Genomic DNA, 144,179 nt, shown 5'->3' on the forward strand with positions numbered 1-144,179 from the left:
CCACAATGCTGCATCAATCCTTACGCCTGCTTCAAGAAGGCGCAGGGTTTTGAAGCAGCATGGGCCCAAAAGTGACTGAAAGAAATCTTGTAGATTTCACTCAGCCACTTTTGGGAGGCGTTCCTGCGCCGGAACGCCTCTATCTGGCGAAGGCTTTGCAACGTGACGCATCTGGGAGATGCGTCACGTTGTAAATACCCCGCACCATGGCGCATCTTTTGCGCCGCCGCTGCGTCACAAAAGTGACGCAACGGCGGCGTAAAAGAGGCGCAGGGGGCTTGTAAATCTGCCCCTTGGAGTGTATTGGAATCAGTTGCAGAATCAACACTTCGGCTTGTGAGACTGTGAAACACGGTGACGTCGTCACGACTTCTCCAGTTGAGTGTGGCAGGACTTGGAGACCGTGGCAACAACCAATTGCATGAATGGGTCCATGCTATCCACCTTGAGCAGAAGCAGTACTGCTGAGGTTTCTTTCTGTGTACAGCAACATACAGCTTTACTTTGAGTTCCCAGATTGCGTTCAGGTTCATGAATTTGAATTTAAAAAGCTTGTATAGCGCATCATACACCATGACGGTTTCTTGGCGCTTTAGCGGCATGCAGAACAGAAAATGGAGGGAATCATTAGTTTGGGAAGGCCTGAACAAACAAGAAGGTTTTCAGGCCCTTGCGAAAAAGAGAGTATTGTTTTGTCGCTCGTAGATGGTCAGAAAGGGAGTTCCAAAATACGGGGGCCAAGACTGAGAAATTGGAACCTCCCCATTTTTTCCTGGTATAGCGAGGAACCTGCAAAAGGGACTGAGAAGAAGGTCGAAGGTGTCTAACGGGGACATAATCTATTAAGAGGGAAGAGATAAAGGCAGGGGCAGATCCCTGTCATGCCTGAAAAACCATGCACCCAATCTTAAAGAGAGATCGTTGCAGAACAGGCAACCAGTGCAGCGCCTTCAGCAGTGGCGTAGAGTGGTGGAAACGGGGAAGGCCATACACTAGCCGGGCTGCTTGGTTCTGCACAAGCTGGAGTTTGCGTAGACTATATGCCGGAATGCCGATGTAGAGGGCATTGGCATAGTCTAGCCGGGAGATCACCAAGGCAGACATGATAAGTTTAAGTGCCAGAGGGGAAAAAAACCGGGAAACAGTGCGGATAGTGCGGAGCATCAGAAAACAAGAAGAGACGACAGAACTGATTTGTGAGTGGAGGGTAAGCTGATTGTTAATTTTTATGCCAAGGGTCTTGACCGTAGAAGAGGGAACAGGAGAAGAACCAAGGGTGGAGGGCCAAACGGAAGAGTTCCAGGGACTGGAGGAGCCACCAGTGAGCACCAATTCGGTTTTATCTGGGTTCAGCTTCAGATGGTTGTGGCTCATCCAATCCCTGATAAAGATCATAATAGATTGAAAATTAGAAATAGCGTGAGGGGAGGAAGAAAGATTGAAAACCAGCTGGAGGTCATCCGCGTAATTATAAACAGTGACCTCCAGCTGCTGAAGTGCAAAGATAAGAGGATAGATATAGAGATTAAATAATAAGGGAGACAGAGAGGAACCTTGGGGAACACCACAAGTGATCTTCCGAGGGGCTGCCATAAACTCTCCCAGCCGGACCGCCTGTGTACGATCCTGCAGGAAGGATGAGAGCCAGACTAGTGCTGATCCCCCGATTCCCGCCGCTCTGATACGTGAAAGTAAGATGGAGTGATCCACCGTATCAAAAGCGGCGGAGAGATCGAGGAGCACCAGGGCTTGATGTTTATTTTGGTCCAGGCCCTCCCTGAGGGTGTTCAGGACCGACACCACAACGGACTCTGTGGAGTGCTTGGGGCGGAAACCAGCTTGGCAGGACGCCAGGGCTCCTGTAGCCTCTACATGGGCACTGAGCACCGCGGCGACATGGCGCTCGAGCACCTTACCCAGGTAGGGCAGCAGAGAAATAGGCCGATAGTTGGTTAAGATAGCTGGATCGGCACCTGGTTTCTTCAGGATGGGCACAATGGTGGCCACTTTAAGGGCCGGGGTCACAATCCCTTGTGAGAGGGAACTATTAAGAAAGGTGATCGGGGGCTGTGTACAGACTGAGTAAATTTGTTGTAGGATGCGTGCTGGACAAATGTCAGCAGGGGACCCTGACTTGACTTTAAGTAGTATTTCCCGGAACCCTACTTCCGTAATGAGGGGAATAGAGGTCAAACTACACGGCAGGGTTGGGGGGCAGGGGTCAGCATATAAGGCAGAAGGAGGGGGAATGTTATTCTTGATATTAATGATTTTGTCAGGAAAGTAAGAATTCAAAGAATCACAGAAAGTTTGAGTGGGAAGGGGTTTTGATATGCTTCTTTCTGAAAAAGCTAACTCGTGAACGATAGAAAAAATTTCTCGCGGTTGATTTTCTGCTGTTAAGATTTTGGCTGAGAAATAGATGGTTTTGGTTTCTACGATAGCTTTTTTGTATTCCTGCCGTAATGTTAAATAACAGGTTTTCAGAAGGGGGCAATATTCCCTTCTCCATAGTCATAGGGATGCATTCTTCGCAAGTTTTGAAGTCGCCTGCCAAATCCAGACCCCAGAGTGCCTTGTGGGTATCTGTCACCGATATCTGTTTCTGACCGTTCCCACAGTGCTCAAACCTTGTAGTTTTGGAAGGGGACTTTGGGGCATTTTATCAAGAAACGGAGTTAAAATTATCGCCGTTTTAGCAGCAGAAAACTGTCGCTAAAGAGGCGATAATGGGCTTGATAATATGCCCTTGAGAATTCCAATAGAAGCCCATGTTCTGGTGTCAACATGGGCTTTTATTGGAATTCTCAAGGGCATATTATCCAGCCCATTATCGCCGCTTTAGCGGCAGTTTTCTGCCGCTAAAACGGCGATAATTTTAACTCCGTGCTTGATAATATGCCCCATAGTTCCCTTGCACTACCGAAAAAATTATTTTGACCAAAAAACTTCTCAACAAGAAATAAGTTGGAATGGAACTCTTGACATGCATTTGAAGGTTTGGAAAGAAAGAAACCGATATCAGCAAAAAGAGGTGGTGCTTACATGCGGCTTCCGTTGTCACTTCTGGTGCAGATCGAAGTTGGTGTAGAGCCAATCACTGCCAGCTGGAAGCAGTGATGTTTGGATCTCTGGGATCCAGTGTGACACCTGGGCATATTCTAAAGGTAAAGAATCGGCGGTTAGAAGTATCAATCAGAAGCTGCATTGCCCTTAAGGAAAGGTTTTATGGCATTTCAGCCAAGTAGGCAGGGGCACTTGTTCCTGATTTAGAGCAAAGAAATACAAAAGGAATATCTGAACTAACCTGAGTTGGGGATGGGGGGGAGGTGCGAGAAAGGGGGAGATATAAAAAAAAAAAAAAACGTACTATTAAAATGTAGTAAGTAAAAAAGAAAAAAACACATCCTGGCCAATCAGATATCAATCATACTCTATTGAGACTAATGATTATAGTGTCCGTCCTCAACCTGATCAATCCTCTACTAGAAATAGAGGCCAAACTACTTCCCAAGAGGCCACCAGCATACACAGCACTTTGGAACTACGTATGGACAGCAACCCAAGTCCGTGATTGACACAGGCCTACCATAGCCTTCACAATTAACTCAATTGGGATTGAACATATTTTCAGCACTTGATGTACTATCACACACCTCCCGGTTTGCTAATCCACCGGTACAGCCTGTAATTAATTCTGCTATATATCACCATAATTATGATCAGTCAAACCATCTCTATAACCTTACGCAACGCTTTTACTGGGGTTAATCCGTTAATTCATGCAACTTGATCAATCAGACACCTCTAAACCTAAAAGTCCACAGGACGAAACACATGGTCGATGTTGGATGCTTTTTTCCCCCAACTCGATGTGATTTGTATTAAAACTACAGAAAGATTACGGATTTATGCACTGTTGTGCCATTACTACAGTACTGTTTAAAGAGTGTGCTACAATATCTTTACTATATTAACCCTAACTGTAATAACTCCCACTGTGACCTCCTCTATTGCATTTACACCAGACTCCAAAAAAACGACCATATTCAATCTTCAAAGACACATAGCCAGCTAATGTTTTGGCCTGTGGTTCTATGACCAAAGTACGCCTGCCATATGAGGTTGCATTTACTCTATATTAGTGTTAGTAATACTCCAGTAAACCCCAGAATACTTATCTAAAAATGTGTCAACCACAACATCACAGAAGCTTGAAGGCATGGAGACTTAACTGTATTAATTTTTCCTCCCAGCCACCCAACTCCACCCTCAACCAGGCCTGAAATAGCACCTCTTCCACTTAGCCTTGGCTAGATAGCCCATAGTGAAGTTCTGCAATTAAATGGTGTTTCAAACGCATTCTGACACCATGTTCCAGTCTAATACCGAAGAACAGTCACCTGGCTTTCTCAACAGATGAGGCTGGCACTACAGCTTCTGCCACAAAAGACAAAAATACTTTTTCATCCCCATCACATTATCAAGAATTTATTATGACTTAATTGTAAGGATACTATCACAGGACACTATCCAGGTCCACGGAAAGAGACTCACTGCTAGTGAGAATGTGTTGTATCTATACCTGTAATTGAGTACATTCCTTGTTAGAATGTAACTAGGTAATACTTTGGAATACATAGTTATTTGAGAGTTGATCAGTTGTAACATGGTCTATGAGGAGAACGACTTGCCTCCCTGTTGGGCGTATTAAACTAAATGTGCAGTAAAGATAAAGAGAACAAGGAAAAGGAAAAGAAACAGTTGGAGAAACAAGGATTAAAAGAACAAAAGAATAATTCACTCTGAGTAGTAATCTATAATTCACTCTGAGTAGTAATCTTGAAGATACAAAGGAGGTCTTCTAGTTCTTGTGCTAGTGCTGCGAGAAGGAATATACTCATTCTGAGGTAGATGGTTAGGGTATTTCTCAGGAGCAGATTCCACAACACATTTTTCAGAACCAGATTTCTCAACACTACCATCCCCTTCCGCACATCTCGACAAACGAGACATACTCCAAACATCACCTCCAGCAAGCATAACCACATTCTTCATGACTTTAACAATGCGTCTAGGTCCAAAATACTTTGACTCACCCTTAGGTGACCAAACAGCCTTGTTAATAAAAACAAAATCACCCTCTTTCCAAGAAGCACTCTTCGCTCCCTTTAAAACATCGAACCTTCGCTTGTACTTTTCTTGATAGTTTTCCAACCTTGAATCATTGACCACACAACCCTTATCCTTCACAGACAGCCACAAAGGATTAAGCTTCGAACCAGCAACCCTACCTTTCAGTCTCTTGAAAGGTGATAAACCAGTCACGCTATTAGGAGTGTTTCTGTGCGCCCATAGTTTTTCCCTGAGAATAGGTTTCAAAGGAAGTTTTCTCTCTAAAGCGGTCTGGGCACAAGCTCTAATCAACCTATTAATGCTCTCGACCAAACCATTGGCCTGCGGGGAGTAAAGAGCAGTTCTATGGTGGGTGATGGATAAATCCTTCAAAAAGTCAGACATTTCCTGGGAGGTGAATTGGACACCGTTATCCGAGACCAAAACGTCAGGTACCCCTTCACAAGTAAAAGCATCTTTCAAAAATTCAATAACATTCCTACTCATCACGGAACTCATACAAGAAGCAGACAACCACTTTGATGTGTAATCTACCAAGACAACAACAAATCTCTCAGAAGGAGCAAGGTTCTCAAAAGGTCCAATAATGTCAACAGCGAGTTTAGACCAAGGACGCTCAGGTATAGCAACGGGGGAAAGAGGGGCAGTGTTAATTTTCCTAGATTTATCATTACTAGCACAAATAAAGCAGTCCCTCTTATTAAACTACTTACAACTCGATTTAAGGAGTGCTCATCTTTACATTAGAATGGTATGATTAGAACCTTACTCAAGAAGCCTAATCTTGATCCCAATGACCTCAACAATTACAGGTCGATCTCACTGCTTCCGGTTCCAGCTAAGATCCTAGAGAAACACCTCAACGAATCTCTTATGAGGAATGCAGAGAAAGAGGATCTACTGGATGTTTCACAGTATGGCTTTCGTAGCAAGCACAGAATTAACACTGCCTTGGTAGCTGTAACAGACTGCATCACACGATTGGTCGACGAAGGTAAGGCTGTGGTACTGATCCTGTTGGAGCTTCCGCGGCTTTCAAAACCATCTCTCCGTCCTTGCTGATGGAGCTCTTGATAACACTAGGTATCAAAGACCTAACTCTCAACCTGTTGTCCTCCTTTCTTATGGGTAGATCAGAGGTTCGCTCTGAATTAGTTATACTCTGAAACTTTTTCACTGCTTTGTGGGGTACCGAAGGGCTCCTCTCCGAGCCCTACATTTATTTAATCTGTACATTTTCCCACTGGACAAACTAATTCGTTCTTTTGGATTGAAGGCTGTTTCATATGCTGATGACACACAGATAATTGTATCTTTCTCCAAAGATTCTGAGGAGTTTGCAGATAATTTTATCATTGTCTGACCGCTATAGCGGCATGGATGGGCAAGAACAACCTGAAACTTAATGGCGATAAGACAGAGGTCTTGCTCTTTGGTAGTCAATCTTCATTCTGGAATAGAACTTGGTAGCCTAATACACTAGGTACCCTGCTGAGGCCAGCCAAAACAGTGAGGAATCTGGGCAATCACTTGGATGGCGAGCTGACATTGAGCAGCCAGGTCAATCGTACAGTGTCAACCTGCTTTTGGACGATCAAGGAAATATTTTCCTCAACATTTTGACCAGTCCGGTTCGTAAACAGGTTGTGCTTGCTTTTGTTAACTCTAAGATAGACCATTGTAACGCACTCAGGCTAATAAGACGACAGTTGCAAAGTTGCAACTGGTGCAGAATGCAGCAGCTAGACTCGCGCTGGGCATTCCTAAGCGGCAGTCTGCATTGAAAGTACTAGTTGATCTGCACTGGTTTTTGGCAGTGAAGCGTATATCATTTAAGGTACTCTGCATTTTTCATAAAGCCCTCTACTCGGCAAGTCCAATGGATATTAAAGCCATGTTCCAATGGTATGTAACAGCCAGAAACCTCTACTCTGCAGCTCGCAAGCAGGTAATTGTTCCCAGAGTCTGTAGGAAGAATTGAGGGGGCAGAGCCTTTTCGGTTGCAGCTGCAAAGCTGTGGAACAGTCTACCCCTCTATCTTGCCTCCATAAAGCCACATCTTCCTTTTAGAAAGGCGTTAAAAACGTGTCTCTTTACACTTTAGCAAGGCATAGGAGAACTGGTAATCTTTTTTCATCGCTTTTGTTTTTTCTAGCTTTTGCCAAGCAGTCTAGTAAGTGTACAGCGCCTTGGTGCCTTTGGGCATTTGTTGCACACTAGAAATCATGATCATATCATAAGTCTGCCTGATTCGTCTAAGTACTCAAGTTTTTACGGCGTACAAGCACATCACCTGTGTTGCCCTCCTCAGATCCCCTTGTGGCTGCTGAAATATGGCATGCAAGATGTGCCAAAGGAATACGTTTTTCCTATTACACCTTCCACACCCCAAAAAAATATAAAGCACTAGTAGACTGCCACAACCCCCTTAGAAATAAAACACCAATGAATGTTCTTCTTTAAGGAGGGTTATGAAGCTGAGTTGCCTACATACCAAACCAAATCCAGCCATGGACTGGGTTTAGCTTTATTGCACTCTCCAAATGACAAAGGTACATCTCCCCCTAGGGCATCTGGCACTTTGGTTGATTCTAGCCAGCATCTAAATCAGGTGTTGTATGTTTATGGAACCAATTAGACTGAGGACTGCAGTATTATCCAAGTATGACATGTACAAGTTTTGCTCGACTGTTGGTCAGGTGCTGGAAAGTGATTTTTGATGACTTCTTTTCAAAGACCTGATGAATTCTTAGTTGCCTACGAGGCTAATTTCAGCCACATAGGCCATCGCCAGGCTTTGGTTTAAGCTACAGTTGGCAGTCTACGAGGTGTTTAGTCACCAGTTTGTCCAGGGTAGGAGCTGCACTTCCCTTTGGTGACCGCCTAACATAGCCAAAGCAAAATCATTTCCGATCCATTCTTCTAAACAGTCAGTGCCAAACTGCACAATATTGAAAGGGTGGATACAGTCGCTGCATGATATAGAATTTATTTCATGTCTGCTTTTTGTGTGCCTTGTCAGAGTCTGAGGCTATGATATAGAATCAATTGTAATGGGGCTACATCCTTAGTTTCAAAACTATGGCCAGAGGAATACAACAGCCCAATGTTCCTGGGAGATGCGAATGAAGATATTTCTCAATGTGGAAAAGTATTTATCTCTTGGAGAAAAAATGTTGACTGCATTTACACCTCAAACTTAACTATTAAGTAAGCAAATCCCAGGTTTAAGGTTGGACCTAAGCCTGGTAACCTTTGATTCTCATGTACATGCCTTTGGGTATTATGAATCCTAAGAAAAAAATGACTGTAGAAAAGTTGGTGTTGTACGCCAATGGCCAGTAAAGTTTCCCTTTACTCTAAATCATTTCTGGAATAATTCAGCTCGGCTTGGGGGTCAAATACAGCACAGCACTACACAAAGACATGGCATGACAAAAATGGCTTCTCCTTTGTTGAGTAGGAGGTTTGGATGTTGGATAGTGAGAATGGTATGAGTGCATTCCCCTACGTGGATGCTTACTTCCTGACACGGTGGTTCCGAATGATCTGGGAGAGGGAGTGCGGCGCAACACAGTGTGGTACGGGGTACAGCGACATGTCTGACGGGGGTGGGCAGGGCTTGTGGGGGGAGGAGGGCAGGGGGGAGTTGTTATCTTGTTAACCCATTGACTGTTGAGATGGAACAGAATATGATCAAGCCTGGAGCGGTAAGGCTTCGACAAGCTAGATAGAGTTGTAGATTGCCAATATCCTAGCAATGCGGCTAGGCGGACATTTGCAGAAATGTGGGCGGAGGCGAGGACATCAGTGAGGAAGAAATGGTTACGAGGGTGGCATTATGTTAAAGAATCTAACTTTCTGTGCACTGTGTCCTCTGAATGGTGATCATTATGTACTTGTGGTAAATTAATAAAATTTGTTTTAAAAAAAATGACTAAAATGGCTTCTAAAACGGAACGCTGAGGGAACCGAGATATACGCTAGCTGGTGGTGGTTTGCTCAGTGGTCTCTTATTGGCTTTCGCAACTTTGACTGAGCTGGCTTCAATGGATTTTCAAAAGCTGTAAATAGACACATTCCTTGAGAAACCAGCCACCACATGCTAAGTAGCTCAGCGAGTTCTAAGATGTTTTTAAAACTTATTGAGTTTGTTTCCATTCTTCCAAGTGCCTAGAGGGGTTTCAACCTCCACTGTACAAAGGACACGTTAACGGAATTATCTGACTTCTCTGCTTCTTTTTTACTGAACATTGCTCATTCGAGGGCCCACATATGTTTAGATCTAATCTTTCTCTCAAAACAATGTCCGCATATGAGAGAACAGGAGTATATGCCCGCTACCAGCCACAAACGGGTAAACCATATGACATGTGTTAAGATCCATTTTGAACAGAAGTTGAGCAAGCCAACTAACCTGCCTGACTTTGTTAAAATGCATGGGAGGGTCTGCCCTTTCTTCCCACCTGTACTTTAACACAGGTCTCCATTTGTAGCATGATCAAGAGATTACACACATCGGGAGGAATACCCCTAAACAGCCAACTAACTCCATAATTGGCTTCTGTTTGATTAAAATCTATGTAGGCATGGTATTGGGGGCTAGGTTTAAGGGATAATGCCCAACACACCAAATTGGCAAATACCCAATTCATGGTAGAACTTTAAAGAAGCCCCGTTTCCCAAGTCTGAGATCACTAACTCGTTATGATCTGCTGCCAATGACTATTCTGTGTAAAATGTACACGTGGCCACATTGTTACACCACAAACTCAGTTCCTCATATTTTGTGAGGTTCCTGGTCTCCCTGTATTTTCAAGTCTATTGACTCCACCTCAAGAATCTATTTATTTTTCCTCCCCTTAGTGTAATTGTAATATATTTGTCTTTCTAGGTCTTTAAGTGAGGAAACAGTATAAAATATGTCTAGTGAGTCCATCTCAATATTCTGGGCATGGACATGTGAACCTCCCAGAATAGATGCAAAAAGAACCGCACCCCTTAAACATTCACTCAAGAACCTGCAGCTTCACAACAATACTCAATGAAACCGCTTTCTTCTTATGCTCAATCATTTTTGTGTGTTTTATTCAGGTCATACTCTCAGTAGATGACATACTGAAGGTGGCTCGCTCCCATGAAAGGGAGGCTGGGTTTCAGTTACACACAGGACGAGGGTTGCCAACTTAGTCCTCTGTGGTTTATGAATGAGCCCATCTACACATGCTTCTCCACCCTTGCTACTCGCTGCTTCTTTTGCCAGGAATTCAAAACAGTACTGTTCTCTTACCCACAATCACCTGCGACCATAGCAACCCTTCTGATTGAGACTTCTAACCTCAGATCCCTCAGTGTTTGACTATTTTCCCAGAAATTAGACTGAATTCAGCAATTTTTCAGTAGTACCCCAGCTCCTCAGCAGGCGGCGCAGATTGCTCAGCATCAATGCCATTATATGCCTCATGTGACATGCACAGGTCTAAATTACCACCACCCATGCTCGCTGACATCAGTTCCTTCCTTTTCTAGCTGACCGTTACGGATACGGAGCTACACCTTATCTCATTTAGACTGTTGGACAAATTCTGCAGTGTGATATGGAATTATGTCACCTTCCAAGTCTGCTGGTCTTAAGCCCTTCGAGGTGTGTCAAAAACAAATGTCTGTGAATCACCCACATGTTGTGTGCCTGGGGCCAAATCACGACTCGAAGGCCTGAAGTGATTGTGCCTTGATGCTCCCCAAGGCTTTTCGAAATCAGGAAACTAAGCTCTTGAGGCGTGGCCAAGCAAGCAATGATATTGGACGTGCTCCGATAGCTCTCCATGCCATCCACCCTACCATCTCAGTTAATCCCTACTCTGGGTCTGGCATCTCCACTACACGTAACACATCCAAAGTACACCTTGGGATTTGCAAGCACACCACCAGAGATTTTACCAGCCTTCCGTGGGCTGTTCATGACAACTGAGGGGGAAAATGGTTCCCGTTGCCGGACCCTAAGACGCAGCATTGAGACCTGGCCGTCGCTCTGCACTGAAGGAAGCTAAATGCGAATATGCTTCTCTTTTGGGGTGCCTATGTTGCTTCAACCTTACTACATATACAGATAAAACACACCCTAAAGGTAATCAATCTGGACGCCTCCTTGCCTGGCTGGTCTGCCAAAAACACAGGGGGACCCCCCATTCTTGACCTGCACTCCCCTTTGGGTGTAGCGCTACATACACAACATGACATTCTCACAGCATTCTACAATTACTACTCCCACATTTACAAATCCTCAGGTGCAGATCACGGAGAAGCCATTGACTCATTCCTTGACCATCTTCCCATTCCTAGCAATGGCTGGGATCGCCCTGGATGCAGTTATAGCTCCAGCAGATATCAAGTAAGCAATTCAGGACTTAGCCAGGAGTAAAACCCCTGGACTTGACCGTCTACCCATAGAATATTACAGTACATGCGCCTATGCCCTTGCACCTCACCGAGCTAGACTGAATAATGAGGCCCTCCGGCTAGGTGAACTCCCATCGGGAATCTTTGCTAGTTTCTATTCCCAAGCCCCGAGACCTTAGCGAACGAGCTTCCCACTGCTCCATTGCTATACTGGGGTCGGACTACAAGATCCTTGGAAAGATTTTATCTGCCTGATACGCCCAAATAGTACCATATCTCATCCACACGGACTAAAACAGGTTTTTTCCCCGGGCGCCTTATTTCCCATAACCTTCGGCACCTTTTCCATGTGCAGGCCCGAGTGCCAAATCAATAGCCCTTCTCAGTCTGCCTGGTGCTGGACATAGAGAAGGCCTTTGATTCTCTAGACAGGTATTTCCTATTTCACGTCCTTACACAAATGGGTATAGGTCCTTGCCTACACGCGACTGCTGTATGTGAAACTTCACTCATGGGTTTGGGTAGGGCGTCTCGGATAGGGGACATTCCTGGTGGAACATGGCTTACATCAATAGTGCCCGCTTCACCACTGCTTTTCGTGATGGCTTTGGAGCCTTTGGCTATCCAACCCCAACGGACAGCACACAGTGGGGTATTCCCCTGGACAATAGGACCCATGTGGTGTCCTCATACGCAGATGACCTTTTGTTCCTCAGGACGCCAGAGAGGACCCTACCCTCATTCACACTGCGCTAAGGTATCAAGGCTAAGGGTCAACTGGAGTAAGTCTTACATTTGCCCACTACACATTAACCTTCACCCTTATGAAATTACCACGGACAGCATCCCCACAACCTGGCACGACTCTGCGGTCCGTTACTTGGGGATCAGACTATATTACACCCCAAGCGACCTTTTTGACGGCAACTTCCATCCGGTACTAGCATCGCTCAAACCCTTAATATCCTTCTGGACCTAAATGCCATTGGCCGCCACAGGGAGAATAGTGCTCTCAAAAACGGTGATCCTACTTCGAATTCTGTACTGCTTCACTAACCTCCCATTGATTCCTTCCCGAGACTTTTTTTTAGAGACCGTGACTCCCTGTTAACCTAACTTCTGTAGTAGGGGATCTCTGTGTATAGTCATAATCTAGTGAATAGTCCCGCCCATGTGCGTGGACCCCGGAGCAATCAAAAATAATCTCTTACAGTGTCGAAAAATGCAGAACTGCACAGACACTTAAGAGAGAATTTAAAGACAGATAATGCAGCCTAAAAAGGCTACACTGTCCAGTACTTCAACTAGAAATTCCACCACAAAAATCCACAAAACAGCAAAGCCTGTACAGATTTCCCTTGCTTTAACAGCAAAATCCCTCAGGAATGATAGAGAGAAGAACCTGGACAGACAAGCCCCATAGGCTGCCATTATGTGGCTCAGAACAGGATACTGTGCCTTTAAGAGAACTTTCCAGAACTTCACAGTATCCCAGAATGCCCTGCAGGTCCCAGTTACTTTCAGTTCTTTTTTCCGGCTCCTGCAAGCAGGACCCTGGAGCATTGAGCTCTCCCTTTTCAAGGGTTTATTGGTGTTTTTTCACTGTAAAATCGATTTGAGTACTTTCTAAGTACTTTTAGGCTTTTCTTCTTGGTGTTTTGCACTCTTTTGATGTCAAATATGCCTGCATTATTTGAAAAATGCCCGGAGTGCTCCAGGAAGAAGGCAAAGTCAGACCCTCATGAGGTGTGTATCCTCTGCCTGCCCTCTTCCCATATTCCAGAGGAGTGTGAGATCTGTCAAGGCTTCTCTGGCAGGACCCTGAAGGACAGAGTGAAGATCCGACTTCAGGGCCTCGAGGAAAGGAGGCTGAAGGCGCAAGGTGGGTCTGGAGGGGCTTCATCTGCCCATGCTGAGGCCTCTGGGGGGCTCCCCAGGGGCAGGAAGTCCAGCAAACGTCCACATTCTCCGTCTGGGTCGGTAGCACTGACCACGATGTCGAGAGGGAGGTCCACGGCCGGCTCCCAGTCTCCCCAGGGCTCTGGGTCGAGAAAACGTCGCCCGTCGACGTCGAGGGACTTACACAGGCCGCCGTGGAACCCAGTGACGATTTCTTCGTCGTCGTCTTCGGCGTCGACGTCGAGTGATCGGCGTCGACGGGCCCGGCGTCGGCGCTCGCCTTCGAGGCGACACCGCTGATCGCCGTCGACGGACAGGACATTGTCGTCGTCGAGGGGATCCTCGTCGTCAAGGCCGCCGTCGAAACGGAAGAGGTCGCCATCGAGGCAGAAGAGATCTCCGGCGAGGAAGAAGTCGCCGTCGAGGCGGTCGAGGTCGCCGTCGGGGCACAAGAGATCGCCGTCGAGACATAAAGGATCGTCGTCGAGATGGTCGGGCTCGACGTCGCGGCATGGAGGCCGTTCGACGCCGAAGCATGGAAGACGGTCGACGCCGAAGGGGCGCTCGACGTCGAGGGACCTACGTTCGACGCCTGGTCACCGTTCTTCGGCGTCGAGGGGTCGTGCTGACAGGCCTAGGACTGTGGGGGGGCTTCCCTCAGTCCGGAAAGGATGGCGGGTCACCGGGATCGGTGTACTCGGGGGTGTATACCCCGAAGAAGGCTGTTCCACCTCCTCCTCCGTTGACAGGAGGTCTACCTCCGAGGGCTCCAACCCCTCCTCCGTTGCCTCCTCGGCCTCCACTTCCTACAGGACCTAGGACCCCTGTGCCACGGTCGGTCTCGTTGCCCAGGCTTCCGACCCCTCCCAAGAAGACTCCTAAGTTTAAGGAACCGCCCAAGCCCAAGACGTCCGCCCCGGGGAAACCGGCAGAACGCCCCAGACCTAGGAGGTCACGGTCGCGCTCCAGGCGGAGAGACAGATCGAGGAGCAGACACAGGTCTTCCACCAGATCTAGACATCGCCACGGGAGGCATAGGTCCAGATCACGTACAGCATCATCTAGGACCCGTTCCTATTCGCCTACTCTATCGGATTCTCCGGAGACTAGGGTGTCCCCGGTCGACGACATTGGCACGTTCCAGGAGGTGCTCCTGAGGGGGGCTGCGAAGTTGGGTATCACGGTGACGGCTCCTACACCTACGACGTCCGTGATATTCGAGACGCTTCACAAGAGGCACCTGTCTCTCCCTCTTCTGCCGTTGGTCCCAGGACTGGTTGAACCGGCGGAAGTGCCGTTCCTTACACCGGCGGTGGTGAAGGCTGCTCCCTCCAGACTCCTGAAAAAGTACCAAGCTCCTGACTCGGACCCGGTCTTCCTACGTGTGGACCCGGTGCCCGACTCGGTGATAGTGACGGCGGCCAGGAAGTTGCATTCTACCTCCCCGTCCTCCACAGTGCCACCGGATAAAGAGAGCCGCTGGATTGATTCGGCTGGTAGGAAAGCCTGTGGGACTTCTTCCACCACTATGAAAGCCTCCAGCGATTCGGCTTTGCTAGGGCGGTACAACCGTGCGCTATGGGACTCCCTGGAACAGTTTGCGGACCTTGTGCCACGTGACAGGAGGGAGGACTTCCTGGAAATTGTCTCGGAAGGGATGCTGGTTTCCAACCAGGCCATCAGTGCCGCTGCGGACATAGCGCTGTTGGCCGCACATGGCTACTGTCCCGGGGTCAACCAGCGCCGCCATGCTTGGCTCAGGCTTACGTCACTCAAGCCTGAGGCGCAACAGCGGTGGCCAATCTGCCGTTTTCCAGTGAAACACTCTTCGGAAAACATGCCGACGACGAAATGGCCCGGATGAAGGCCGAGGCTGAAACCCTGACGGCTGTGGGTCTGGAGAAACCCAAGGACAAAAAGCCTTACCGCCAGTTCCAACGGCGGTTCGGCTCGCAGGGGAAAGGAAGAGGACAGTCTTCTGGACAACAGCAGCAGCAACAACAGCAGCAGTTCCGAAGACCCTTCCAAAAACGTCAGAGGGGTAGAGGTGGGCAGCAGTCCTCTACCCCGACCAAAGGCCCGGCCGGGTCTCGCCCCTGAGCGGTTACTTCCCCTTCATCCATTACCCGCTCCGGTGGGGGGAAGCGTTCAATTTTTTCTGGCAGAGTGGAGAAAAATTACTCAGGACAAGTGGGTGCTGAATATTGTTTGCAATGGATACAGTCTTCGGTTCATCAGCCCTCCTCCATCGATTCCTCCGGTCAGCTCGCAGTATCAGCTGCGCGAGCTCCAGGCGGAGGCCGATATCCTGTTAAGGAAAAGGGCGATAGAAGATGTACCTCTGTCTCAAAGGGGAAGAGGTCTGTACTCCCGGTTCTTTCTGGTCCGCAAGAAGGACAAGAACGAGTTCAGGCCCATTCTGGACTTGCGACAGGCAAACAAGTGGATTCGCAGAGAAAGGTTTTGCATGCTGTCGTTGCATCAGATTTATCCTCAGTTGCAACGGGGAGACTGGCTATGTGCCATAGACCTACAGGATGCCTACTTCCATGTGCCCATTGCACACAAACACAGGAAGTTCCTGCGCTTTCAAGTCGGCACCAATCACTATCAGTATACAGTACTTCCGTTCGGGCTGAAGTCTGCGCCCAGGACGTTCTCGAAGTGCATGGCAGTGGTAGCGGCACACCTGAGGAAGAACAAGGTGTTTGTCTACCCGTACCTGGACGATTGGTTGATCAAGGCCTCCTCCTTCTCGGAAGCTCAAGCACACTTCCAGAAGACGTGCGTTCTGTTGAACAAGCTGGGGTTGCACATCAACATGTCCAAGTCTGTTCCGACTCCGGTCCAGTGCATTCAGTACTTGAGAGCCTCCATCGATACGCTGTCAGCAAGCTTGTCTCCTTCGGAGGAGCGACGATTATCACTCCTTCGGAAGGCTCAGGCTCTCATGTCCACTCCATCTACGACAGTAAGGACGGTGTCTTCTCTACTGGGAACGATGGCCTCTTGTATCTTCCTGACGCCACATGCGCGGCTGCACATGAGACCGCTGCAGGAGTGCTTAGAAGATCAGTGGGACCAGAGGAGAGGTTCTTGGGACGACAGAATACGACTGTCTCTGCATGCTCTTCAGTCTCTGAAGTGGTGGTGTTCAGCGGAGAATCTCCTCAGAGGGGTTCCCTTCCACAAGGACATTCCCACACAGACTATCGTGACGGATGCTTCTCTCCAGGGATGGGGAGCGCACTCCGGAGACTTACAGATTCAAGGGACGTGGTCCCCGACGGAGTCCACGTACCACATCAATTTCCTGGAACTCAGAGCTGTTCACTTAGCGCTGAAGGCTTTTCACCCGTCCTTCCGGACCAACTCTCTGCTTGTACAGATGGACAATACGACTACGATGTATTACCTCAACAAGCAGGGGGGCTCGAGATCCCGCACTCTGTCGCAGGAGGCGCAGGCGATCTGGCACTGGCTTCTGGCCCGAGGACTGTCGATAACGGCCACTCATCTGCCAGGTGTGCAGAATGTTCAGGCAGACGAGCTGAGCAGACTGATTCAGGAAAACCACGAATGGGTCATAAACGACGAAGTACTAGGAGAAGTCTTCGCAAGGTGGGGAACTCCAGACGTAGATCTGTTCGCCACCGCCGAAAACAGCAAATGCCGAGACTTCGCCTCCAGGTACTATCAGCTAGGGACGCTGGGGAACGCGTTATGGATCAACTGGTCGAACAGCTTTCTGTACGCTTTTCCACCCATTCCCCTGATCCCGACGGTTCTCATCAAGCTGTCCCAATCCAGGGCGAGGATGATTCTGATTGCCCCGGAATGGCCCAGACAGTGGTGGTTCACGGACCTGCTTCACCGGTCTCTCCTTCCTCACATGAAGCTGCCATGCAGGCCGGACCTTCTCACGAAGTTCGGGTGGCGAATGGTGCACCCCAACCTCTCGTCTTTCAGTTTGGCGGCATGGCTCCTGAAATAGTGCAATATGGCCATCTGAATCTCCCAGAGGATTGTATGGACATACTGAAGGAGGCTAAGCGACCTTCCACTAGGACTTCTTATGCTTACAAGTGGAAGAGGTTTTGCATCTGGTGCAAGTCTAAGAACTATGACCCTACGACATGCAAGGAGGATGTCATCCTTCCATATCTGCTACATCTGGCGCAGTCTGGCCTTAATGTCCATTCCAATAAGGTTCATCTGGCTGCTTTGACTGCCTACAGGAAATGCCCTTCACAGACTTCCTTCTTCCAGATCCCTTTGATCAAAGATTTTCTGGAAGGCTTGAAGAAAGTATTCCCTCCTGTCAGGCTTCCTTCGCCTTCATGGGACTTGAATGTGGTGCTGTCCAGGTTGATGAAGGAGCCTTTTGAACCTATTCATAAGGCTTCGTTGCAGCACCTGTCCTGGAAGGCGGCGTTCCTCGTGGCCATTACATCGGCCCGCAGGGTGAGTGAAATTCAAGCGTTGTGTTGCCAAGAACCTTATACTGTATTTCATGCTGCTAAGGTTGTTATGCGTACTCACCCTAAATTTCTTCCCAAGGTTATTTCTGATTTTCATATCAACCAGACTATAACTTTGCCTACGTTCTTTCAGAATCCTTCATCTCCAGCGGAAAGGTCCTTGCATTCCCTGGATGTTAGGAGGGTGCTGACATTTTATCTGGATAAAACCAAAGATATTCGTAGGTCAGACCACTTGTTCATCAATTATGGATCAGTCAGGACGGGTCTTGCTACCTCTAAACAGTCCATCTCGAGGTGGATTGTGTCCTGCATACAATTGTGTTACCAACAAGCTAATAAGACCTTAGGGGGGGAAACCTAAGGCTCATTCCACCAGGGGCAAAGCCGCCACGACGGCTTTGCTTCGTAACGTGCCAATTGCGGAAATCTGTAAGGCGGCCACTTGGAAGTCGTTCCATACCTTTGCTAAGCATTACTGCCTGGACTCTGATGCCAGGGCAGACGCTCAGGTTGGGCAGGCTTCGCTGCAAAATCTGTTCGCACAATAGTGGTGTTATTTCTCGTTTCTCCACCGCCGCTTTGTGGTGGGGATGGGCTTGCCATTCTATTCACTAGATTATGACTATACACAGAGATCCCCTACTACAGAAGGAGTAGTTTCTGTCCTGTAACTCCAGTTCTGTAGTAGGGGTATCTCTGTTATAGTCATAAGCGCCCGCCCTCCTCCCCGGTGGAGGGAGATATTCATGTACGGAATGCTACAGGTCTGGCGTGTTACGCCTTCAAAAAGAACTGAAAGTAACTGGGACCTGCAGGGCATTCTGGGATACTGTGAAGTTCTGGAACGTTCTCTTAAATGCACAGTATCCTGTTCTGAGCCACATAATGGCAGCCTATGGGGCTTGTCTGTCCAGGTTCTTCTCTCTATCATTCCTGAGGGATTTTGCTGTTAAAGCAAGGGAAATCTGTACAGGCTTTGCTGTTTTGTGGATTTTTGTGGTGGAATTTCTAGTTGAAGTACTGGGCAGTGTAGCCTTTTTAGGCTGCATTATCTGTCATTAAATTCTCTCTTAAGTGTCTGTGCAGTTCTGCATTTTTCGACACTGTAAGAGATTATTTTTGATTGCTCCGGGGTCCACGCACATGGGCGGGACTATTCACTAGATTATGACTATAACAGAGATACCCCTACTACAGAACTGGAGTTACAGGACAGAAACTACTCCTTTTCTGGAGAAGCGACTGTCGCAGGATTGCTCTGCAGAAGTTGCATTTACCGTCCGAGGGTGGGCTGGGTGCCCCTCCTTTAAATTGTATTTCTTAGCGTCCCAACTGCAATCAGTGACAAGTTGGGCATCTGGCCAGAATTTCTGTGAGACTTGTCATAACTCTCTCCCCCCTCCCCCAAGTCCTACTGCAATCAGAGGACTATTACTTCCAAGACTGACACCTGACCCTACATGTTCCCTTCAAATACGAGTTGCCTGCAAATGGATCGGCCAGAATTACGCACCCAAGCAACATATCCTTCCGTACGCCCCGGATTTCCCTTTGGTAGGTCTTCTACGCTATCCAAGCTCATACTCCACCATGGCACTGCATAGTTGGCAGGCAGGATTGCTCTCTCATTACAACTGGTGACTTATTTGACAGCAGTCCCCTACTGTAATTTACTCAGCTTCAGACAGACTTTGGTCTCCCACCTGGTCAATTCCTTATCTATTAATTACAAAATACACACTATAGGTGGGGAGGACTAGAGACGAGACGCCCCCCATTCACGCTGTGATATAAACAATTGTCACCATGGGCTGCGGCCATTGCTTGATCACATGGCTTTACAAAGCACTCTTTAGTCATGGAGTCACACTGGTATCTCACTAGATCCCCTCCGCACCCAATGGGAGCACGACATAGGAAGGATGCTCCATGACAAGGAAAGGTCTCCAGCGCTGGCGTGCCCATAAAATGTCTTGAGAATCGTGAGATTTAAAAACATCCAGTTCCTTATACCGCACCTTACTGATTTAACCCTGACAAAACCAAACAAGCACTTTCCTACCGCAAATCTAACCTGCCCCCGCTGCGGGTCAGATGGGGTTGACCTCCCCTATATGCTATGGGCCTGTCCAGCCCTTCACGCCTATTGGCAAGCTATACATACCACACTGTGTGATGTCACTGAACTCACTAACCTCAATTCCTGGGAAGCATGAGCCCTTGGCATGTTTAAACATATTAAACCTCACGCTGTCCGCACCCGATTTGTGAGCCTGACCTTACTGTTAGCCAAACTAACACTTACAATGCATTGGAAGGCAGGCACTCCCCACCCTTCGAAGCCTAGCATGGTGCAGTGCAGAAATGGGGAATTGCGGAGGTAACAGCGCTCTGATGAAGAGGCATGCCGCATTCACAGATGCCCCATCTCTCCTGAGTGGGATATGCTTCTCTCCTACACCCTGTCACCCCAAGGGACCCCTATCGGGACTCTGTACCATTGACTCCATACACTTTATCCACATAGATACACATTCCCCTTCCCTCATGCATTAGATACCCATAACCTCACAGAGATAGTCCTCCATGTATCCCGTTTTCCCGTGAAATGTACACACGCCACAGGCCAATTGCGCCATCTGCCGCTGATTGCACCAACATCTTGCGCTATAATATTCTCTACCTCATCATACATGTGTACTTGCAATACTTACTGTGAGTGCCTCCGACTCCATCCCCCCATCCTGTTATTTGACCTGTTACTTGTTATTGCATTTTGTGGTATAATTCAACATTTTACTGGGACTCTGAATGGCACGTCATGCATGTAAAGCTTGTTAATCTCAACGGCACGTGCTGTTGTTCATGGCAGTATATGAGTATTTTCTACTGTAAAACGGCGATCATTTTATCGCCTGTCTTGATAATATGCCCCTAAGCTCTTTTTAACAAAGCACTGCAAAACCCCACGCCACGATCGGTCATGGTCTAAAGGTAGGTCCTGTTCCAGAGGTCGCTTCCATGACTTGTCTTATTCGCGCTCAGTCTGCAAGGAAATCAAATATAAGCGGAAGAAGTCCTAGTGGGAATCTGCCCCCGAGAAGACCCCGTCTTTGTACCTCCAGGTAGTGCTCCCGAAGTCAATCTACTTTCCAGTTGAATCCGACACAGGTACTGCGACAACTGGAATTTTTCTATCCCATCTGTGAGACCGCAGCAACTCAAGAAATTTTGCAATGCTATGGTGCACCTTTTTTGTCAAATTATTGGCATCATTTGGCATGCCTATGGACCCCAAGGAACCTGGAGGCCTCACATCTTGGCTTCTGTGAGCAGGTTTGGACTCTCAGCCAGTTGGACCCTCTGAATCTGCTCAGGGCTTCAGACCAACTTCGGTACAGGGTCCTTCTCTGGCGCCATAACTCATGCTGGAATGCGATCCACTGACAAAATTGACTCCAGATAATGACGGCTATCCCAAAGTGATGTCCAATGCAAAGGCAGTGCCTCCCTGACCTCAATGGAGGTTGTGCGCTCCTCTATCTGAGTCACAAATCTTTTACCACCCTTCTAACTTGGACAAGGTACATATAACTCCCTGTAAGGCTCAGGTTCTTCATTACATTTTTAACACAGTCTGTGACAATATGGGCTATGATTAGGCTTTCCTGTTTTCAGTTTCTATTTTTGATACATTCTGGTAGGGTTCTTTCAGTTTTTTCAATACCTTAAAAAACGGTGGTCATCAGTGGTTACTCATTTTCTCGCCATTAAAAACAACAGGTACAGTGTTTTTCCAGTGTTTATGGAATTTTAATGTAATTTGTATTATTGCTTGGTTTCTGCACTGATAGTGCATGTGTATAGGTAGCGTGTGCACAGGGTATATGAGGACCACATTTATTTTTACTGCACCAGAATGGACTACAAAGTCAATAGCATTCTTCATTAACTCTGAAGATTGTAAAGATGCTTTCAGCATACTATTTACCAAGTGACAAGGATCTCTGACAGGGAAGCACTTCAGCTCAGGTAGCTATTTTGACAGGCCATGATACAACTTTATCATATATGTAGCTGAATTACAGCAAATACAAACAATATCACTCCAATCTTCATCGAATGTGGTAGGAACTTTTTTCAGCAGCATTCCAAGTGACACTGTGTTCCATGTTTACCAAACGCCGGGTGTCATGTTTTCACCACTATCTCAGATGCTTGGTGACAACATTCTTTTCACATATACTTGTCACTACATCTTACATTGAATGTTTGAAGACTGGGGTGTTTGGCAATTCACTTACATTCAATACTGACTCACTAGAAAAGGGGGCTGGTGTATCAAAGGATTTCACCCATTCTCTGTCTGTGGGTAAATGTGATGCTACATATTAGGAAAGATTCTTATGAAACCAGCTATCAGTGAAATCAAATGTAGCCAAAATTCCAAATGTGATTTTGATATTTCCCGATTCTCTACAGTTTATAAAATAACTAAATAAGACCTAAAACACGCTTCTAAACACTCTTTCAAAGCTCTCTCCACACTGAAATCTAACAACACCCTAGTCATTAAACCCGCTGACAAGGGGGGGTGGGATTGTCATCCAGGATATAGAAAAATACAAGAACAAGATTTTAAGACAACTCAACAACACTGATCATTATTGCAAACTCCCTTGCAACCCTACCAAAGAAATATAAAAACTTATCATCCAAGTTACGAATGAAGGCCTAGAAGTTGGATTCCTTAGTAAAAAGGAACACTTCTTTTTAATTACCTAATCACCCAGAATACCCGTGATATACACCCTGCCCAAAATTCACAAAAATTCAGAAACACCACCGGGCCGCCCCATTGTTTCAGGGTGCGGTTCCATTCTGGAACCATTGGGCCAATACAGTGACCACTTCATTAAAGATTTTGTGCCCATGACTGAATGCTACATACGCAACAGTATGGCCATGATTAATCTGATTGAGGAATATCCATTTGACCCTACATCCAGCACAATGTGCACGCTGGATGTAGAGTCATTTTACAGCAACATTCCCCAAACTGAGTCGATGCTTGTCATTGAACGGGTATTGAACAGGCGCCCAAGTCCACATGCTGTACACACACTGTTTATATTACAACTTCTAGTTCAGAAGGAACTGTTACCATAAAAAGGACTACTTCAGTGAAGCACAAACTTTAAGTGACAAGCTATGTAACCGTGGCTACCAACGCAAACTTGTTCGCCGGTCCTTAAAAAGGGCCTGGTATTGTCCCAGGGATGTCCTTCTGAAGCCTAAAATCAAAAAAACACAGGACAGGCTGGTTTGTGTTTCCACTTTTTCGCCTGAATCCAATGCCATACGAAAAAGTGTAATGAAGCATTGGAAGGTCTTAAATGTAGGCGTATTAAACCTTGACCGCCCCATTTTTGCCTTTAAAAGAGCGAAAAACATTATAGATCACTTGGTACGAGTGGCTCTTCAATCTAATGAACCCAAGGGAACTCTGAATGACCTGTAGGGACTCCCACATCTTGCTGGCCATGCCAAATGCGGTGAGTGTATTGCATGTGACACCACTATTGAAGGCATGGAGTTTGTCTATGACCAAATAAAGTTTGAATGGAGACACTTCACAAATTGTAACACTGCCAACGTTATTTATGCAATTATTTGTCCTTGCATGAAATTATATGTTGGTCAGACCACTCAGAAGGCCAGACTCCGGATTGGCCAACACCGCAGCAGGATCCGTTGCAAGACCCCGAACGTGCCACTGGTGGATCACTTTGTGGCATTTGGACACAGTGAAATGGATTTTACAGGGACTATTATTACTGCAATCAGACCTCCCCCAAGGGGAGCTGACATTAACCAATTGTTGAATAAGGAAGAACTAAAATGGATATCGAAAACTAACAGTATCCGTAATGGTCTAAGCAGTCTTAAGGACTGGACTTCTCTTCTGTAAAACTGCAAAACTGAACACTGTACTTGTTACTGCTTTTGCCCTCAATTCACCCATTGAATTTAAAACGCTAAAACAACGTACTTGTTACTGCTTTTGCCCTCCATTTACTAGTTGAATTGAAAATGCTGTTTTAATATCCAATTATCGCCTAAATTCTGTTTGTTTTATTTCCAAATGCCTGTACCTCTCCTATTTCCATGTTTTTTCACTATGCCTACACCGGCCTAAGATGGCCGCCATGGTTTCCTTTCTATCCAATTTCCCCTCCCTGCCTGATCACATGACCCCACTCACGTGACCGCCACCCCTTCTAATGCAGCGCAAACACATAGCACTACACGCCGAGCCCTCTTTCTAACGCAGGAGCCGCGCCGTTAGGACCTTATTCGAGTTCCCTCTCGATAAGTGTAGACTTGCGTCTAACGCCGACGGCATTTTCTGATTAAGAGCCATTCTTTAAACACCTTCGAATTTCCCCCCGGCTCATGAGTAATTTTTCAGACAGGTCTCCCGTCGTGACAGTCATCGCTACCTGCCAACGTTTTCAAAACTTAACCCCGGTGAGCGCAATTTCTTGCTTCCGTTAGCATCCTTTCAGAGGGACTTAAATTGGTTTACTGACTCTTGTCCCATCTTTTTAGATTTTAGATTTTGCGTTGTATATCCCGCGGCTTCAAGCGATTCGCAGCAGTCTATTTTTCCGGTAAGGATCACTCCCCCCACCCGCGCCCACCCTTAGCTCTTCCCTGATCAGCAATTTCATACGTAACCTTTGTTCACAGGACACCCACTGCTGTCTCCTGAATAATTATCTTTCCTTCACGGACAGCTACCACGATGTGTGCGAATTACCCCCCCGCCACCGCTAATTCTGGTAATAACTTGTGCCTTCTTGTCTCACAGGTATACTTCACGGCCTTCCCTCTCTATTCACGAATTGATCGCCACACACTTTTAACTTGGTTATTTTTTTCCATTTTTAAGAGCAAGCCTCTTGCGCACGTTCTTTATCCCCTACACGGCCATGTACTCCCGACTAATTTGCATGTCACCGCTACAGTTTTAAGCAATTGTATGGTCTGCCCTTACCTATCATCAATGGCCATTTCCCTCTTTTTTCTCCCTTCTTATCTCTCATTTTCTTATTGAACATATATTAACCATTCTGCTTTATTTGTACCTAGACAAATTGAATGTCTAGAATTGCTTGTACACAGGCATGTTAATATCTAATGTCCTGAGGATGATCCCATTAATATTCCCCTAGGGATTGAAACGTCGTTGACACTGCATGTACCATATGTATCTAAACACTGTGGATTAGACTGTACAGTGGTACTTTCATGCGATTCAAGTCTGTTAAATTGTATGATATACAGACTCTTTTCCCTTGCCTGAAAAAACCCTCCCCTATATTTTTGTTGTCTGTTTATGTTTGTAAGTTGGACGCAGGTTGTGTCCCACTTGTAATTGTACATGAATCTCCTTTTATACACTTATTTAATAATTAAATTCTGTCCGGCTGGACAAAGAGCATATTGTCTATTCAGCATATGTTTATTGGTTGCTTCAAATTCGTAACTATCTAGGGACCACTGTCTTTAGAAATAGTCTAAACACTCTGGGGCATATTCCCAAGAACGTGTGATAACGACCTGGCGGAGACAGAGAGGTTTAGATACATGCAGATTACACACGCATTGCAGTCCCTAAGTCCGCCAGACAAGAACACGGAGGACTCCTCCCCGCTGGAGGATAGACTCCTAACAGATCACCTCCAGAAAAAAGCTAAATCCCTGACATACAAGAAAATAGTGAACAATAGAGCAGACCCCACAGGGACCCTGAAGGCTAAATGGGAGTGTGAGGTAGGAGAGATCAATGAGGCAGAATGGAGAGAGGCCCTAGCTTCCCCTAAGGAGGCTGCTATTCCATCAAGGCTCAGGCTAGTGCAGCTGAAAATACTGCACCGTACATACTATACTAGGGCACTTCTACACAAAATAGGAAGGGCGGATTCGCCGCACTGTCTTAGGGAATGTGGGGAAACGGTATCCTTCTACCATACTATCTGGAGTTGCCCTGTGATTGTGAGATATTTGATGGCGATCATGAGGACACTCTCTCAGGTTATGCAAATCATTGTACTACCAAGCCCAAGAAGCTGCCTCCTTAACATTTGGGACCCAACGGACTTAAACAAGACAACCCAGGATAGGGCGACGTTAGGAATGACTGTAGCAAAAAGAAATATCGCACAACGCTGGGAATCCAGGGTTAGTCCCACTCTCACTCAGTGGTGTAGGGATATGGACTTGGCAATGGTGGCAGAAAGATCAGTCTATATATATATAGGGCTGCCCAAGAAAATGGGAGAAGATATGGGGAAAGTGGAACACGTACAGGGGTGGTATATGTGAACCCCCGCAGCCTGAAGACTCTGACTCAGATGAAAGCATGTGATTGTATTATGATATGTGACTCCCTGAACATGTCCATGAATGGATGGGTTGGGATGAGAGGGAAGAGAATGGGCGTGCCGGTTCATATGACTGTAGCAAAAGATGTGATTTCGATAATTATGATTTTAGAAACGATGAATGTCATGCTCTACAATATGTCTTAATAAAAACTGTTTAAAAAAAAAGTTACTTAACGCAACTTCCAACATCGCAGCATTTCACGGGAAAATGACGCAGTGTTAACCAAGCATTCTCAACACGGCGGTACCATGCGATAGTCTCCAGATAACGTGTCAACTGACCGCGTTAAAATCAACGCCACGCCGCAAAAATGCGAAACTCGAAAGCAAAAAAAACTGAGATGAGGCCAATCGTGATACTGAAATCAGCGAAAACCAGATACAGGCCTGCAAGTCACACACGCCAGGCAGGAAAAACCACCATAAAAGTAGAAAAAGAACTGGCAAACAAATGCCAAACAACAGCGAAGCACAATGGATGTTGCCAGAACAAGGAGGGAGGAGAACCAGAACCCCGCAAGTCCCCCGAAGGACCTGACTGGGACCTCAGGGTCAGGGAAGGCCAAGGAGAAGAAGAGTAGGAAGAAGAGCTTCAGTCCGCAGCAAAACAGGATCCTGATAACGGAGGTGGTCGAACACCATCAACAACTGTTCGTCACCTCTACTGTGCCATTGGCAACAAAAAATGGATTATGGCAGTCCATCGTGGACAAGGTGAATGCAGTGGGAGTGCTGAAGAGGACAATGGAAGAGGTCAAGAGGCGCTGGAATGACGTCAAGCGCAAAACCAAGCTGAAACTCGCCAACAACCGAAAGGCAGCAATGTAGATTGGAGGCGGGAGTCCTGCGCCACAGGAGGAGCTGGACGACATGGAGAAAATGGAGACGGTGACTGGAGTCTGGGGACCTGACAATGCTTAGCATGACCGGACACAACAGCAACAGGGTGAGTAACGACCAGGGACTGGGGGTACGGGGAAGATGGCCACAATGGCACACATGCACATTTAAGTACAGCACATCTGCGGACAAACTATGCCACAGACCCCCAACACCCACCAAGAGACCAATATACCCAAGTATATCACATCTCAGCACTGAACAAACACAGAAGGCAAAGGCACCTCGCAGGAAAGGGATAAGGGGTAGCAAAACAGAGCAGAAGGAGCCACGCCCCCGAAATGCAGCACACACACATAACGTGCAGAGCACAGCAACACTGACAATAATGTGGCACAAATCGCAACACGTCCACAACAGAACACAGGACACAACTGGTGCCAACTGGGTGTAGACACTGGCCAAGCACAAGTAGCATTGCAGGGAAATGTGAGACGACAATGTACAAGTACAAACACACACACATCTGTTGTCGAAATGTCCACTGTCCCCCATCAAATAGGCAGCTCCTCCCAAACAGCCACTATGTACACAGTCATGCAGTCTGTATGTAAACATGTACAATGCGACAACACACATGTGAACACATTGTTAAACAGCATCTCTCCTTCACATTGCAGAGGGACAATCAACATATCCTGCAGAGCAGCCCGACCCTCTCTTCTCTGATGACGAAGAAGACCACACAGCTTCGACTCTAATGCCCTCCAAGAGTTCATTGACAGCTACGTCAACCCAACTTCAGGAGCAGGCCAGACCAGCTGCAACGAGGACACCCCACCACCTGCACAGACCACACAGCATGCAGCACCACGGCTGCCTCCCAGGACCCCCACGAAGAACACATGGCCTTCCAACGCTGTGTGTTGGGATGCCAGGAACAGCTGGCTGAACAGGTTTGGGTGGGCTTCGACCGCATGGCAGACAAACTAGATGCCATACGTGGGTGTCTAAGTCCCATCAGGCACCACTCACGGTCCCTAACGGACACCCACAGTCTGCTCCATGCTCTCCAATGAACCATGGCTCACATTGCCAAAGTCCTGACTCACAGACAAGAATGACTGACTACTCAGAGTGGCTCCATCGAGCTTGCCCATGGGGTGGAAAACATGCGGAGGCTCATGGAGACCATAGAGCGGGCCAATGCAGAAAGAGCGTCTACCACAGCTGCACACCAGCGAGTGGTAGCTGGGTTCCTCAATGACCTCAAAACTATCCGCATGGCATCACTGCCACAAGGCCTGGCGCTGATGCATGCTGCTGCTACCACTACATCCACATCTCCGCTCCCTGAAGTGTCAGTGCCACACAGTGTGGCAGACATTCCACCACCGGCCCCTGAGGTGTCACTGCCACACAGTGCTGGCGAAAGGCCAGCACCACCCACACGTAAGGCACATGGTACAGCAGAGGACGAAGAGGTGAATGAAAGCGCCATTGTGGTAAGAAGGATGCAGTAGCATTCATCTCCGCCATATAGCCGGTTTTAGCTTGATTCTGCTCTCTGCATCATCACTTTCCACTGTCCCCCGATGCACTCTGTAACACTCACCTTGGACCTCCCAATGGACTGCCATTTTCTGTTTGATCACCAATGACACAGCAATCAGACTGCGGACTGAACTTTTCCTCGTCCTTTGGACTTGTCATTCTCTGAAGGACTCTGGCTGGCCCTCCAGGGGCCAACATCGCCATGTGGGGTTTGCATGGCCCTTTACTGCTCCAGATGCAACACTCCACTGAATGTGCATTAAACATTCCGAATCACACAGATGTGTCATGTCTATGGTCTTTTATGTGTGGTAGTATTGATGAATGTAGGGACAGTGAATTCCCCTACGTCCATGTGGCTCATGTCGTTGGACTTGGGTCACAGGGTGACACATTTACGAATGTCGTCCGGGTGGCGCCGATGCAACAACAGGGACACACTCATTAGTTCCTTCCTTGTCCAGCCCCGTGCGGAACCACACCCAGAGCCCCGGGGTCATTGTTCAAACTCTTACGCTGGACTGGCATACGCCAGGCCAGCCCACTACGCTTACGCTCACGAGGGGGGGGGGGGACACAACGCTACGTGTGCCAGGTCTCCCCTGTAGTGATCTACGGTTCACAGGTCTAGTTGTCAGCATGCCACAGCCATTCCCTCACGGCTGGTTTACACCCACACCACACCCATCCAGCACACGCGTCACAGCACATTTGACCCTGCCAATAAAAAGGGCCGTGCCCACGCGCACAACGCCATTTCCAACCTTTCCCGGGGTGTATCCGTGTGGTGTGCATGTAAGCATTTGAGCCCAGGGGCCTGCGACATCACATTCCGCAGGCCTGGAGGTGACATCATGGCATCCGCACCACGATACCCAATCATAGAGGGTCCATGAATAGCAGGGCACAGACTTGGTGGCCCCGTATACACTGTGGCCGGCACAGGAACACCGCCACGTACGGTGACTTTCGGTGCACTGAGGTAGGGGCACCTTAAATGCTGAGCGGGTGTGCAGCCTGCGATGATGCCCCATCCCAGCAGTCCAGACCGCTCAGGTTTTGTGTGCTCTGCTGGCGGTAGGGGCTGGGATGCAGCTGCCTGGGTGCGCAGGAGCTGGGGTGCAGCTGCCTGGGGGCGCAGGGGCAGAAAGGCGATGATGTTGTGTGCAATTGTATGTACTTTGCCTTTCAGGTATCTGGACTCTGTTTCAGATGATGGGTCTGTCTCAGATGTGGGACCTGGTGAACTGCACTACATACCGGCACGTGGTTGGAGACACACCTGTGGCAGAAGGTGAGCAGTGTGGCCTGGGTGCGCAGTGCCGGCACTCTCTCTCCCGTCCCTCTCTTCTTTGATCTGTCTCTCTCTCCCCCTCTCTATCCATCTATCTTCCCCTCTCTGTCCGTCTATCTCTCTCTCTTCCTCCCTCTCTCTCCTTCGCTATCTCTCTGCCCCTTGATGTGTGCAGGACACACCTTCTCATCATGGTATTTGTCTTGCAGGCTCTGAGCTACGGAGTGTCCCGAGGTGTGCCGCCATGTGTCTTCATTTCTGTTCTGTCATTTGTTGCTTCGAATGTGAATGTGTAATGCTCATTTTTGTGTCGACACATGCGTGTAACCAGATGTGATTGTGCGTCATCAAGCAGAATGTTTGATACATGATTCCGTGTAGTCGATGTGGCATGTATTTGTCCGGGAGGGGTCCCGGGGAGATGGGTTCCTGGGGGTGGTGGTAGCGGTGGGTGTTGTGGCCCTCTTGGGTGCCCGGGCTGCATGATGAGTGGCTCCATGGCATCTATTGTCCTTCAGGTGTGGCTCTGGGCTGGGCGCCCGTTCATGGTGCAGGCTGTGGTCCGACTTTACACCAGGTCAGACTAGGGGTTAGTTTCCTGCTGCTAATGTGCCTTATCGTATGTTTTGGGATCTTATCGCCGATGTGGCTGGTCGTTGAGAATGTTGCGGAATGGTGTTGTCACGGCTTTTTGCTCGGGAACGCCTACTCTGCATGTCAATAGCGATAGTTGCGGGGGTCCTCTGTGGCGACGTTTTTTGCGGCTGCTATCACAGGTAAACTGGTGCTATGGGCTGTTAGCACCAGCTTGTGAATGGGGTGATACATTTATCGTGACTTTGGCTGCGATAAAGTGCCGTTAACTCTGTGATTGCTCCTTGAGAATATGCCCCTGCATCTTTAGACCAAATACCACAAAACTTTAAAAAGCAGAAGGAAGAAGAGGTAATATTTTAGTGACATCCCTAAACAACAAATTTCAAGCAGAATAATGTTAGCCCAGTCTTTCTTGATGCTACCTTGTATAACAAAATTACATTGTATTGGTCCCTTCACGAAGAAATAAAAATGACTCTTTCACTCATCTTTTGCTTTCTTTGAATGGCACTTAGTTTGTGGTTGCAAAGGTGTTTTTTCATTGTTTATATATTTACACAGGTGATGGCTATTTTCCTTTTGGTGGGGTTTTATCAGTTATTATAGGTTTAAACCTAAAACCAGATAGCCTAGCTATGATGCTGGAGATGAGATTGCCCAACCCTATTCAGAGGAAAACTTGTATAAGGATCTCCAGGATGCCAGTGGTTGTGATACCTCCCCAAAACGGTGGTCTAGTCCCCCTCCCATGGACTTGCCACAAAATTAAGTGCCTCCTTTGCTATGGTTATGCGAATGGCGGTGGAGGACCTTGATCTGCACCTTCTCACTCAAGAGGTTAAAACCAATGATCTGATGGAGTTGCTGCAGCCTGGTCAGTTGAGCTCTGAGACTCTTCCTCAAAGTTAATGAGTCTTTCACAGATACGCTCCTGGGTACCCGGGCCAAACCCTGCTCAGGCCCACCTGTGCACCACCAAACGCCATGGTCCTGCTAATGGCTACTCTTCCCTCCTCATTCAGAAACCTACTCCTGAAAGACTTGTGGTGCAGGCTTTGGCCAGCAGAGTGAACCCAAACTCTTTTGACACTACTCCCTCTGGGAGGGAATTGAAGAGGATAGAGAACTTTGGTAAGAGGGGTTTCTCCCCTACAAGTTTGGCTTGCCCATTTGTGAATGTCAGCTGCCTTTTAGTCATTATTCTCACACTTTGTGGGACTCTGTGACCCAAGTGTTGCCAGGACCATTCTTTCCCACGCCAAGAAGGATGGTTGAGATACAGCCAAGCTCACCATCCGCTGCTGACTAAATACTACTGATTCTATTGGTAGGGCCATTGGCCCTAGTGTGGCCATTCGGAGACACAGATCAATGCAATCCACTGACTTTTCAGGAAATGTTCAGGCCAGTCTTATTGACACGCTATCTGACAGTTCCGGACTGTTTGGCAACAAAGGTGATTTGATTCCAAATCACTTCAAAGATAGTAGGGCCACAGCACGCTCCTTGGGCTTTTTTGCTCACCCACACCAGCAATTTCACCACTCTGGGGTTTTGATAGGGGCTCCCAATACCTCCAGCGGAACCCAGAAGTACAACAGTCTCCACAGCCATGATGTGGCTGTGGTACCCATTGGAGAGGGCAATAGAAGTGGTTAGGTCAATGCCAGACCCTTCTCTTTACACCAGCCGGAGCTCACAATGATTTCCAATGGATCACTTTTTGGTTGGGGTGGCCATCTGGCAGAATTGGATATCAGAGGAGTGTGGTATGCGGCTGAGGCCCGCTCCATATCAACTTTCTGGAGCTGACAGCCATCCACATAGCACTAAAAGCGTTCCTGCCCTGCATCAAAGTAAAGCTGGTGCAGGTGTTCACGGACACCACCATTGCCAAGTGGTACAGCAACAAGAAGGGTGGGGTGGGGTCCCTATGCCAGGAGGCTTTGAGTCACTTGACAAGGCTACACCGCCAAGTATTTTTTCTTCTGACACACCACCTAATGGGTTCCTTAAGCATCACAGTAGTCGATGACGCCTTGCAGATCATGAATGGCAGTTAAATCTGGAGGTAGTTCAGGGTCTCCTCCATGAATGGGGCAATCCCTGGATCAATCTCTTTGCCACCATTGAAAAAGTGCACTGTCAGCACTTTGTAATGTAATGTATTGTGACTTATATAGCGCACGTATCACCCGAAGGCATCAAGGCGCTTGCCTTGGGAACCCGTCCTGGCTTTTCCCTGTGAGATAACCCCTACTGGGTATCCCCAGGGTGAAAGCCAGGCATCCCGCAGCGGGTGGGCCGCCGTAGTGGAGATTAAGCAACTATTGCCCAGAGTTGCAGCGTGGGACCCCATGATTAGAATAGGCACCGAGGCGAGAATTATCGAGTCCGTGGACATTTTGGGCTCAGGACCCTGCCGCGTCGGGAATTGAACCCTGGTCCCGGGCCAGACCTCTGAATCAGGGTCTGCCGCTCTAATCAGTGAGCCACACTCCTCCACTTTTGGACGTTGAAGTTTCCAAGACATCTCACACTCAGAGACATGTCCCGAGTAGAGTTAAACTCGGGACCTCTGTGCGCTTTTCCGCTGATACCTCTCCTGATCCGAGTGCCGAAGACCATCAGGATAGGACAGGCCAGGCCAGGCTTGAGTTAGCCTAATGTCTCCAGATTGGGCATGGTATTCAGCTCTCTGGGCATGAGTATCTATCCTCTAAACAGCTTCCCCTTCAGGATGTTCATTTGTTGCAGCAGGAAGGAAGGTGGAGGTGCAACCTCCACCTCCACACTTGGTCATTGAGTGGCGACAGTTGAGTGCTTTCACCTTCCTTGAGAAGTGGTTGATGTCATCTTGGCAGCCAGATAGCCTTCAACAAAATGTATATACACCTGCTGTTGGTATATGTTTGTGACCCTGTTGCCTCTACGTAAATTGACTTACTCCATGGCCAACTGTCCGAAGCTTTGTTGTTTGTGTTATCACTCGCCCAGAAAGGCCTTGATTTGGGCACCACTAAAGGGTACTTGTCAGCTCTTTCAGACTTTTTAGGGTTGCCGAACCAGCCTTCATTATTTAAATCTCCTATTATGCAGTTCCTCGAATAGTTACTTTATTGTTTGATTAATTAAATCATTACAAACTGTGTAGGAACTTATAACATTATTCAAACATTTTTCCCTAAGCTGCTCCCATCACATTCAATAAAACTAAGGCAATAAAGTTATTAGAAAAAGGTTCACTTCTAGAACAAGGTAACCTTCGTTTGTGAGCACAAAGTGGCATTGTATTCATAAATAGCTAGTATGAGTTGATTACCTCAAAGGGTTGCAACATTTGTTTCCTCTCTCCCGTTTTGGTATGCCCCAGTGGGATTTAAATGTTGTCCTCACATTCCTCACGTGTACGACTTTTTAACCCCTCCACCAGTAGCATCCACCCCTAAACTAACGTGAGGAGGACGACTAGGGGGGATTAGGGGAATAATAAATAAAATTTAAAAAATACATTCCTGTCCTGACGCTGCCTTGGTGCTTTTCTCCTCTCAGCATTCACTGGGGCACAAAGCACAGGCTCCTCTCCCAGTCCAGGCGCTGCGCTCATGCTATACCAAGCATGAGAGCAGCGTGGGGATTGGCCTGAGTGGGCTGGACTAACGCTCGCTCAGGCACAGGGAGCCTGTGGCTTTTCTCCAACCCAGCAGTCAACACAGCTGGGTTGAAGAAACCTAGGTGCGCATGTCTGGCCGGAATAGGAAGGCCAGCCAAACCTACATGCTTACTTTACAGTGCCCATCTCTCCTCCTACCTCCCATGGCCCGCCCTGCCCAAGACTCCCTGGCCCAGTCAGCAGAAAATAAAATGATATTTCTTTTTATCATTTTATTTTTTACTGACTGACCGACTAGTGAGGCGATGCTGCTCCGCCATTACAGAGGAGCCGACCCTGCCCTCCACAGATGTACTTTCAGACTCTTTACCCTCAAGACAGTCTATCTTGTCGTTATAACATCAGTAAGGCAGGTCAGTTAGCTACAAGCCCTTTCTGTTAACCTGGCTTACACAATGTTCCACTCGGACAAGCTCGTCCTCCGGACATGAGCTTTCTTCCTTACAAAACTGGTGATACCATTTCATGTTAGTCAGATCATTACCCTTACAGTGTTCTTTGCCCCGCCTCACCCCTCTAAGGAGAAGTAAAGGCTTCACCAGTTTGATTAAATAAAGAGCCCTCAGCTTCTATATTGATCATACCAGAGCTCACAGGATGGACGATCAGCTCTTTATCTGGTTCACTGGAGCGACGAAAGGCAAAACTGGGCAGAAAAGGATTATCTTGCACTGGATCATGCTCTGCAGTAGATCTGCTACGCACTGTCAAAAAAGCAGTGTCCTAAAGAAATGTGTGCTCACTCTACCAGAGCCAAGGCTGCTACCACTGTGTTGGCCTTGGGGTGCCTATGCTCCACACTGGTCAAGCTGCTAGATAGGTGCCACTCCATCCATCCCTCCCGTCAGGACAGCCAGGTCTGATGAGAAGGGCATTTTGGCCACTCGGCCTTTCAGGGTTGAGCCAGTACGCGGACTCACCACCCTGGAGGTATTGCTTGGGTATTTGCTCCAAAGGTGAGGAATCTGCGTAGACGATCAATAAGACAAATACGATACTTACCTTTGATAACACTCTTTCTGGTGGAGACTTTCTCTAATTGCAGATTCCTCACCGACACCCCCCCCCCCCCCAACTCCCAGTTACATGAACAGATCTCTAATTAGGAATCGCACACTTGTAATGGCCTATCTGTTTGGCTCTGCGAGCGCGGAAATGTCGAGAAAGCACCTGATGTCAGCACAGCATGGGCGTCATCTATATAGGCCCGCACACATCCTATCTGATGTGGAAGGATGCCCCTGCCCCCTGCTTGCATGCAAGGGTATTGCTCAAAAACTTCCAGATCTAGTCTCACGCTTGGGTAAGTATTCAAAAGATGAGGAATCTGTGGATTATCAGCGCTTTAAATGGGAAGGTACTGTCCGATACTGAGTACCAGCACTTTTTTATTTTGAGCGGGAGAGTACCGGCACTTCTCAAAATAAATGTAATACTTTTAATTGGAGAGTACCGGACTACTAAAAAAAAGCAGGTACTCTGGTACAGAGTGCCTGCACTTTTAGTTTTCCATTTCAAGCACTGCATAGTATCGACCAGATTAAGAATTGCCGAAGGTAAGTAATTTATTCTTCTTGCAACTTTATCCATTACTATTACCACTCTCACTAGCGCCTACCACCGTGGCGTATACTCCAAGATTTTTTTTATATCTTTTTTTTTTATGTACAGCGATTGTGAATATGAATAGCAGAGGAATCATCCCTACGGGGCTTAAGGTGTCAAAGAATTATTCTACTTGCATGTGCAGAGCACACATTTTGTAATAATCCCAAAGAGAAAAAAAACCTGAACTCGATCGGAGATTGAGGTCATTTACATGCATGTTTCCACCATAGAAAGTTCCGTGAGTGGGCGTCTGAAACAGTACGAACAAAAAGAATCTACAGGGCCCATCCCACCTGGTGTACTGCTGTAACCTCTGTCGTGCCGACAACCAGAGAAAACACCTTCGCATGAAAGGGCTGGCTAGCCTGATTACGTCAATTGCAGCGTAGAATTAAGGTGGTTCACGATTACTCATGATCGAACCATCCTCCTCTTAGTCACCGAAGCATTTGGATTTCTCAACCCTTCAGCGTTCTTTCCTTGTGCTACTTCCTGTTGTGTGCAGTGTTGTTTTCAGTTCTTTGTACTCAACCGATGTTTAAGGATAAATAACCTGCTTTGGAGCGGTTTAAATATAGTACATTTGAGGGAAGGTTGTTTCGGAGAGAGGAGCCCCTTTGTTGTATGGAGGTCGTCCACTGGTAATGATGGAGGCGGGGGTGCAGTTCATTCCATTACCTTTAGCAGGCGCTTCTCTGGGAGCTATCATGTTGCTTCCCTCAGTCCGCTGATCTGACAAGTCCAATAACAGCCTCCGGCCTTATGCGCCTTCACAGAAGAATGATGGGTCGGAGACATACTACCACCACCTCCCCGGAACCTGAGGTGACGCAACTTCCTTGCGTTCATACTGAACACCGGTACACAAACCAAGCATTCGATGACAATCAACAGACAACCTAACCAAAGAACCAGCTATACTACAATACAAGTTGAAAGACCTCACACCAATCGCTGAACGACAACGATGAACAAGCATTTTCAATGCAATAGGTCTCGCATTTGCGAGCGTTTAAGCGATTGGCACTGTAAATGACAATGCCTTTCATTTATGCGTTTTAAAAAGCAACACATATATAAAAGGCATTGTTATTTCTAATGCCAATAGCTCTATCTCTCAGACCACTTTAATGGTCGCCGCGCCCCTTTCTTTAGACGCTGCTCGCTGTATTAGGGTTGCAGCGAGCAGCATCTGAAGAAAGGGGCGCAACCAACATTAAAGTGAAAGTGCGTAAGGGGCGCTTTCACCCAAAGTGGGAAAAAATGCAATAAAAAAAGTTTCTGTAGTACGTCCACTAAAGTGAAAGCGGTCCACGCTGTTTATGAAATAAATAAGCGCGGACGCTAAAGTGAAAGCGGACCGTGCCGTTAATTAAATAAGCACGGCTGCTATAGTTAAAGCGGACTGCGCTGTAATTTAAATAAATAATTACTAATAATATAAAAGCATGAAAAATTCTGCGTTGTCGGGGGTGGAATAGGGGAAGATCATTAAAGAAAATAGTGCTCACCGACTGCATAACGCAGACCATGTAACAACACAAGCAAACAGTCCAGTCGTTATGGGAAATTACAAATACAGACCAGGCGGTACTAAGGAGTGACTATTAAGTCTATTCACAAATGAAAAGCAACAATTTCACATGGACGTTAACAGGAGCCAATTGATAAGATGAGCGGGAAATGGGCGGAGATTCTATGCCCAGGCTCGAGCTAAAAACATGCTCGCTGTAAACTTGAATTTTCATGTGGTGGCCACTGTACACCAGTGTATGGCTACAAGGAACTGCCACCCTCTGATACTTGCTGCCTAAACAATACAAGCATGGCATGTCAGTGGGCTTCACTGATTCATAGTGCTGATGGGCTAACAACTACAATATACGGCCAATCAGACACACAACCACCCATGATCCCCTGTGGCACTACACAATGTGTAAGCAATACACAGCTAATAGGTGGGTGAGTGCTACCACGTCACACATACAGCAGTCGGCTTGGACCCTCACATTGAGACTAACCCTGGGCGTAGTTCGCGAAGGAGCACTACACGTAGCTATGCAAAGTGCACTTTGCACTACACGAGCTACGCGTAGCACTACGCAAACAGCGTAGTAGCCTGTTCGCACTATGCAAGATGCTGTTTTCAATGATTGCACAGTGCGGACAAGCATCCGGCACTGTGTAACCATTGAAAACGGCATCTTGCACAGTGCGAGCTGTAGTTTTCTGCCGCTCGAGTAGATTTTTACTCGAGCGGCAGCTTTCTTAACGTGGAGTGGTTTTTTGTCATCGCGAGCGGTCGCGAGCATACGCGACCACTCGCAATGAGAAACCTGACCTCCCCGCATTGAGAATCTCGCTGGGAGGTTTATTTTCCACGCTCGCGATTGGCAACTTGATGTTGCTGAACGCGAACAAGGAAAAAGTCTCGCCGGGATGCTATTTTGCTTGCTTGCCGTCGCCAACTTGACGTTGAGGACCGCGAGCCAGCAAAAAATGACCGCTGCACTACGCGTGTTTGCATTGTGCTACGTGCAATTTGCATAGTGCGAAGTAGCGGAAAGTTCGCAAACTACGCAAGCGTTGCGTAGTGTTTTGCCCAGGGTTAGTTGAGACAACTGTGATGCTCCAGAGTGCCCTAGGACTCGTTCCCCCGCCGCCTCATTCTCTATCTGTATTTCACCTCTCGCTGGAATGATTGTCTCTTTTAACCTCTTCTGTCATCTCCATGGCAGTGATTCCCAGCTCTTTATCTCTGTTCACTATTTCACCTCTTCTGTTCATGACAGTATCTCTTCAAGTATTTTGACTTTCAAGTCATGAATGTCCTCCCGGGCACTTTACTTAAATCTGTCAAAAGCAAAATCCTCTTCCTTGTTGCTTTCCCCATTCCTCCTGGCCAGCATCTTGTCTCCCCTCCCCCATATCTTTGTGTCTTCTTCGGCCCATAATTTCAAGGTTATTTTTTTTATTCCAGTCTCATGTTCTCTTCACATATTTATATTTTGGCGTAGTCTTGTCTCAAGCAGCATTCTTTCTTGACCTTACAGAACACCAAAACCCTCATACTCCCTCTCCCATTTTGATTACTGTACTTCATTGTTGTTATCCATTCTTGCCCTATGCGCTTGTTCTTCTAAATATAGGGGCTTATTTACAAACCCCTTGTGCCACTGGTGCGTCATTTTTAATATGGGAAAAAGTGACGTACCGGCGGCACAAGGGGCTTGTAAATAAGCCCCTTAGTTAGCAATTCTTTTATTCAATTTCTGCTCATATTGCATTGCAATTGCATTTATATAGCGCTTAATACCTGTGATGAGATATCAAATCCTTTTCCAAAACCCAAAAAGGATTAGTGGTGAAATTAGTATAGGGAAATATGAAATTAATTTGAGCAGTGGATATGTGAGTTTTTTATTTGGCTTGAAAAAACATTGGTGGGATAGAAAAGGAAGGGTTTGCATTTATATAATGCTTGTTACCCCCTGATGAGGTGTCGAAGAGCTTTTTGGCGAGTAGCACGCTACTCTGGAATCCAAAAAGAGGAATAGTGGTCAATTAGTATACGAAAATATGAAAATAATTTGAGCTGTGGTAATGTGAGTCAGTTAGTTGTATTGAAAAGAATGGTAAAGGGATAGAAGAGGGGGCGGTCTCGAAAGTGTTTATTTGGAGATCATAGCAGAAGGAGGTTTGGAATGAATAGAGGAGAGGTGGAGGGGGAACAGTCAGAGAGAAGGGGTTAGAAAGGCTTTTTTGGGAGATCTCAATAGTAAAAGAGGTTTGAGATAATGCAAGGAGGGGTAGAGGAGGGAAGAGTCTATAAAGGGTTAATTTGGGGTTTATAGTAGAATAATGGGGTTTGGGATGACTTAGAGAGTGGAGGTAGATGGTAAATTGAGAGAGTTATAAGGTGAGCTATAGGGTAGTGCATTGGAGATGCTGAATTAGGAGTAAAGTAGTAAATATACAGATACATAAGTACATGGAAGGTATGTATGTATGTTTAAGGAAGGTAATCTATCTAGTTTCAAGTTGTATTTAGTAAACTCAGACTTTTTTTTGCAAATCGCGATAAGCTGGAGGGTCTGCATAGTTAAGGAGTTGATGATTCTTCTTACTGGTGTGGCAGCAGAGGTAGTTAGAAGAATTTTCTTGAAGGTTTGTGTTGGACAGTACTGTCCATCTCTGTTCTTACAGTGTATGTCTTTGCTTGCTTCCACTCCCTGTCCAGCTTTAGGTCTGCTTCCTTTTCAGTGTAAATCTCTCCATGGTCTAACCCCAGCCTGTCATTTTTCATTGGTTCAGCTGCCCATTCCATCTTGTCCTTCAAGCTCTGCCTCTCTATTCAGATTGGTCTCCCTCCCTTCTTTGTATTCAGTCTAAATCCAGATCAGTTTCCGTTCTAGCTCAGTGGCTCTTCCTTTATTTAAACTCCTCTTGAGTCCCCAAAAGCACATCTACTTGATGAGGCGTTCCCAACAGTTTCTAGTTCTGCCCAGCATGGGTGCACCATTTTCACTGATGTACTATGTATCACTTAAATTACATTTCTCCTAATACAGCGCTTAGATGTAAGTAAGTGCTGTATAATTAAAATGCAATGTAAAGAATGCTGCAGAGGCAACAGGGGCCATGTCATGAGTGTGTGAGTGTCATGGTGGAGCTCAGAACTGTGTGCTGGTTCAAGACATTGCACTGTCTAAAGCACAATACACCGAAATTTGTGCATGAGCGCCATACTGCCCAGAAACAGGGAACTGTGGTTGCCTCTCTTCCTTTCTGAGGTGTGCAGTCTGCAACATCCATCCATGCGTGACAAGTTCCCCTGATTCTGGCCAGTCTGAACCACGGCTTTATTGCTCCATGGATACTGTAATGTGAAATAGTTTGTTGCAGCCTGTCCCTAACTCCAAGTTCCCTTGTTTCAACTTGGGAACCAGTGGGTCCCACACATCATATTAAGGCCCAAGCAACTGGCAATCCTGACGCAACTAGCCAGTTTCCACATACAGGCCTGTGAACTTTGATGCCCAATTCCAGCACAAGCGACCCCAATCCATATCACTAACTCACAGGGCACTATGAGATCTAACTGATGCCTTATTAACCCCATCCCAGAGAAGCCAACGTCTCTGGGGTGGGGTCTGAGCAATAAGGCACGACCTCAGTGAGAGCACCAGAAGTCAACCAAAATCTTTGGAAATGTACTGCCAGGAGTTCTTTAAATTATATTATATTGTTACAGACCTAGGGCCTATTTACAAGCGGCATTTGCCAATTTAGAGTCACTTTTTATAAGGCTCCGGTGGCGCAGACCATCCAATCCGATTTATGAGGCAACGCAATGCCACCCTCATAGATATAGAGCTAGGCAGCACAAAGCCCTGCTGCCGTACTCTACCTCAAGGAGACGTTCCATTGACCTTGCTGTGGGTTTTCCAATGCAAAGCTCATTGGTTTTGACACATTCCCAGATTTACAAGGATCTGTAAACATGTGATTGCATCAAAACAATGCGCCTCCCCACATAAAAAATAACTTTATTTCTCCCGTTTGTTTCCACTTTCTATGTGTGCTGTATTCTGCAGCACACATAGAAAAAGGAAAACGCTTCCATTGATTGTGTTAACAACGCAGACACACTTGCACCGTAGTGCAAGATGACTGAATTGGCACCAATTTGTGCGCTGGCAGAGAGGAAAGGAATGCACCTTATTTCATTAATATAGCGCATTCCTGCCTTTTCCTTTTGACAGTGCAGCACAGCAAGGAGACTTGCGGCACCAGCAAGCATTTACAATGCAATAGGTCTCGCAATAGCGAGATTTTGAGCTATTGGCATTGTAAATGGCATGCCTTTTATAATATTAAAAGGCATTGTAATTTACAATTCAAGAGGTCAAACTTTAGCAAAAGGAAGACCTATTGTATTGTAGAGCGCAGTGTCCGTGAACCGATAAAGTAAACAAAAACAAAAAAGAAAGAAACAGAGCGCGGTGTCCCTGAAGCAAGCGTCACGCTCAACATTATTTTAACAGGTCTGTAGCCTGTGCAGGAATTCCTACTTTGATTTCCGCACCGACAAAGTGAAGTAGAGATAATGCGTTTGTCATACCACATATGTCGTTTTAAATCACATGCCATGGACATAACATAATTACCAATGACCAAATTGTTCTTAAAATTATTTTTTAACACTTAATTAATATTTTTTTAGATGATTATCATACAAATTGATCCAGCATGATACATATGCTGACATTATTTAGAATAACAAACGATCCAAAATACAGCGAGTGTAAACTGAATTAGCACTTGCTCAAGTGTATTTTAAAACGAACATAGTTTGCATAGTTCCTAACACGAAATTAGTCCGCTTTTAGCCTCTATGCCTTACTTGGACCGAAAGAGTCAAAAAGATGGCGCCCGTCCTCGGCAAATGCTTTGCTGCCGTTCAGGACTACAGACACTTGCGATAAGACACAGGCAATTGCAATTCGGTTGTAACCGCGTTTAAACTGTTGTCGAAGACACGTTTAGTGAGATAATATGGTCACATATAAGAAATATAATATGGTGATTTTTTGTAACCTTACTCCCCCCTTCCTGTTTTTCGTTATATTCCTATAGAAGGTCCAAGTGAATACACAAGCCCTAAAGGAACGAAGCAGTCCTCATTTATGCGAGGCAACGCTTGGAAAGGATCCATTTTTTTTTTAACTGTAACCATAATTACGTATTTGTTGGAAGTGCCACATAGCATGAAATTACAGCAAAGAGACTGGAGACACCAGAGGGCGTTTCCCTCATATTGTCACCAGGTGTCTGTTTAAACATCAATGTCTCTGACTCAGTAGGCATCCTGTTGTTGTTTCGCACTTATAGTCACATCATGCATGAAGAGGGCATTCGTATGTCTTATTGTCAATTGTGACCTTAAGGTGTCACAGTGTACAAAAACGTGATGTACATGTTTCTCTGCAGCCTTGAAAAAGACCAGGGGGCGAAACGCGCGTCGGCGGCTGTTGTTCTTCGTGTTTTGAAAAATGAATATAAAAGTTAGCGGAAGGACCTGATTCAAGACTTTGTCTAATTTCCAATTGAAAGGACATTTGACCAGTGGCACAATTGGAACGTACTTTGTGGAAGAAACAACTCTTTATTCTTTTTGACTTCCTTGTTGGATTATAGACATAATGATCAGGTGTGCTTGGATGTATTGTGGTTTATTGATGCCCTAGGCCGTTTAGTCCTAGGAAAGACATACCCTGGTGAGTGGGTAATGTTACATCATATGAGCACCCCAAAGTAATACTGTAAAATTGAATAATCTAGTCTTAGTTTTATCAATAGATGTGCAGATCATCAAGCAAACCCACAAAGCTTTGGAAGTAACTCATAAACCCTCCTATCGGACACCACACACCACTTTCTCTGTTTGTCTATTGTTGTTGTCTTTCTCCCTATCACTTCATTTGCACCATGCCCTTCTTCACCCCCCTCGGGGCAGCCTGGCACTTCCTTTTCTTGCCTGAATGCCAGGCGTTGCACGAGCCCCTTCAACGCCTGGAGACAGTTTTATGTTTAATGTCTCGTTATTTTCAGTCATCAATAAGCAATAAAAAGTAACCGCTAGGGTGCGACACTGGCACTTCCAATAAAGGTTTTGATCAGAAAGTTTCATTCTTTGATTTTGTATTTAATAACGATTTGAGCGAACGTCGATGGCTGTACACTTGTTTTTCTTGCTGTGTGTAGTATTTTGGGGTAAAACCACTTAAACTAACACCTTTTTTTGACTCTTCTTGTCCCCCTTCCTCCTCAAGACAGAGGCCGTTTACGTGGTGGAGTGGGGATATTTGAATATCAAAAGAAAGTTGAGGCTTTTTAGAAACCATACCATGCAATGCATTTACCAGAATACAAAGCGAGGCAGTGTAGCCCATCGTGTCAACGCACCTTCTGCTGCTGTGTACAACATTCAGCATAGACGGACATTCTTACTGGGCCAACCTTGTCGTTCATCCTTCTGAGTTTGAAATGGGCATGGACTGTGAATTAGGGGTGCTATGCACACACAGATACCCCAGGGCTGCATGGTCGTCCCCATGGAATGAGTTTCAATATGAAACAATGCCGTGGCGCTTGCCTAAATCCATCTAGGCAGCACTCCACATTCAAGCCAACATGCTTCAAAAGAGGCATTTTAATTTAAAATAAACGCAAGGTTTACTACATCACCGTCCATTATAGGTAAAAACAGACATACAAAAAGTATACATAAAAACCAATAACTTTGAACCATTTACAAAGTCATACAATTGATAATGACCATTCATTGCTTGGCCTCTGTGCCGGAAGCCTGCACAGTGAGCTTGTCTTTAAGTGCTCGCTGGGAACGGGTGGCAGGCCAGAGGGTTCACACTGAGGAAATGTTTTCTTTGATATGGTGCGCATGTAGTCAAAGTTGACGTCAGAGCGCTTTAATAAAAGGCATAGTAGACATTGAAAACTATGCACATTTAGAGTCGAAACAATTAAATCACGACGCTCGTCAGGGGTAGTAAGAGCGTTATAAATTAATAAATAACCTTGCCCTCCTGTGTTCGTCACATAAGTGCTCTCTCGATGAACGAAGGTTGTGAGTGAAGCGTTTGAAATACCGCAGGACATTTGAAAACCTGCACGGCCAGAAGAGGCGCAAGATAAAAAAAATAAAAAGGATATGCGAGACGAGCCCTTACCTTGGCCGTGAGAGTCCGGAGGGCCGTTGGCCTTGGAGGGTGGCGGGCACAGACTGGGCATTATCTGCACACACAGGCCCTTCTCCTCTGAAGAGGCCCACCCCTCCCCCTTCGTACCAGCACATTCTGGGCAGTCCCGGTGCGTTGCTGTGAACTGCTAACATGTGTTTGCCTCTCCCAACACCTTCAACTCTCCAGCCCCCCGTAGAGAGGAGTATGCAGGTGGCCAGGAGGTGTTGGTGCCCTGAAGCAGGGGAGGGCAGGCAGATCTCAAAACCAGCCCTACTTGTTCAGGATGGGCTCGTCAGACCCACCATACATACCCCCATCCCAGAAGCAAATATGGACCTCCTACTCCCACACCATTTTTATTTTATGCATTTATTCAATTTTTAATTGTGCACATCCTGCCCGTAGGCATCCAAGCGCATAACAACAAGTCAGGTGAAAGCGTTTAAAAACAAACATGACCAGTGGTGTTAACTACCAACAAGCACCATTCCCTTTGAAAAAAGCGCAAGTCTCACCAAAAGAAGCCGAAAACAAGCCCAGCCTTTAAAATTTATGAAGAATGTTATAAAACTGGAAACTCAACTTTAAAAAAAGCATAAGCCCGCGAGTGGTGCGTGCGCGCATGCCACATCGAGCCGTGGTTTCAATTATCATGCCCCTGTCTGGGCACGATCATTGAAACCACGTGGCCTATTGGTGTCTATTACACGCACCAAGCGCGTAATAGACACCAATAGGCCATGGGCGGAGCAATGCGCCCGCCTTTGGCCAAGTGCATGCAGTCTTTTATAAAAAGACACACACAAAGGCCAATAGCAGGCCACAAAAGGAAAAGCATTTGCACGAGCGTGTGTGATTCCTAGGTCAGCTTCCCAACCCCGTTTTTCATCTACTAAAGATCTTGCGCTGCGCGTGCAATGCTGCGCGTGCAATGTTGCGCGTGCAAGCCACGCACTGCACTGCAACGCTAGGCGCGAGACCTAAAAAGTAGTGTTATTTTGATTACCTATGCATACTAGTGTTTGTTTAACAAAAAGATGGGTAGCAATAGCTTTTGGTTGTGCGCCTGAAGAGCACTGTGTTGTTTTAACCTTGCTCTCAGCTGTTTCACTCTTACATGAGCCCAGTTCATGTGAGACCAAGTGCAAATAGAGAACCTGGATAGATGCACTTCATTAACTGGCTCCAGAGAAATCTGTTTGTCTGCTTTTTTGGGGTAACCAAGCACATCCATTACGGCCAAGTGGCTTCACGTCATCTGTGCAGATCTGGCTTTTTGTCCGAAAGCAGCTCGCATTGTGGACATGTAGTTTTGCTTTCATCTTTGCCAATATGGACTAAAAACTCCAACTATGCAAAGTGCCATTTACTTAAAACCAGAAGTGGCAGAAGGAGTCGCACATGACATGAGACAAGTTGTTGGCTTTAAACCTAGGCTGCGAAAAAACTCAGATAGAGCGCATACAATATTTCAAGCTGTCCCAGATTGGTAGAGAAATGCCAGAAAAAGGTTCCCATTGGGAAACGTGGAGTGAGACGGAGTTTATAACAGACACCCTGTGCTTTTAATGACAAGTTCTATTTAGTTTCATAAAACTATTTAATGCTAAGCGTCATGTTTTTGCCCTTCAATCTGTTAAAGAACCTTGGCTTCCCGTTGCCTTTTTTTCACAATATAGGGATTTCAACTGACATTCTGCATGCATTTATAATGTGGCTTTTTCATCGCATCCTGGGCAATTAACTCCACATGGAACCCCTGCCGTCTCAAAAAAATAGCCTTCTCTGAAATCATGTATATTTAATGGGTAAGCTTCAAGCTGGTGCAATGACATTTAGCTGAAGAAAATAGGACAGCATCAATCCCTACAGCAACTGGCGACAGTCAACTGTACACATTACCCTTCTCCTTGGACAAATGTAATTTCTCACAACAAATGTTGGTTCACATTTCCTTTGTTATGTTATGTTATGTTACGAACTTTTGTACTGCGCACAGCTGCCCCAGCTAAGGGGCGTCCTGGCGCATGGCAAGTAATAAGCAACACCTACAGGGAACATAACAGAGAAAGACAAGACAAATTAATCAAACAAAAAAGTTTTTAAAGCTTTACGAAAAGCCAAAAGATCAGAAAGCAGTCGCATGTCAACAGGGAGAGAGTTCCAGAGTTCAGCCGCTCTGACCCGAAAGGAGCGGCCACCCACCCGGCACAGCCTGTATCGGGAGATCACTGTGAGAGCTTGCCCCAAAGATCTTAAAGACCGGGCAGGCACATACCAGGATAGAAGGTTCACAAGAATTTGAGGGCTCCCACCCCTCAAAATCTTGAACGCCAGACATAGGACTTTAAACTGGATTCTTGACCTGATAGGCAGCCAATGTAGTGATCTCAAGGTGCCGGAAACGGAACAAGATCGGGGTAGGCCAACAATGGCTCTCGCCGCAGCATTCTGGACGCGTTGGAGGCGGGTAACCTCCGCCACATTAGCCCCTACCAGAAGCGAGCTGGCATAGTCCAGACGAGATAACACCGTGGACTGGACTATCAGCTGCCTGGTGCGATGGTCAAAGAACTTCAAGACGGGACGCAGTGACCGTAGTATACCAAAGCAGCAGGCCGCAGTTCTCTTCGTATGGCCCACGAAGCTGAGGGAGGGATCCATCCAAACTCCAAGGTTCTTCAGCTCTGTGACCGGAATGGGGGTCGGCCCCAATTCCGCTGCCACCATCTGTCTCCCCATAGTTCCGACCTCCTACCGACGATCATGATCTCAGTTTTCTTTGCGTTGAGCTGGAGACAGTTGTTCTTCATCCAGCACGCCACCGCCCTGAGTCCACTCTGAAACCTGGGGGCGTCCCGGTGCGCATCCCCGCTGATCGTAACCGCTAGCTGAGTGTCGTCAGCATATGAGACCATGGTCATGCCCCATTGCTTGACGACCTCAGCCAGCGGTCTCACGTAGAGATTGAACAACGTGGGTCTCAGCGAGGAGCCTTGCGGCACCCCCTGTTTCAGAGGATGGAATTGCAGTCATTTTTAGGTCTCGCCTAGGTTGCGCTTGCGCTGTCTCTTCAAGACATGATGTATTCAGGTATAGACTGTAATCTCCACCCACTCTGCACTCATCTTTTTAATTGGCTCCTGTCACTGTCCTCTGTAAAGGTTGGACTTTGATTTTTTAATAGGCCTATTAGTCCCTCCTTAGTACCTCCTTGTCTTCTGTTGTTACCTCCCAGCAGGACACCCCCTATTACATGTGTTGCTACTTGGTAGCTTTCAATTTCAGCCTCCGAGCACTCTTTGGTTAATGGTCTTTCTCACACTCTCCAGCAATGTTTTTGGTTTAACTAGAGCAGCCAGCACTAATAATGGCAGCTGCATGTCTTTTTTAACATTTATTAACTTTTTTGTCAACCGTGCCATCGCTCCAGCTTTAAACAGCTTAAGCTAAAACGCGGGTGCAGCAATAACTTCAAAAGCAAAGAGATTGAAAAAAAGCAATGTGTTTTCTTCTATCTCTTTGAATGAATCTGAATTTATAGAGCGCACAGCTACCCCAAGGTGTCCCGGCACTAGGATGCAGATTAGTGGTGTGGGTAAAAAGAGGGTCCAACTAAAGCAAGCTGAAAAGCCAGGTTTTTAAAGGCCTTCCCAAAGACCTGTTCTGAATCCATCATGCGGAAGCGGTGGGTGGGGCATTGTATTCCAGAGTACCTGGGCTTAATTAAGCGGGGCTCCCTGAGTAATCGCAGGTGGTTTGATCTCAGGGCACGATCTTGTTGGTATCTTTGCAATCTCTGCCTTCGATAGGCCGGACCCTGATCTCTGGTGGCTCTGTAGGCTAAGGTGAGCGCCTTGAACTCGATCCTCCTATTAACCAAAAGTCAATGGAGGTGCTGTAAATGTGGGAAAATAGGATGGCGAAATGCCACTTTCCTAATTAATCTGGTCGCTGCATTTTGAGTCATTTCAATCTGCGAACCAGGTAAGCTGGAAGCCCTAGGTAGAGGCTATTAGTGTAGTCCAGCTGGAAAGCTACCAGGGCATGGACTGTAGTCTTCCTGCAGACCTCCGGGAGGAGGTGACGAAATTTCTTCAATGCTCTTAGCTTCCAGAAGCATATAGAGGAGACATGGTGCACCTGGGTCTTACAGGAGAGGTCATTGTCAAATTTAAACCCCAGGTTTCTGGCTGAATCCACCAGGATAGGTGGTGGGTACAGTTCTGAGGACCATCACAGATTAGAGGGTGGTGGTGCCGCCTGGCTAAAAAATAAGACCTCAGTTTTCTCTGTGTTTAAATATAGGTTTAAATCTTTTTATTGAAATTTTTACAGTGCTAAACATATGACCTAAAAGGGTCACGCCAGGTCCACTAGTATGACAATGGATCCGTACTAAAGTAGGAAAACCTCACATGAAATAAAGTTAGCAGGAAAAACAAAACAATACAAAACCGTCGTGAACCCCCCATACTCCCTCCCCACCCCCCACCCGTGTTCCATGTCCACCACCTAAGCTATCTAAACTATATTTGGTCTCATTCATTGTTCTGCATGTTCCATATCAGCGAGGCGCAGTAAGCAGAGATATCGGGGGCAAGTAACTTCCCGGAATTCAGAGGCCAATATAGATAGAAAGGGTTGCCATAATTCAATGTACTTGGATCCCTCCCCTGCTATTGTCAATGTTAGCTTCTACATTCCAAGTACATGCCACAGGCGGTGCAGTCAGCCTACGAAAGTTGGGACGTGGGAGGTACGCCAGTGTGTAAGTATATTTTGCATCGCCGAGCCTAACGCAATCGCCATCTGGCGGCCTCTACGGGAGCGCAGTGGATAAGTTAGAGGGTTTGGAAGGCCCGAAAGAACATATGCCGGAAAACGTGGAATTTCTGTATCGAATGTTTATCCACTTCATCTAGTACCTGTTTCCAGTAAGGCTGAATATGATCACACTCCCACAATAGGTGTACCAAAGTGCCTACGTGTTCTGCAGCCCCGCCAAAATGTCGCTTCTTGAGTGTAGTCTATTAGGTGAAGGCGATCTGGGGTATAATACCAGTAGGTCACTACCTTGGTGAAGGTTTTTGTGAGTCCCAAGTGATAGGCTGAGTGATGGGCCCTATAGTATATCCCTTCCCACTCTTTGTGACTGAGTGTCCTGCCCAGTTCCCTCTCCCAGCGTGCCTGCCCGGAACTGAAAGTGTGTGTATGTCTAGCCTGCAGCATCATATATAAATCGGATATTAGCTTTTTACCTGACGTGCGCGTAATAAGCCACCGCTCATAGGGAAGGAGATGTCTATCAGCTATGGGGCGGACCTGATCACTGAGTGTCCAGTGCTGTACTTGCAAATACCGAAACCTCTCCGTTTCAGGCAGCCCGTATTCCTGCTTAAATTGATAAAACGGGATAATTCCATCCGTGGTATACTTGTGATACAGAAATCAGCGCCCAGAGGGCCGCCACCTCGCAAAGGCTACTGCGTCTCTACCCGGGGTGAAGTCGGGATTATCTATCAACAGGGTGAGCGGAGAAGGGAAAGTTATACATTCTTGCTTAGTATTGGTTTGATCCCATATCTCCAGGGGGACTCGTGTGAAGTATGAAGCACTAGAAGTAGAGCTGCAGATCAGGGAGCCCTAGTCCACCTCTCTTCAGCGGGAGTGTTGCTAGCTTCTGCTTTAGGCGTGGCTTCAGACCGTACCAAATAAACTGGGCAAGATCTGATTGCGTCTGTTGTATCCAGCCGGGGGGTGGTCTGAGAGGGATAGTACGAAATAAATAGAGGACCTGGGGTAGAATAGTCATCTTGACTGCTGCTATGTTGCCTAGCAACGAGAGGGGGTGGTGTTTCCACTGTCCCAGTTCTCTCTGGATTTTCTGTCACAGTTGTGCATAATTAGCATCAACCGTCTTCGAGAGAGAGGGGGGCCAGTTGAATCCCCAAATACGGAATCGTATCCGCCACCCACTGAATGGGAAGTAGGCCTTGAAGATATTCACGGGTGGGTCGCGTCAGGGAGAGACCTAGGGCAACCAACTTGTTCATTTTCCCTTTAACCCTGCAACCCTTGCAAAGAGATCTAAGTCTGCTAGGCATGCTGGCAGCGCATCTCGTGGGTTAGATAATGCTATCAAAATATCATCGGCATATAGACTGATCGTATGGATATAGCCGCAAAATGTAATCCCGGTGATCAATGGTTTGTCCCTCATCTTCTGGGCTAGTGGTTCCATGTAAAAAGGAGGGGCGACAGAGGGCACCCCTGCCTCGTACCCCTCTCCATGGGGAATCAGGAGGATGTGTGCCTGTTCACGCGAATTGCAGCGGTCGGAAATTTATAGCAATTCAAAATATAGGTGCGAAACTTCTCTCCTATCCCCACTCGTTCGAGAACTTGCTCCAGGTAAGGCTAGTGAACTCTATTGAACGCTTTTTCGGCATCGATAGTGAGCATCATGTATTCCCCCTGTGTACGTGTGGCTTTCTCAATGAGGTGCAGGGCTCGTTTCGTGTTATCAGAGGTGTGGCGTTCAGGAATGAAGCCCGCTTGATCCGGATCAACAAGGTCAGGTAAATGAGGTGCAAGGCGGGTGGCTAGGACCCCGTGTATAATTTAAGATCTATATTAAGAAGGGAGATTGGGCGATACGCTCCACATTGAGTCTTATCTTTCCCTGGTTTGGGAATCACCGCTATGGAGGCCTCCAAGAGGTCTCCCAGGATCGCACCAGGTTCAGCGATGGAGTTAAAAAGTTGAATAAGGAGAGGGGGAACCTGGGCACAGAATGTTTTGTAAAAGGCAGCGGCGAAGCCATCCGGACCAAGGGCTTTAGCTAGTTTGAGGCGAGCAATGTCAGCAATGACTTCTTCTGGTCGAATGTCTCCATCGAGATGGTCGGCTTGGGCCTTAGTAAGATCCAGAAGAGTGATGGAATCGAGGAAGGCAGCCCCAACTGAGCTCTCTAGTGGAGAGCTGGCATAGAGGTTGGCATAAAAATCACAAAACGACTCGGCAATATCTCTATCTTCCGATACGCGGCCACCATCCCCTCGGTGAATTCCCTGAACCCTCTGCTTGTGCCTGGTTTTGCGTAGCTTGTGGGCGAGCAGGCGCCCGCACCTATCTCCCCCTGTATAGAAGGCATGCCACAGTCGCAAGGCCGCAAATTCTGCCCTGTCCTGGTGAGCGTTGCGAGTTGTTGGCGCACGGCCTTAAGTTGCCGCCACACCCGAGGGGCTCCCGTTCTCTGATGCATCTGTTCCAACTCTCTAGTTTGCTGGGTGAGTTCTTTCCGTTTGCGCCTACTCTCTGTATTGTCTGCAGCTGAGATGGCTATTAACTCCCCCCTAATGACTGCCTTTAGTGCCGCCCACTGTGTTGCAAGGGTGGTGTCGGTGTTGGCATTGTGATGGAGGTAATCAGTGATGGAGCGTTGTACCCGCTTTACCACCTCCTCGCGATGCAATAGTATATCCCAGCGGCGCCATGTCCTAGAGGGCTGGTGGAAGAGTAAGGACAGCTATTACCGGTGCGTGATCGGAGAGGGAGGCAACCCCTATTTCTACCCCTATCGTTAGCGCATGTACGGGTGTGGATGCCAAAAGGTAATCTAACTTGGCGTATGTTTTATGCGCTTTGGAATAGTAAGAGTATTCGCGGCTTTGGGGGTGAAAGCTACGCCATAAGTCTTTGAGATCTAGGTCGCGTAAACGGGTCAGTTCCTCTGTGTAAAGGGCGCCTGCTTGATGTGTGCACTGACAAGATCTGTCCAGTGTGTTATCAAGTACGAGGTTCAGGTCTCCCCTCAGCAGGATGTGGCGATCGGACGTGGCTGTTGCTTCAATAAGGGCAGAGTGTAAAAAACGTTCTTAGCCATCATTCGGGGCGTACAGTGAGCCAATGGTAAACGTTAAGTGACCTAGGGCAAATCTGTAAACTAATAGTCTACCCTTGATTTCGGCCTCCTTATGCAAGACCTTGCCTTTAAACCGCTGTGCCACCAAAGTTGGAACCCTGGCTGTTTTAGTTCGGCCTGAGGAGAAAAGCGGAGTTGGAAACTTCCGGGACATGGAGGCAGTGACAATCCTTGGCTAAGAGGTGCGTTTCCTACAATCCGCAGATATCTGCCTGGGCATTTTCCAGACACGAAAGAACCGCCTTGCGCTTTACCGGGTTATTCAGACCCCTCACATTTAAGGTAAGTATTTTAAGCGTGGTAGCAGGCATTCACATGGCAATAATTCAGAAGGTAAAGGTGAAGCGCCTGATCCGGCACTACAGAGGCGCGGAGCGATCACTGGCCCTAAAGCTCCAAGGTGATGTGGGCCTACACTAACCCTGAAAGGGAGGTGGACAAGGAACACCAGATCCCTCCCCGTAAAAACCCCAAAAGAAGAAACATTGAAGAAAGAGAACAGTAACATATTGTCCATCATCCGCAGGTGATTGGAAATAGTACAAATAGGGGTAATTGACCAAGAATCGGAAAGCCACTCTCCCGCCAACGGCTCAGGCCACACAACAAGCAATCAGTCGGCTCTCTGAGAACCCAAAGTTCAGCCAGGTTGGGATGTGGCTAGTTCGGCCGAGACAGTTTCAAGAGCGAACTGTTGGCCCCTTGTTATTTCTGCAGCAGGAGGTCCCCTAGGGTGACGTCTTCAGCCCTGCTGGGGCCATCGGGGCTTTGAGTCCTCCACATCCGGTTTAGGGCCCTCCGCCCGTTATCCTCCATAGGGGGTTCCACACCTAGTAAGCGACAGGCTTAGCGACAGGGATCGTAACTGGAACAATGTATTATCCATGCGGAACACCAGACGGAATGGATGACCCCAGCTGTACTTAATATTGCGTTGCTGCAGGTAGGCAGTGATGGGCTTGAAGGTTCTGCGTTTCTGCAGGGTGAGTGCTGACAAGTCCTGGTATAGGACCGGCATCTGATCACAAAATGTCAGAGGGTGGAGCCGGTGCGCTTTTTCGAGGATCTCTTTTTTGGTGCGGTAATCTTGAACGCAGACCAAAATGTCCGACGGCAGAGCCGATGGGGCCCGCGGGGGTCCCACCCTATGTGCTCGGTCCAGGCGCAGTTCCGTCTCCAGAGGTCTACCTAGGATGTGGTTGAAGAGCTCCCTTGTATACCTGAAAAGGTCCTTCGTGTCGTTGTCCAGTTTTACTCCTCGAATATGGATATTATGGCGCCGAGAGTGGTTTTCCATGTCCTCGAGGTGTGTCTGAAGGTCAACCTGCTGATCAGGAATCCTGAGAACCTCCTGCTTCAGCGTTGCTAGTTCCGTGTCCTTTCTGTCGCTCTTGTCCTCTAGATCGGCGACCCGTTCGCCGATGCCATCCATGTCCCTGCGGACTTCCTTGATTTCCTCCGTGTATTCTCGATTGAGTGGGTGGATATAGTCTCTCAGTGTAACAAACATGGATTCCAGGAATGCCCAAGTGATCAGTACCGCCCCAACATCTCGCTCAGATTTAGGGCGGGTGGTGCCAGTCGCCATATCGGTAGACTGTTGCCCAGCCTGTGCCTTCGTGAACAGGTCCTTCAGGCTTTTGTCTTTGGGCCCCCGGGAGGAGGACATATCGTGTCGCCAACTGCGCACTAAGGGAACCGTAAGCTTGTGCATCCCCTTAGCAGCGCCGCCACAGGAGGGCCCCAACCCCGCTATCGGTCCCTCAACCGTGTGCAATAGAACCTTGTGTTGACACGTGCAAGATGGCGGCTCGTCGCCGTCCTTCCACCGTAGCGGGACCACCACTGCCATTTCCCTCAGGCTCGACAGCGTGCCGCAATTCTTCTAGCGACGTGGAGCCACCATCGACTTCTGCTGCTCCTGTCGGGTGTCACGGACCCTTCGCCTCACCGTCCGGTCAGCGATTCTCCTTGTCCGGGATCAGAGGGCCTCACCGCGGGGCTGTGCAGGAAAAGGCGCATTCTCGGCTGCTCGCCTTATGCCACCGGAATTGCACTCTCTGGGGACTTTTCATGCCATCCAGGTCGCGCCTCTCAAGCCCCACAACCTTGACGGCTCCGGTGCTGAGGGCGGAGATCTCCTAGTCGGTCAAAAGCCGGTGCTTTATCGGGCTGTCGGCAGGAGCGTTAGAGCAATACGTCTGCTCGCGCCGCCATCTTGGCCCGCCCCGTCGGTGTTACTTTAAGCAATTCTCCATCATCCAGGCCAAGATATTTTTAGGCATCGCTTAAAATTGAGAAAGGTAGCCTCTGAGTGTTCATTTAAAGAGGGCACCAGCTGAGTGTCATTAGCGTAGGAAACTACACACACACCCCATGTCTCGTCTAAGATTACCAGGGGGGCCAGGTATACATTGAAAAGAAGAGGGCTCAACGCTGAATCCTAGGCCACAGTGTCAAAAGCTGCAGACAGGTCAAGCAACACCAGCATAGCTGAGGCACCCCGGTCCACAGATTTGCGGATGGTTTCAGAGACTTCAAGAAGTGCGGTCTCGGGGGCGTGACTGAGCGGCGAAGAGAAATGGCGGCCGCTTAGTGGAGCTCCATGAAGTCAGTCTCCTTCCCCGTATATCCGGCATATCTATCCGCTACCCTTAAAGGCGATTCAGCCACCGGAAGACATCCGGTGCCCTCTCCTGCAACAGTGGACTTAGTTGATCCCCTGGGGGCCCAGATTAGTCCCATTGTGGAGTGCGGCCTGCTGCGGGTGCACGTGCTGGACCTCCCATGAAAGCTGAGCCGGCGTGTGTGCTCATGTAATCGGGTGAACTGGACCGCTGGTCCCGGGACTACCGCGCCGCCATGCCCCCAGAGACACGCGAGCAGAGATTCTCGCCTGGGAGTGGCCCGGAGGGCCAGGGCCACGCAACCGCACGGAGGGAGCGGGGGTCGCCTGCTCTGCGATGCATCTGGAGGCGCTGCAAGAAGTAACGACGCAGCACATTGAAGCACCAGGCCCACCACAGAACTAATGCCGTCAGGGGCGGCGCGGACCACGGCGACTGAAGCCACTCCATAAAGCCACATCCTCTAACTGCAATCATGGGTGACTGGGCGAGCGCTGAGAGCGGCCTAAGACAGATCGGACCGCCTGAATTCAGACCACTTTGAGCCTTGAGGGACATTGGTTGGTTTCCCATGTGAAACGGCACATTGCCAATGCATGCCAGGTCTCCATACGAGCCAATTTTAACTCGGACCGGGGAGGTACATGAGGAACGGGCCCAGGTACAGATGCCTCAATTGAGATCGAAGAGTGGCGGGGACCACTGACTGCCCAAGGTCTCTCCTGGGAAGTGTTAGAACCCCATGGCAACATCTGCGGCCCAGTCCGGGGTGGTATCGTTGTGGCCGACACTCAGTGGGACTACAGTGACCTGGCCCTTCATCACCCGCTTTACTACTGCCGTGACCGGGACAACTGGGGAGAGGCGCAATGTTGTCCACAAGAGGCAACAAACCAGTACAGCAAAACAGACTTCATGGAGGCCATAGCAGGGATCAAGACCTCACTGGAACAAAAGATGGACTCCATCACGGTTGAAGTCAACCTGTTAAAAGCGGACCTTAATAATAACAGTGAACGAGTTAAACAGGTGGAAATCGTGGCCACAAGTCTGGTCGAGGTGAAGGACCTACAAACCATTCGGAAGTTTGCTGAAGCTAAGCTGGACGACTATGAAGGCCGTCTACGGCGCAACAACGTGCGGATTCTGGGAGTTCCAGAGAAATCGGAAGGCCAGGCAACTGATCTTTTTGTGAGGACCTCATCCTAAAGCACCTACAACCCAAGGGGTTGGGGAAGTTCTTCGTCATACAGAGGGCACACAGAGTTCCAGGGGGTCGCCCGAAACCAGGGGTCCCTCCCCGCCCAATCCAGGGTCTTCAACTTCCGAGACCAGGACGCCATACTCCAACACGCCAGGACGGGACCGCCGCTCTGCTATGAAAACGCAGACATAACCTTTTTCCCGGATTTCAACCAAATGGTCCAGAGGCAACGTCGATCCTTCCTGGGAATAAGAAAACACTGAGAGACAAGTGATACAAGTATGCCATGTTGTTCCCGGCCAGACTCCTGGTGGAAGCCAAAGGTAGGGCCTGGTTCTACGACCACCCGGAGTCAGCAGCAGACTGGTTGGAGAGCCGCTGAACCGCAGAATACGCTATAGGTGGGGTGAACTCTCTTTGGACTGGGCGGGAGATGGCCAACTGCTGAAGATATTGGGCCAGACCTGCATGTAACGTACGTTTGGTTATGGCGGGAGCAGAGGGTGGACACCGGAGAGCACCATTGGAATTCTATGCACAACAAGAATCTCTCAAATGCAAAGACTTGAGCAAATACTGACTTTCGCATAAGGGACCCTACAATAGTAATGCCTGAAGGGGAGAGGGGAGGACAGAGGAGCAGGCACCCCACTTTTCTACACTGTTAACTTTTTGGGCGACAGCCACTCTGCAAGTTGAATCAAGGGCAATTTGAAGCCCAGAGTGCAGGGACGCAAGGAGGGGAGCAGTTGGGGAGGGGTATTGTTATTGTTAGATGTTAAGTTTAAAGCAACACACGTCATATAGATAGTACCAGAATGTAACGCAAGCTGGAGGAGGGCACAAACGTACATTTAGATGGGTACACAGTGGGACACGGGATTAAGGTCCTCAGCCGGAACGTCAATGGGCTTAGCGACAAAGTAAAACGTAGTGTAGTCCACCAGTATGTAAAGAGACAAGCCCCAGATGTTATCCTATTACAAGAAACGCACCTAGTGGGGAACACCTGTAAGGCGATGAATAAGGGGGGGTACAAACTGTTAGCACATGCGGGCTTCACGACAAATTCACGAGGGGTAGGCATAATGGTCGGGAACTTGTTCCCCTTCACCATTCAATCCACATGGTCAGATGACCGGGGCAGATATATAGGAATCTCAGGTCTCTGGGAGGGTAAAACTGCAACATTAATTTCAGTCTTCGTGCCCCCGGGTCTTCAGGGTGATATTTTCAAAGATCTTGGCGTGATCCTATTGTCACTCCATGCAGTGGTATCAGGAATGATGCATCGGCACCCACCGCAAGACATTAGACCTGCACATAGGTGGCTGCCCGATTTTCTTGGGGCTATGGGATTGGCAGATGGGTGGAGTTCCCATAACACAGATAGGATACAATACACCTTCTTGTCGGGGCCCCATCACAGCCTCTCCACATATATATTGGCCCCGGCATCCCAGGCACTCAATGTCCGTGAAATTCTACATCTAGCTAGGGGAATATCAGATCACTCTCCGATTTGGGCACATGTAGTAACAGGCCACATGAGAATTGGGAGAGTTGTATCTCCAAGACTCGGGAGTCAGAAAGGATCTAATCCAGGCCACTGATCATTATTTTCAAGAGAATGAAGGAACGGTGGACTCTGCCCAAACGTTATGGGATGCCTACAAATCAGTAATTCGTGGGCAGGCCCTGTCCTTGATAGCCGGCAAGAAGAAAGATAGGCAAAAAGATATAGTGCAGGCAGAGGACGAGGCCCATAGATTGGAAGGCAAACTAGACGGGCTGTAAACCCTGAGAAACTGCATTTATTACATCTAAAACAAGACAAATTCAAGGCCTTAGCAGACAGGGCCAGGGCACAGGGGTCAGAAACACAAAGTAGAATATATGAGCATTGAGATAAGGCGGGGAAATTGATAGTGTGGCTGGACAGGAAGGTCTGGGTCAGTCGTCTAGTGCCGGAGCTGAGGGGAGAGAATACTGATCCTATCACTGATCCACAGGAAATTGCCATTCGATTTGCCAATCACTATCAGACAGTGTGTGATAGTCGCTGTGTGGTAGCACATGCAGCACATCTTGTAGTACATAAGCAGTTTGGATATTAGCAATGCATCTCAAGTACTCTGGTCCGCAGAACAATTCCCAACCCTTACCCCTCCACCCCCCACCCACTTTAGCATCCCAATCATGCAAAAGACAGACCCAAGCATCAACCACCCAATTCAACAAAAACATCTCGGGGAACCCCCTCGTGAGGGTCCGCCATGGTCACACATCACCATCCAAGTTAATGGATGTTGTCAGGAATCCACTATAAGTGCAGACTAATTGTTATCAAGTAAACCGATATAAAGTTGGCGGTAACTCAACCATTACATGCAGGTCTATGTCTCAGTACCTTTTAGTGGTATCTACCAATGTAGCTCATGCCGAAGCAGGAAGTCCGCACTGAGAAGTTTCCCTCCGCCCCACCAGAGAACGTGTCATTGATGTGCAAACATTTAGTTAACCGAAATGCCAGGTCATCTATACAAGCATACCATTTGGCAGTATAGCATTGGATGGACATCACTGCAGTCAAATCACCTCTTTGTTTCCGTTACGAGCTGCAATGGCAATGCTCTTTACATTGAAAAGGGCGGCCCTTGCTATGCTCAGTTACTGGTCGGAAGCATGGTGCATAAACAAGTGAAATATAAAACGCCTAGACTGGGGCATACTCCGCAACCTGATATACCGCCACCAAGTCCGCTCCAACCATACATAGCAAAGCATATATCAAAATCACATTCTTAGTATCTAAAATCATAGAACAGTTTGTCATCGATCAGAGAGATCAGCAATTCAGCAAGAAATAAAAATGAAATAAGAATGTACTTAAATAATATAACACTGACCTCCCCATTCGAAATCATCCCAGGACCCAATGACCATTACGTTGACAGTACATGTAGTATCTTCACGCAAAGTGCCCTGAGGAACTCTAGGCCGACCACTAGAAGCATAGATTGTTCGCAATGACCCATCAACATCGTGATCTCCACTCCAGCAGGCACAAAAGTTCGCTTCTAGAGGACAATCGTCAGGAGCAGTCCCGCACCATGCAGCTTTACAGATAACTTAGTCTTAAACCTGTCCAGTACTCACCGCCTAGAAACATAACAGTTTCAGAGAAGTCTATAGCATACAGGCCAACAAGATCAGAAGATCCGATCACAGACCCATGAGTACCTTCAGACGATCAGCACCAGGCAAGGAGAAAGTACTGTATAACGCCATCTTAGTCTGAATCCTGTTGTTGTTCAGCACGCTTCTGTTCTTTACGTTTGCTGTGAAGCTTTTTTTTTTTTTTTTTTTTGGGATCAAAAACTTTTATTGCATCCTTCGAGTACACTGCGGAATGCCTACAACCCCAAGGGCCGGCCGCTATTAGTCAGATAAGTAGACATGGTTATGTTACATATACGTCAGGGAAATATTCTGTGAAATTTGTAGCATGACAACCGTTACAGTCACCGGTCCCGGCATTTCGTGCAGTTAGGCAGAAGGTATTGGTCGTTGATTTCCCATTTTCATAACTAAACAAACAAACAAAGTAACTCTTAGGAACAAAATTGTGGTCAGGTTTAGTACCATAGTGGTCATGTGGAAGCAACTTATTGGGGACTCCCAGGGCAGAACCCTCCAAGGTGGCATCCCCTCCTGTAAAAGGTAAGTTCTTGTCCTTTCTCGTGGGCCTATAATGTACAATTCTATGCCCTTCTGGCCCCATTATATTGCTGGATAGTGGAGCATCTGCCCCCCTGTCAGCGTCTGTGCCTCTCAACCTCGTACACCTCTCATCCCCTTCTTCCCCCTCCCCTTCGTCATCCGAGTCTTCTAGGTCCTCTTCTGGCAACGGGTCACATATCTCTCCTCTATACGTGTTCCATTTGGACCAGATTTTGTTCCATTTTGCCGGGCAGGCGCGGCTAGCATAAACCGCCCTTTCCGTCACCATTGTCTTGTCCATGTTCAAACACCATTGTGACTTGGACGGTGTTTCCGGGACTCCCCAGCGCGGTGCGACATCTCTTTTCGCTATTCCCAGTCCCACTGTGACCCAGAGTCGTCCGTGTCGTGAGAGGTCGGTAGGCTCCCATATATTGAGGAGGCACCTCCTCGGGTCCGGTAGTAGTGTCGAGTCTAGTGTTTGCGAGATCGTCCGAAACACCTGTTTCCAGTATTCCTGAATTTGCGGGCAATCCCATATGGTGTGGAAGAATGAGCCCTCCTCCCCGCACCCACGAAGGCAGTAAGGGTGTTCTATCCTGTGGATACGATGTAGCATTGTTCTAGTGTAGTACACCCTATGTATTATCTTCAATTGCACTAGTCGTAATCTTGAGGAGATTCCGACTTCCCTAGGTGATGCCAGTGCCTCACTCCACTCATGTTCGTCCATCCCACCAGTGTCCCCCTCCCACTTTGCCTTCAATGCCAGTGTCGGGTCAGGTGCATTATTAAGTATTTTGCGGTAGACAAGGGACGTTGCACGTTCAACCATGAATTCAGTGAGAAGACGGTCCTCCAGCGGTGAGGACTCCGGCAGGTCTGTGTCCGGAGGCAGCACCGCCAGTAAAGCGTGCCTTATCTGGATGTACCGGTAGAGCTCCCGTTCACTGAGGTCATAGACTTCCTTCAACCTATGGAAGGGCACAACCCCGCCCTTCTCCCAAAGATCCCCCACCGTGGAGATTCCTATCGTGTCCCAATGTGAAAACCCTTTGCTGTTCCTCAGGTGACCCAGGACTCGGGAGTCCCACAGCGGGGTCAGCTTGGTGATCACCCCCTTCTACCCAAGCGCGGACGTCGCTGCATGCCAGACCGCGATAGTCAATTTAGTGGGCCCCACCAAGGAGCGAAGTTTGCGGTGATCGTATAGCGGAGCCAACACGGTATCAGAACCCAGTTGTCCCCTGTCTGCCCGGAATGCCGGCTCATCCTGTGAGGCATGTAGCCAGTGGTTGATGGGTTTAAGGTGCACTGCCCAGTAGTAAAATTTCAGGTTGGGTAGGGCGATACCTCCATCAAACCAGCTTCTGTGTAATTTAGATTGGGCTATGCGAGCAGGGTGAGTCCCCCACAGGAGGCTGGAAACTAAAGCCGCTACAGTTTGAAAGAATTTGGGGGCAATCGGGAATGGCGTGTTCTCGAGGACATATAAAAATCTGGGCAGTGCCATCATTTTGTAGAGTGCAGCCCGGCCTAAGAGCGTCAGAGGGAGGTCAGACCAGAACTTAACGTCTCGTCTGAGTCTATCTACGTGGGGTTTCAAATTTCTATCCATGAAGTCAGTAGGGTCCCTGGTGACATGGATGCCTAAGTATTTGAACGAGGAACTCGCCACCCGCAGAGGGCAGCTCGGGTCAAGGGCCGGAGGCTGTCCCCTCAGGACAAACAGTTCTGACTTAGTCCAGTTCAGCGTGTAGCCCGAGATCTTGCCATGGGCATCACAAAGCTGTAACAATGCCGGAATACCATCGGTAGGATTAGATAAGTAGACCAGCATGTCGTCCGCGTAGAGGGACAACCGGTCCTCCCACCCCTCCCTCCAGCTGATACCCCTAAGAAGGGGCGAGGTTCTGATGAGCGTGGCGAGTGGTTCCAGCGAGATCGCAAACAGCAAAGGGGAAAGGGGGCAACCCTGTCTTGTACCCCTTCCCAGGGCAAACCTCCGAGAGACATGGCCATTAGCTACTACTCTAGCCTCCGGGTCTGTATAGAGCAACCTGACCCACGCGATGAAGCGGGGCCCGAACCCTAGGCGCGACAGCGTCTCAAACAGGTATGCCCATTCCACCAGGTCAAACGCCATCCTGGCATCGAGTGCCAGGACTACCGCCTGGGACGTTATCGAATCCGCCCTAGCCAGCACGCCATGCAGGCGTCGCAGGTTCAAGGCCGTATTCCTGTGTGGCATAAACCCGGACTGGTCTGGGTGTATCAGAGAAGATAAGTGGGGCAAGAGTCGCGTCGCCAGGAGTTTGGCCAACACTTTGACTTCCACGTTGAGTAGCGAGATAGGGCGGTAAGAGGAACATTCTTCAGGTGGTTTGCCCGGTTTGGGGATAGCCACTATAGTCGCTAGTCTTTGATCAGGTGGGAGTGTACCCCTCTCCCGACATTCCTGAAACATGTCCAACAGGTGGAAGCTAAGGGCCTCAGGCATTACTTGATACCACTCCACCGGTATCCCGTTAGGCCCCATGGCCTTACCCGGGTTCAAGGCCTGAATAGCTAAGTGAATTTCCTCAGCGGTGATATCTACTTCTAGTTCTTCCGATGCTTCCGGGGACAGTGTGCGGACTTCGATCGGTGCTAGTGCGTCTCTGGCCATCTCAGAGGTGACCATCCGGTCAGGGGTGTATACCCGTTCGAAGTGTTCTGCCAGGAGATCTACAATGCGCTCCGGGTCGGTGTGCAGTGTGCCTTCTGTGTCCCTTAGACTCGGAACCCCCCTAGAAGTCCCATCCCGTTTATCAAGCCAGGCCAGCAGTTTCCCGGCCTTATCACCCACCTCGTAGACCCTATTCTGGGTGTCGGTCAGGTGACCTTTGACATATGTAGTTGAGCTTATATAGCGCACAGCTACCCGCAGTGGGTGTCCCGGCGCTTGCTTAGGGAACCCGTCCTGGTATTCCCCTGTGAGATAGCAGGGTATCCACAAGGTGAAAGTCAGGCATCCCGCCGCGAGGGGCCGTTGTGGAGATTAAGCAAGCTATTGCCCAGAGTCGCAGAGTGTGAACCCGTGAGTCGAGGAGGCACCGGGGCGAGAATTATCGAGTCCGTGGAATTTTTAGCCCAAGACCCGCCGAGGCGGGGAATTGAACCCTGGTCCAGGACCGATCTCAGCTTCCGGGTCTGCTGCCTCTAACCCCTGAGCCACACTTCTCCACATACGGAGATGGTCGTTGTAGACCTGCTGTTGTAATGTCAGTGCGTGCAGGGTGGAGGGTGTGGGGGACCGGTCGTGTGACTCCGCTAGATCCCGCAGGGCCAAGTCGCTGTGAAGCTTTTTGATGAAATCTTGAGCGACATTTGGGGACTGAAATATCGTCGTACGCCCATCACAGGACACCTTCAAGCGCGCTGGATACAGCATAGCATACACCACATTTAGTTCACGCAATTTTGCCTTGACCTGAGCATATTCCCTGCGAGCTAATTGTACCGCTACTGTGAAATCTGTGTAGAATTCCAGTTTATTACCCTGGTACATCACCTGCTGCTTCTCACGGGCCAACTGAAGAACAATATCTCTATCTCTATTGTTCAGGAGGCAAGCCACTATTGGTCGTGGAGACGCACCCGGTGGCGGACGCTGCGTTAGTGCTCTATGTGCCCGCTCCACGATAAATACTGAAGAAAAGTGCTCCGCCCCAAAGATTGCACAAAGCATCTCCTCAACATATGCCTCAATGCGGCCGGTGTTGGTGGATTCCGGCACACCTGCGATTCGAACATTATTTCTACGGGACCTCGCTTCCAGGTCCTCGGCTTTATTTTTTATCACTTCCAGTACCTTTTCCATTTCTGCACATTTACTGGTCGTGGCATGTGCCTCATCTTCAACTGCAGCGATTCTAGTTTCAGCATCATCCAATTGTTCCCCTTGCTTGTCTAATTTTGACACCATATTGTCCACTCGTTGAGTGAGGTGATCCAGTTTTCCATGAATGTCTTGTAGACTGGATTGGTTGGCCTTGAGAATGGATTCCATGGCGTTACTAGTTGAGGCTTCTGTTTCCAATTCGGCATCGGAATGAGCTGATGTATTCTTTGGTTGCCGCCTTGAGTCGAACGTGAGTTTAGGTTGTTGTTTGTCTGGCTTGCCCATGTTTAGAAAGTAAAGTGCCGCTCGCAGATGGCACCAAGCAGTCCCAGGTCACGATGTTCTGGATAGGCCTCCGCACACCACCTACACCTCGCTAAGTAGGCCTCTCTCGCCAACAGCCCACACCTCTTCAGTGTAGTAATATACGTTAGAGCAGTCTCCAGGGAGCAGAGATGTTGTATACCCACTCATCAGGAGCAATGTGGACAGAGGGACTTCATTATCGGCGAGAGTTGTTTAGCTGCAGACTTTTGTCTATCAGTGCCGTCACGCCGCAACACCATCAGATCATCAGGCATCAAGCGCAAAGATCCCTGGCCCAAGTATAGTGCACGTTAACAAACCAGTCCTTTGGATGCCCTATAGCAGCAATGAGATCACATAGGTGATGAGACGTGCTGAGACATCAGGAGCGCAGAACCACACCAAGGATCGCATCTAATTGAGGGAACTGTAAATGGTGCATAACTAGCGTCGTAGCCTGCACACGTCAGAAATGCCTCCTCATAGCAAACAGTCCATCCGTCCGGAGCTAGTAGCGCAGTAACACATATATATGAGCAAATACCTTCACAGAGTCGCACGGAGCATAATATCGCCGCAATTAGCATCACACATCACTCCAACAGGGCGAACACCATTATTGTTGTTACTGCGTCTCATTTCCCAATAAAAGCACAGAATGCCACAGCGCAGGTCCAGTACCAGACCATTTGTCTGCCGCCCATACACAAATCACGGGTCCTCCCGCCTGTCGCAGTGTGACGGTTTCAATGATCGCCTCAACACCAGCGCTGTGGAGCAGGTAATCAGCACAGAGAGGCCGCCATCTTGTGGTGCATGTATGTGCTCAGTTATTGGAGGGCCCGACAGTCTCCTCGCCGCTGCAGAGGTATGAATACAATATCGGAGGAAACAGGGGCATAGTGTAAGGCCTGGCGCTTGCAGGTCGCAGATTGAGGTGCTCAGCGGGTGTCTGCCGCCATTTGCGCGCTGTGTGCATCAGTCGTCACGCCGTTTTCTTAACGGGCGCCATGTTCTTATAACTGCGTGTACAACTTTCACGCTGAATATTTACTTTGATCAGTACCTCGTCATGCTCTCATGAGACTCTCTGCAGCCCGATGTCGCTTGCCTCTGTCAATAACAATTTAGCAGGCCAGCACACATTAGCGGTCGTTCCGACGCTTCACTCACTGTGCTCTGACATCATGCAGCGCACTGGAGCACGCCATCTTGCTGAGCGCCGCGTTGATTAGGCCGCCAGCAGCCAAAAGCGATTTCCAACGTTCACGCTTGTCTTAACTGCTCAGAAGGTAATCCTCAGGAGGCACAGCTTCTTCCGATGCACATTGGTGTTACCCCGGCATAATTTGGAGTCTGCTGCACGGTTATATTTGCAAATCCCAGCGCCTGACCGGCGGAGCTGTCTCACCAGGCAGCCATTCCGCAGTGCGCCCTCTAGCGCACCAGGATTTTGAAATATACTTTGAGAAATTGAATAACACTTCTTCTAAACTAAAGTTTACATTTGAAATCAGCTCAGAAAGGGTAACATTTTTGGATACCGAAATATACATCAAAAATGACTCCCTACAGACCACATTGCATAGAAAGAGCACTGCTACAAATGCGACGTTACATGGAGAGAGCTTCCACGATGAAAGTCTAAAGTGGGGCATTCCATATGGGGAGTTTTTAAGACTCAAAAGAAACTGTTCAGATGAAAGTGAATTTCTCAAACACAGCAAGAAAGCCAGCAATCGATTCCTCACCCGCAAATACCCTAAAAAAGTTGTTGCAAAGTGTCTAAACAGAGTCATGAGTCAAGATCAGGAAACAATCATGCAAAAGAAGAAAAAGGATGAAACAAACAACAAAATCAGGCTCATAACGACATATAGCGAAAAAAAAAGCTGACAAACATCAGAAAACATTGGGAAATTTTAAAACTGGATTCCACCATGGCAGAAATAATAGGAGACCATCCCAATATAACGTACCGTCGAGCCAGAAATATAGGTGATCAAATTGCTCATAGCCACTTCAAACAAACTCCAAATACAACGTGACTACAAAGGGAAGGATTCTGGCCGTGTAAACAGTGCAAGGTTTGCAAGATCGCCGCTCCAACAAAAGAAATTAAGATCAAAAAGGGCATGAAATGGAAGATACGTCAACATCTCACATGCAAGAGCTCATATGTGATCTACATGGTAGAATGCCCGTGCCACAAAAGCTATATAGGTAGTACCATCTTTGAAGTGAAGAAATGTATTCTAGAACACGCCCGATCTACAATCCATAAAGATGGAACGAAGCAGTTGCAAAACACATGGAAAAATACCATGACTGCAATTGGGAGACCTTGAGATATTGCGCACTGGAACAAATACCAGCATCAGAAAGAGGAGGAGATTGGAATAAAATCCTCTGACAAAAAGAATCCAAACATATCCTCACGTTTAGAACCCTGAATCCGAGAGGGCTGAATCAGAACGAAGAACTTTATGTCCATTTGTAATCAATATTGATAAATCATGATTTATAATCTGAAAATTAAAAATGTGCTCACCAGAGAGACAAGATAAGAAAAATCAAAAGGAAATACTTAGTGTACCAGCTCACTAGGGAGCTATGAAGTGAATACAAAAATTCACGACAACAAATTACATAACGTAAACAACCGTTGAAACACAGTGAATGGAATGAAAATAACGCACACTAGAGAGCGAAAACTGTTAGATTAATCATTGTGAAAACAGACATGCTTACGTTTAAAATTGCTTTTAAATTGCACTTTATTAACACTGAGCACAAACAGTGAAATGTAGCTTTTGAAATGTTACAAACTACACTGACCACAATGCTCTTGACTATAATACAGGAAGTCACTGTGTGCTAAAAATAAAAGAGGTCTGCTTGTCAGGGCTCTTCATCCCGTGATCAAACCTTGTGAGAAGGTGAAATGCGTTGGGCTTGGCAAGTGTCTGAAAATAAAGCCGCTGTAATTTTCTAAAATCACACGAGTGAGTGTGTTCTTACTTTACCAATCCCAGGATTGGACTTTTGTTAATATATATCGGCTGGATCCTGCCGAAAAGAAACGCACCGAACTGGGAGCGCCGGCGCCAACATGGGTCAAACTATATATAAATATATATATATATATATATATATATATATGTGAAACAAAGTGCCCTGCAGTTCGGTAGAGCACACGACGGCGCTCGTGTGTGATGCAGTCTGCCTTCATAATCCAATTAGTGCTTGTTTGCCGACGCGTTTCGAGGTACCAAACCTCTTTTTCCTGGGCAGCAAATATCACATCTGAGGCTCGCATTACTTGTTTTGCATCTCCGGTTTTATTCATTTATTACCCGCCCTACAGTGGGCGTATGCAAAGTGCAGTTCTTGATAATGCATGATGGGACACTGAGTCCTTAAATGCGAGAATTAGTGTTCGTTTTTGTAAATTCAAATGTTCATTTGCTCAATTTATACATCATTATTTCCTTAGTAGGATATGGTTCATTTAGACAGGCTTATTTTAGTAGGGCGGGTGATAAATGAATAAAACCGGAGATGCAAAACAAGTAATGCGAGCCTCAGATGTGATATTTGCTGCCCAGGAAAAAGAGGTTTGGTACCTCGAAACGCGTCGGCAAACAAACACTAATTGGATTATGAAGGCAGACTGCATCACACACGAGCGCCGTCGTGTGCCCTCCTGAACTGCAGGGCACTTTGTTTCACAGATTTTCATATGGCAGCCTGGCAATGGGGAGAAGCACCATCGTGGGCTGGAGGAGAAGTGTCCAACCAGCTCAGTGAGGCTGCAGGTTTGAACTGTCAGAACTTGCGTGGCACGACGTTCTATATGCTAAAATAAGACTGTCTAAATGAACCATATCCTACTAAGGAAATAATGAAGTTTAAATTGAGCAAATGAACATTTGAATTTACGAAAACGAACATTAATTCTCGCATTTAAGGACTCAGTGTCCCATCATGCATTATCAAGAACTGCACTTTGCATACGCCCACTGTAGGGCGGGTGATAAATGCATAAAACCGGAGATGCAAAACAAGTAATGCGAGCCTCAGCTGTGATATTTGCTGCCCAGGAAAAAGAGGTTTGGTACCTCGAAACGCGTTGGCAAACAAGAACGAATTGGATTATGAAGGCAGACTGCATCACACACGAGCGCCGTCGTGTGCTCTCCCGAACTGCAGGGCACTTTGTTGCACAGATTTTCATATGGCAGCCTGGCCATGGGGAGAAGCACCATCGTGGGCTGGAGGAGAAGTGTCCAACCAGCTCAGTGAGGCTGCAGGTTTGAACTGTCAGAACTTGCGTGGCACGACGTTCTATATGCTAAAATAAGCCTGTCTAAATGAACCATATCCTACTAAGGAAATAATGAAGTTTAAATTGAGCAAATGAACATTTGAATTTACAAAAACAAACACTAATTCTCGCATTTAAGGACTCAGTGTCCCATCATGCATTATCAAGAACTGCACTTTGCATACGCCCACTGTAGGGCGGGTGATAAATGAATAAAACCGGAGATGCAAAACAAGTAATGCGAGCCTCAGATGTGATATTTGCTGCCCAAGAAAAAGAGGTTTGGTACCTCGAAACGCGTCGGCAAACAAGCACTAATTGGATTATGAAGGCAGACTGCATCACACACGAGCGCCGTCGTGTGCTCTCCCGAACTGCAGGGCACTTTGTTTCACACACATATATATATATATATACACACACACACATACACACACACACACGTGTGTGTCACCAGAGACTCTGTATTGTCTGACAACTCACGGAATTTCGCCAATGTCTACTGCCGACCTCAAGAAACGACCAAGCTTCCTCCACATGGCCTTCAGTGCAATGGTCCGACAGTCCGAGCATGACTTCGAGTCGTGGACACACTCGAGGCACCAGGGCAAACAAGAAAAGAGAAGCAACGCATCTCACTTTAAAAACCTCTTTCTGTTTTTTTTGTTTTTCTTTTGAACATCGAAAACCAAATATATTACCTACTGGCGGTCGCCAGTAGGTATATATAGTTAGGATTTTTTCTCTATGGGTTTTTGGAAAATTCTATGTCTAATAACTTTGGCGTTTGTGGACGGAATTGGCTGAAATTTTCAGGAAAATGGCACATTTTGTTTCTGAGCAGCCCCTGAAAATTTTGGGGGGGTTCGTCAAGGGGGGGCCGAGAAAAAAGGGGGGTCCCAAAACGCGTTTTTCCCATGTTAATTTCCATAGGGCGGTTGGCCTCACTTTTAGCCCGAACGGCTGAATGGATTTGCACGAAACTTGGCAAAATTGTAGGGACTGGTAGCCCGATGTGCCTTTTGTAGGTCTCAATATATGTGCTGCAGTGGATTTTGAGAAATTAACGTTTAAAAAAAGATATATATCTGTAACAGCGGACTGGGCAGCGGCCCAGGACGCGGACTTTTCGCGCAACGGAGCTTTGTGAAGCGAAGCTGATTGGTTCTCCGGCGTCTGTCAACATTCCAAACAGTCCGTAGCGGCCGCCATCTTGTCTCTCGGTAGGATCGAGAGACAAGAGGAGGTCAAAACAAAGGGGGAAATAACTATAAGGGGGCATAGTAGATCCTCGCTGACCCCCTAGGTTTGATGTGGAGGTTTTAAAAGGGCCCCGCGGGGCAAAAAAAAATAATAATAATAATAATCGAACGGCTGAATGGATTTGCACGAAACTTGGCAAAATATTAGGGACTGGTAGCCCGATGTGCCTTTGCTAGGTCTCAATATATGTGCTCCAGTGGATTTTGAGAAATTAACGTTCAAAAAAAGATATATATCTGTAACAGCGCTCCGCTTCGCGTAACGGAGGTTTGCGAAGCTGATTGGTCATTCTGTCACTGGGCTATAGTTGGGCTACATCTGGCTGATATTTGGGCTACATTTGTTTTTTTGTGTGTCTGGCGGCCATCTTTGGGCTACATTGGGCTACATTGGGCTTCATTGGGCTACATTCGGCTAATTAGCAAATAGCTCATCGCAAACTAGGAATGGTAAAGAATCGCTATTTATTCCTTAAAGTTCGCTATTTAGGAAATGCAAAAAACTTTGATGATACATATGGCGGTTCATCTCTAACAAGATAAGAAGCATAGGGATACATTTATGATGACTGGCGCATCACCAGGGATGTGTTAGTCATTCTGTGCCGCTGTTCCGTCACCTATGGTGTGCTGCATTTACAATGCGGCGCATCATGGGGCAAAAACAGCACAGATGCGTGATGTATCTGTGCCGTAAAGGTGGCGCATTGCTGGAGTTGTATCGCAAGTGTGATGAAGCTCCAGCAAGGGTCGGGGGTGCCCCTGTCGCAGGGTTTCTGTTCTCACACAGAACTGTGGGCAGAGGATTGGAACCTCGGCGAATGCATTGCTGGAGTTGTATCGCAAGTGTGATGAAGCTCCAGCAAGGGTCGGGGGTGCCCCTGTCGCAGGGTTTCTGTTCTCACACAGAACTGTGGACAGAGGATTGGAACCTCGGCGAATTAGGGTGTCCCAAAACTCACGTTAGTAATCAAAAACTCCTTAGCAAGCTAGGTACAGTGTCACATTGGATATAACAAACTCTCAATGTTTAGACAATCCAGAATATGAACTTATAGTACCTCAGGATACGTGGAACTCATGAACAGTCGGTCGTTATAGATTTCTTAGAAACCAGAACATGGAGTTAAGAAGAACAGATGTGTATTTGAAATGTTTATTTACTAATGCCGTCTTCTCAGGCGTAGTACCTTAGATAATAAAAGTACACATATTATCAGTAGCAAAATTACCAGCATAGTTACTAGTACATAAAAAGTGAATGGTGATAGTATGTTAACATGCTGTAAATGAATAAGAGTTAGCAACACTTATAAGCAGCCGCGGGCCGTGGAGGGAGTTACGGTGAGGCAGGGAGGCGGGGAGGGGGAGAAGCAGGGTGGAGAATACAAGTACACATATTATCAGTAGCAAAATTACCAGCATAGTTACTAGTACATAAAAAGCGAATGGTGACAGTATGTTAACATGCTGTAAATGAATAAGAGTTAGCAACACTTATAAGCAGCCGCGGGCCGTGGAGGGAGTTACGGTGGGGCAGGGAGGCGGGGAGGGGGAGGGGCAAGGTAGAGAGGGCTCCACCCTGCTTCTCCCCCTCCCCGCCTCCCTGCCCCATCGTAACTCCCTCCACGGCCCGCGGCTGCTTATATCTCACCCTCCCTAATACACATATTATATTATTTGCTAAGAAGGTCTCTTTGTGTTGGTTTAGGGCGTGCCCATACTTTAGTGTCTTAGATTTGAAGGAATCACATCAGCATACACCAGCTCTCTCTTCATGTGAACCGCATCAACTGTTGTGTATGTGTGTTCGGCAAAGCAATATAAAACCCGCCTCATGCCCAGAATTGGCAGAAGTTGCACTTATGTTATGAGTATGAAGTCGTGGAGATCAGACCTCATAACAATTCTGTATCGTGTTGTTCTTGAAACTTTAGCACTCGCTGTACAGATATAGTTTAACAAGTAAAGCAGATAGTAGACCAATAACATATTATTCTCATGTAAACCACGATGAACTACTAGGTGGAAAGCTAAAGCAACAACTAAGTGTCTTGTGCAGAAGTTGCAAAAAAGGAAAAATGGCGTTTAAACCGGTAATGAGCCCATGCTAACTTAACACGGTGTAAAGATATCCAGGACCTAGATGACACCTCCCCATGATCCGGAAACGAACTGAATAAGATAATAGAAGTGCCATCTCATGAGAGCAGATTGCAAGTTTATATGTGGACGGTCCGCAAGGTAAAGCATTAAAAACTAGGAAAATTTAATGCTAAAGAAAAATAAAACAGCCAAGTACTTTATCGAGTCTTAAGCCAATAGGCAAGGTAAATAATAAAAACTTGACAAATAAGTCAATGAATTGTCAATGAAATGCTAGTACTCAGCATATCAAACATGAAAAAGGTCTATGACATAACTGTGTATGCAAAATAAGCTGCAACAGCCTCCAATAGGAAGTCACCGTCTTCATCCGAAAACAGTTCAGCCATCCAATTTAAAAGCGGAAAAGAACATACGTGCTCTCCCAGCACCGGATCCTCTATCACCATCAGAGGACAGCTCGGTGGGTTTTCAAGAAAGCTCTGTTCCAAGAAAGACTGTGCTGCCGCCAGTAAATTCCAGGGACCAAGTAGTCCATGCATCAATGCCACAGCCATAATCCTTTCGCCAGGACAAACCAACTCGTGAGTAATGATAGGAGTCATCAGCTGATTAAAGTCGACGTCAGGAGAAACCGGTCCGCAGAGACACAAATCAATGGCCCAATCGAAATCACAGGTCAGGCAGTGAAATACAGGCTGGACACAGGTGAAGTAGGAGAATCGAAAAGATAATCCATATGCCGTGCTTAATATCGCCAACGGCATTGTGCCATAATATTCTAGCATGCGATTGCGGAACAGTGTCAGCAGCTGCAGGGTGTGAGGTTGCATAGGAGGGACATCCATATTTAAAAATGTAAAAAAGCACAAGAGCGTCCGCTGGTAATGCAAGTAAAAATGCCAATCCACGAACCAGAGTGGAGAAAATGGAATGAAAGGAAGCAGGGATGACTCCAAAGATTTTCTCAAATGAAGTCACGAGACCACTGGTAACAACTTTAAAAAAGTGCCCCAGGGACTTTGTGGAGGATGCGTTAAAGATAGTCGGAAACATGTTGCTGAAATTGAAAGGCAAATCTTAATTGAAAAGGGTGTGCACCTCTGTACGGGTGTTCGCTATGTGAAGTACGAAAGTTTCACGGGCCGAACTCAAGGCCACCTCTCTCTGAGACAAAAGAGCTCTTATTCTTGCCATGCCGTTGAAACGTGTCCCAAGGTTGGTATTTGTGGCCAGATTGAAAACTCCCTATGTTCATGTGTGGGAGGAAATAGAACATTTCTGCAGCAAATAACCCGTTCACTTACTGTTACGATAAAAGGAATACTTTTAATTAACTCAGAACAATCTTCATTATTGAGCATCAAATAACTACCATTTTCCAACAACTTGACGTGGGGATGATAGCAGGAACTGGCGTGCCTTGCAACACGCAAGCCATATTTGGTCGGTGTTTGGTGCATGAACCGTGTAACTGTATGTGCGTACACATTAGTGAATGATCTGGCGTCTCAGTGCATTCCTCTCCATTCAGATAAACTTCTTGATCATCTTTGAAACATCTGTATGTGTATGGAAGCGACCAGACCTCATGAAGAAAAGCACTACCTAAAGGTTCATAACGACCTATTGGTATATATTTCATACAATTTGAAAACTTATATAAAGCAAAAGGCAGCGTTATTAAACCGTGGATAAGGCATGTTGCCAAAAAACCCGCAATCCTCTGCTGATGATGTCACTGAGCATGTCATGAATGATGTAATATGTGACATCATCAGCAGTGGATTACGGGTAATAGTATCTCTAGTTTACTCCCCTATAGCTGTCTTTCTTTTAACATAAGTGTCTGTTTCCTTCCCTTATACTTACTGTTTTTGGTTCGCTTCCGGTTCGCGTACCGGCGAGCGAACTGGGAAGCGAACTAAGAGAAATAGAGGTTGGCACAGTTCCAAATATTGTACCAATTTTTTAATAACGGGGAGGTAGTTCTGAAAAGAACTTTTTTTTTATTTTTCTGAACATTTTTTTACTGTTTTTGAATTTTTCGGAACAGTTTTATATTTTTTTGGGTTTTTCTTGGAGGGGGCAATGAAAACGATTCATTGTAAAGGGCTCAACAGGAGCAACAAAACAAAAAAAAGAAGTATTTATTATTTTGGGCGTTTCGGACAAACATGAGCATGATTGTCAATAGCTCTGTTGATCAGAGTGATGCTTTTTTCTCCGTAGGAAATGAATCCATCGCAAAATACGCAGATGTGTTTTACATCACCAAATCTCATTTGTATATTTGGCACCATCTCCCTGCCCTCTGGTCCCGTTACTTCCGGTACAACAGATCTTCTGGCCATAATAGGGAGATTATCTAGGTCGTTCCGAAACTGTGCAGCACTGTAGTTGTTAGGATGCCACCTAGTCATATGGCGATGCATTGTGTAGTTTCCGAAACTGTATTTCTTGTCGGTCCCTCTGGACAGTCTATCTTGACATATAAGGCAAGTTACGTATCTTGCATTTACTTTTTTCTGATCTTTGGGAATTTTAAAAAATTGCCAAATGAAGTTTTCTTTCCGGTGAGACGTCCTGGGCTGCTCAGGCAAAAACTGCCTCTCTTCGTGCTCGTCCTCCTGTTCCTCTTCTTCTTCTTCTTGTTGAATTATAACTTGAGCAGGTGGTCCACTCTTCCTTGGATGTGGTGGAGGTGGTGGGGAAGCACCAGCTGAAGCTACTAAAGAAGCCATTGCTCAGTGATCACAAAGGGTCTTTCTCTCACAATGATGAAAGTCAGAGTGAGGAAAGAAGGAGGGATTTTCATCATTTGGGAAAAACAAGAGTTCTCAACCAATCAAAAGTGTTCATTTTAGATTATATGACCTAGTCTTACATCATTAGGAAACCAAAAGTGAAATGAACCAATGAAAAGTGTTATTACCAAGTCACATGACTTGCTGTGTTTACGTTAAGCGCTTTGCAGGGCCTCCCGGTTTGCTTCCAGAAACCTGCGCTTTGCGACTCGCTTCGCGTACCAGTTCGCTAACGTAGTACGTCATATGACGTATCACGCGACAACGTGAAACGTCATGCGGACGGGAGGCGTTACGATGTTGTTTTGTAACGCGGCACTTGCGGTAAAGAAACGTTTACCGGCTCGCGGTCTATTTCGCGGCATCAAGGTCAGCTAACGGGAAGCTTCCCGATTTGCGAAGCGGGAACGAAGAAAAAAAAATATTTAAAAAAAAAATTATTCATAAACATATAAAATATATTTTTGGATTTAAAGAAGAATACATTTTACAGCTACAGATATTAGCTGTTAAAAAACCAATGAAATTCACAGAAAAAACCATAGGTTATGGACCATATATAGTTAGGAATTAGCATTTACAAAACCTTGAAAATTCACTGAAAAAACCATAGGTTATAGACCATATATAGTTAGGAATTAGCATTTACAAAACCTTGAAAATTCACTGAAAAAACCATAGGTTATAGACCATATATAGTTAGGAATTAGCATTTAAAAAAACTTATTTTACTCACACAAAACCATTGAAATTCCATATATAGTTAGTTGCACTAACTATATATCGCGCACCCGCAATCCACTGCTGATCATGTCACATATTACATCATTCATGACATGGTCAGTGACATCACTGATGACATCACTGATGACATCTCAAATGACATCACTGATGACATCACTGATGACGTCATCCAGTGACTGTATAATTCTGTAAAGTTAAAATATGTCTTACATATTGAAGAATGAATGGATGTATAAGTGTCTTGATGAAGGATTTAGTAGGGGCATGGCTGACTGTATGAGTGACTGATTAAATGTGTCTCACTGAGTGCATGGGTTAGTGACTAAACTGTCTTAATTTGTGCATCATTATGTCTGTTGTTCTGTAAACTGCTGCATGTGTTGATCATTAGCTATATGATTAACTGTATGGGTTATTGATTGGTTGCCCAAGCATTTGTATGGGAGACTGAGTGTGTGTGTGGGTGGCTGGGAGGTGTATGACTCTCTGCATAGATGTGTGAGCAGTTGATTGACTGGATGTATGGGTTCAAAAGTGCATGTGGAAACAGCTGTATGGGCGGTTGACTGTGTGCATGAGTGTATTGGTGAGTGAATGGATATCTCAGTGCTACATGTCAAAGTAAGTACATATGTAAAACACAGTACATGTGAGAGTTACCATATATAAATAACTGTGCATAAGAGCCAGTGAATGTGTGAGTGGCTGTATGGATCATTGTGAACTTGTATCCAGGATTGTATAAGTGAGTAAATATGTTTTAGTATATGTTTGAATAAGTAAGGTGTGTATAACTGTATAGTTGAGGAAATGGAAGTGTGATTGATTCTTTGCATGACTGACTAAGTGTCTGAGTAACTCCATGGATGAGTGACAGTCTATGAGTGTCTGTTTACACTGAGTGTATCTAAGGTTATATTAGAGTCTGAAGAGGTTTATTGTATTATCACATGAATGATGTCATCAGTGATGTGATCAGTAATGTCAAATGAGATGTCATCAGTGATGTCATCAGTGATGTCATTTGAGATGTCATCAGTGATGTCATCAGTGATGTCACTGACCATGTCATGAATGATGTAATATGTGACATGATCAGCAGTGGATTGCGGGTGCGCGATATATAGTTAGTGCAACTAACTATATATGGAATTTCAATGGTTTTGTGTGAGTAAAATACGTTTTTTTAAATGCTAATTCCTAACTATATATGGTCTATAACCTATGGTTTTTTCAGTGAATTTTCAAGGTTTTGTAAATGCTAATTCCTAACTATATATGGTCTATAACCTATGGTTTTTTCAGTGAATATAAGATATATGCACACAACAATGCATACATAATAGCTAAACAGAAATGAAAAATCAGTCCAAAAACACTTTACAATATTATTGCTAAAGGTATTGCACTTTTAATGCAGTACCAACAATTATCATAAAAAAATGATACACTGAAAAGAAACCATAAATAAAAACGAATCCTTGCAAGAACCAAGCACATATGACCAAACTTGTGATACAAAACAAAATTTGATCGCAATTCTGACAAGGACTTATATACATACCATTTACATTTCTTCAAGAAGCAACTGCCATTAATTTCCAATGACTTAAGTGCAGAGAAAATGAGATGCAAACCTCAAGATGACAGGTAATATCTAACTTTCAGACAGAATAACATACACAAAGAACAGAATACCATACACAAAGAACATTGTAGGAGACCTCCTACCATGAAATGCATGACCAAAAAAACCTTAACCACTTCAGACCCTGCCTGTTAGACAAGTTAAGACACAAAGCTCACACCACTATGTTCCACAATTGAACAAAGGGATTACCTATAGCCTTCCACAAAGGAGGAAGCCATAAACTCTTGTATTCAAAAGAATACAACCATACACTCTGAATATACCAGCACCACTCTTCTGCAGTCTGCTCAAAACGAGAAAACTAACTTTACTGATTACCCTGGATAAGAAAAAAAAACAGAGGGCATGTAAAGGTAACATAACCCCAAAAAGGAGATCACAAGAGGAAAATAACGGCTACTAGCTAACAATAATAGCCCTTAAAAGAGCACATAACTGAGTCTAAGAAGGACTAAGCCGTATAGGGGAGTGATGCCTGCACAAGGCAGGGTACCCACAGAAAACTATTTAATAGCAAACAAAAAGACTACATAAGTAGCACACATAAAAAGCTATACAATAACAAAGCAATACTCCACGCAGAGTGAAACATATACCCAAAAAGGCTTTGAACTCCTGAGACTAAGCTCATCATAGTAAAATAAAAGAACAAACTAGCTATGCAGCAGCAAAGACATCTGGAGATTAAATAGTCAAATCCGTAGTCAAACACTCTCGCAATAGGAGAGTAGTAGTGCTTAATACTTTAACACCACAAAGTGCAACAGCAGCAGAAGCAGGATTAAAATCTTTAAAACGAAATATCCGGCAAGATGGCGTCAGACTAGGGACCGCTCTCATCTTTCTCCTACCTGGCTGAAGTGTGTCCCGTGATTTCAGCGATCGGAACGGCATGCGAGGGGCCGTGAGTAGTGGCTGGACTTGTGGTGCTCTGGTTTGCCCCAGACTGGCTTCTTGGTGGGGAGGACATAATCGGAGAATCAAAATGCCTTACGAGCCTGAAAAAACACAACCTGCTATCACAACACTATTTTCACCCTTAAGCGATAGAAAGCGATAAAAAAAACGAGAGGCAAACAGAAAAAAATGTTAATGGAACTCCAGAGAGTGAATCAATGAATATACCAGATGGTAGCTCACTGCCTGGGGCAGCACATATGACGGTGGTAATTACTGATATGCCAGAAAGCTCAGAGGAAGTGAAGTTGACGATTGACCGAAGTACAATGTTGAAAGATAAGACAGATGAACAAGTATCTACTATATGTAATCAGGCCGATAAGGATGCATCCCAGAGATATCAGATGGATATGGCAATTTATTACCCCCCGTAATGCAATGGTTAAGGGGCTGATTGATCAATGCAAATAGTCTAATGACGCGACAGGGGAAAAGTTCTTCTCCCTTACAGAAGAATCAGAGGTGTCTGATATTAATCTGTCTAGTAGCAGTAAGGAGGAGGAGGGCGCATCCTCAGATGGCAGCACCCCAGTGGAAAAATATATTGTGGCCAAGAAAAAACTTAAACGGACATCAGGGAGAAAGTCCTGACGAAAGACCTATCTAGAACGTGAACTAGTTGAAGAGATGGGTTGGGATTACTCTGCATCTTCTGATTAGACAATCTTTGAGGACTTTCTAAGATGACATCAAAGAGGATAACCAGCACGCAAGACAAGCTACTAAAAATCTGCAAGGATCTGTACGGAAAGTGGGAAAGATTTGCTCAGACATTTTGGAGCGGATGAGTAAGGTGGAATCACGGACAGAGGTATAGAACCCTCCAGGTACAGACTAATCTTCAGGATAAAACTCTTAAGGACGTTATGTGTCAAATGGAGGACTATGAGAATTGGCAACGCCGGAATAATCTGCAGCTGCTTGGTGTACCTGAGAATCTTGAGGGCAACGACACAAGGACATTTGTTGTTAGGATACTGAAGGAATCCCTACCAGAACTATCATCCTGGGACTGGGATAAAGAAGTTCAATGGGCTCATCGATTTCCAGTAACTCCACCTAAACATGTTGCTGAAGCAAAAGTACAACCCGGGTCATATTGATTTATTTTGGCAACTTTTTTTTTTTTTTTTTTCGCCGGGCTGTCTACGATCTAGCTTTTGCGGATACCAGCTAGGTCTTGTCTCTATGCGAGCCGATCCTTTACAGTGCGGCACCTATCAGCTAAGGACACTTTGCCTTATATGTTTCTACCACCCACGTAGAACAAAACACTCTGCCCCGGTCGTATCATAAAATTTCGGGCTTTTTATTGCCTCCAGGAACCTTCGTCTACTAATTATTAAGACTGAAATACTGTATACAGTTCCTTGATATCTTCTGTTATTACATCGCCTCGGACCACGACGCCTAATATTTTATCTTCAGAGGCTCAACACTCCACAGATTAGTTTTAGAAGCCTCTTCACCTGTTACATTGCCCATCTTCGTTCCAGCTGATTGCAACCAGAAGGCCAGGAAACGTGGCTTTTCTTATCCTTTTTCCTGATGAAGGCGTGACATTCGCCGAAACGTGCGTCGAAAAGTGAAAAGCAGAAACATAATTTTGATTTTGCCACAGTATTATAGTATTGAATGCTTTTATAAATAATATATTGCGTTTTTTATATATGTATGTAAAATGAATTGTGTATTTACATTATGTATTTTTTATGATATGAATAAGTTCTCATGAATAAAACACCTCTATATTTTTTTTAACATTTATTGTTCAGTTTATTGTATACACCTTATTAGCCTTACATTGATTATTTTGGACACAAAAGTGATATTGATGTTATGTATTATTGATTGTCTAGGAATTTTCTTCACACATTAACATTTTCATTTACGATCTAGCCAGACCCAATAACAAGAGACAGTGCCAATGCTTTTTTTGCCAAGCCTGACTTTACCCATGCAACGTTAGAGTGTAGATGGCGGCTTAGGCAATTAATGACGCCATTTCAAGAGGCTGGAGCATTGGTATTTTTGCAAAACCCTGCCAGACTCAAGGTGGTTTATAAGAGCCAGAATTTCAACTTTAATTCAGAAATACACGCTCAAAAGATGTTGGATGATATTGTGATAGGGACTAGGAGCTCTAAAACCTGAAATCCGAAAGTAAAACAAATAGTAGTAGAGATTAAAATAAATATGACAGATAGCACTTTGGACAAACATGGTATGAGGCAGTTTATGGTGTAGTTATAATCGTAGGAGGGAGGGAAGAGAGGTGGAAGGATTCAGATGTCCTCACACAGGCTCATCCCTGAACCTGGTTACTTAGAAAGTGGTGGGGGAGGAGAGATGGGGGAGGGTGATCAGACAGACGAGAAGTAGGAGGTTGATAAACGTACACAGAGTGTTAGAGATTAGAAACAGTGGTAAAATCATGTATACAAAAAGAGTTGGGATGTCTATGGACTAAAGATTTGTATTAATTGTTGGAGGACTATTTATGTCAGGAACATGGCACCCTAAACATATGAGGGTTGTGAAAATTGAGTCTATCAACATATGTGCTTGAACGATGTAAAAGAAAAAAGAAAAATGTGGTGGTAGGGTTACAATCGATGGGTGTCAATATCGTGTGTCTTCAAGAGACACATATAGATGGAACACAAATACATGTTTTGAAAACACTAGAGTTTAGTTTGATAAGTGCAACGACACCGAGTGCTAGTGTGCGAAGGGTTGCAATTTAAGCTAAAGGCAGTGGGCAGTTGTTTAACCAACCAAATCTGATAAGTTTGGCTGCTGGGCAATTACTGAGTACCAATATGGGGCTGGGCAGAAATAACACTCTGCTCTATATATGGAAGCAACTGTGATGACCCGGTCGTGCTAGACGACATTTCAAGAAAACTTATGCATTGGGCTCCAATTATGGTCTGTGCTGATTTTAATATTAACCTTCCTTCCGATTGGTCTATGGAGGAGGGGTGGCGAAATGTGAATAGGAAGCCTAAGGTATTTAGGGCACTAAAACATTTGTGTCAAAGATATGGAATCATGGATGGCTGGCAGCTTGGAAAATCAACAGACCTGGGGTACACTTATTTTTCTAATCCACACCTTACTCATGCCAGATTAGATTATGTGTTCATCTCTAACTCTTTAAAAACAAGTTGCTTAATAGAGTAAGTGCCACGCGTGCTGTCGGATCATAATCCTTTAATATGCAGCCTAGAAGTAGAGACGGTCACATTTAACACAAGGTCTTAGACATTTGAGAGATCCCTGCTTTTAGAAATGGGGTACTGTACACATAAGAGAAAATGGATACCAAATTTCTTGGTAGACAATCCAGGGAGTACCACAATCGAAATGCTCGAATTTGTGGTAACACATTATGATACTCCCTAAATGCTAATAAACATGCTATGCAATCCATGAAGATGTTACAGGACAATCTGACTGCTGCTTTATGAGGAATTGGTGAGGGCAGTTATAACAAATAAGGACCTAGAGAGAATACAGCGACAGGTTGCAATAGCCAGAGCAGCAATTATCAGCATAATTACCGATATGGCGGTGAAAAAAGCTCTAGCACAAAAAGAGGAGGTCTATGAAGTGAACAAGCAAAATGGTCACCAACTGGCGGTGCATACGAGACAACTGACCTCTCTAAATCTGAGACAAGAGATTAACGATCCTGTGCTGGGTCAAATAACTAACCCTGAACTTATTAGAGAAGTCTTTAGGAGGTTTTATGAGGATCTATATACAGCAAAACCTGGGTGTGGGCAGCAAGAGATTGAATGGTATATGGAATAAATAAATAAATACAATAATATATCATGTTAAAAACTTGAGTTCAATGATCAGGAAAGTCTAGATTGACTACCTGATATGGAGGAAATTTTAATGATTATTAAAGGTTTAGCAAGCGGAAAAGCGACTGGAACAGATTGTATTCCGACTGAATTCTATGTCCCTTTTTTAGATCAATTAAAAACCACTCTTCTCAGGCCAAGCCTCCTAGCGTAAGGAAAGGGAAACGAGGGGTTGACTGGTGGGGGACTTGGGAGGAATTCCTCTTTCAAGCCCTGGGTTGTCCTGAACTTTTCAAGAAGGTGTGGGGCAAACGGTTCAAACAATTCCCCTAAAGGGGTTGCGGGTGTGTAGGCTCTTCACCATCTACTGACATTATTATATCCTGCAGTATGTCTTATGCAGCTGTCTCCACTAGTGTGGCTGTAAACACTTGTCATAATGTGCTTGATTTTGCTTCCAATGTATTGTTTTGATGTGATTCAAATCCAATAAACTTGATTATCAAAAAAAAAACACTCTTACAGACCTAATAATATATATATTCAATGGCGGACAACCCACGAGCTCTTGGCCAAAGGCCAAAATTGTAAACTTTCCCCAAACAATAAACCACCAGAACAATTGGGATCATATCATCCTATAACGCTCATAAACAGCAACTCAAATATTTACTCAAAACTGCTAGCCAATAGAATTTCTCTTATCATACACAAAGTCATTTCCAAACGTCAGCATGGATTTGTTCCAGGGAGATCTACGATAAACCATATTCAAAGAGTCATCACTCTATTTGATACTATGAATGTTGCAGGAGACCCTATGGCTCTAGTTTTACTGGATGCTGAGAAAAACGCCTTTGATAGGGTCTCCTGGCAATATTTATGGGTTATCATCTCTAGGGTAGGAATCAGGCATGGTTTTATTCATGCAATGCAAAGACTATATGTCGAACCAACAGCGGCAGTGATGGTTAATGGTATGCTGTCTAAAGCATTCGCAATATCTAGAGGCTCAATTGCTCTTCCTCGCCGCTTTTATTTGCGATGTATATCGATCCATATATCCGTAGACTTGAAGAAAATTATGAAATACAGAACTATGCCACTAAGATGCTAGCTTATGCGGATGATATAGAGGTGGTAATGTCTGACCCAAACACCGCCATAATTGCTATCGAAGTTGAGGCCAGGCGATTTGGACTAATCTCTGGCTATGCTCTTAGTCAAGGTAAGACTCGATTGTCCTTAACGACAAGGCAAAAGTTAATGATATACGTGTTGTAGAAAAAGCCACATACCTGAGTATCGGTATTTCATCTAAACTAGACAATGTGGTTAAACTCAACATAGAACCCATTGTGGACACGATACAAAAAGACCTCCAACGTCTTAATAATTTGCATTTATCTATTGTTGGTAGATCTAATGTTATTAAGATTTTTTTCCCAAAGATTTGAAATTTGTTCCAGACAATATTGTCGTGTATTTCTATAGGTTCTGAATCGATCCCCCTATTCCTGACCCTATTCTGGTTAAACTAACTAGCTAGTTAACTGACAGTCAGCCCATGAGGCAAGAAAACCCCCATGATGCAGATACCGTTATCTGACGCAGTCACACTACGGCACAGGAACGTGTTATCTGATTAGGTCATAACGCTTGAGATCTAATTAGACAAGCGACATTCCTCCAGCCCCTGATAAGGCATACGACGTTCTCATAACAAATCAAACCTATGACAACCTGGATAATCCGTGCGGCCATTGTTTTGATTTCACAGAGAACTTTTGCAAAAGAATGTGCTAACGAGCAAGTCGTATGACATCTTTATTGACGTACCTATGTCCATCCTTACGTCAATCTCGGCACCTTTAAGGTATAAATATTGCCGACCTTGCCCTATGCAAACACACGCGTGGTGACAAGACGGAGCAGCCACACTTGCCGAAGCCGAGAGCAGAAGCAGACCCCGCTGGCAGCAACCCCGCCTTCCTGACGCGCTGAGAGACGCGCTGCTCTCTCAAGCCGAGAGACCCAGCACCGGCGTTTCTGGGCAGCCCTCGCAGGCAGCCTGGAATATCGAGAGCAGAGAAAGAGATACCATTCCTCATTCATCCTAACTTCCAGGTACAGAACTGAATAACCCCTCACAGAGAATTCTTTAGTTATTCACTTGGCAAAAACAAACTTAACTTAAACTGTAACTTTCTATTCCCGCCCACGCATTAGACTTAGGTCAGGTACACGGGGTAGGCGTATTTAGAAACACCAGTTGAGTACGTTTAGTCAAATGTATATGTGTATGTAAATATATTTTAATCATTTTAAACATCATATGGCTCAGAAACCATATCAATGTTTTTACAGTATTATTTTATACTATTGCTTTTAATGTATGCACTTTACTTAACTATAAGTATTGCAATAATATCGATCCATTTCTCTTGTACGAGAAAAGAGACTGATCAATAAATAACACCTTTTTATTGAACACGCCCGTCTCTTCCTTTTCTCTACATTCTGATGAGACTAAGAATGCACGTACTGACTGAGTAAAATAATTGCCTTGTGCTCACACGACTCTTGAGATTGACTCTTGATTAGGGGAGAGCAAAGTTGTCATGTTCTATGGTTGTCAGAAACTAAATCCCTTCTTGTCTAATCAGGAGAGGTAATTCTTTCCTGAACATTCGAGAAAGTTTCTAGCGAACTCTGAGCTTAGCTGGCAAACCCAAAAATTAAGTCTAGTATCGACAGTAGTAGACCTAGTTAACGTCTGGTCTAGGCCTTTACTGCCGTAGGTACTATTCCAATGCGCAGAGCCTATTGGGAAGATAGGAACTACACTACAATATGTCTTGAATTCACAACACAGTGGTTTAAAACAATAGAGCGAACATTCTCTAGATTCATCTGAGCTTACTCACAACCACGACTTGCTTACAAATCTCTAACCCTATCTAGGGATAGGGGTGGGCTGGCACGCCCAAATTAAAAATTGTAATATTGGGCCTCCGTATTACTCTATAGCAGGGAGCTACTACAAAATATAAGGGCAAGATATTCGGTCAGATATAACTCCATCTATTTTTGAACAGATGTTGGGAAATGAGAATAGTGGCAGTCTATGGCGACAACTACATCACAGCTACTATAAAAAAAGTCTGGTTCAAAACCCTTTTTAGTGTGTTTAAAGTCTAGAGTGCAATAAGGAATGTGCTTGGGATGGGCAGAATATGTTTTGATACACCTTTAGCCGATAATCAAAACCTCCCGGAGATTTTTAGAGAGCCTTGTATGCGAAAATGGATGGTCAGATTAGCTGCTTTCTCTCCCCCACACGAATACGATCCTTTGTTGAGTTGAAGAATGATTATGATCTAGACTGGCAGGACTTTTTCACATACCTTCAAATTAGAGACTTTTTGTTGCGGAAAACTGGGGGAAAGATACAACTTGAGAAAGTCAGAATTGTAGAGTAAGTACTTCAGGATAAAGCCAGCACTATTGGAGAGATATACACACTTATCAATGCCGTACTAGAAGATGATATAGAGCCGCCCCTTAGCCACGCCCACCTCCACCAGGCCACGCTCTGAACACCACTATAAATCATGTGTCTTCCTCGTACGCGCAGCGGGCGCGCCGTTTGCGCGCCTAAGGCAAGCCCGTCTGCGCCCGTCCGCGTCCGGCCGGGACCAGGGGCCACAGACCCTGCCTGTCCCTTGGTTTATACACCCGCCCAACTCTCCGCACTTATGGTCCCCAGCCCACTTTCCCCTTCGCTAGTGCGACGTCTCGATACCCTCGGAATTCTCGGGCCCTGCCTTTTCCGCTCATCCCCCTCCTCTCACAGCCTCACTTCTTCCCCCCATCCCCCTTGTAGTACCCTCACCCTCACCTTCCCCCACCGCAGCCTCAGCTTGCCTGCTCAACACTCGTTCAGCAGTCAAGCATCAACTCGAGCTTTTCAATCTTTTAAGCTTGGACTCTCCTGATTACCTATTCCTCACCGAAACTTGGTTCTCCATCGATTCGCTTCCTGATCTCTTGGCTATCCTTCCCGACACCTACTACGCTCTCTGAGCGGATCGCCTGGCCGGTAAGGCCGGAGGCGGTGTGGCATTGATTGTTCGTTCTACCCTCAAATTCCAGCTTCTCGATCACCCTCCCATACCCAACGTGGACTACCTTGTGGCTCGGTCCCTTAACCTTTCAGATCCTCTCACTTTTGTTCTTATGTACCGCCCCCCCCCCACCCATGCCTCAATTTGTAGCCTCCTTTCAGGAGCTTCTGGCCACCCTGGCGGTCAATAATTCATCAGTCATCCTCCTTGGAGATTTTAATTACTGGCCTGATGACCCCAGGGAAAACGCCACATCCAAAGATTTTTCTGCCACCCTTATATCCTTAAATTTCACGTCTCACATTGCAGCCCCCACCCACGTGAAGGGCCACATTTTGGACCAAATCATCCAAAGATTTTTCTGCCACCCTTCTATCCTTAAATTTCACGTCTCACATTGCAGCCCCCACCCACGTGAAGGGCCACATTTTGGACCAAATATGGTCACTGCGCCGCGAAGTCTCCCCTCCATCCATCTCTCCGTGTATTTGGCCCGATCACTCTACTATTTCCTTCAGTATTTTATCTGCCTCCACCGCTAAACCCCCCCTACCCAAAAATGTGCTAGCCCGTAGCTGGAATCAGACCGATCTTACTCTCCCTTTCGACCTCACTGACCTCCTCAGCACCTGACCTGGCGGACCTCTCCCTCGAATCTCAAACTAATGCCATCAACATTTGGCTCTCTTCCTCTTGTGATCAGGTTGCTCCACTTAAGAAAGTCAAATTCGTCCGTCCACATGACGCACATAGATGGTTTTCGAGTGAGCTTAAAGTTCTTAAACTTGACCTCAGACGCTCGGAACGCCACTGGAGGCGAAATTACTGTCCCCTACTCCGCTCTAAATACAAGCTTTTGCTTAACAGTTACAAAAAGGCTATTCTGCTGGCCAAAACAAATTACTTTACGGAGAGAGTTGCTCTCTCCGCAAATAAACCTCGTGAAATTTTTTCCCTTGTCCAGCAACTCGCCACCTCTGATCGCACTAGCACTAGCCCTGCCCCCACTCAATCCCTCTGTTTTGCACTTAACGATTATTTCATCGACAAGATTGCCAACATCAAAGCTAACATTCCCCCAATCTGCCAACCCGGTGTCACCCTTCCCCTTCCTTTGCCCTTTTCTTCTCTGGATCACTTCCCTCCTATTTCCATTGACAGCTTCCTCCATCTGCTTTCCAAGGTCAAGTCGGGTTCTCCGACTGACTGCGCTCCGGCCCGGATTCTTAAAGTCCTTTTCACTAGTTGTCCTGCCCCCCCTCTCACACTGCTCAACGCATCGTTGACTCTTGGTTTTGTTCCTGTTTCCTTTAAAACCGCCATCGTTCTTCCCATCATTAAAAAACCTGGCCTGGACCCTTCCCTCCTTATTAATTTCAGGCCTATCTCTCTCCTTCCCTACTTGGGGAAGATCCTGGAAAGCCACGTCACATCTTGCCTGTCCTCGTACATCGAGGAGAACTGCCTCCTGGCCCCCCATCAGGCTGGCTTCCGTCCGGGTCACTCTACAGAGTCTGTGATCATTGCTGTGCTGGACGAATTAAAGGAGAAAGTAGACGCCAACCTTCCCCAAGCCCTGGTGCTGCTCGACTTGTCGGCTGCGTTTGACACGGTCGACCATGCCATCCTTCTCGACTGTGTCAGCGCAGCCGGCATGAGGGGAACAGCACTTTCTTGGCTGGCGTCCTTCCTTCAAGGCAGGTCACAATCCGTCCATCTTTCAGGATTCTCCTCCCCCTCCCGTCCAGTCGTGTGTGGGGTGCCCCAAGGCTCTTCTCTTTCCCCCCTTCTTTTCAACCTCTACATCTATCCCCTTATTGTTTCTCTCCGCGAGCAGGGGGTCTCCGTGTATAACTACGCGGATGACCTCCAGCTCGTCTTTGATCTTTCCACCTCCTCGGATTCTTCCCCTTCTCTTAGCTCCACTTTAGTATTTATCTCGGAATGGATGAGCTCTAACCATCTTAAGCTCAATCCGGATAAGACGGAGCTTGTCCTCACGGGTGGCCCTTCCAATCCTTGGTCCCCGACTCATTGGCCCCTTTCCTTTAGTTCTCCCCCTTCACCGGTTTCCTCTGTTCGCACCTTGGGCATCAAGGTCAGTAATGATCTCACTATGCATGCCCAAGTTAGTTCTGTTGTTTCTTCTTGTTTCTTATCCCTCCGTCATATCCGGAAAGTATCCCGGTATTTCTCCACGGATGCCCTCAAATCCATAGTCATGGCCCTTATCACCTCCCGCCTTGATTATGGGAATGGCCTCTATGTGGGCATACCAGCCGTCGAAAGGCGACGGCTACAGGCCATTCAAAATCAGGCAGCCCGTCTTATCTTTCACCTTCCTAAATCCTCCCACATCACGCCTGTACTTAAGTCCCTACACTGGCTCCCTGTGCACTTTAGATCTCTTTTCAAATTGGCCTGCCTAGCTTTTCGGGCTCACACCCATTCTGCCCCCCTCTTTATTGCTACCTTGATTGTTCCCTACACCCCGGTCCGCACTCTCCGTTCTTCACCTCTTTCCTTACTCCAAGTCCCCCGCTTCCGCAAATCCAGAACTGGGGGCACCCGATTTTCGGTTCTTGCACCCCAATTCTGGAATAGTCTCCCTCTTTCCATTCGCTCCATTTCTACTTACTCTTCTTTTCGCAAAAGCCCTGAAAACCTTTCTCTTTGCTCAGGCTTTCCCTTGCTAGCCCCGTCGGATCCTCTGCAGAGCTAGGCACCAGTTCTCAGCGCCAGGAAGCCGCTTGGCCACAGTGCGCTTTAGCAAGTCCCTTTTACATTACATTACATTACAAACACTCACAGAAGTGGCAGGCGAAAGTAAGGATATCAAATAAGACATTTGCTGGCCACGCCCCCTCCGCAAAAGATAAATAGGGCGCGCTGAACGCTAGCGCCGCTCCTCTGATTGTGATACTCCTGAGGCGAAAAGCCGGGAGGTGTTTATGCTTATTTTAAACTTGTACTTCTTTTTAAAACCTTGCTGATTTGCACATTCATTGTACTCTGATACTGACCTGATTCCCGGTGCAGCTGAATAATAGCTGTTGGGAAGGGGAATTGACTCGTTTCTTGGCGCCATTGCTCGCCGAGGGAGACGATAGCCACGCCCATCTCTTGCTGGCCACGCCCCCTCCGCAAAAGATAAATAGGGCGCGCTGAACGCTAGCGCCGCTCCTCTGATTGTGATACTCCTGAGGCGAAAAGCCGGGAGGTGTTTGTGCTTATTTTAAACTTGTACTGCTTTTTAAAACCTTGCTGATTTGCACATTCATTGTACTCTGATACTGACCTGATTCCCGGTGCAGCTGAATAATAGCTGTTGGGAAGGGGAATTGACTCGTTTCTTGGCGCCATTGCTCGCCGAGGGAGACGATAGCCACGCCCATCTCTTGCTGGCCACGCCCCCTCCGCAAAAGATAAATAGGGCGCGCTGAACGCTAGCGCCGCTCCTCTGATTGTGATACTCCTGAGGCGAAAAGCCGGGAGGTGTTTATGCTTATTTTAAACTTGTACTGCTTTTTAAAACCTTGCTGATTTGCACATTCATTGTACTCTGATACTGACCTGATTCCCGGTGCAGCTGAATAATAGCTGTTGGGAAGGGGAATTGACTCGTTTCTTGGCGCCATTGCTCGCCGAGGGAGACGATAGCCACGCCCATCTCTTGCTGGCCACGCCCCCTCCGCAAAAGATAAATAGGGCGCGCTGAACGCTAGCGCCGCTCCTCTGATTGTGATACTCCTGAGGCGAAAAGCCGGGAGGTGTTTATGCTTATTTTAAACTTGTACTGCTTTTTAAAACCTTGCTGATTTGCACATTCATTGTACTCTGATACTGACCTGATTCCCGGTGCAGCTGAATAATAGCTGTTGGGAAGGGGAATTGACTCGTTTCTTGGCGCCATTGCTCGCCGAGGGAGACGATAGCCACGCCCATCTCTTGCTGGCCACGCCCCCTTCCACGTCACTTACTATCACTATATACTCATGTGTCAATACCGGAAGCGCAGCGGACGAGCGCAGCGGGCACGCCGATTGCGCGCCGAAGGCGCGCTTAAGGCAAGCTCGTCTGCGCTCGTCCGCGACGAGGACGCGCCTAGCGCCTCCTACCCTGCCCAATCCAGCCCTCAATCCCCCCTGCTACACCCGGGATGCACTGCTCAATTTACGTGGGTATGCGCACGAAGGTAAGCTCTCCTTCGGAGAGACTGCTTCTCCCTTAACTGACTTCATCTACAAGGGCTTAATCGTAGGAGGCCTCTTGAACGTCAGATCTCTACCAAAGCATGCCACTGAAATCAATCTCCTTATAGACTCACACCAACTAGATGTACTCTTTCTAACTGAAACCTGGACACATGCCAATTGTGAGACCGACCTAGCATCTGCCTGTCCTTTTAACTTCAACATTCTACATCTTCCCAGATCCAAAGGCCGCGGCGGCGGAGTTGGTATCATCTTCCGAGCCGCTTGGCAAATAAACACCATTGACATAGATCCTGTACCTGGAATTGAGCTCCTTGGTCTGTCTATAACCTGCCACCCAGGAGTCACCTTTACGGTGATTATCTGTTACAGACCGCCAGGGGCATTTTCCTTCCTGCAACAGCAAGCTCTCCTTACGATCATCACAAACATGGCAACCTCCCATAACAAACTTATTATTCTTGGGGACTTCAATCTCTGGCCAAACGGCAGCCTGGACACAGGCTTAGACAACCTTCTGTTATCTTGTGACAGCGTAGGTCTTCACCAACTAATAAAGGACCCCACCCACTCTGCAGGTAATCGTCTCGACCTCATTTTTTCGAGTCCCGATCTTACGCAAGTAGGCGATATTCTGCCCATGAGTTGGCCGGACCACTCGCTCATCAAACTCTTCATCACCAACGCCATAATAAGAAAGCCCAAGAACTACTCTCCACCACAATTCTCTTACCAAAACTGGAAGGCTCTAGAAATACTCAGCACCACCACCAAAGTCTTTGAGGTGCAGGATAGCTTCTCTCCTTCCAGCTCGGTGGAAAATAATTACAGTTCCCTCAGCTCGAGAATTACATCTATCACGGACTCAGTTGCCCCTTTAAAACACTGTATACCCAAAGGTAGAGCACCTGCTCCCTGGTACAATGATTCCCTGAAATCCCTCAAATCTGCCTGTAAACAGGCTGAGAGAAAGTGGAGACACGGATACTGTGACAACAACAAAGCCCTCTGGAAAAACTTACTCCGTGATTACAAATCTGCCATCGCAAAGTGTAGATCGGAATATTACTGCTCCACTATAGCTAATGCTGCTAACAGCTCAAAAAGTATATTTCAGATCCTGGATAACATTATACATCCTGACTGTGTCAAGAACTCCATTCCCCCATCTCAGACCCTCTGTGACAATCTCGCTCGGTTTTTTACCGATAAAATCGAGACCATCATCAACAACCTGGCAACCCCCCCGTCACATAATCACCCTACCCCTCCCGGAGTCGGCCCCACCAACTCTGACTCCTCGAGGTCAGCAAGCCCTCCTATGAATAGTCTCCTGGCCTTCCCCTTGATCTCTCAAGTAGAATTTGAGAAACTGGCAATGGGCATCACCTCGTGATCCCCTCTTGATCCTTTGCCCCCGAAAATCTGGAAAGCTTGCGGGCACGAGTTATTCCACACCCTGCGGATGATCTGCAATCAATCTCTTAGCTGTGGCTTCGTCCCCACCCCTGGAACCATGCGCTTATCACCCCGCTACTTAAGAAACCTACGCTGAACCCAGAATGTTTGTCCAATTTCCGCCCCATATCACTTCTGCCATTTCCGGCGAAGGTGCTTGAACGTTGGGTCAGCAATTGCCTCTCAACCCACCTCGAGCAGAACCTCGTTCTGGACGAATTCCAATTTGGGTTTCGCCCAGCCCATGGCACTGAAACTGCAGTGCTCACTGCCATGGAAGAGCTTCGAATGCGTGCAGACAGGGGCCAAGCCGTGGCCCTGATTTTATTAGACCTGTCTGCCGCATTCGATACTGTCAATCATGGGATCCTGCTTGAGAGGCTGAGAGAGGCAGGTGTCGATGGCACGGCTCTGCTCTGGTTTCACTCCTACCTTAGTAACAGAAAACAGGCTGTATCCCTTCCCCCTTTCCAATCGGTTTTCTCCCCTGTCCCTCACGGTGTTCCCCAGGGCTCCTCCATCAGTCCGATTCTTTTTAATGTTTACTTGAAGCCACTGGTCGTTTTAATTAAATCGCACAATATGACCACAGTAAACTATGCGGACGACACCCAGCTCCTTTTCTCTTGGGAGGGTGACGACTCCATCTCTTTTGAAGCCTTCCATAACTGCCTAAGAGACACCGCAGGCTGGTTGCACCGGAACTCCCTCCAGTTTAACTCCTTGAAAACCGAGGTTTTGTTATGTCCCGCGAGCCGCATATCCCGCCCTCTGCCTACTGAGTTCTGGCCCCCGGAAAACTCCAACAATCCGCTACCTGTTACCACTGTTCGCAATTTGGGCATCATGCTAAATCACCAACTGAGCATGGAAACGCAGGTTTCAAGAACAGTCGCTACCTGCTCAGCCCTTATGCGCTCACTGCGCAAAATCCTGCCTCTATTACCATCTTCAGCCCGAGCATTGATAGTCAGGTGCACTATCCTTAGTCGCCTTGACTATTGTAATGCTCTCCTGTTTGAATCCCCTGTGACTCTGCTAGACAGACTCCAACGAGTTCAGTCGGCAGCAGCTAAACTGGCTCTTGGTTGGACCAGGAGATCCTCGGCCACTGCTGCCTTGGCCGAGCTGCACTGGCTTCCTGTGAAGCAATGCATCGCCTTCAAAGCCCTTTGCTTGGTCTTCAAGGCACTACACGGTGCAGGACCTAGACCTCTTCAACGTCTGTTCTCGTGGTACATCCCCACCAGAACACTTAGGTCCGCAACCGCCTGCCTTGTGAAAGTACCCAGATGCAAGAAAGTCAGGACTGGGGGAAGATCCTTCAGAGTGGCTGCGGCCAAGCTCTGGAACAGTCTGCCTGCCGAAATTCGCCAAATCCCACACCTCCTACCCTTTAGGAAGCGAATCAAAACATGGCTCTTCCCCCACCCCCTCTTCTAAGCCAGCTTATCCATAATTCACCTCCCTCGCCCATTAACCCAGGAGTAACTACCAGCGCCAGGATACCTGCCAGGTGACAGCCGCGCTCTATAAATGTTTTAAATAAATAAATAATAAATAATTTAATTATGCTTATGAGTTGTCACAAACTATTTTAATGTCCACGTGATTACAGGAAAAGTTTTTTAAAACATATTTTCTTTGTATTACACTCCAGATAAAATTGCTAAATGGGGGAGTTGTAAGGGAATATTCTGTCCGAGATGTACAATGTTTAGAGCAGACAGTGTTCATATCTTTGCATCATGTGACGAGTTAACAAATTTGAAAAAAGATATTGGAAAACTTTTCACAGAGGTGCTTCAAACCGAAATAATATTGATCAATGATGTTATTTTAATAGGGGTGGCCGAATCTAATGGTGTAAGAACAGGACATGAACTGATTTTCATAGCTATGGCAGTATAGAGAATGTGCATTGCATCCGCCTTGCTGGACCCTAATGTGCCATCCATTCAGCAATGGCTTGCCAGGATGCCTACACTATTTAATCTTGAAAGGGATATATATAAACAAAAAGGTAGTAAACTGTGTAAAAGAGGAGCAAAAATGTGGAGTCAAACTCAAGCTAGCAATGAATAGGTAGGAGGGGGATTGTCCTTCCCTTCGATGGTCGGTATAGAACTATATTGGAAGAGGTATTGCAATTGTTTTTTCCAAGCTATAGTCAACTAAAATAGTTAATTGAAGATAATCTATGATACCCTATGTAAATATGTAATGAATTTGAGTGATTTTTCCTAACTGATGGGGGGAGAATGGAGGGGGGGCAAGTGGGGATTATAATGGAAAAATGAATAAAGTTTTTTTTTAAATTATTTTTTTTACAACTAAATATCCACGACCGTAGCTATATAAAACAGAAGTAAAAGACCTAAAAAGGCCATACTACAAGCGACTAGCCATGAAGGGTTGAATCTCTGAATGTGCATGGCTGTCAAATAAACAAACACCATCAAAGGTCATATCTTTCAAACTCTCCCGAACATTCTCAGGAAATGTCAGCTCATGCAACAAAGTGTGCCTGCAACGAGCAACAGACCACGCTCTACCAATCGAATCAGTGGTGTCCCTCGGCGATTTAATATTAAAGTTTGCCATCTCACAGACCTCTTGCGCAAGCTGGAAGAGTTCAGCCCTGAAAGGGAAGGAAGCAGATGGTTGACAGAGTCCCATAAAGCATACGGAGTCCAGCCTAGGACATAATCTGTGTTTAACTACCTCAAGGCTGAACTAGCCGAAGCAAAGATATTCTGGCCACACAGATCCATCTACACTCTATACCCGGTGGAAGTAGAGGAGAAACATTTGTATTCGGCGAAGCTGCAGCAACTTGCACAACTAACCCCTTAACAGTAGGGTGTTGAGAAATACAGAGAGGGTCATCCCGAGCAGGACGATGATGATCGAAAATGGCACGGTCAACAGAGACCCCGGTCACTGGCCTCGCCCAAGTTCCTAAAAGAATATCATATAGAGATTCTACAAAGAGCAGTAAAGGTTCAACACCTGCCACACCTTGATGAAGCAGATCCAACAAGGTATCAGATGACAAAGTCACCGGAAGAAGCTGCAATTTCTAGACATCAGCAGTTCTCTTTAGAACTTCAGCAAAAGCTGCACTAGCCTCCGTCACCATTCGTGGAAGAGTAAACAGATCAGAAACAGGCAAGAGTTGTAGACTACCATCTCCACCCAATGTAGACCAAGAACCTTCTACAAAAGGCTGAACAAGACTAAACAAGCGTTCAACGTCACATGAGTCACCTTGCAAGGCTGGAGAGATAGCAACAGAGCCCACTACGACTCCGGAATGCAAAGGAGAAGATACGAGAACCGCAATGATTATGAGTGGCGTCTCCGGCGCCGTTCGACATCAGAGCGGCATCGTATATGCCTCCGGCCCGACTAGTGATTGAGCGGCAAAGTATCAACCTCCTGTACAACTTCATCCAATGGCGCTGACATCACAACTAGAAGCTGCACCGGGATCTGCGCCAATGCCGTGAGGACCCCAGGCATGGAGTCGGGGTCCTTGACCGGCGCAGAGGGCAAACCCGCTGGGGTGTTTGCAGTCAGAGTACCCTCTACCTCCTTGGGGGCCTGAAGGCGCTCCAGGGGGAGGAATGAACCTAAAAATAGCATGCAGAGCAGATAGTATGGCTGCATCTGGGTCATATTGTCCCGGCTCCAGAATAAGGAGGCAGGCATGGGGTCGACTCTTATGCTACCTCCTCCGGTAAGGAACAGGAGGAACCAGCAGAGACCACGTTGCGAGGCAGTGAGGCAGAAGGCCGCTGTAACCTCAATACTTTATGACGATATTTAGCAACTTGGTTGGGCCACGCTCATGTGAACGGCTCCTTGAACAGCCACGGGCAGGAACCTCAGCATGGGAAGGAGAACAATGTCGCCTGGACTCAGATCGGGAGAGCGGCGCCACCAACTTCATTCGCCTTTCCCACAAGGCCTTAGGCCTCAGCGGTTTACAGGTCTTGCACTCGTCTGCGTCGTGGTGCTCTCCTAGACACCACTTGCAGATGGAATGGGGATACATAGCAGACATCTGCCGAGTACAAGTCTTGCACGTCTTAAAACCCGAAGGCATAGGCACACTGTTCTCTGGCTCAAAAAGGAATCAAAGTGGGCCAAAAATACAAACGGCCCCTGGAACCGCTTCTCCAGATCCGTGTTGTAACGCGGAAAAGAAGAAACTGACATCCGTGCGCCGGAGGGGACTTATATAGCACCGCTGACGTCACATGTGGAGACAACGTCACTGCGACTGCTGCAAAATTTTCTGATCCAGTATGACGCCTGGGGAGAATTCAAAAGTTAAGGAATATGCGGCTGGATGTCGCCATCAGATACACGGCAAAATAAAATATACCCAAGAAGGGTACATCGAAACGTGCACAAAGTGGACATTGGCGGAGATGTGATAGCGGCGGGCCTGCAACAGCCATACGGTACTGCATAAAAGAATAGAGAATGTGGAAGATATCACACACCCTAGAAAAAGAAAAGCAATCAGACATAAAACAACACTACCAGTGAAAGAGGGTAGGAACGCTACCAACTGAATGGCAACAATCAGGCAGCTGAGAGATGACCGAAAGGGAAAACAGCAGGAGAAATACAACCTGCTAGAGCAACAAAGACCACTATATGGGACTGTAAAAGAGCACGTTGAGCAAAGGCCATAGGGGAGGTCTAATTAATCAACCAGTCTCCAACTTAGAAGAAAGAACTAGAGGCGCTTGCTGGTTGAAGCTGCAGAGTAAGACAGAATAAAAAGTATGGGAAGTCGAACACCACAAGTGGAGGTCCACATCCAACCGATTAGTAGAAGAACAGGAATAAAAGACTGAGTGGCAATGCACAGAGCATAACAAGTGCGGAGGCTACAATAGAAAATTGTTCCTAGGAGACAGGACCCATAAAAGAGTCAGAACTTATAATTGAAACACAGCAAGAAACCCATAGTATACCACAATTATGAAGAAGAAAGAACCTCACCTCTTCCAGAGCATGAGAAGGGAGCAAAGAAGAGAAAATTCCAAAAGTAAAAGGAATTCTCCAGTGTCCACATGACAATCTGTGCTTAGCCAACAATTCCTGTAACATCAAAAGTGATCCTGGCGTCACCGAAGAGCATTATTTTCCAACTCACGAGTCAAAGGATAACAAACCCCCAAGGAGTTGGAACTTCGCTCACGAGAAGGGAAAGAAAGTCCCCAGAAGAATCCGAAAGGAGTACCAAACCTCCTTACGAACCAGCCCAAGAGAGGGTGGTTAAGGAACAAACATGCACGAAGAACAACAGATCAGTAACTAAAGGTTGAGGTTGGTAAAGGAAGGGTCATGGATATGTTTCCAACAAAGCACAAAAATATTGCCCAAAAGTGAAAAGCAATAACAGCTTTGCGCAGGACAGAAGTGGAGTAAAATCAGACCATGCAGTGGCATAAAATAAGTCAGCAGAGTAGACCATCTACGGCAAGAAACAGATAAGGTACCTACACAAGGAACCCTAAGAGAAAGGGAAATGATGAGAACAAGCCACAAAGAGACGCTGAGCAGGAAAGAAATGAAAGAACATCGTCTAGGTCGGGAGATGACAATGTACCCTAGGTCAAGAAGTTTGCTCTCTTTTCCTTGTGTCTTGTAGAAAAGAAGGACACCGGTTAAAGTGTAAGGGAAAGAGCAAGAAGAAACCCCATGCACCATCCTACACAATCAGACGTCCCTTAAAACTTCTAAGGCTCACCGTGACCTGTGCTGTGAAATGTGTTATGTGATTTTTTCAGAACTTTACTAGTAATCATGACACCTCTTTGCTTGTAGCTTTTGGTGCGTGAGGAAAAAGATGAGTGTGTGCCACATGGTGCTTGAGTATGTTGGTGATTTGCCATACATTCTCACCAATTAATTTGTTGTGAACATATATATTTCCATGGCAAATCACTGCAGAAACTCAATAACATAGTAACCTAGTGAGCCTAGGAGCTTTAGTTTGGGGGTTTTGGTGTGAGATGTGTTTTTCTCCAGTATGATGTGGTACATTATGAATAGGGCTCCCGGTTTTATGGTATTTATTTTTTTGCCATTTCTGTCTGTATTTATCCACATTTATTTGTTGCCAATTTTATCTGTATTTATCCATATTTATTTCTGGTTTTGTGGAAAAATGAAGCTGAAATTACTATATTTCCACATTTATTTAACGGATAAATATGCTGTCATAATTGAATGCCTATCATGTTTCAATGCTGTAAACACTGCCTGCAAAAGATAAATCAATGCACTTAAAAGGAAATATGCTAATTTCAGAATCAACCTTGTGCATATCTACCTTTCTTTTTTAGCCCCGTAACCTATGGCAGCCATGGCAGGCAGTATTTAGAGTTACTCAAAAAGCAACCCAATTTCCGTTTTTATCCACATTTAAAAATAAATACAGACAAGAAAAGAAAAGAAATGTTTTCGGTCTGTATTTATCTGTCAAAATCAGTAAAAACGGAAAACAGTGACCCTTAATTATGAACAAGATGAGTCACCAAGGGACGTGTTCCTAGTCAGATACGTCCTGTAGTGTTACTTTTTTCTTCACCTCCTTTTCATGTGTGCTCACTTTCTCCTCCAGTGAGGTCTTCTCACAGTTTGTCTGCATTAGTATGAGTTGAAGTGTGGTGGTGGTGTCTGATCATTGATCCTGTGACTTTATGGTGCTTATGTCATTCGATCATCTATTGCGCAATGATTAGTATACTGAAGGTATATATCCACATTAGTTTGCTTCAGTGATGCCAAATAACTAAGATCAAAAGTGCTGCAAAGTCACTTTCTGTGATGTCACTTCTTGCGACACAATATGCAATTAGAGGGGCCTCACATCTTCCCTTTCGCCCGGGGCCTCAGAAGGTCTAGCACCGACACTGCTTAGAAGGGGTACGAAAATGCCAGAAACATATGGAGGAATACCCGAATGGCATACCAATGAAGTACCCTGCAGTACGAGATACAAGGTAAAAGTGCAGCCGCACAAGAAAAGCAGAATACCTCAGAGAAACCTTGGTGGAAAAAAACTAAAGAACACCTTGCATCAACAGGCCTGGAAGCCAATAGGCCACAAAACAAAATGCACCTCAATAAAGGGGCCAAACCTAGTCATTGACAGGTTACAAAGCAAGTAAAATAAATACCTCATGAGGTGCTACTCAAGATGGATGTGAAAGAAAAGCTAATGGCATCGTTCCAAAACAGATCACATGTAAAAGAAAAAAAGGGGACCATATCCTGTACAAGCTCAGTACAAGGGAAAAAAGTAACAGACTGTATAGCAAGCAGGGCTTAAGATTTTGCTACCCTGTCTATCCCAAAAACGGTATGAAACTGAATTAGCTTGAATGCCAAACAGATGTGGACCATAAAAAGATATGTCCACCAAGGTGGATTGAACAGCCTCTGAAAAACCAAAGGTATGCCGGCAAAGAGCTACCAAAAGAGCCATGGCTCGCCCAATAGAATCTGTGGTATCCAACTGCCTGATAAGTTAGAGTGTCCTGGGTGTCATCAGGGATGGATGGGACTAGGCACAAGACCGAAACCTAGAACTTGTGAGAAAAACAACCCAGAACTCAAGCGTTAAGGGACCACAAAGCGGAGCTGGTGGTAGAAAAGATGTATTGACCAAGAGTATCTAGATTTTTAGAGGCTGTGGCAGCCTGAACCACAAAGCTGAGCGGGGTAGGCTGTTGGAAGAGGCAGATCGAGTCTCAAGGGACAGGGTGATGCTTATGAGCTATAGACCAGTCCACTGAGACCGGTCCACTGAGGCCCTTGAAATCAATCAATCAATCAATCAATCAATCAGAGTACTTGTAAAGCGCGCTACTTACCAGTGAGGGTCCCAAGGCGCTGAGGGGAGAGGGGGGTGCTGCTACTGCTCGAAGAGCCAGGTCTTGAGGAGTCTTCTGAAGGCGAGTAGGTCTTGGGTCTGCCGTATGTGGGTAGGGAGGGTGTTCCAGGTCTTGGCGGCGAGGTAGGAGAAGGATCTGCCGCCGGAGGTCATTTGTTGGATGCGGGGGACAGCGGCGAGGGCAAGGCTGGCGGAGCGGAGCTGGCGGGTGGGGGTGTGGAAGCTGAGTCTGCTGTTCAGGTGGGCTGGTCCGGCGTTGTGGAGTGCTTTGTGTGCGAGGGTGAGGAGCTTGAAGGTGATCCTCTTGTCGACGGGGAGCCAGTGTAGGTCTCTCAGGTGGGGGGTGATGTGGCTGCGGCGGGGGATGTTGACGATCAGTCGGACGGATGAGTTTTAGATGCGTTGTAGTCATCATAGGTGTTTGGCTGGGATTCCTGCGTAGAGTGCGTTGCCGTAGTCCAGTCTGCTGCTGACGAGGGCCTGTGTCACCGTTCTTGTTTCGGTCTGGATCCACTTGTAGATCCTGTGGAACATGCGGAGGGTGTTGTAGCAGGAGGAGGAGACGGCGTTGACCTGCTTAGACATGGAGAGGGAGGAGTCGAGGATGAATCCTAGATTGCGTGCATGGTCGGTGGGTGTTGGTGCTGTTCCCAGTGTGGTCGGCCACCAGAGGAGTCGTCCCAGGCTGAGGGGGTGGGTCCGAGGATGAGGATCTCCGTCTTGTCCGAGTTCAGCTTCAGACGGCTGCTCCTCATCCAGTCGGCGACGGCCTTCATTCCCTCGTGGAAGTTGGTTTTGGCGGTGTGTGGGTCCTTGGTGAGGGAGAGGATGAGCTGGGTGTTGTCAGCGTAGGAGATGATGTTGAGATCGTAATTGCAGGCCTCTTGTGCGAGGGGGGTCATGTAGACATTGAACAGCGTTGGGCTGAGGGATGAGCCCTGGGGGACGCCGCAGATGATGTTGGTGGCTTCGGATCGGAAGGGTGGGAGGCGAAAGCTCTGGGTTCTGCCGGAGATGAAGGATGTGGTCCAGTCAAGAGCCTTCTCTTGGATTCCAGATTCTAGGAGGCGTGTCTATAGAGTGCGATGGCAGACCATGCCGAAGGCGGCTGACAGGTCCAGGAGGATGAGGGCTGATGTTTCGCCGTTGTCTAGTTGGCGCCTGATGCCGTCTGTGGCGGCGATGAGGGCTGTCTCGGTGCTGTGGTTTCGTCTGAATCCGGACTGAGACGGGTCCAAGATGTAGTTGTCTTCCAGGTGGCGGGCCAGTTGCATGTTGACGATTTTCTCGATGACCTTTGCCGGGAACGGGAGCAGGGAGATGGGCCGGAAGTTGTTGAGGTCCACTTTGGGCTTCTTGAGGAGGGCGTTGATTTCGGCGTGCCTCGAGCTTTCCGGGAATGTTGCTGTTTCGAAGGAGGTGGTGATGACCTTCCGTAGTTGGGATGCAATGGCTGCGTCTGCTTTGTTGAATACGTGGTGTGGGCACGGGTCAGGCGGAGATCCTGAGTGGATGGAGTTCATGACCTTGCATGTCTCGTCGTCGTTGACGTTGGACCAGGAGGTCAGGCGGTTGGCGCTGGTGGTGTTCACAGGGGAGGTGGAGTCTGGCGTAGTCGGGGCGGTCGTGGTATTGAAGCTGTCGTGGATGTCAGCAATCTTGCGGTGGAAGAAGATGGCTAGTGAGTCGCACAGTTCTTGTGAGGGCGGCATGCCATTGGCGTTTGCGCTGGGGTTGGAAAGTTCCTTTACGATGCTGAAGAGCTCTTTGCTGTCGTGTGCGTGGTTATCCAAGCAGTCTTTGAAGGAGGATCTCTTGGCTAATCTGATGAGGTGGTGGTGTCTGCGGGTGGCATCCTTGTGGGCTGTGTGGTTGTCCGGTGTGCGTTCGTGGAGTCATGTCTTCTCCAGTTTCCGGCATGCGCGTTTAGAGGTCTGGAGCTCATCGGTGAACCAGGTGGCTCTTTTGTTGGCGTGGCTGTTGGAGGGTTTCTTGAGCGGGGCAAGGGTGTTGGCGCAGTCGTCTATCCACTGTCTGAGGTTTCGGGCTGCAGCCTCTGGGTTGGTGGGGTCTGTGGGTGGGTTCTTGGCGAGGGAGGTGATCAGCTGGCCTTCGGTGACTTTGCTCCAGCAGCAGCGAGGCAGCTGTTGGGTGCGGTGGTGCGTGGTTGGTTTCTTGAAGGTGAAATTGATGCAGCGGTGGTCGGTCCAGCGGAGTTCGGTGGTGTGGTCGAACGTGGGAGCCTGTGGAGAAGACGGGATCCAGCGTGTGGCCGGCGGCGTGGGTGGGTGCGGTGACGAGTTGTGAGGCCGAGGTTGGCGAGGTTGTCGATCAGGGTGGCAGAGTTGGCGCTGTTGTTCTCGAGGTGGAAGTTCACGTCCCGAGGAGGATGTAGTCAGTGGAGGCGAGTGCATGGGTGCTGGCGAGGTCGGCGATAGAGTCGCTGAACTGAGCCCTGGGTCCGGGGGGTCTGTAAATGAGTGTTCCTCTGAGGGTAGTGTTGGGAATGGTGTGGATCCGGAAGTGCAGGTGTTCGGCAGTGTTGAGGATGTCATCTGCGTGGGTGGCAACCTTGAGGGTGGACTTGTGGGCGATGGCTATTCCTCCTCTGATTCCGTTGGCGTGATCCCAGCAGGTGATCTTGTAGCCGTCTGGGATGGCTATGGCGATGTCGGGCGCCGAGGAGCCGTTCCACCAGGGCTCTGTCAGGAAGGCCACGTCTGGGGAGGAGGTGTCGAGCAGATCCCAGAGCTTGACGGCGTGTTTGCATGCGGAGCGGGAGTTGAGGAGTATGCAGCGGAGGTGGTTGGGTCCAGTCCTTGGAGGTTTGGTGGTTCTGTCACAGGGGAAGGGTCCGTGGGTCCGTTTCGGGGCGGCCTGTAAGCAGGTGTGGTTTTGGCTGGCGTTGAGTGCGTGGAGGGTGCTGGCGTCGTAGTGGATTCTGGTGTCATGGCGTTTGCGGGGTCCAGGCGCTGGGTGCGGTCCAGGCGCGGACGGGCGCAGACGGGCTTGCCGCTTCTCGGCCTGCATATGAGGTGGCTTTGGAGGGAGGAGCAGCTGGGAGGCGGGAGAGGGGAGGCGAATGGGTGTGCAGGGGGGACGGGGCTGCAGGGAAGCAGTGGCAGGAAAGGGCCGGATCGGGAGCAGCGGGGGGCCAGGGGGAACTGGTGCACAGGGCAGAGGGGAGGGAAAAACCCAGGAAACAAGGAGGCAGCAGGGAGGCAGGAACCAGACAGCCAGGTGACGAGCAGCGGCGTGGGGGCGACCTGCCTGCGAGCAGGATCAAAGGTCACAAAAAGCACAGAAAGGTCACAAAAAACGGGGGGAAACGAGTGGCACAGAGGCACAAAGGTCACAAGAAAGGGCAGAAAAGGTCACAAAAAACAGGGGGAAACGAGTGGCACAGGAGGCAGAAAGTTCCCAAGAAAGGGCAGAAAGGTCACAAAAAAAGGGGGGAAACAAGTGGCACAGAGGCAGAAAGCTCACAAGAAAGGGCAGAAAGGTCACAAAAAAACGGAGAGAAACGAGTGGCACAGAGGCAGAAAGGTCCCAAGAAAGGGCAGAAAGGTCACAGAAATGTAGGGGCAGCTAAGCAACAGAAGCTAAAAAAGGGCAGAGAGACACGGGGGCCGCTAGGGGAGCAGAAGGAAAAACCGGGCAGAGAGACACGGGGGCAGCGAGGGAGGGAATGGACACAGGCGGTGCTGTGCGGAGGGGGAGCGACCTACCTGGAAATGGGTTTAGCCCAAGAGCCCAACAGAATATCAAAGAGGGCTTCGCAAAAGGAGAGCATAGGCTCAGCCGCAACCTGGCCCTGATGAAGCACCCCAATTAGGGAGGGGATCAATGGGCTCCACAACAGATGTGAGCTGAAGCTCCAGAAACACAGCAACTCAGCGGAAGCTTAACAAAGGCAGAACTACTCTCAGTAGCAAGGCTAGGAGAAGAAAACAATCCAGAAGGTGGGAAAGAGGTAACATCTCCACATCGGAAAGGAGAGACATAGTATTGGTAACACAGATATAGGCGGATCCAACACTGGTGTCACAGATGGGAACCCCAAAGGGCTGTGCACCAAAGCCAATATGAATTATATCACAGATCCAGAGGGCCTCACCCACTGACACCGAGGGAGGTCCTGCCAGCTTTGAATCGGTCAAGGGTTCTCCAGCCTCCTTGGGGCCAAGAGCACCAAAGGGAGACGGAGAACCAAAAATAGCACAAAGAGAGAGATAGTATTCCCTCATCTGATCCAGAGTCATCTCAGCACCGGGGAGGTACCGCAAGGTGCGAGGCAGGCTCTCACTCCGACTCCGCAGCTGGAGTAATTGGATGTATGTCAGACACCGTGCATATGGGGCAAAGTTTCGAATATCGCAACTTCAATCCTACGGCATGACTTACCATTCAACAGCAAAGACAAAGGACTTCGGGAGCTGGCACTCCAACGGTCCTCGGAGGGAGAAAAGGACCGCAATCGACAAGGGGGACTTTTGACCACCGCACACCTAACAGTGTAATGCAGCGCTACTGCAACGCCAACGACCGGAGCTGAAGACATGAACTGTACTCTTCAGAGTCATGGTGCCCACCCATAAACCACATGCAAATAGAATGAGGGTGCGGGTTAATAACATAGTCCACAGAACCCCGAAAACATCCAGAAAAAGGCACACTAACCTCAACAGCATCGAGATAGGCCAAGAGAAACTGCTCTTATGATCCACGTGGAATCGCGGAAAGGATGAAACTGGCTTCAGCGCATCAGAGGAGGGTTTATATGGACTCTGTTGATGTCACATCGGGTGAACAACATCGCTATTGAGTCGCTTGATAACCTCTATCAATGCGCAGAGGCACTGTTCTAGAAATTGTTTCCACATCCAGTCTGGTGCTTGAGCACCCCAGTGTAAGAGGCGCCCTCCTCCATGGTAGGTGGGGGAGAAGCAAACCCCGGGTCAGAGGAGACATCAAGGCCACCAGCCTCCTCTAACTCGTCCGCCCAGTCCTGCACAGAGTCACACTAACGAGCAAGAGGGTCCACGGACCCCTCTCAGTCATCCTCCACCTCCGCCGTATGTGGTACAGGCCGCGGCGGCAGGGCAGGGGCTGGGGAAGGAACAAACTGCATCAGGAATGGTGCCGGCGAACCGGTGCAGTGTCCCTGTGCCGATCCCAGGTAGTATCAAAATTGTCCAGGAATCTGGGCAGGGTCGGAACCAATGGTATCCACTGCGGCGCTAGAGGCGGAGCCGAGGGTGGCGCTGGGGCAGGAGCCAGCGGCACAGGATCCTGCGGCGCCGGGACCGGCCCAACAGGATCCTGACACGGGCCGCGAGGCCCAAGGGCAAGCCGGCAGGAGCCCGAGCCCTAAACAGGCGGTCCATGGCAGCAAGAAATTCTTGCATCTGTGCGGGAGTCGCCGATGGACTTGGGAAAAGCGGGTAAGCCGCGGGACTCCCGGGCTCCAAAGGTAAGGCTAGATGTCTCTTAGCAGATATGAAGTGCACTGTGTAGAGAGTCAAGAGAGTTCCCAATTGGAGTACAGAGGCGAAAGTAGATACTATTAGTACAGTATTTGTGGTAGTGTGGGTGAGCAGTTAGGCTAGTGGGTAGTGCTAAGCACTTGTTGCAATACAGGCAATAAATGAGATGCACTTGTGAGAGGCTGGCTTAGTATATGGTGCTCACTTATGTAACTGTAGCACCCTACACTAATCTAGAAAACCCTTATGGTGATTCTAGTGGTCTTAGACAACCTTAGAAAGCTCTCTAAGTGGGAGCTGTGGCTTTGTCCAGACTGACTGTAAAGCAGCTTGTTTTACCAGTACTTAATCTTATGGTATAGGTCAAGTGGAAAAGAATCACAGTGTAGTTATCTTTTGAAGGATGCAGAGGCGGAAAGAAGGTGGGCAAAGTGATGGTTTGGCCAATGTGGAAAGAAGTAACCACCTTGGGAAGAAAGGAAGGTCTAGTTCTGGGACGACCTTGTTCGGATGGACAGCCAGAAAGGGAGGTTTGAAAGAAAGAGCCTGTGGTGCACTCATCCTGCGCGCAGAGGTGATGGCCACCAGAAAGGCAGTTTTCAAAGTAAGAAGCCTGAGAGGACAGTTATGTAGCGGCTCAAAGGGAGCGCACACAAGGTAGGTAAGAACCAAGTTCAAGTCCCACTTAGGCATTATGAGAGGAACATGAGGAAAGAGATGAGTAATGCCCTTAAGGAAGCGATTTACAACAGGGGACTTGAAATGAGAAGGCTGATCAGGAAGCCGAAGAAAGGCTGAAATGGCTCAGAGATAGCCCCTAAGAGTGCCCAGAGCAGAGCGCTGCTGGGCCAAAGAAATGTGGAACAGGAGAACCTCAGAAAGAGGGGCAGAAAGGGAATCCACAGCCTTTGTTGTTCATCATGCCACAAATTTGTTCCATTGGCACGCGTATACCTTTCTAGTGAAGGGATACCTGGCTGCCAAGATAACATCGCAGACTTCGGGAGGCAGGTCAAACGACGTCAACTGCCGCCGCTCAATCTCCACGCAAGGAGTTGAAGGCGGGACAGGTTTGGTTGGAGGACTGTCCTCTGCTGCTGCGACAGAAGACCTTCACGAAGAGGCAGTCTGATTGGAGGATCGAGGGCCATGTTGAGCAACTCGGGATACCAGATTCTTCGTGCCCAGTCTGCAGCCACAAGAATGATTTGGGCCCGGTCGTGCTTTATCTTCTCCTGCACTTTGGGCAGAAGTGGTATAGGCGGAAAGGCATATAGAAGACTGCAACTCCACTTGCAACGAAAACCGTCGCTTAGCAAGTGCCGCCATGGAAATTCGAGTGTGCAGAACTGCTGACATTGCGCGTTCTCTTTGGTGACGAATATATCTAACCAAGGTTTTACCCACTACTGAAAGAGACCTTGCACCACCTCCGAGTGAAGATGCCATTCGTGATCCATCATGCACATGCGGCTGGGTTTGTCGGCCCTGGCGTTCAGGGTACCTGCCAGGTGTTGTACCACAAGAGATATGCCCTGATCTTCCAGCCATGACCAGAGGCGAAGAGCTTCCTAACATAGGGTCCACTACCCCACCCTACCTTGTTTGTGGCAATGCCACATGGCGCTGATGATGTCCGTGAACACCTGTGCTACTCTTCCCCGGACAGAGGGAAGGAATGCCTTGAGTGCAAGACAAATCGCCTGAAGCTCCAGAAGGATGATGTGGAGCCCGAAATCCACCAGAGACTAGAGGCCTCTGATCTCCGCCTCCCCATGTGGCCGCCCCATCCCAGAAGTGATGCATCGGTCATCACTGTGAATTCTGGTTGGGGAAGGGAGAGGGATCTGCAGCCGAACCAATTCTGGTTTGTTAGCCACCACTGCAAGTGGGGTGCAGTGCCCTCTGAGATCTGGAAGCTATCGCACAGGTTCCCGTGATGTTGTGCCCACTGGAAGATCAGGTCCCACCGCAGAGTACGCATATGCCATCTGGTATGGTCCACCAGCAGGATGTGGGAATTCATCAGGCCCAGTAGTCGGAGAGTCATCCTGACCGAAACCTGGGACAGAGGCTGAAAGATCGGAATCATAGCCCGAACTTGATGCGTCAAATCCAGAACTTCCCCGATGAAGGGGAGCTTCTGAGAGGGACTCAGGTGCGACTTCGGCATGTTGATGGAGAACCCCAGCAAATGCAAGAGGTCGGCCGTAGTCTGAAGGTGGGTGACAACTGTCTGAGGCGAGCCCGCCTTCAACAACCAATCGTCGAGGGAGGGGAAGACTGACACCCCTGACCTGCGCAGATGAGCTGCGACCACCGCCATCACTTAGGTGAACACCCGAGGGGTGCTGGTAAGGCTGGAGGGGAGCACGGCAAACTGAAAATGCTCCTGGCCTACCGTAAACCGAAGGTAATGCCGGTGGACCGGCAGGACGGGGATGTGAAAATATGCGTCCTGCAAGTCCAACGCTATCATCCAGTCTCAAGGATCAAGGGCAGTCAAGACCTGAGCCAGAGTCAACATCTTGAACTTCTCCTTCCGGTGGAAGCAATGACGTTCCTGAGGTCCATCTTGGGGACCAGAAAGTAGTGGGAATAACAACCACGTCCTACTTCCGGTCCAGGAACGCCCTCGATGGCCCCCTTGGCCAAGAGGGCCTTGGCTTCCTGCAGTAGAAGTGCAAAGTGATCCCCCGACATGCGGTGGAACTGAGGTGGCATGGCCGGGGGGGGAGGGTGGGGGGGCAGACTGGAAGGGGAGGGAGTAACCCCGTCGGACAATTTGCAGCACCCACCTGTCCGAAGTGACAGAACGCCAGTGGGGGAGGTGATGTTGAATACTGCCACCCACAGTCATGGGAGGCACCCCACAGCTCGGACTAGGAAGGCTCTGAGGCGGATGCTGCGGGAGCAGAGGTGGACTGACCCACCCGTTGGCCCCCTGTGCCGCCATGCCAGCCTCCACGCTTGTGGCCGCGCTGAGGTTGGTTTGGCACAGGCTTCTGGCTGAACAAATGTGCAGGGGTACCCCTTCCGTGGCCACGCGTGAGGTGGAAAGACCTAAGGACTTCACCGTAGCCCGCGAGTCCTTAAAACGCTCCAGCGCACTGTCAGCTTTATCGCCAAACAGGTGAGTGCCATCAAAGGGCATGTACATGAGAGCACTTTGAACATCTGGCGAGAACCCGGTCGACCTCAACCAGTCGTAGAAATTGCCCTATCCAGTGAGTCCGCGGTGTCCAAGCCACACCGAATGCGAACTTAGCCGCATCTTTACCCTCGGCAACCGCTTGAGAAAGCACAGCTTGGGTCTCTTCAGTAAACTGAGGCAACACCTGCGCATCTGTATCCCACACCACGTGGGAATAGCGGCCCAATAGGCAAGCAGTGTTCACCGACCGCAGCTCTAAGCTGGCCGAAGAGAACAACCACTTGCCGAACTGCTCCAGATTCTTAGAGTCCTTATCCGGCGGGCCGTGGGAAAAGCACTCTGGGACGTCGAAGCTTGGATGACCAGACTCTCGGGCGTAGGATGAGTGGTCAGGAAGGCAGGGTCACCCGGAGATGACCCTTGGCGACGTTCTTATTCAAAGGGTCCCCTGTCTCTGGCCGCGACCAAGTGCCCAGTAAGACGTCAGTTAGGGCGTCATTAAATGGCAGTAGGGGCTCCGACGAAGTGGACGCCACCTGGAGCACCTCAGTGAGGATATTAGTTTTCAGGGCCACCATAGGGAGGTCAAGGTTGAGGACCTCAGCTGCCCGATTGAGCACCCCAGTGTAAGAGGCGCCCTCCTCCATGGTAGGTGGGGGAGAAGCAAACCCCGGGTCAGAGGAGACATCAAGGCCACCAGCCTCCTCTAACTCGTCCGCCCAGTCCTGCACAGAGTCACACTAACGAGCAAGAGGGTCCTCGGACCCCTCTCAGTCATCCTCCACCTCCGCCGTATGTGGTACAGGCCGCGGCGGCAGGGCAGGGGCTGGGGAAGGAACAAACTGCATCAGGAATGGTGCCGGCGAACCGGTGCAGTGTCCCAGTGCCGATCCCAGGTAGTATCAAAATTGTCCAGGAATCTGGGAAGGGTCGGAACCAATGGTATCCACTGCGGCGCTAGAGCTGGGGCAGGAGCCAGCGGCACAGGATCCTGTGGCGCCGGGACCGGCCCAACAGGATCCTGACACGGGCCGCGAGGCCCAAGGACAAGCCGGCGAGAGCCCGAGCCCTAAATAGGCGGTCCATGGCAGCAAGAAATTCTTGCATCTGTGCGGGAGTCGCCGACGGACTTGGGTAAAGCGGGTAGGCCGCGGGACTCCCGGGCTCCAAAGGAGCCGCGTGGTCAGAACCCCTGTCCCCCTCGTCCGCATCCGGGGACCGGCGGGGGGACGTCGGAGAGTGACAACGCTTCTTCGACTTCTTTTTGTGTCTTCGACTTCTTTTTGTGTCGTCTCTCACCCGAATCCGAGGGCGAAGACTTGGAACCCAAGGAGCGAGGACAGTGGCTACGTGAGCGTTCTCTGGAGCAGCCCCTGAACCTTGAACGGTGCTGGGACGAGTGCCGTACCGCAAGCAGCTTCCGGCGCAGCTCAGTCAAGGCCTTCGGGGCCATGGCCCGACAGTCCAAACAGGACAGGGAGACTTAAAACCAGGCATCCCTACGTGCACCAGAGTGGATTCAAAATAACAGGAGACAAAAAGTCTCAAAAAGATAGTAAAAAAAGTGACTGGGGTACATGCACTAACCGGATCTGCGCGTACTGGCGCGGAAAAAGAAAGAACTGACATCAGCGCGCATGGGTGGCGCCTAAGTAGTCTCCGTGACGTCACCTCAGCGCTTACGTCGCCAGCGATAGACGCGGAGCTGCAAGACGCCACCTACCAACGTGCAGGGGTACTGCTGACGAAAAGACTTTCCGGATCCAGTCTGACGCCTGGGGATATTCTAAGGTAAGGAATCTATCACTAACGTGTCTCTTTCAGATAAGGGAGTTACGCCCTTGGACATACCCTGCTCACTCCCTTGGTAGCTTGGTACAAGCAGACAGGCTTATCTCAGAAGCAGTGTGTAAAGCATTTGTGCACACATACATTAAAAAACCACAAATGGACACCAGTTTAGAAAAATAAGTGATCTTTATCTAAACCAAACAAGACCAAAACGACAAAATCCAACACAGTTATCAAGATGTGACTTTTAAAAAGGGAAAAACAGTTCTGTTCATAGCAAACTATATATGCAGCAATTTCAACACAAAGTACCTGGGATGCATCAAAATCATAAGTAAAAACCGCAGCAGGGAAGGTGATGCCTTGGTTCCTTACTGAAGAGGAAGTGATGCATCGGTTTCTTACTGTGCACGGAAGTGATACTTCTGTTTCTTTCTGAGGCCTCAGCATTGCTGTAGACTTGGCACCCCAGTACGATGTGTGAGGATTCAGGGAGGCGTCTGCTCTCGATGTGGCGGCGGCAATGGCGCTGCGATCTCTCCTGCCATGGTCCCATGGTACGTCGGTTCTTGCAGCTGCACAACAGGGCCTGCGTCAGAGTCGGTGATCTCGGATTTCAGAGGGCGGTGCACAAGACTCGGCATGCAGCGGTTTCACCAGCCACGGGCAAGTGCTGCGTTGTTTCTTAAGTGGTATGGCAGCAATGCGTGGAAAACCTTCCCGCACTGCAGTGTTGCATCGGAAACAAGTGCAGATGCGTCACGCTTCATTAGTTGCTTCAAGTTTTCTCAGCCCCCAGCAGCAGGCACAACCTCCCGAGGCCCAAAACGAGAACAGGCACCTCTTGGTAGGTCAGAACTCCCAGAATTGGAGTTCAGGTGAAGCTGGTGCTGAAGTCTTTGTGTCCTTGATACTTCAGAAATAGAGGCAAGCTCTACTTCAAGCCCTTAGAGATCTTCAAGCAGGATACACAGCAAAGTCTTTGTCCTCTCCTTGCGAGAAACAGCAACTGCATAACCACCCAAGACGGCACACAGCAAAGGGGTAGTACTTCTTCAGCTTTCCCAGCTCTTCGCCTTGGCAGAGGTTGCTCTTGAGTCCAGAAGTATTCTAAAGTCCTGGAGTCTGGGCCCCAATATTTATACTCAATTTCTCTTTGTTCTCTCAAGGCAGAGAGGGTCTGTGCTCAGTCCAAACCAGTTCTGTCTTATCTGGCCCAGCTTCCTGGCAGGAGGTGGAAACAGAATTGTGTAAGGCAGGCCAAGCCTATTCAGGTGCAGGGAAATCGCCCCCCCCCGCCCCCACCACTCTATATGCAGCCCAGGTCTATTCAGCCAAGTCTGGACTCATCCAGAAAAGGAAGGACACACCTCAACCCACCCCAGTGACCGTCTGAAGAGAATGCACATCCCCAGCCCCTATCACTCCAAAGCCAGACAAGCAATCCACAAACCAGCAGAGGCACAGAGGATGCTAAGCAAGAAAATACCCATTTCCTGAAAGTGGCATTTTCAAACACAATATAAAAATTATTTTTACTAAGAGATGCATTTTTATATTCTGAGTTCAGGCATACTAAAGGCCATCTTTCCATCTTGTCCACATGGGAAGTTATACGTGTAAGATGTTACAAAGTATTCCTTATTCTATTCTATGGGACAGATAGCCTTTCAATAGTGAAAAACAAATTACACTGTATTTCACGCTCAGGACATGTCACACACACACAGTAAATGTCCTACCTTTCACATATATTACACCCTGCCCATGGAGGTACCTTGGGCTTACCTTAGGGGTGACTCACATGTAATAAAAGGGAAGGTTAGGGTGTGGCAAGTGGGGGCACTTGCCAGGCTGACATGGCAGTAAAGACTGTGTGCAGAGACTGCAGTGGCAGGTCTGAGACCCCTTTGAAAAGCTGCTTGTGTAGGTGTACAATCAGTGCTGCAGGCTCACTAGTAGCATTTGACTTCCGGGCCCTGGGCGCACACAGTGCACTGTACTAGGGACTTAAACGTAAGTCAAATAAGCCAATCATTGGAACACCAATCCATATTCACTATTTTCATAGGAAGAATTTGCACTTTAGCACCGATCAGCAGTGGCAAAGTGCTCAAAGCATCTAGCCCAGCAAAAACAAAATCCAAGACACAGCAAAACGTACAGGCCGCAGAGGCAAAAAGACAGGGGAAACCACATCAAGGGTGCCAGGTGTAACAGTCAGGTAATGGGAGTGATCATAATATAAGAGTCTGTGTACTAAGCATACATGTTTATACATAGATATGTCTCAATGGGGACCTAAGTTAATCCTTTCACTACTAGGGATTCTGTGCATTGCTACGTATTTTTAACTCATTTATATGCTACTAGGGTTGTGAAAGGGCTAATGGTGTGCAGTATAAGAGTCATGTGGTGACAGCAGTCCGTTCTCAAGAAAAGCTGGGCTGCAATATGAAAAGTAACTGAGTGGGGCAAGATGATTTTTTTAAATGCCAAATAGGATGGAATTTCCTATGTACAGTCTGGAAAAGAACACGCTTAGGATGACTTCCTTGAGGTCCTGTTCCCACAGAAGTTTGAACAGATGACTGCTACTTCTGGTCTTGTTACTTATGTGTTTAAAAGGTTTGAGTTGATTGGGTAGAATTCAAGCGATTTGGAGCTTTAAATAATGATCGGAGTACAGTCTATGACATTTGTGAAATCAAGCCAATTTAGGACTACGTTGGAGAAATAGTTAGGCAAGAGAAGTAGAATCTTACTTATTGGTTAGGGTTGAATTTTGGATGAGCAGTCATCTACAATTTCAAGATGAGTAAAGGAAATGGCAGGAGACAAGACCTTCAGTTAGAGCTAGGTTTCTTTGGCACACTGGTGATAAATGTGCTACATCTTTTGACATAACCTTTTGATTTACGGCAGAGAAAAGACTGTGGACAAAAAAAGATCTTTTGGGGAATCCTTGTGGTACAGGAACAGGGCTTGAGAAACACAAAATCCAGTTTTTATCATTTGTGAATGACTAGCAAGGGGAGATTCAAACCATTCAAGGACCTTGAGTAAGTATTCAAAACAGGGGTTTGCCCGAGACTAATTTAAAGACAATAAATATTTATACAGCAAATCGTCTAGTGTTGAAGCGGGGAAAGGTCTGAGGTGACGTCCTTCTAGTAAAGAAGAAGGTTGTCGGCGTACAGGGACACAGCATGTGTCCGGCCTTCTAGGGGTATTCCCCAACCATCGCCCTCGCGCCGTAAGCGTACGACAAGAGGCTCCATCGCTAAGGTGAACAGCAGTGGCAAACGGGGACAACCCTGCCTTGTGCCTCTGCTCATCAGAAAAGGAGTGGAAATGAAGCGCCCCTAAGCGGATTCTGGAGGTTGGGTTGGTGTAGAGAAGCTGAGTGTATGCGAGGAGACGTGGACCGACTCCAAGCTGAGTCAAGACTTGGAAAAGATATTGCCACGCCAGTGAACCAAAAGCCTTCTCAAGGCTTAATATTAGGCATGCCGCTTGTGGGTAGTGTCCCTTAACACAGTCTTGTACATGGAACAATTGATGTGTGTTCTAGGAAGTGCTGTATCTTGGTACGAACATACAAATATATGATTTTCTTTCAAGTTAAATTTTTTCTTCTTTTCCCTATACTTTATCATAGGAAGATCTTCGCCATGAGTTCTCCCTATGGTACAGTATAGGAAAAAGTCAAAAAAGTTTATGAAACTTGAAAAAATAATTCAGTAAAAATTTTATCATGTTAACTTTTAATGTTACGTATTTTAAATGTAAAACAAAATACAAAAAGGCAGAAGACTATTAAATTCATTTTTATATAAAATTTACTGTTTAATATCTAAAAAAAATTCTGGAGTTTTGAATTAAAAATTAAAAGTGATGTACAGAACTCATTAAAATCATTTTAATTATACTTGAATAAAAATAATACATAGCATTATTAATTCCTTCGCTGCTAGGCCTTTTTTTGGCGTTTTGGGGTAGTGCGCGCTTAGGCCCTTGTAACTTTTTGACCACATAAGGTATCCACGCCAAATTTGCGTCCTTTTCTTCCAACATCATGTGGATTCTAAAGGCGCCCAGGGTTTGTGGATTCCCTTGGAGGGGTCCCAGAAATTAACCAAAATATAGTGAAATTTTTGTTTTTTTCAGAAAAATGGGAAAAATGGGAAAAACGGGCTGCAAATGAAAGCCTCTAGGTTTTTGTGGGGCTGAAATCTCCATTTTCTCAGCTTTTAGGGAATAACAGTCTTTTGTCAGAGAACCGACATTTTTCACACAGTTTTGGCATTTTTCTGGGACATAGCCTATTTTTGCAATTTTTAGAGCTTTCCACCTCCTTCCAGTTAATGGTAGAAATGAGTTTGAAAGCAATAATGGATCCTGGAAAGCTGTACATTTTCGAAAAGTAGATAAAATTCTAAATTCAGAAAGGGGTCATTTGTCTAAATCCATGAAGGTTTCTTTATAGAAACTAACAGTTAAATATTGGAATAATTGAAAATTTGTTGAAAAAAACAGCCTTTTGTCTCAACGTTTTCACCTATAACTTTTTCTAATTTTGACAGCTCTTGGAAAGCAATATACCGTTACATCTGTTAGACCTTCCTGGTTGTGGGGATATATAGGACTTGTAGTTTCACCAAGAACCCGACGAACCCAGATTCAAAAACTGAGTAGCAACTTGCAATGGTATTTTTTTTTTTATTTACTGGGTATAGAGCACTTTGTCTTGGAAAATGTATACATGGAAAAATCTGTATGAAAGACACCTATGTATTTCTGAATTGGGTACAAATTATAGAGTTCAGAAACAGTATATAATTGCACATTTTCAAAATTGGGAATACTCATACTAGCATGAGAATTATTGGTCATTTTTCAAAAAGATTTTTTTTTACACAATGTCTTTCATTGAAAGGGAGAAATGCATGAAAGCTCAACTGGTAATAACAGTTGATTTACAAATCTGAATTACCCCAAGTCTCCCGATAAAAACGGTACCTCACTTGTGTGGGTCGGCCTTGTGCCTGCGACAGGAAACGGCGCAAAATGCAACGTGGTCGCACCTCAATTTCCCAGTGAAATCTTGCGCTCTTTGGACAAAGAGACTACCTTTTGTTTTTGAGCCCTAGCTCTGCCAGCACCTATGGAAACCTAGCAAACCTATACATTTTTGAAAACTAGACACCCAGGGGAATTCAGGATGGGGTGACTCGTCTGCCTACCCCTAGGTTTTGTTACCCAGAATCCCTTGCAAACCTAAAAATTTGACCAAAAAAAACACATTTTCCTCACATTTCTGTGGTGGAAAGTTCTGGAATCTGCGTGGATCAACAAATTTTCACCCACCCAGCGTTCCCCCAGGCCTCCCGAAAAAAATGGTACCTCACTTGTGTGGGTAGGCATAGTGGCTGCGACATGAAACAGCGCAAAACGCAACATGGTTGCACCTCAATTTCCCAGTGAAATCTAGCACTTTTTGGACAAAAAGACTACCTTTTGTTTTTGCGCCGTAGCTCTGCCAGCACCTAGGGAAACCTAGCAAACCTATACATTTTTGAAAACTAGACACCCAGGGAAATTCAGGATGGGGTGACTCGCCTGCCTACCCCCAGGTTTTGTTACCCAGAATCCCTTGCAAACCTAAAAATGTGTCCAAAAAAACACATTTTCCTCACATTTCTGTGGTGGAAAGTTCTGGAATCTGCGTGGATCAACAAATTTCCACCCACCCAGCGTTCCCCCAGGTCTCCCGAAAAAAATGGTACCTCACTTGCGTGCGGATTTGACAATGGTGACAATGTCAAGTCCACCAGCTTTTGCAAGAGGGGTTACCTGGGTTTTTGGCCCCGTGCTAGACGGCCATCTAGGGAAACCTACCAAACCCACACATTTCTGAAAAGTAGACACCCGGGGGCTTCCAAGGAGGTATGGCTTGCGTGGATCCTCCAACGTTCCTTTACCCAGAATCCCTTGCAAACCTCAATTTTTGCTGGAAAAAAACAGTTTTTTCACACTTTTTTGTGTGGGAAAGCGTGGCATCACTGGGCTCACACAAATTACCTCCCACCCAGCGTTCCCCCAGGTCTCCCGATAAAAACGGTACCTCACTTGCGTGGATAGGCATAGTGGCTGCAACAGGAAACGGTTCAAATCGTACGGTGGTGAATTTACAATACCCTATTGCAAAACTACCTTGATTTGGGGGGGGCACCTGAGTTTTTGGCCCGGGGCTCGGTGGCCATCTTTGGAAACTACCAAACCCAAACAGTTCTGAAAACTAGACACCCAGGGGAGTCCAGGGAGGTATGGCATGCGTGGGTCCCCCAATGTTTTCCTACTCAGAACTCCTTGCAAACCTTAAAATTAAGTAAAAATATCACTTTTCCAAACTTTTTTGCATGGGATCTCCGTGCCGGCAAAAATGTCCTACCACCCAGCGTTCCCCTTGTTCTCCCGAGTAAAAGGATACCTCACTTGTGTGGGTGCCCCAAAGCAGAACAGGCCAAAAATGAATTTTGAAAAAAGTAGTATTTAAGTTTTACAAATTAAGCCCCCCTGCCTTAGTCACAGGCCTTTGGCCCACCCACACAAGTGAGGTATCATTTTACTCGGGAGAACAAGGGGATCGCTGGGTGGTAGGACATTTGTGCCGGCAGCGAGATCCCACCCAAAAAAGGACGGAAAAGTGGGTTTTTTAACCTAAATTTAAGGTTTGCACGGGTTTCTGGGTAGTAAAACATACCTCCCTGGACTCCCCCGGGTGTCCAGTTCTCAGAACTGTTTGGGTTTGGCAGTTTCCAAAGATGCCCGCCAAGCCCCGGGCCAAAAACTCATGGGAACCCACTTGCAAAACCAAATTGTTTTGAATGAATTAAGTTTTCAGATGGCGAACGTGCGATTCAGGGGACAATATCGCATGAAAATTGTGACAGACAATTTCAAGTTTGCAAGAGATTGTGGACAAAAAACAACAATAGAATTCACCAGAAAGACATGACCATATACTACCATGATTTACCAATTATATCTAAATTTAGAAAGTTATTTATAGCTATAATATACACCATAACTGAGTTACTCAAAAGACAAAGAATCAAGCACGGCTATCTATTCTTCAAAGACACACACATACAGGTTGGATTTGGCACGAGGGCGAGTGATGGTTCAGTACATAAAATTTTATTAACATGATATTTCAAAAAAATGAAATGCTCTGTTAATAAATAAATGCATAAAAACCGAACCAGTGACTCGCAACTCGTGAGCTGTAAAGCCACGACAAGGCACCAACCGTTTTACAGGCCATTCACGCACCTTTCATACCTGATACAAACCAGACCACTGACACCATCTGGAAGAAAAGCAACAAATTACAACAATCACAATAAGGGACAAGGTACACCCTACTGCAAAAAGAGAAAAAAAAAATTACTGCACAGCCATCTAATCCGCAAGCACACACACATACTGGTTGGATTTGGCACGAGGATGAGTGATGATTCAGTACATACAATTGTATTCGCAAGTAACTTCACAAAAAATGAAATACACTGCGGATAATTGAAAGTATGATTAACTGAACCACTGACTCACAGCTCGTGAGCTGTAAAGCCACGTCAAGGCACCAACCTCTTTACAGGCCATTCATACACCTTTCATACGTGTGACACATTCAAAACTTTCACACCGCCAGCCGCGGACCCATCACATTTCAACACTCACACCAGCAAACAGCGCCATTCAAGGGCCCATCACTTTCACACGCCCACATTTCTGACACTGCAACTACACAAAATGATGGACTGCGTGGAGTGTCACTCAACTAGCAGTGTGTGTAGTGACCAACAGAAAGTAACTACTCACACACCGCCAGCCGAGCGCCAGTCCACCCACACCACCATCCAAGCACCAGACCATGCACACCGCCAGCCAAACACCACTCAGCGCACACCGACAGCCAAGCACAACTCCGTGCACAGACAGCCAAGTACCACTCCACACACACCACCAGCCAAGCGCCACTCCACACACACCGCCAGCCAAGTACCACTCCGTGCACAGACAGCTAAGCACCGCTCCACGCACACCATCCAGCCAAGTACAACTCCACACACACCGCCAGCCAAACACCACTCCACACACACCACCAGTCAAACACCACTCCATGCACAGACAGCCAAGTACCACTCCACGAACACCACCAGCCAAGCGCCACTCCAAACACACCGCCAGCCAAGCACCACTCCGTGCACAGACAGCCAAGTACCACTCCACGCACACCACCAGCCCAGCGCAACTCAACACACACCGCCAGCCAAGCACCAGCCGGCACACACTACAAACACATTTAGAATTCTTTTTTTTTTAAATAACACTAAACAAATGGAAATACCTACAAATCAGCTAACACAAATTCTTAAAATAAAAACTTTGCACTATTGCCAAACCTTGAAACAAACAATTTTTTTTTTACAGAATGCAGACCAGGCAATTCACTTTACAGCTCATTAAAACTCCCAAAACTTCTTTTGCGTGTGGTACGATTTAAAACAAGCTGACAGACACAATGCAGGCTTAGAAGGACAGTCAGGACAGTATATACGAGACTCCTTCCGCACGCCTCTTCGCCAACAGACTCTGCATCTTCTAGTCGGAAAGTCTCTTGCGGTAGTGGAAGGAATAGATTCAGGAAAGTGGCGATCTTTCAATCTAGCCACTTCCTCCACCACTCCAAATCTAGGAACACTTGCCTGCTCCATAAGTACCAGGCTGCCTATTATAGACTCCTGAAACTTAACAAAAGACATCTTCTTCTCAGGACAAGACTTCTGGTACACAACAAAAGCATTAAAAGATGCCAAGTGGAACAGATGGATAGCCAACTTCTTGTACCAAACGTAAGCCTTTCGAAGAGCAGCATAAGGTTCCAACCTCTGATCTACTCTGTCAACACCACCCATGAACTTATTGTAAGCTAAAATGAACACAGGTTTACGCACTTCAGCACCCTGACCCCAAACAGGCACAGGTTCTGTACTTTCATCGTGGATAGTAGTCATCATGTACACATCTCTCTTGTCTGAAAACTTCACAGCTAGAAGCTCCCCACATCGCAATGCCGTAGACTGTCCCCGCACAAGCCTTTTGCAAACAAGTTCCTTTGGGAAACCTTTACGGTTACTGCGCATTGTGCCACAAGCAACAGTGCCCACTTTGGCCAACTCCTTGAACAACCGCACACCAGTGTAGAAGTTATCTACATATAAATGATGGCCGTTGTTAAATAATCCTCTACCTAGTTCCCACACAATTTTCTCAGTCACTCCAAAAGTAGAAGGACAACCAGGAGGGTTAATGCTGGACTCCTTACCAGTGTACACCCTGAAATTGTAGACATATCCAGTCTCACTGTCACACAGCATATACAGTTTGATTCCAAAGCGTGCCCTCTTACTAGGAATGTATTGCCTAAAAACCAAGCGGCCCTTGAACAACACCAAAGACTCATCCACTGCAATTTCTTTACAAGGGACAAAGATCTCAGAAAAACGATCAACAAAGTGATCAAGGACAGGCCGAATTTTAAACAAACTGTCACAATCAGGGTGATCGCGTGACAACGCTAAACTATTATCAACAAACTGCATCATCCGAAGAAGAAGCATATACCGATCACGACTTATGACTGCTGGAAATATAGCTGTTGCCATCAAGGGACTAGTGGACCAATATGAAGTAATTGATGACTTCCTTAGCAAGCCCATCAAAAAAGTTAATCCCAAAAACTTCTTCATCTCTTCAACATTTGTGAGAGTCCACCGGATTGCTCTAGAATAGGGCTTAAGGCTGGCACTGTTGGCCCTCAAAAATTGTTCTGCATACAAATTGGTTTGCTCAACAATCTCTTGCAAAAACACATCGTCAAAAAACAACTGAAAAAAATGTATTGGCAGAAAATTCTCAGTATTCACTCTACACCCAGGAACACCAGTGAACTCGGGCAATGCCGGCTGCACCAAGCCAGGGGGAACCCTGAGGCCATCCCTATCAACGGGGGGAGCAGCCACCCCAGCCTGCAGCCCAGAAGCCTCTTGCTGCTGTTCACCAACAGGAAGCCTAACAGCCACATATACTTCTGGCTGCACAACACCACCAGAAGACATAGCATCCCCAGAGGGCTCTTCCTGCACTACACCAACGGGAAGCCCAGCAGCCTGAGATGCTTCTTGCTGCACTACACCACCGGGAAACCAAGCAGGCCCAGATGCCTCTTGCCGCTCTACACCAATGGGAAGCCTAACAGCCACAGATAATTCTGGCTGCACAACATCAACAGAAGACATAGCATCCCCAGAGGGCTCTTCCTGCACTACACCAATGGGAAGCCCAGCAGCCTGAGATGCTTCTTGCTGCACTACACCATCGGGAAACCAAGCAGGCCCAGATGCCTCTTGCCGCTCTACACCAATGGGAAGCCTAACAGCCCCAGATGCCTCTTGCTGCACTACACCAGCAGGAAGACGAAAAGCACCAGATGCCTCTTTGCGCACCACAGCAATGTGAAGCCTTTTGGGCGCAGGCTCCAGCCCACATGCCTCTTGCCGACGTAAAAAGAAAGGAAACCTTGCGGCCCTAGGCAGCAGCACAGGTGCCTCTTGGCCCACTACCGGCACCTCAATGTCCTCCTCTACCATAGTCCCTTCATCAGCACTAGAAGAAGATTCATCATCCGATGATGATGATTCCATGCGAAGAGAAAACTCACTGCCTGAATCTTCTGCCCCTACCTGGGAGTCCGAATCGGACTCACTCTCTGAACCATGGTCAAAGGAAGACTCAAAAAGCAAACCAAGAACCTGCTGAGCAGTAATCCTGCGACTAGCCATTATCGTTATAAAGCAAGAAGACTGCACACACAAGTGAACAACAACCTACACTGTGCAAAGTAAGAAGTAAACAAGGTAAGGCTTTCACAAAAAGATAAATACAATCCAAAACAATTTCACTCTTACCAAATATAGCTACACTCACCAGCACCTACTCTGTTGAGACACAGCAAAAAGAAATGATATCCCACTAGAAAGAAAAAAAGAAATGACAGATTAGAAAACAAAGTGAACATCAAACACTAATGCAGAAAAAAACAAAACAGAGCCACACAAATTGCTAGAAGTACAACCTTTTTCAAAAAGACAAACATCAAGGGAAAGTAGTACAAAATACATTCACTTACCAAGCACAAGCAACTACACAAGCTGCAAACAGACACGCAATCTACAACAATCCAAACAGCAAAAGCCTGGAACTAGACAAAAATAGAGAAGAAAAAAAAATTACTACCACATTTCACAAGCAATATAACAATTAAAACAACAACACACAAATTTGCCCCCCAAATTTAAATTCGGCCAGATGGGCCATCAAATAGGGCTTAGACCAATTGGGATTAGATGAGGTTTAACATCAAGACACTGGTTAATTTTTTGAATTTTTTTTACTGCCTGACCCCTTTGGTGCCAGTCAGTCTTTTGCTCCTACCAGTACCCCCATCACACAGGGGCAGTAAGGACATTCATACACCTTTTGTACGTGTGACACATACAAAAAAATTAACACCGCCAGCCCCATTCAAGGGCCCATCACTTTCACACGCCCACATATCTGACACAGCAACTACAGAAAATGATGGACTGCGTAGAGTGTCACTCAACTAGCAGTGTGTGTAGTGACCAACAGAAAGTAACTACTCACACACCGCCAGCCGAGTGCCAGTCCACCCACACCACCATCCAAGCGCCAGACCATGCACACCGCCAGCCAAACACCACTCGGCGCACACCGACAGCCAAGTAACACTCCACGCACACCATCCAGCCAAGCGCCACTCCACACACACCGCCAGCCAAGCACCACCCCGTGCACAGACAGCCAAGTACCACTCCACGCACACCACCAGCCAACCGCCACTCCACGCACACCGCCAGCCAAGCACCACTCCGTGCACAGACAGAAAAGTAGCACTCCACGCACACCACCAGCCAAGCGCCACTCCACACACACCGCCAGCCAAGCAGCACTCCGTGCACAGACAGCAAAGTACCACTCCACACACACCACCAGCCAAGCGCCACTCCACACACACCGCCAGCCAAGCACCACTCCGTGCATAGATAGCCAAGTACCCCTCCACGCACACCGCCAGCCAAACACCACTCAGCGCACACCGACAGCCAAGTACCACTCCACACACACCGCCAGCCAAGCACCACTCCACGCACACCGCAAACCAAGCGCCACTCACCGCCAGCCAAGCACCGCTCTACGCACACCATCCAGCCAAGTACCACTCCCCACACACCACCAGCCAAACACCACTCAGCGCACACCACCAGCCAAACACCACTCCGTGCACAGACAACCAAGTAGCACTCCACGCACACCACCAGCCAAGCGCCACTCCACACACACCGCCAGCCAAGCAGCACTCTGTGCAGACAGCAAAGTAGCACTCCACGCACACCACCAGCCAAGCGCCACTCCACACACACCGCCAGCCAAGCACCACTCCGTGCACAGACAGCAAAGTAGCACTCCACGCACACCACCAGCCAAGCGCCACTCCACAAGCACCACCAGCCAAGCACCACTCCGTGCACAGCCAGCCAAGTACCACTCCACACACACCACCAGCCAAGCGCCACTCCACACACACCGCCAGCCAAGCACCACTCCGTGCATAGATAGCCAAGTACCCCTCCACGCACACCGCCAGCCAAACACAACTCAGCGCACACCGACAGCCAAGTACCACTCCACACACACCGCCAGCCAAGCACCACTCCACGCACTCTGCAAGCCAAGCGCCACTCACCGCCAGCCAAGCACCGATCCACGCACACCATCCAGCCAAGTACCACTCCCCACCCACCGCCAGCCAAACACCACTCCACACACACCACCAGCCAAACACCACTCCGTGCACAGACAACCAAGTACAACTCCATGCACACCACCAGCCAAGCGCCACTCCACACACACCGCCAGACAAGCAGCACTCCGTGCACAGACAGCAAAGTAGCACTCCACGCACACCACCAGCCAAGCGCCACTCCACACACACCGCCAGCCAAGCACCACTCCGTGCACAGACAGCAAAGTAGCACTCCACGCACACCACCAGCCAAGCGCCACTCCACACACACACCGCCAGCCAAGCAGCACTCCATGCACAGACAGCAAAGTAGCACTCCACGCACACCACCAGCCAAGCGCCACTCCACACACACCGCCAGCCAAGCACCACTCCATGCACAGACAGCAAAGTAGCACTCCACGCACACCACCAGCCAAGCGCCACTCCACAAGCACCACCAGCCAAGCACCACTCCGTGCACAGACAGCCAAGTACCACTCCACACACACCACCAGCCAAGCGCCACTCCACACACACCGCCAGCCAAGCACCACTCCGTGCATAGATAGACAAGTACCCCTCCACGCACACCGCCAGCCAAACACCACTCAGCGCACACCGACAGCCAAGTACCACTCCACACACACCGCCAGCCAAGCACCACTCCACGCACACCGCAAGCCAAGCGCCACTCACCGCCAGCCAAGCACCGCTCCACGCACACCATCCAGCCAAATACCACTCCCCACACACCGCCAGCCAAACACCACTCCACACACACCACCAGCCAAACACCACTCCGTGCACAGACAACCAAGTACAACTCCATGCACACCACCAGCCAAGCGCCACTCCACACACACCGCCAGACAAGCAGCACTCCGTGCACAGACAGCAAAGTAGCACTCCACGCACACCACCAGCCAAGCGCCACTCCACACACACCGCCAGCCAAGCACCACTCTGTGCACAGACAGCAAAGTAGCACTCCACGCACACCACCAGCCAAGCGCCACTCCACACACACCGCCAGCCAAGCAGCACTCCATGCACAGACAGCAAAGTAGCACTCCACGCACACCACCAGCCAAGCGCCACTCCACACACACCGCCAGCCAAGCACCACTCCATGCACAGACAGCAAAGTAGCACTCCACGCACACCACCAGCCAAGCGCCACTCCACAAGCACCACCAGCCAAGCACCACTCCGTGCACAGACAGCCAAGTACCACTCCACACACACCACCAGCCAAGCGCCACTCCACACACACCGCCAGCCAAGCACCACTCCGTGCATAGATAGACAAGTACCCCTCCACGCACACCGCCAGCCAAACACCACTCATCGCACACCGACAGCCAAGTAGCACTCCACACACACCGCCAGCCAAGCACCACTCCACGCACACCGCAAGCCAAGCGCCACTCACCGCCAGCCAAGCACCGCTCCACGCACACCATCCAGCCAAGTACCACTCCCCACACACCGCCAGCCAAACACCACTCCCCACACACACCACCAGCCAAACACCACTCCGTGCACAGACAACCAAGTACCACTCCACGCACACCACCAGCCAAGCGCCACTCCACACACACCGCCAGCCAAGCAGCACTCCGTGCACAGACAGCAAAGTACCACTCCACGCACACCACCAGCCAAGCGCCACTCCACAAGCACCACCAGCCAAGCACCACTCAGCACACACCACCAGCCAAACACCACTCCGTGCACACCACCAGCCAAACACCACTCCGTGCACAGACAACCAAGTACAACTCCATGCACACCACCAGCCAAGCGCCACTCCACACACACCGCCAGACAAGCAGCACTCTGTGCACAGACAGCAAAGCAGCACTCCACACACACCACCAGCCAAGCGCCACTCCACACACACCGCCAGCCAAGCACTACTCCTTGCCCAAGGGGTTGCTTCCTAAAAACTAAATATTCCCTGGTGCTAGTGGGCATTTTCTGCCCCCCACCCCCGGGGGCAAAACGGCAAAAAAAATGGGCCGATTTGCCCCCAGGGTGGACAGAAAAACAAAAACACAATCATGGCCACCTGGAAGCGACCCTTACCCAAGGGGTCGCTTCTCAAAACAAACACATTGCCCCAACAAAAATCCCTGGTGCTAGTGGGTAATTTCTGCCCCCCCTGGGGGCAAAACGGCCGAAAAACGGGCCGATCTGCCCCCAGGGGGGGCAGAAAAACGAAAAGTTAATGTGAGGCCACCTGGAAGCGACCCTTGCCCAAGGGGTCGCTTCCTAAAAGCTAAAAACACAATCCCTGGTGCTAGTGGGCATTTTCTGTCCCCCCTGGGGGCAAAACGGCAAAAACAAACGGGCCGATTTGCCCCCAGGGGGGACAGAAAAACGTAAACAGAAAAGATGGCCTCCATCTTGGCTCCAAAATACAACCCTAGTGCTAGTGGGGAATTAAAACGGCCGAAAAAACGGGCCGATTTCCCCCCAGGGGGGGGGCAGAAAAACAAAAACATATTTACACCCCGCCTGGAAGCGACCCTTGCCCAAGGGGTCGCTTCCTATAAACTAAAATGAAATCCCTGGTGCTAGTGGGGGCATTTCCGCCGCACGATCGCGACGCTGTGCGCGATCGTGAGGCAGAAATGCCCTGCAAAAGACATCAGGGGAGAGGAAAATCTCTTTCCTCTCCCCTGATGCCTCTTCGCTGCCCCAAACCCCCGCCAGCCACGAAAAACCTACCTGCTTCTCCGGCGCTCAGGAAGCAAATGGCTTCCCGAGCGCTGGGAATCCCTGATGATGTCAGCGCGCGCTGACGTCATCAGGGATTCCCATGGGGGGGCCGGGGGCGGCAGCGGAAGCTCTTCCGCTGCCGCCCCCAGCAAAACAACGAAGATCAGAGACCCTCGGGGGGAGCGCCAGCGCTTCCCCCGAGGGTGGGGCTGATGACGAGCTGGCCTTGTCATCAGCGCACGACAGGTAAGCGCCATGACGAGCCCAGCTCGTCATTAGCCCCGAAGGGGTTAAATAAAAAAATGTTAAAATATTGTTTCAGGTAATTTGATTTTTTGAATTTTTTTAAACCTCAATTAAATGTATTTATATTTTAACAAGTACAAACAATTTAACATTCTCTCCTGTGGCATATTGGTTTTAAGTGCCTAATTCTATTACTTTCTATGGGAAGGTGTTGCAGTTCTAGTAGTTAGGCATGTGTGGTGCTGGACTTACTCCTGCTCGGAGCTAGAGATTATTTACTACTGTTAAGTGTCCCTTGTGGCTTTATCGCCTTACGAACTGCAGTTTGTGAATAGCAATGGGCATATTCTTTTGTGGTTGGGTGCAATTTCCTTCTTAACCCTTTCGGCGCTGATGACGAGCACAGCTCGTCATCAGTTGCGCCGCTCGCACGCTGATGACTAGCTGAGCTCGTCATGTAACGCGGCTTTTTTTAGAAAAAAGCCGCGTAGCGCGAAAATCGCCGTAGTGCGCATGCGGTTAAACCCTCACATTTAGTAGAAAGTATGCCCCTCTGTCCAGCCACTCTACCCACTGACTCCCACATTTACCACTAAGTGGTTAACTTACATGTGTGTGGATGTCCCCATAGAAAAGATAGGGGAGGTGGAGGGGGATATTTATACGATTGTATGAGGATACAACACATGCCTACACACACACTTATTTTTCTTAACTTCTTTTTGGGGTGAAACCTCGCCATCCCATCCTTTTTAGGTCGAGCCTATAGCAGCGCACATGCGCTGCTTGCTCGACTTTTAGTAAAGGGCTTCAGAAATCGCCCCAAGCTCACGACACGCTTGTGCGTGTGTTTTTTTCAGGCACAGGCTAATGGGCTTTGCATGTGTCTTTCAAATAAAGACAACACGCAATTGGGCAAAGGCGGGTGCATGTCCCGCCTTTGCTCTGCCCACGGCCTATTATTGTCGGTTACCCGCATAGGCCACATCTGTTTTCAATTATCGTGCCCAGACACGGGTGCAATAATTAAAAACAGATTGCTCGTGCAGACTGTACCCTAAAGCCTCAGGTTCGAAGTGCCACCCCCCCACCCTCGTCTGTCCTCCGATGCTCACACATGAGCCCCCACCCCCGTCAGTATGTAGAGGAATGCGAGGTGAGTATCCCCAATGCAGCGCTCCGTGCTAGCAGACGGACTTCTAAGCGACCTAAGGGGGCCCTGTAGAGCAGACATCTGTATCTAGTATCGAATGTACCTGTGACACATTAACACATGGTACAGCCCATAAACTTGGAAAACTCAGGCCATACCTACATACAGCATGCAAGTTAAACTCAGAGTCACTGTGAGTCACAGATTCGCACTGGGGGATGTCCTTAAAGGATTTAATGGTTTGTTGATGCCTTTAATTAAAGCAGAGAAGGTCGGGGTAGAGTTCATCACACGTCGAGCGCCCCTGACACGAGACCGACTCGCTTTCAGCCCCACTGGCCTGTGGAGCAATCTTCACAGCTCTCCGCAGGCAATGGGGAGGCTGGTGTAGAGTCAGTGACATGTTGCGAGCCCTTGACACGAGACTGACTCACTTCTAGCCCCGCTGGACTTTCACAGGCACTGGCCTGTGGGCCAATCTCCACAGCTCTCCACAGGCACAGGGCGGGGTTGGGGTAGAGTCAGTCTTACGTTGGATGCCCCTGAGGAGAGACAGACTTATTCCCAGCCCCTCTGGACATGCAGAGGTACTGGCCTGGTGGCACAATCTTCAAACCTCCTATTAGGCTATAAGGAGGCTGGGGTAGAGTCAGTCACGGATTGGGGGCCGCTGACACGTGACCAACTCACTCCCAGCCCCGCTGTCCTTTCAGAAGCAACGGGCCTTTTGGACAGTTTCCAGCGCCTCTCCACATGCTCTGGAGAGGTAGAGGAAATCAGTCAGTCGTATACGGTGCTACAGAGAGGTCCAAAGACTTGGTCATTGGCTGAGAGTCCTTAAATCGTTCAAGCGAAGATTCTGCCTTTTCTCCGAAGAGGTGGGTGCCATAGATGGGCATGTCCATAAAGGAAGCTTGTACATACAGTGAAAAGCCAGTCATCCTCAGCCAGGCATGGCGCCTCAGGGCCACTGTTGATAAAACTGCTCTGCCCAGTGAGTCGGCTGTGTCCAATCCATAGTGAATGGTAAGCTTTGCTGTGTCTCTTCCATCTACATCATCCAGGGAGAGGATGGCCCACGCCTACTCCAGGACCTATGGCAGCACTTGTGCATTCGTGTCCCACAGTGTGTGGGAGTAGCGGCCAAAAAGGCATGCAATGTTCTCAGATCTCAATGCTAGGCTGGCAGAAGAGGAAAATGATACTTACCACAGTATGCATCTGTTTTTGGCATGTAGAGCTGTAGAATCTAATGCTGTGCAAAGAGTGCCATCTAGAGTTGGGTCCAGATGTAAGTCTTTCCATGTCATGAGGTAGGTGACTCCTCCTTTCGGTGATAGTGCGCATCAGCATCGGCTCCATCCTTAGATTGTTTTGCTGCAGAGGGTGATGATGGAACTTGTAAGAGTAGTAAAGAGAGATGTCCATGTATATTGTATCTAAGTAAGACAGTTCTGCAACAGGTATAGGTTCCCGGGGATGCGGGCAGGAGCATGAGATTCTACAGCTCTACATGCAAGAACAGAGGCATACTGTGAAAAGTAGCATTTTCCGTTCAAGGCATGTGAGCTGTAGATCACATGCTATGCATAGACTATATAGCAGTTATCTCGCAAATCGGTGGCTAACCTGTAGCTCTTGCAGCTGTCTGAAATAGTGAACGTAAAACTGCCTGGCCAACACTAGCTTTTTGTCTAGCTAACACATCTACGCAATAGTGTTTTGTAAAGGTGTGTGGTGTAGGCCATGTTTCAGCTTTACAGATGTCACCTATGGGTATATTTCCTAAAAATGCCATAGAGGCTATCAGTTTGCGAGTGGAATGCACTCGAAGGGGAATTGTTATTGTGAGTTTAGCTTTAATGTAGCATATTTGAACGCACTTAACTATCCACCATGCAATATCTGATTTTGATATTGGATTGCTTTTATGTGGTGTAGCAAAAGCAACAAAATGTTGCTTTGTTTTCCTGAAAGATTTTGTTCTTTCAATGTAGTATAGTAATGCTCTTTTTACATCTAATGTGTGAAGAGCACGTTCTGCCACTGAATCTGGTTGAGGGAAGAACACAGGCAACTCAACAGATTGGTTGATATGAAAGGCAGAAATGACTAGGTAAAAGTTTGAAGCTGGTCCTAAGAACCACCTTGTTTTGGTCAGGGCTTAATTTGTGCCGGTGCTTAGCACCGGCACCTAATTATCAGGGCCGGGTGTACAGTGAGTCACGCATTAAGAAGTGCACGTCAGTTATAGTAATAGATTTCGTGTGTGCATGTGTGCTGTTGGCTGCTGTACTGTAAATGTTGCTGTCACTTAGTTGCCCGGGCGTACTGGTTGTGTTAGATCATGATGACTGATCATGTAAAACTTACTGTCTGAAGACGACACTCCGATTCCCAATTTCTCCTTACTCTTGGTTTTTTCACTGACAAGACTTCCGGGATCAGTGTTGTCGGCCCAGTGGGCGGAACACTGAGTTGGGCAGGGCTTTGGTTTGCCTGGGCCGGTTTTCTTCTGCGGGGGGTTGGGACTGTGCGAGGCAGAGGCAGTGACACGTGCGCAGATTTTGGCAATTAAATGCGCGCGCATTCACTGCTTTAATTTTGCCACGGCACGCCCCAGCATACCCGCACAGCCACGGCCGGCCGCAACTCGTCATCCTGCTCACCACCCGAGTAACTGGTGGTTGAACTTAAACGCCGCTCGTGAAAGTAGCTGGAGTCCGACTTGGACGACGTTGGTGGAGTAGACGTAGACTACTACTGCTGCAGTACTGTACATTGCTCACCAGGTGAGGGCCGGCGAGGCATGGCCTGGGGTAGGCGGCATTCATTAATATCATTCCTCTTTCACACGCAATCCAGACATGTCTGTCATTCCCTGGTTTAATCTCTTGATGTTCGATGCGGCAACATTTTCACGTTTATTCCCCCAATGCGTATATATGAGACGTTAGTGCCCATTTCCGGCAAAGGTTGCACATAGCTCAGCTGGGCCTGTACATTTCCATCGCACTTTACACTTTCGCCTTTCCGCGAAGACGTGCACTGTGCTTCCTGCAGGACACAACGAACAGTTTTGAATCGTTAACAATTAGACCGACGGACACCGCATCTACAGACGCACTTAGGATGGCATTGCACAATGTAGGGCACTGTGCAAGAAAATTGTGAGAATAAGACGTATGATGAACATATAATTTATTTTGAACGAAGACTAAAAAAAACCACATTTTTCATACACTTGAAAGGCCCGTGCCTTCCCAGCGTAGGCCAGCGGTCTAATCCACTGGCCCCCAGACAATGAAAAATTAGATCTAAACTTTAAATCTGTTATTATTTCATATTAAATACTTGCTAGCTTGAGCAACGGATGTTAGGCTACTTTTTATTTCCAGAGCATTTAGCTATAGTAACCATTGTTTAATACCTATCTCAAAACATGAAAAAAATATCTTATTCAAACTTGCTCTTACAATAGTGCTGAGGAGATCCCAGCTCTTTTATTTCATAGCCTTTGGGAGGTACAACTTGTCTCCTGGGTATGGATCTGAGCTTGCAGCAAACAGGGCAGGCTATGGAACGGCTCAGGCATGTACATTGTCTTATTGTTGTCCTGATTGTAAACAGTTATTTGCTGCCACTGACATTTCTACCTTTTAGACTAATGCCTTGCTTAGTTTGGTTGTGAATCTCGCTTGGATAACAGCAGTACCAGCAAGAAATACAGTCGGCACCTGCTTTGACACGGAGTTCTTTAACCCGACATCTTTTCTGTTTTCACATACACTTTTGTTGTCATTAGGGTTATTGACGATCCTTTTTCTCATTAAATGAACTTGATGCACCCTGACCCACCAAAAAAGCAGACATAGACTAATAAGCAGGTACTGTTTTCGTGACAAACAAGGCAGCACTGTTTATTAATGCGGCGAGGCGTTCTCTGCATGCTGTTATTTATGAACTGCAGGGTTCAAGGTTCCTTGTTGGCATTTTGAACAAGGAGATTTACTGACTATTCATTTCTCCACCATAGTCATTGATGTTATGAAGTGACTTTCACGGGATAATCACTGAGCAATTGTAGTCTGTATAGAAATACAAGACTACAGATGCCATCAGACCTAGTGACAAAGATTGGAGTACGACTTTCTTGCTGTACCTGTCTCTGACTAACTAATTTGATTTTAATTTGAAATTGTAGATTGAATAAAATCTCCAGGGGAAAGATATGGCACAAACATCATCAGAGTTCCGCTTACTGGGTCCTGAATACAAGTGCAAACTGCGCACTTGCTTTATTTTGTTGTTGTTTTATATAGCTCAAACTAGACCAGAAGCTATTGAGTGTTTTACATGAGTACCAGTTACATTACTTCAGGGCATATTCATTTTTGGTAGCCACAGTAACATTAAACGATTTGCCCGGAATTCCAGGATGTTGAGCCGACGCCGAGACTCGAACCTGATTCCTCAGCTACAAACAGAGCCATATTGGCCGTAGCAGGCGTTTCCTTGGTGGGCTGCCAGGGTGGGGGCTGGTTTTGCATCCCTGGGGGGCGTTTTTGTTACCAGGGGGCTGGGTCTGCAATATCGCCTCCCTGTAACAAAAGCAGCTGCAGTGTTTTCCACGATCACACACCTTCTCCCACCTTCTCCTGCGGTTTGCGCTCCCAGTACAAAGTCAAAAGCTGATATCACAGAAAAGTATTTTTATGTGGGTAGCTCAGGGGGTTACTGCTTTTGTCACATAGATTGTTTTGTTACTTGCAATTCATACATTTTAATCCTAATCTACAGTAACCTTAAAACTGTTATCAAAGACTTCAGCTGCATGTAAAGTGCTATGCTAGAGATCGCCACCACAATGCCAAGGACACCACAATGCCAAGGACAACACAATAGGCCAATAATTGGTACCATTGCGTGAATGCCACCTTTGTGTCAGGTCTAGACACCATTAATACTATGGATGCCCAAAATATATTAAAAACGGTAATCAGGGTGGCACCATATATTCAAGGATGCACTCAGTTTGTCAATGGTGGCCACCATTATACAACATGTAGCTACCTCAATTTGACAATGATGCTAATATCCGAGCACCGGCCACCACTGTGTCATGCCACCATTATGCCAGGGCTAGGCATTATAATGCATGTGAGTATTGTCCGTTCCCTAAATTGGCACATAGAGCAGTGGAATGTTTCACTTGTCCCTTTTCCATGCACTTGTCATTTTAGCTAATTTATTTCAAAATTTGTGCTTTAAATGCACTTTTAATTTAATCTTTTTCAAACTTTTCACAGGGCAGGGGAACCTTCTATCAAAACCTTACTTGGAGCAAGGCTCCCTTGCTGAAATTCAGATCGGGTATAACATATGCCTTTCATCAGTGCCAGTTGAGGATGTGGGCGGAGTCAATGGAGAGTAGGTGGAGCCAGGTGAAAGTGGGTGTGGCCTCCCCAGAAAATGTTTAGCACCTGCACTTCATATTTTACGAATTAAGCACTAGTTTTGGTGCATTTGCAAAAATGGCTCTTTTATGGTAAGTGCCTGAAGCTCATCCACTCTGCTCAGAGATCATTTCCACGCCACAACGCGGAGCCATTAGACAACACTGTAGGTACATGGGAACAGTGTACGAAAGAGCAGAAAAATTGGAAAAAAGGAATGGTGACCAACAACACCATAAGGAGCAGTGTCAATACAGCACATCCCAAAGGTAGGAGAAAAAAGGAAAGAACAGAGCATAGTCCTGGGCAGCCACCCTGCCAGTATGTAGACAGCCGTGCCGCTCGCAGCTGTTCCTGTTTTCTGTGACTTTGGTTGTCTTGCCATTGCCTGCTGCTCCGTGAAGCAAAGGAGAAAGGCTGCAATTTCCTTGACCGCGTCGGAGGCTGTTTGACAGGGGCCGGGACTGCGAGACCCAGGGTTCAGCGCGTGAAGACCGGAGCGCACCTGGAGTCTCTTCCCGCCCCTGCTCCGCCTTGTTTAGCTGCCTGCTCCACCTTGATTGGCTGCCTGCTCTACTTACAGCTCGCGGCCCCCGCTTCGCGGGAGCCGCTCGCAGCTGTTCCTGTTTTCTGTGACTTTGGTTGTCTTGCCATTGCCTGCTGCTCCGTGAAGCAAAGGAGAAAGGCTGCAATTTCCTTGACCGCGTCGGAGGCTGTTTGACAGGGGCCGGGACTGCGAGACCCAGGGTTCAGCGCGTGAAGACCGGAGCGCACCTGGAGTCTCTTCCCGCCCCCTGCTCCTCCTATTTATGACACACCCTCCACGCTAAGCGGGACGCTTGCGGGACGCCGGGCTAAGCCCGGGCAAAGGGCGGGCCCTCTGTGGCCCTCAGTGGCCGAGGTAGGCTGGGCTGGGCCCGGTTATTTTCTTCGACAGTGTTCCTAAATTTTCTCTCCTTCTGCCTGTGGGAAATACGCCTGACTGTTTGAGGAAGAAACCATCTACTGAAACTGTTCTGTAGCTTCCTCGGACTCTATCGTCGGATAGTCATTGTTGCATCTCCTGAACTATATTTCTTTTTTATTTAGGAGTATCGTATTACTTTTACTTTCACTCATCCGGAGGAAAATCACTTTTATTATATAATTTTGTGTATAAAACTTTTTTTTAGAATATGTCTAAGAAACTGCGCTCGGGAAGGGAAGTGGGAGGTATATCTGGTGCAAATAAAGATATTATTTGCACTAGAAATAAATCTGTAAATAACCCCCCGTTGAAGGGTCAATGCCAACTCTTCGAGCTTTGGGATTTGCCCTCCCCTAAGAACGCTAATTTCCCTACTAAAAAAGTCCCCTGTGCCACGGACGAGGGGGTCCATATTCAAGCTATTACATACCCGCTGTCCCCTCTTGTGCAGCCTGTATTACAACAGTCTGTGCCAGTGGTGTCCCCTCCCCGTGTCCTCTCGGAAGGGAGTACTGAGAGGGAACCTGAGAGGGAACTTACGAATTTACCATCTGAGTCTCAAACCCCGCTGAAGGATAGGTTGGGTGGTGATTTGTCATCACTATCCATTGACCTTGAACTTTGCGGCCGTTATGTAAATACAGCGAAAGTGGAGTCTCTGGCCCCTATCAAACCTTCGGGGGGTGCTACCCCATCTGGACTAATGCTGTATAGTAGTACCCCCTCGCTGAATGGTCAGGACATGTCCGATTTGTTAGACGTTTCTGGGCCCCCGGGTCTTAACTTATCTGGTATCTGCCGTCCAGTCGAAGCATGTGAAATACCAATTTCTGAATCAATGATTGCTCTGGAACAATTACTAGCCTCTATTTTATCTCTCTTGGGGAAATTTGTTGGCAATTTGGATTGTATCTTGGATTCCGTTACCCAAATATTGAAGTCCTTGTTACAAAAGTCACCTGATATGAGGAGTGTCCCCCCCCCCCCCCATGACCGAACATAGCCTGCCAATGAGGGAAATAAATGTGACATCAGTAGATTCTGATAAGAAAGCTGGGACATCGGTTTTGATTTCACACACTGTAGCTATCCCCTTAACTGCAGCGCCCAATTGTATTAATAACTCAGTTTTTGAGATTGTGGAGGAAGATAAATCCATATCTGGCCCCAAAGTGGCTCAAGACCTATTTCCCATCTTCATGTCTGAAAATAAAAAAGAACCTATTGATGATAAACATGAGGTAAAGGTAAAAAACGGTAAACTCAGAAACAATAAAGGGAATAAAAGGAAACCAACTAGAAAATACAGGAAGAAAAGGCAGCGTCGGATAATTTTTCAAAATTCTTTGACTACACTGGAGAATGAAGTGATCTTCTTGGATCCTTCTTCCATATCCGTAAAGGCGGATATTGATAATGAAGTGAACTCTCCCATTTCTACTCTTTTAAAGGTAGAAAGTGAACTGTGTCCACCAATATCCCGGGAAGCTATTCCACAAATGGGGGGTCCCCTTCCAAGTCTCTCTCTACCAACAGCGACTGGAGTCCCAATTCAATTTCCATCTGGGTCTCTTAACCCTTTGGCCTCTCCTTTCTTTGTAGCTTCAGAGATTGGAGACCGCCATCTCCCGGACCGACCTTTAACAACTCTAAAAGCCCCAGTGGATACTCTTGTGTTAGACTTCTTACCTCTATTTGATGTTGACTTGCCCTTAAACAGAGCTTGGCTCCTTAAGCGTTTCAGTGAGATAGAAAGTCTCCATCATATTCAAACTAGGGACATTGAGTTAGTCTCCCTGTTTGGTGAAGTCAAGGTAACAAGTATAAGGGTTAAATTTTATTCACCTATTATTGTAAATTTGATATTGCAACAAGCTGAGAATTTTCAACGTACTGGTATTGATATTCTCCCGATTTTCAACCTTGGTAACATAAACCTGTCTTCTGGGGAGGTATTTAGAAGGGAGGAGCAAAATGGGCTAGCTTCTCCTCTTAGAGATCTGAAGATTTGGGTATCTAAGGGAAAACGCTCGGTTTCCCAAGTGAAGCCACTTCCGCTGACTCAGAATTCCTCTTTTATAAAGGATAATAATAGGTGGAACTGGCTGCATAGTGCCTTATCCACAAAAACAAAAGATAATCCCAGATTGTTTCAGCATCTTTAACACCTCACTAAATATTATTTCCTGGAACGCGGCAGGGATACACAGTAGCCCAGAGAAATTTGATCTTTTATTTTCTCTAGGAGCTAACGTGATCTGTTTACAGGAAACGTGGTGTATCAATACGCTGAAGGTTTCTAAGGATTATTATGCCTTGGAAGTGCCTGCTGTCCCTTCCAAGAAAGGTCACGCCAGGGGGGGAATCGCTTGTTTACTATCAAATAAATGGCAATGGAGATTCTCCCATTATATTGATCCTAGCAAACTTTTCCATGCTATAACCATTGATAACCTGTTTAATAACGGCATAAAGTCCCCTATTGTAATTTTGAATGTTTATATTCCTCCGGAAGAGTGTTTTAATGTGATATTGAAGCAGTTATTTCGATATATTGATCTAATTAAAAATGTCCCATCCCCTCCGGAAATTATGCTTGTGGGAGACTTGAATTGCAAAATCTCCAATGTTAGTTTGGAACTTTTTAGGAATAAACCTAAGGAAGAGGCATATTTTGTTCCGCAATCACTCTTCCCTGATAAATTAGTGACAAATAAAAGAGGGAAGATTTTGCTAAAAGAACTTGTGGCCGTCGACGGACTTATATTAAATGGGAGATTCCCGTCTGACGTACCTGCAAAATTTACTCACAAGTCTCCCTTTGGGTCTTCTATCTTAGATTATGCAATCGCAGACTATGATTTGTTTCCTTCTATTCAGGACCTTAAGATCATACCTACTCCTCTGAGTGACCATAGCATATTGTTTGTAACTATTTCTTTAAATCCTTTGACAATCGCACCTTGGTCTCTACACGGCAGTGACGCTGCCTTCCATGCTTCTTCTGGAAGGTGCTTTTGGAATCCTTCGGCCATTAATGGGGTGCAGGATTTCTTATCCGACACCCTATTAGTTTTAAATGAGTGGCGTGGGAATGAAATAGTTTATTTTGAAGAATTTGTGCGAAATATCACTTCTTATGCTAAAAAAACTTCCAGACCCAGAAATGGGGTAGTGGTCCCTAGCATATTGCGTAGCCTGAACAAGGAAATAAACAAATTAGTCCGTGAACAATATCTAGACAGAGTCATGGAACGTGGAAAAGAAATTTCCCGGCTAAAAAGAAAGAGAAGTAGACTCCAGCTAAAAATAAAAAAGGAACGGGAGGATAATGTATGGATTAACTTGAGGGAATCTGTCGTTCATGGCAGGATCAGAGAATTTTGGGCAATAATCGGTAAGGGGTGCGGTTCTAGAATAAGCCCAATCTCCTATTCCTATAGCGGAAGAGGTATGGACTACCTATATTCGGGATCTTTATGCAGGGAATGGGACGTTAAATGATGATATTGCCATCGGTGCTATTTTAGGTAATGATATTGCCATCGGTGCCACTTCTGTGGGTCTTATTAATTATCCCGCAGAAAAAGAAATTGAGATGGCTATAAAAAACATGCGTGTCTCAGGGGCAATGGGCCCTGATGAACTCCCCATGACGGTCCTGAAATCGGATCCTGCAAGGTGGAGCAAAATCCTGTATCCTTTGTATAAAGCCTGTTTTCTGTCTAAAACGGTACCTGCCTCTTGGAGGGGAAGTATCTTGGTCCCTATTTTTAAGAAGGGAACTAGGGATAGTCCCAGTAATTATCGTCTGATTGCTCTCCTCGACTCCATCGGAAAGGTTTTTGCGAAATGTCTTCTAAAATGCCTCTCCGTTTGGGTAAAGGAGAATAATATCTTGCCATCAGAACAGACTGGCTTCCGTAGGGACCACGGTACGTTAGATAACCTCACCGCTCTCCATGTGGTCACAGATAAGTATGTTCAGGTGAGAGGAGGGGTAGTGTATGCCGCTTTTATTGATTTCTCCACGGCGTTCGACAAAGTTGATCGTGGAACGCTGTGGAGAAAATTGGCAGCGCTTGGTCTCCCATCTTATCTGTTGGAGCTGGTGCGGGCTCTACATACAGAGACCTGGTGTAGGGTCCTGTTGGGGGGCGAAAGGGGGCTATCTGATACAATCTCAACTTTGAATGGCCTTAAACAAGGCTGCTTATTGGCTCCCCTTTTGTTCTCCCTATATACGGTTGACCTGCCCGCCGCCTTGGCTGCCAGAGAGGGCATCGCCCCGGTGGTAGGGGGGACCCCTATTTCCTGCCTGATGTATGCCGATGATGTCCTTATCCTTGATTTAACCCCTAAAGGACTAGCAAATCGGCTACATGCTCTTCCTACTTTCGCTGTGGTTCATTGTATGAAGATCAATATTACCAAAAGTAAAGTTATGTGTATAGCGGGCAAGAAGAGGTGCCGATCTGTAGATTATGGCTGGTTTATCGGGGATCAAAAACTAGAGGTGGTAAAGTCCTATACTTTTCTAGGGAAAATCATTACGGCTAACCTGAGTGAGAAGCTCCATATAGAGCATTGCTCACGCAAAGCTATTGCCCATGGCAAAGGTTTAAAATCCCTATACCATGCAACGGGGAAACGGCACTTTCCGAGTGTATTGGAAGTGTATAGAGCTAAAATCCCTGCAACAATACTGTATGGTATCGAACTCATAGAGGTGAAAAACTGGGACTTTTGCCATAAGATTGAGGGGAAACTCTTAAGATCGCTCTCTTCCTTAAATACTGCGTGCTCTCTGGCCGCCTGTAGGCTCGACTTTGGTCTTAGGAGTAGTTGGGTACAGGGATTATGTGCCCTTGTAAGGTGGGTGGCCTGCCTTGCGAGAGCAGAAGCAGGGACAATGAGAGCTCTCCTCAGAAGTGAATTGTTGGGTAATTTTAATGAGTTTTCTCAACTTGTTTGTAATTTTAGAAAAGCTGTAACCCTTTTAAAATTAGATGAAACTGCTCTTTTTCTGTACTCCCCTTCACAGCTAAAATTGGTTTTAAAAGCAGCTTCATGGGACCTTTGTTTTCAATCAGATAAAAAATACATTTGTGAAAAAAGGAATGTAGATCTTCTCCTTGAATCTTATCTGATGAAACTACCACAACCCTATGTTTCATGGACCCTACCGCATGGTATTCGTAGATTTTGGTTTCTTCTACGCTACGATTTAATACCTTTAAATCGACTGTTATCTAAATGGTATGGCTCCTCCCCTTTGTGCAATTTATGTAAAGCAAATATCCAGGACTGTATGCATGTGTTACTGATTTGCCCTGCGCTTCGTAAATTGCGCTCTAGATGGTTAAAAGCTATCTGTCTTCGCCTTGGCATTGTCACTTTGAATGGCTTTCTCTCTGCACTTTACTGCCCTCCCAATGAAATGTTCTGCTTCCATATTTTTAACTTTTTTAAAGGTTTCCTAGCTATTTATTAATATGTCCCTGGAGATGTTTTGACGTTCCGACTTCTTGTAGTTTTGTTTCATATGTCAGTATTGTATCTAACCTTGGTTTTTTAAATGGTATATGTTTTTTCTTTTTTGTAATGTACTTGCTTTGTGTTGAAAATTGTACATCTTTATGTGGCCCTCTTTGAGAGCCAAAACATAATAAATAATAAATAGTAAATAGTAGACAGCCGTGCCCCCCCCCCACCCGAGACAGGGAACACATGCAAAATGTCATGACAACATGCAGCAGGACTACAACCTTAACCAGGCACAACGAAGGGGAAACGGTGTCGAAACAAACAGGAACAACCACCTCCAAGGTAACCCCAGCACAGAGTAACGCCTGACAAGGGAGAAACACAGAACCATCCCAGCCCGCAGGACAGGCGCGGGAAGGTGAGGAAAGGCCCGGACACACCACAACGAGAGGTCCGCGCACACGGACTAAAGAAGCAATGGCAACATATATAAATGCCACAGAAAGCATGGGCCCGAAGGCGACCTGAACTCCCTAGCAGAATGCAAGCTATATAACAGCTACCACTACCCCACATAGGGTAAGGTAAGCCCCAAGACATGGGAACCCTCTTTGGAAGAAACTTCCGCAGCAGAAGAAGGAACGAAGGAGACACAGGGAAAAAACCCACCTGCGGAAGGCTTGTCAAGCAGCCCAAGAGAAAACAGAAGGCCTAATCTGAGGGCCAATTCCGTACCAGCAAAAACACATACAAAAGCATGGCGACGGAGGGCGACTGAGGAAGCCATGGCCCGGCCTAGCACCTCCGAGATGTTCAGAGCGGAGCGGAAGATAAACACCGCTAGTTCCCGGCCATCCAACGCATGATGCCTTAAGTCTACCTGAACAGTCTTCTGTGAAGCTGCGGATCCCAAGGACTCAGCCAAGTCCCACAAACAAGAGGTGGCCCTAGCCAACACACATAAGGTGTTAAGGGCCCGCAGGGCAGCACTGGTCGAGGCGAACATGTTGCGCCCCCCAAGAGTCCAGCCAGCGAGCCTCCCTGGATGGTGGAATGAACAGTGGCGGCAGGGAGGGAAAAGCAGTCCACAAAAGTGGACTTGAGGCAGAGGGGTGCGGGGTCACGCAGCGCCGGAATGTGCCAGTGCAGAAGGTGTTGAGGCACCGGAACCCCTGAGGCGGGGCGCCTCCAGGCCCCATCAGGGAAGAAAGAAGCGAACCCTCAAGCGGAAGCAACAGCTCCCTCCCACCAAAGCCCTGGTGGAGAACCTCAAAGAGATGGTCTGCCGGAAAATGAGCAACTGAGTCACCCATGCGCAGAATGCCCACAGCCGTGGACACCGCGTGAGCGAAGGCCGCACCCGCTTCTGTGGCCCCACGGTGGAGAAAGCAGCTCCTCCGTGGGCGACGACTGTAAAATAGGACAGCCGTCCCCGAAGCCCAGCGGGGCCGGCAAAGGCCAGACCTGGAAGTCAGAAGGGAATGAAGAGTGGGGGACCTATCGCTCCTCCGGCGAGCACCCTGGCCTCGGGAATGGCGGGGAGCCAGCCTTCGATGACGCCGGCGAAAACGCCACCATGCGGCAACATGTCTCCGGGGAGGATGACACCAGTATGCACCCAACCTCCGGAGAAGAGGGAGCGTCTGAAGACGAATCCGCGACTCGACACCTGTCTGGCGCCGTAGAGTCCGCCGCCTGAGGCAGGACAGCAGCGCCATCCGGCGCCAAGGGAGATGCCCGATAGGGCTCCTCTAAGCCACACTGTGCCGGGGACCGGAGCGGTGCCGGATCCGAAGTGGCCATGGGGCGGTGCCGGAACAGCGCAGACTCGACCGCCGCCAAGGCAGCCGCCTGTGTGGAGGAACGAGAGGGACCAGGGGAGAGACACGAAGCCCTCCGCCAGTCTCGGCCCAGCATGTAACGGAGGTGGCCCGGCGATCCATGTGGCACCACCAGGGCCGACTCAACCTCCGACGAGGCAGCCACCTTCATGGAGGGACGAGAAAGGCCCGGAGGAGGACGAGGGGTCCCCATCCAGCCTCGACCCAGAGAGGGACGAGGAGGGTCCACCGACCCCTGTAGCGCCGCTCGGTACAGCAGCTGCCGGCGCTGTCACCTCGGCCTTAGACAGGACCACCTTGCCCAAGAACCGAGAGGGGCTCGGGGATGCGACCCGAACCCCGGCGACCTGCCGCGACACCACAGGGACTCCCGCAGGAGTTTGCGGTGAGGCAGAGGCGCCATGGTCCGAAGGAGGAACCCCCGAAGGGCCGCACCCCAACAGCACCACATCCTCCAAGTCTGGAGCCGAACCAGTTGGCGCCAGGGCCGGAGTCGCCCCGGTGGGGAAGGAGAAGGAGACGCCAGCAAGGCCTGCAAGGCCGCCGCATATATCTCCATCTGGACTCTAGACGCCCCTTTACCGTGAAACGGTGGATAGGAGGACGATACGGGTGTCCGCATCACCCGCGGAGAGCCCACGCCCCCCGAACACCAGCCGAGGGACAATCTGCGACACTTACCCAACGGGGAGCGACGTTCTCGCGACATCGGAGAGAGACGAGGACGCCGCCGACGGCCATATCTGAAATCGTCCGCCGAGACTGAACAAGGGGATGAAGCCGACCTTGAGAGATGCGCCGAGATTAGTTTCATCTGGCGCTCCCGCTGCGACTTCGGCTTCAACTGTTGGCACGCCTCACAATCACTGGTGCCGTGTTCTTTCCCTAAACACCACATACAAATGAGGTGAGTGTCCGTGGCCGAGATAAGACGCCCACATGACGTGCAAGTCTTGAAGCCCGAAGGCATTTGCACACTGTTCACCAAAAAATAGTACAATGAGGGAGAAAAAAGGGGGCCCAAACAGGCCTGGACAGAGACTGGATCCCCGGAAAAGGAAAAAACTGACGTAAGCACGCTGGGGTGGGGCTTATGTGACCTCGCTGACGTCACGTGCGCGGACGATGCCTTGGCGGAGTCGCGTGATGCTGCCCCTTCCCCGGCACGCAGGGATGCTGTGGCAAAAAGTAATACGGATTCAGTCTCACGCCTGGGGATAATTCTACGTAAAGGAATCTCCGGCTAGTACTCTCTATCAGAAATTGTAGATCACATTTGTGCAATGGTTCAAAAGGTGGACCCATGAGTCTTGTGAGAAGGATGTTGAAAGTCCACACTGGAGCAGGTGGAAGTCTGGGGGTAATGACTCTTAAGTCCTTCCATAAATGCTTTAATAGCATGTACTTTTTTCTTTTTGATAACCAATTTTATGAGAAACCAACCAAAGAAACAGACCAGCAGCTTATACAGATATCAGTGCAAAGCAGAAATACGGTGTCATTACAATATCACACATGACCCTGATATGCAAGGGAAAGGCAGAGCAACACCCACCCCAGCCCTCCGTTGTTCAATGAAAACGTCAAGCTTCTATTACCCCAACCCATTTGCCCCATATTCTGCAAAACTTCTTTGGGCAACCTATGGCCTCGTACAGGGATCGTTCTTGCGCAGCGCACCGATCCACCTCCCTGCGCCGTATGTGTCATGGTGGGAGCAGTCTAGTTCAGCCAGTTTGCCACAATGTCCCTCTTGGCCACCATTATGGCCGCATTCAGAAAGTTTGTCAGCTTTGGTGATTCCCAAAAGCACATTCATTGAATGGAGAGGAACTTCCCAACCCACGACCTCAGTAAGCTCCCCTATCACTGATTCCCAGTAACGCGTGACTGCGGAGCAAAGCCATACCATGTGGTAAAAATCAGCTTGTGGGTGGTTGCAGAGGGGAAAGGATGCATCGGGTCGGAGCCCAGCACAGTGGAGGCGCAGGGAGGTAGTATACTTGGACTAGGCAGAGCCTTGCCGAGGCTGTGATTATTTTGGGGGCCATTAGTGCACCCCTCCAATCGTCATCCTCCAGGGACCCACACCATCCTTCCCATCTGTCCCTGAGCCGGAGCAGTGTGTTAGGGGTATTGTTTATAAGGGAGCAATAGAGAAGGGAGATCCCCCCCCTTCCCAAGTTGCCAGTCATGATCTGGGCTTCGGGCTGGCTGTATTCGGGTAAGGAGGTGCCCTCCGAGATATGAGAGTGAAGGGCATGGAGCAGCTGCAGGTAGCGATAAAACTGGGAAGTGTGGAGGGAGTACCGGCTTTGCAAGTCCTAAAAGGTGCGTAAGTTGTTCCCACCCCAGACGCCCCCCAGTTGTGAAATTCCAATGAGGTCCCATGCTCTAAAGCCAGATAGATTGGCGACCTCCCGGAGTCAAGCGCCCCGCCAAAGTGGGGTATATTGAGTCCGTTTTTACAACCAGCGGGTGTGGCGTAGGGAAGCCTGCCATGCCAAAATCACCCCTGTGTAACCTCGGGCAGGGTTCTGGGAATTATGATCCACTACAGCATCTCCGGAATGTTATGCAAGCCTAGGGTGTGCATTTCCAGTCGATATGCCAGGTCTGACCAGCCACCATTGAACCAGTCGTGCAATGTAAGGAGCCGAGTAGCTAAATAATAGAGGTACAGATTTGTCATCTTTATGTCAAATAGAAATTCCCTTTGGGCACATTAATGTAGAGACACCAACTAATGCAAACAGAATAGACATCAATTATTCAGACATAAAGACTAGGAGCAATGCATTAAGTAACAAAATTATGTAAAAACAGATCAGTTCAGTATGTACAGTTTATTTATGCATTTAAAAACAATTAAAAAGAAACAGATTTAAAAATATATAAAAAACTTGGGAACACAGAAAATATATCAAAAAGAACAAATCAAATACATGAATTCATCCAATCCATTTCCTAAAGCTATAAAGGGAGGTACGAAAAAGGTATATTCAACAGCAGTCAGAATACTCCTAAATCAATACGTATTGTACTATTCCCTTAGTTTCGACGCGTCTCGATGGACAATTAGTATATAGCCGCCTTCATCAGAAAAATATTGACTGTCTTCCCAAGATATCTTGTATAAAAAGCTTATCCTCTGAGTAGGGGAGTAA

The sequence above is a fragment of the Lissotriton helveticus genome, chromosome 3_1 (assembly GCF_964261635.1).
Source record: "Lissotriton helveticus chromosome 3_1, aLisHel1.1, whole genome shotgun sequence".
Lineage (NCBI taxonomy): Eukaryota > Metazoa > Chordata > Amphibia > Caudata > Salamandridae > Lissotriton > Lissotriton helveticus.